This window comes from Lepidochelys olivacea (genome assembly GCF_965140295.1).
Source record: "Lepidochelys olivacea isolate rLepOli2 genome assembly, chromosome: 2".
Lineage (NCBI taxonomy): Eukaryota > Metazoa > Chordata > Testudines > Cheloniidae > Lepidochelys > Lepidochelys olivacea.
The window spans coordinates 202,752,642-202,868,029 of NC_140412.1; the positions used below are offsets into that span (position 1 = coordinate 202,752,642).

Below are 115,388 nucleotides of genomic sequence, written 5' to 3' on the forward strand. Positions count from 1 at the left end.
CTAATAAAAAGACTTTAAAAAAATGCAAACAACCAGAAAATGTGCTCTGAGAAAGGCTTGATACTGCAAAAACTCTCCTCATTACTTTCCAAAAACCTATTAGAAGAGAATATCTAACTGGTCATAAAGGTATCACTTTTTAAACTCCAAGGTAAACCTCATTAAATTTTTTAAAAAGGCTATTATTTTACAAATCATTTAGGCCTAATCCAACTCTCATTAAAGTCAGTCTTTCTATGGTTTTTAACAGAAGTGGGCTCAAGCTCAGGTGAGGGTGTATATCTATTAGTGTCCTACCAACTCTGATGATTTCAACAACTGTTTTTTCATGTTAGTGCATGTAGTAGCAAAAAACTAATCCAGGTCACTCCAGACACATAAGATAGCATCAGTCACCATAGAGAAAAATATAAAATTGCTGACAGCAAAGAGTTATTTGAGCTAGAAAGATTCACTGCTTAAGGATCAAATGTTATAAATAGCACAAAATAATATAGCAGATGTAGCCTATAACAATCTAAACATGTAGTAACAAAAAGATATAAATGTCTCAAGATGATGAGTGATGAAGAAATGTGCACAACTTAGTCATCGTTAAAAGGAATAAAAGATTATCAGAACATAGAATTTAGATGTTTAAAAACAAAGTGAGATCTAGAATAACTCCTCATACTCTTTACAGTTATGTCAGAAATGATTTGGTGGATACCATCAAAAGCAGAGTAAGTAGAAAGAGACAAGAAATTATTATGCCTTTGCAGTATTCTCTGAAAAAACAGTAAGTCACTGGTAGTGAAGCGGTTGGTTAGGAATGAGAAAAGATTTCCTTTTCAATTGAAGCACAACTTCAATGCCAGACTATGTTTTTCTATGACAGACTAGTAATAGACAGAATTCAGGAAAAAACCCCTGTGACGAGTCCCTCCCAGAGTGCCGCCTGGAACTGAGGTACAGCTGAGCCCTCTGTCTCATCAATCTGGGTTCCCTCTTGCACTGTGACATTGTGACAAGCTGCAAATCTCTCCAAGCAAGCACCCACCACACCAACATCCCTAGGCAGGAACCACACCCAGCTGTGTTCATGAATGCTCTGGCCAGCCACTCATGAACCCACAATAGAGAAACTACAGCCAAAATACTCCCAGCACCCCAGCCTAACACCCCAAAGCTTTTCAGTCCTGTCCTAGTCAAAACCCCTACCGGTATGAATTTATTACCCAGTCTGCCACTTCTACTAAGGAAAGTGAATGTGCACCAACTCTTGTTCATGAGCTGAGATTTATCTCCTTTGCACTTCCAACAACACAGAGTGTTTTAGGTAAAATGTAAAATAGACTTATTAACTACAGAAAGGTAGCTTTTAAGTGATTGTAAGTGGTGGCAAACTTATCAAAGTAGATTACCTAGTAAATAAACAAAACTGCAAACTAAGCCTAAATTACTAGGAAGATTAGTTATGAATTAGTAATTTCTCACCCTGGCTGATGATACAAGCAGTCCACCAAGTTTCCATATACATTCTAGAAATCAGTTTAGTGTGGGACCAGCACTCCCACCCCTGCCCATCCAGTTCAGTCTTTTTCCTCCAGTACTTTCAGGTGTGTTGTTGTAGAGAGAGTGAGATATAGTCATGATGTCATTTCTCCCTTTTATATCTTCTTCCAACTTGCTGAAAAGCTCTTTTGCTGTGATCTGGTTCAAACAGCATTGTGTGGTGCTGTCTCTAAGAGGTTTCTATTGTACACAGTTCCTGGGGTAATCCTTGTGCTTGAGTGAATTCCCTCAAAAAGCCATTAACATTGTTTGACCTTTTTATTGTTGTACCTGAAAGGCTGCTTGTGGGTGTTCTCAACCTCACAACATGTTTCAGTAGCACATACATAGCCAAACTCCATAACTTCACATACAACAATAGCACATACAGTTCAATGAGATATTAAAGTCTAGCAGATCAAGAATTTTAGAATGATACCTCACAAGGCATACTTTGTACAAAACATATTATAATTATATGACAGTGGTGAATATAGGGGTGCCAGGGGCTCACATCCCCATTACCTTCATTGCTGGAAACCATGAACTGCTGATTGACCAAAAGCAAAATATTTGTGTCAGCCCTAAGTGGCAGAGTTCTAGAGATTTTAATCTTTACAAGCAGAACTTGTGTGGTACCATTAGAAAAGACAAAATACATGCATTTGGGACACTGAGAGTAGAAAATTGTAAATAAAGGGCCAGAGTTCTGCTGTTTTGGCCTTGTGTGAATTCACAAATTGAAAAAGAAGCACTAATTAGCATGTCCAATTGGCTTACAGTATTGCATGTCAAACTCTAAAAAGCTCATGATCCTTCAAAATATGCCATCTCAAATCTGAGGTCATTTTCATATTAGATCGTAAAATCTATATGCACAAAGTGAGCTAGTCAATTTTTTACTGAAATCAGTGGTGTTACAATAGCAACAACCTGTGTAAACAATAGGAGAATCAGGCCCACTAGTTTGAAATGGAGAGACTAAGAAACACAAAAACTTCCATGTAATAGGTAAACAATAATGGGTAATTGTCATAAATATAAAGGGAAGGGTAAACCCCTTTGAAATCCCTCCTGGCCAGGGGAAAGCTCCTCTCACCTGTAAAGGGTTAAGAAGCTAAAGGTAACCTCACTGGCACCTGACCAAAATGACCAATGAGGAGACAAGATACTTTCAAAAGCTGGGAGGAGGGAGAGAAACAAAGGGTCTGTGTGTCTGTCTATATCCTGTCTTTGTCGGGGATAGACCAGGAATGGAGTCTTAGAACTTTTAGTAAGTAATCTAGCTAGGTACGTGTTAGATTATGATTTCTTTAAATGGCTGAGAAAAGAACTGTGCTGAATAGAATAACTATTTCTGTCTGTGTATCTTTTTTGTAACTTAAGGTTTTGCCTAGAGGGGTTCTCTATGTTTTTGAATCTAATTACCCTGTAAGGTATCTACCATCCTGATTTTACAGGGGGGGTTTCTTTATTTCTATTTACTTCTATTTTTATTAAAAGTCTTCTTGTAAGAAAACTGAATGCTTTTTCATTGTTCTCAGATCCAAGGGTTTGGGTCTGTGGTCACCTATGCAAATTGGTGAGGCTTTTTATCCAACATTTCCCCGGAAAGGGGGGGTGCAAGTGTTGGGAGGATTGTTCATTGTTCTTAAGATCCAAGGGTCTGGGTCTGTAGTCACCTAGGCAAATTGGTGAGGCTTTTTACCAAACCTTGTCCAGGAAGTGCGGTGCAAGGTTTTGGGAAGTATTTTGGGGGGAAGGACGCGTCCAAACAGCTCTTCCCCAGTAACCAGTATTAGTTTGGTGGTGGTAGCGGCCAATCCAAGGACAAAGGGAGGAATATTTTGTACCTTGGGGAAGTTTTGACCTAAGCTGGTAAAGATAAGCTTAGGAGGTTTTTCATGCAGGTCCCCATATCTGTACCCTAGAGTTCAGAGTGGAGAAGGCAGCAGTGTGCCCTTGTTGCCAAGAAGGCCAATGGCATTTTGGGATGTATAAGTAGGGGCATAGCGAGCAGATCGAGGGACGTGATCGTTCCCCTCTATTCGACATTGGTGAGACCTCATCTGGAGTACTGTGTCAAGTTTTGGGCCCCACACTACAAGAAGGATGTGGATAAATTGGAGAGAGTCCAGCGAAGGGCAACAAAAATGATTAGGGGTCTAGAACACATGACTTATGAGGAGAGGCTGAGGGAGCTGGGATTGTTTAGTCTGCAGAAGAGAAGAATGAGGGGGGATTTGATAGCTGCTTTCAACTACCTGAAAGGGGGTTCCAAAGAGGATGGCTCTAGACTGTTCTCAATGGTAGCAGATGACAGAACGAGGAGTAATGGTCTCAAGTTGCAGTGTGGGAGGTTTAGATTGGATATTAGGAAAAACTTTTTCACTATGAGGGTGGTGAAACACTGGAATGCGTTACCTAGGGAGGTGGCAGAATCTCCTTCCTTAGAGGTTTTTAAGGTCAGGCTTGACAAAGCCCTGGCTGGGATGATTTAACTGGGAATTGGTCCTGCTTCGAGTAGGGGGTTGGACTAGATGACCTTCTGGGGTCCCTTCCAACCCTGATATTCTATGATTCTATGAAGGAACCTTGACATGGTGGCATAGTGGTGGGATTAACCTGAAATCATTTTGAGATCCAGTTGAGATTTTTTGAACTAGAAATACAGATTTTAAAAAGGAATTTTTTTTTCCTTTAAGCTGCTGGAAAAGCAGTTTGTTTTCTCTCTGCTTTGGAGCCAGAGCTGAGACAAAAGGGGATTATCTTTGTGAATTGCAGGTTTTCTTTGCCTGGAGGCAGGGTACTTAACTCCTGCAGGAGTACTTGTGGCACCTTAGAGACTAACCAATTTATTTGAGCATGAGCTTTCGTGAGCTACAGCTCACTTCATCGGATGCATACCGTGGAAACTGCAGCAGACTTTATATACACACAGAGATCATGAAACAATACCTCCTCCCACCCCACTGTCCTGCTGGTAATAGCTTATCTAAAGTGATCATCAAGTTGGGCCATTTCCAGCACAAATCCAGGTTTTCTCACCCTCCACCCCCCCGACACACACAAACTCACTCTCCTGCTGGTAATAGCCCATCCAAAGTGACAACTCTATACACAATCTGCATGATAATCAAGGTGGGCCATTTCCTGCACAAATCCAGGTTCTCTCACCCCCTCACCCCCCTCCAAAAAACACACACACAAACTCACTATCCTGCTGGTAATAGCTCATCCAAAGTGACCACTCTCCCTACAATGTGCATGATAATCAAGGTGGGCCATTTCCAGCACAAATCCAGGTTTTCTCACCCCAGGTTATCTCACGAGCCTCTGATAGTGTGGCTGATGTTATTAGGCCCTGTGATGGTGTCCCCTGAATAGATATGTGGGCACAATTGGCAACGGGCTTTGTTGCGAGGATAAGTTCCTGGGTTAGTGGTTCTGTTGTGTGGTATGTGGTTGTTGGTGAGTATTTGCTTCAGGTTGCGGGGCTATCAGAGGCTCGTTCACCTGCACATCCACCAATGTGATATATGCCATCATGTGCCAGCAATGCCCTTCTGCCATGTACATTGGTCAAACTGGACAGTCTCTACATAAAAGAATAAATGGACACAAATCAGATGTCAAGAATTATAACATTCATAAACCAGTCGGAGAACACTTCAATCTCTCTGGTCACGCAATCAGACATGAAGGTCGCTATCTTAAAACAAAAAAACTTCAAATCCAGACTCCAGCGAGAAACTGCTGAATTGGAATTCATTTGCAAATTGGATACTATTAATTTAGGCTTAAATAGAGACTGGGAGTGGCTAAGTCATTATGCAAGGTAGCCTATTTCCCCTTGTTTTTTCCTCCCCCCCCCAGACATTCTGGTTAAACTTGGATTTAAACTTGGAGAGTGGTCAGTTTGGATGAGCTATTGCCAGCAGGAGAGTGAGTTTGTGTGTGTGTGTGTGTATCCCCGGGAAAAGGGGGGGGGTGAGAAAGCCTGGATTTGTGCTGGACATGGCCCACCTTGATTACCATGCACATTGTAGGGAGAGTGGTCACTTTGGATGAGCTATTACCAGCAGGAGAGTGAATTTGTGTGTGTATGGGGGTGGAGGGTGAGAAAATCTGGATTTGTGCTGGAAATGGCCCAACTTGATGATCACTTTAGATAAGCTATTACCAGCAGGACAGTGGGGTGGGAGGAGGTATTGTTTCATGATCTCTGTGTGTATATAAAGTCTGCTGCAGTTTCCACGGTATGCATCCGATGAGGTGAGCTGTAGCTCACGAAAGCTCATGCTCAAATAAATTGGTTAGTCTCTAAGGTGCCACAAGTACTCCTTTTCTTTTTGCGAATACAGACTAACATGGCTGTTACTCTGAAACCTAACTCCTGCAGGGAAATTCACAGTCTTCCAACCCAGAGGTTTTTTTTTTTTCCCTAAAAGTAAATGGGGGGGGGTGTTCTACCCATTTGCCTGGAGACAAAAGTGGCAGGGGGTTTTTTTTAGGATTTTGATTTTTTTGTTTTACAAGGAGCACAGGTTTGAAAAGGAAATTTTTTTTTCCGTTGGGCTGCTGGTAAGCAGGTTTCCAAGTAGTTGGAGGTTTTTTGCTTTGATTTGGGCCCAGAGCAGAGACAAGGGAATTGTCTTTTTCTGTAGGCTGACAATCACTATCAGAGAATAGGTATTCTATTCCAGCACAGCAAAATTTTACAGCCAAGTTTTGTTTATTTCTAAACCTTGGGTGTAAAGTTAGTTAAAACAGAGAGGTTAGAATGACAAAATCCATGGCTCGACACAAGCTGGAATTAGCCAGATTTCAGGCGGTGGAAAGACAAAGGGAACATGAAAGACAGATAGAACTCATGCGGCTGAAGAAGGAACAAGCAAGAGAGGCAGAACAACACCAAGCGGCTGCTCACAGGAGAGCTATGGAAGCAAGGGACAAAGAACTGGAGGAGAAGGAAAAAGAGAGGAAGTATGTGGAGGAGATGGAGAAGATAAAGGCTCAGCAGAATATCCCAACAAACCCTAGTAATCCTTCTCCAGGTACCACTTCCCATCCCAGAAAGTTCCCCACCTACAAGGCAGGCGATGATACTGAGGCCTTTCCTAGAAAACTTCGAAAGGACCTGCCTTGGGTACAACATCTCTACTGACCAATACATGGTAGAGCTGAGGCCGCAGCTCAGTGGACCCTTAGCTGAGGTGGCAGCTGAAATGCCTAAAGAACACATGAACAAGTATGAACTGTTTAAATCCAAGGCGAGAGTCAGAATGGGGATAACACCCGAGCAGTTTCGTCGGAGGTTCAGAGCCCTAACGTGGAAACCAGACATGTCATTTACCCGACATGCCTACCACATTGTGAAACATTGGGATGCCTGGATATCAGGAGCAAGTGTTGAATCTCCAGTAAATTTGCCCTTCCTAATGCAAATGGAACAATTCTTAGAGGGTGTTCCTGAGGAAATAGAAAGATACATCCTAGATGGGAAGCCCAAAACTGTAATCGAGGCAGGAGAGATTGGAGCCAGATGGGTGGAGGTGGCAGAGAAGAAGAAAACTGGTCGCAGTTGGAGCAGAGACCAGAAGGGACCATCCCAGACCACACCCTATTACCGGGGGCCGCCCAAGGCCCCACCTACCTCCCAAAGAACCCTCCAGACCCCTTATCGTCCCACCACCCCATTCTCCAGCAACCCACCTCGCCCCAGTGACCCGTCAGCTGGACGATGTTTTAAGTGTAACAAGCTGGGGCATGTAAAGGCCAACTGCCCCAAGAACCCCAACAGATTACAGTTCATTGCACCGGAATCACACCAGAGGTCCACAGGCCCAGATACCTCCCAGATACCCTTGGAGCGGAGGGAAACTGTGAGTGTGGGCGGGAAAAAGGTCACCACATGGAGGGACACCGGAGCACAAATGTCAGCTATCCATGCTTCCTTAGTGGACTCCAATTTAATCAACCCAGAGATCCAAGTGACGATTCAACCCTTCAAGTCCAACTCTTTCAATTTGCCTACAGCCCAGTTGCCTGTCCAGTACAAGGGCTGGTCAGGAACGTGGACTTTTGCAGTCTATGATGATTATCCCATCCCTATGCTGTTGGGGGAAGACTTGGCCAATCATGTGAAGCAGGCCAAGAGGGTGGGAACGGTCACCCGCAGCCAGGCTAAACAAGCCGTGAGGCCTAGCTCTGTTCCGGAAACTTCTATCAGGACCCGGTCAGAGGTGATGGACCCGGACCCCAGGCCAATGTCTGCAACAGCAGTAGTGGATCCCGTCCCAGAGACCCAGATGGAACCAGTCCCAGAACCGGAACCAGCCGAACAACCAACACCAGACCCAGTGTCAGCACTGAATCCAGTACTTGCAACCTCAACACCAGAGGGCCCCACCGAACCTGAACTGGCAGCAGCCGATAACCCTACACAAGAGGCTCAGCCGGAGCCTGAATCCCAACATAGTGCACCAGCGGAGAGCGGTTCACAGTCAACAGAAACAGCTCCATCCCCTATATCGCTTCCAGAGGGACCAAGCCTAGGTCCACAATCCCATGAGGAACTGATGTCTCCAACATCAAGGGAACAGTTCCAGACCAAACAGGAAGCAGATGAAAGCCTCCAGAGAGCTTGGACAGCGGCACCGAGCAACCCACCACCTCTCAGCTCTTCTAATCGATCCAGATTTGTTGTAGAAAGAGAATTTTTATACAAGGAAACTCTTTCTGGGGGACACCAGGAAGACTGGCATCCTCAGAGACAGTTGGTAGTTCCAACTAAATACCGGGCCAAGCTCTTGAGCTTAGCCCATGATCACCCTAGTGGCCATGCTGGGGTGAACAGGACCAAAGACCGTTTGGGGGGGTCATTCCACTGGGAGGGAATGGGCAAGGATGTTTCTACCTATGTCCAGTCTTGTGAGGTGTGCCAAAGAGTGGGAAAACCCCAAGACCAGGTCAAAGCCCCTCTCCAGCCACTCCCCATCATTGAAGTTCCATTTCAGCGAGTAGCTGTGGATATTCTGGGTCCTTTTCCGGAAAAGACAGCCAGAGGAAAGCAGTACATACTGACTTTCATGGATTTTGCCACCTGATGGCCGGAAGTAGTAGCTCTAAGCAACACCAGGGCTAAAAGTGTGTGCCAGGCATTAGCAGACATTTTTGCCAGGGTAGGTTGGCCCTCCGACATCCTCACAGATGCAGGGACTAATTTCCTGGCAGGAACTATGAAAAACCTTTGGGAAGCTCATGGGGTAAATCACTTGGTTGCCACTCCTTACCACCATCAAACAAATGGCATGGTGGAGAAGTTTAATGGAACTTTGGGGGCCATGATACGTAAATTCGTAAATGAGCACTCCAATGATTGGGACCTAGTGTTGCAGCAGTTGCTCTTTGCCTACAGAGCGGTACCACATCCCAGTTTAGGGTTTTCCCCATTTGAACTTGTATATGGCCGTGAGGTTAAGGGGCCATTGCAGTTGGTGAAGCAGCAATGGGAGGGATTTTCACCTTCTCCAGGAACTAACATTCTGGACTCTGTAACCAACCTACAAAACACCCTCCGAACCTCTTTAGCCCTTTCTAGAGAAAACTTACAGGATGCTCAAAAAGAGCAAAAAGCCTGGTATGATAAACATGCCAGAGAGCGTTCCTTCAAAGTAGGAGACCAGGTCATGGTCTTAAAGGCGCTCCAGGCACATAAAATGGAAGCATCGTGGGAAGGGCCATTCACGGTCCAGGAGCACCTGGGAGCTGTTAATTATCTCATAGCATTCCCCACCTCCAACCGAAAGCCTAAGGTGTACCATATTAATTCTCTAAAGCCCTTTTATTCCAGAGAATTAAAGGTTTGTCAGTTTACAGCCCAGGGAGGAGATGACGCTGAGTGGCCTGAAGGTGTCTACTATGAAGGGAAATGTGCTGGTGGTGTGGAAGAGGTGAACCTCTCCATGACCCTTGGGTGTATGCAGCGACAGCAGATCCAGGAGCTGTGCACTAGCTACGCGCCAACGTTCTCAGCCAAGGACTGACTGAACCAGGACCCAGGACTGACTGAACGGGCATACCACTCCACTGACACAGGTAATGCTCACCCAATTAGAGTCCAACCTTACCGGGAGTCTCCTCAAGCTAAAACTGCTATAGAACGGGAGATCCAGGATATGTTACAGATGGGTGTAATCCACCCCCTCTGAAAGTGCAGGGGCATCTCCAGTGGTTCTAGTTCCCAAACCAGATGGGGAAATACGTTTTTGCGTGGACTACCATAAGCTAAATGCTGTAACTCGCCCAGAGAACTTTCCAATGCCACGCACAGATGAACTATTAGAGAAACTGGGACGGGCCCAGTTCATCTCTACCTTGGACTTAACCAAGGGGTACTGGCAGGTACCGCTAGATGAATCTACCAAGGAAAGGTAAGCCTTCACCACACATCTCGGGCTGTATGAATTTAATGTACTCCCTTTCGGGCTGAGAAATGCACCCGCCACTTTCCAAAGACTTGTAGATGGTCTCCTAGTGGGATTAGGAGAATATGCAGTCGCCTACCTTGACGATGTGGACATATTTTCGGATTCCTGGGCAGACCACCTGGAACATCTACAAAGAGTCCTTGAGCACATAAGGGAGGCAGGACTAACTGTTAAGGCTAAGGAGTGTCAAATAGGCCTAAACAGAGTGACTTACCTTGGACACCAGGTGGGTCAAGGAACTATCAGCCCCCTACAGGCCAAAGTGGATGCTATCCAAAAGTGGCCTGTCCCAAAGTCAAAGAAACAGGTTCAATCCTTCTTAGGCTTGGCCGGTTATTACAGACGATTTGTACCGCACTACAGCCAAATCACTGCCCCACTGACAGACCTAACCAAAAAGAAACAGCCAAATGCTGTTCAGTGGACCGAAAAGTGTCAGAAGGCCTTTAACAAGCTTAAAGCGACCCTCATGTCTGACCCTGTACTAAGGGCCCCAGACTTTGACAAACCGTTCCTAGTAATCACAGATGCGTCCGAGCGTGGTGTGGGAGCAGTTTTAATGCAGAAAGGACCTGATCAAGAATTCCACCCTGTAGTGTGTCTCAGCAAAAAACTGTCTGAGAGGGAAAGCAACTGGTCAGTCACTGAAAAAGAATGTTACACCATTGTCTACGCTCTGGAAAAGCTACGCCCATATGTTTGGGGACGGCGTTTCCACCTGCAAACTGACCATGCTGCACTGAAGTGGCTTCACACCGTCAAAGAAACTAACAAAAAACTTCTTTGGTGGAGTTTAGCTCTCCAAGATTTTGATTTCAACATCCAACACATCTCAGGAGCTTCTAACAAAGTGGCTGATGCACTCTCCCGTGAAAGTTTCCCAGAATCAACTGGTTAAAATCGTCCTTGAGATGTAGAAAATATTGTTAGTCTTTATGTACTTGGTAGTATATTTAGAGATGCATGTGTCTTATTAACTCTGTTTTTCCTAGAGCTCCAGGAAGAAATCCCAGCCAGTGTTTCACCCTAGTTGAGATTTGGGGGGCATGTCATAAATTTAAAGGGAAGGGTAAACCCCTTTGAAATCCCTCCTGGCCAGGGGAAAGCTCCTCTCACCTGTAAAGGGTTAAGAAGCTAAAGGTAACCTCGCTGGCACCTGACCAAAATGACCAATGAGGAGACAAGATACTTTCAAAAGCTGGGAGGAGGGAGAGAAACAAAGAGTCTGTGTGTCTGTCTATATTCTGTCTTTGCCGGGGATAGACCAGGAATGGAGTCTTAGAACTTTTAGTAAGTAATCTAGCTAGGTACGTGTTAGATTATGATTTCTTTAAATGGCTGAGAAAAGAACTGTGCTGAATAGAATAACTATTTCTGTCTGTGTATCTTTTTTGTAACTTAAGGTTTTGCCTAGAGGGGTTCTCTATGTTTTTGAATCTAATTACCCTGTAAGATATCTACCATCCTGATTTTACAGGGGGGATTTCTTTATTTCTATTTACTTCTATTTTTATTAAAAGTCTTCTTGTAAGAAAACTGAATGCTTTGTCATTGTTCTCAGATCCAAGGGTTTGAGTCTGTGGTCACCTATGCAAATTGGTGAGGCTTTTTATCCAACATTTCCCAGGAAAGGGGGGGTGCAAGTGTTGGGAGGATTGTTCATTGTTCGTAAGATCCAAGGGTCTGGGTCTGTAGTCACCTAGGCAAATTGGTGAGGCTTTTTACCAAACCTTGTCCAAGAAGTGGGGTGCACGGTTTTGGGAAGTATTTTGGGGGGAAAGACGCGTCCAAACAGCTCTTCCCCAGTAACCAGTATTAGTTTGGTGGTGGTAGCGGCCAATCCAAGGACAAAGGGTGGAATATTTTGTACCTTGGGGAAGTTTTGACCTAAGCTGGTAAAGATAAGCTTAGGAGGTTTTTCATGCAGGTCCCCACATCTGTACCCTAGAGTTCAGAGTGGGGGAGGAACCTTGACAGTAATTCAACCTGAATATATGAGAAGCTGATATCCAACAATACACAATTCACAAAAATTCCAACAGTTTGAATATAGTGGTGATTTTCTGTCACACAATTTATTGTCCCTGTATCTACAAGCAAATGGGCAAACAGAAAAACACAGTCATTGTAAAATACCTTCTAGAAAAAAATCAAGTGGAACAGACTCAGACTTCTCTTTGGTTGTGTGCAACAATATACTTATTACCAGGATGGGAATTTCCTGCTCCATTACTGATGTGTTATCATTCATTTGTATTCCATTTTGCATTTAATAGATCAGAAGTTACCAGCCCTCTACAGCTCAAGAAACAGCTTAAAGCTAAACAAGTCAGCAAGCCCAGATCTCACAAAAGGATGTAATCAAAGACATTATCTCATTCCGCAGGAATGGACTGTGGAGTGTGATGAAAGTTAAATAACAATGATTATTTTTTCCATTAGTCTTCATAACTGAAAATCTACCCTTCAGCAGGGGCTGACCCACAAAATTTTTATTCTTCAGAGATATTCACTGAGAACTGCCCTCTTTCAAAATGGGTCCTATCTCCCATTTTTTCTCAAAGGCACTACTGTTATAGGCTATCCTTAGAAAATATGGCCACTTCCTCCCACTGTTCCCAGTAGGCTGCCCTCAGAGAAGTAGGTGGCCTCCTATGAAGAAAGGAGCAGAGGGGTACTGTGACAAGCAGTATATTTGTATAAGTATATATAGGGGGGTGGTAGATGATTCCTGCACACGGTCAAAGGGAAGCTGGAGGTTGTTGGTGTGTGTGTGTACAGCCACAGGATGGGGAATATGGAAGGGGGGACAGGTGCAAGTCAGAGGGGAAAGATAGCAGTGTGGTTTAAAAGGTAAAAGGCAAGAGTATGTGTGCAGGGCAGAGAGGAACTGGAGGGGATCTGAGTGGGCAGGACACGGATGCATACTGGTGTGTGTGCAGGGCAAAATTGAATTGGAGCGGATGTGTGAATGTGCAGACGGGGCAGGAAGGATCTGGAGGGCACATCTGTTTACAGTAGGGCAGGGAGATCTGGAGCTGGGGTGTGTGTGTAAGACAGGGTACTGGTGTGTGTAAGCTTTCAGGGAAGATAGGATCAGGAGAGTGTCTGAATACATAGGGCAGGGCGGATCTGCTGGGGGTGTTTAGGGCATGGCTGGCTACTGGTGTTGGTGGGTAGGAGTGTGGGTACAGTGCAGGGAGGACCTGGAGGGGTGTGGGGGAGGGCTGGAGGCTGGGCAGGGAAGGTCTAGAGGGGTGCAGGGTAGGGCAGAAAGGATCTGGAGAAGTGCAGGGCAGGGAGGGGTATCGGCAGGGCGTAGAGGATCTGGAAGGGTGCAGGACTGGGGGCAGGGCAGGTCTGGAGGGGCACAGGGTAGGACTGGGGGCAGAGAGGGTCCGGAGGGACACAGGGCAGTGCAGGGCAGAGAGGGTCTGGAATGGGGCAGAGCTGAGGGGGCAGGGCAGGGTGGATTTGGAGAGGGGGTAGGGAGGACAGGGAGGGTCTGGTGGGGTGCAGGGTTGGGTACTGGGGAGACAGGGCAGGACAGGGAGGATTTGGAGAGAGCGTAGGGCAGGACCAGGAGGGTCTGGCGGGCTGCAGGGTGGGTACTGAGGGGGCAGGAGCTCCAGTGAGCCATGTGCGGGCTAGGCTCTGTCAGTAGCTGTTGGTGCCAGGCCTGTGGCGCAGGCGCAGCCACCTTGAAGCGCCGGCCGCCCCCGCGTGGGACTCCACCGTATATCGTACGTAGCTGTGGCCGCGAGGCTCTTAGGAGCACCGAGGAGGCCGTACTCAACCAAGGGGCGGGGCAGCAACAGGTGACAGCAGCGGAGCAGAAGAACCCGGATGATAACAGCAACATTGGCATTTTCGCCGCACCCATTTGCGCGATGACGTCACGCACAGCTTGTCGCGGGACGTCCAGCCAATGGGCGGAGGAAGCGGAGAATTTCGAACTAGGAAGATTCCGGAAGCGAGGAAGGAGACCAACGGTCTAAGCGCCGGAGTCCGTTGAGGTCAGATTCGGAGATAAACGAGAGCGCGCGAGTGAGCAAGAAGCGGCGGCCGGTATGCGGGGCAATGGCAGGGGGATGGGGCCCGATGCGGGAGGGGCGGCGGCGGCCTGGGGTTTCGCTTCCTGTATCCCCACGGGTAGGCCGTAGCTCTAGTCTCTGCCCGGGCCGCGTAGGGCCCGTGGGGGAAGCGAGTTGGCGGGGCGTGTAAAACTCGGCCCGGCGCGGAGACGTAGCCTGGTCGTTGTAGCGCGTCCCGTCCCGGCTCGTGGCCCGCCCTCACGCCTGGCCCCGGGAGCGCGTGGGGAGTCGCGGCGCAGCGGGGCCGGGCTGTGATGGGCGCTTGCGGCGTGCGCCGCTGCCCAGGGCCCTTGGTCTCTTCCACAGCTGCCTCGGTGCCCTGAGAAGGAAGGGGTCCTGCGCGCCGAGCCCCTCTTAGACACACGGGGGCTGCTTCCTGGGGACTCCAGGCTCCCCTCTAGCTTTGGGGGTGGTTACCCGGCGCCGCGCACTGAACCCGGCTCTGACTAGCCCAAGTCTCCTCCGTCCACACAAATCAAGCTGGCCTGAGGTCTGAGCACTCTACTGGGGCAGAGCCCGGGTGCCCCTGTGTGACGCCGATCCAAGCCCTGCCGTTTTGAAGTGTGTGGTTGCAGGTCAAGCTGCAGACCGGAGTCAAAAGGTCTGTGTAATGCAGGATGGATGCACTAGCATGGTTGTGAGACCCAGGTCCAGAAATTGTGAAGCCAGGTGTACACTGCAATGTGGACACTCAAGTGTGGGTTTGGAAACACAAACTCTGAAAGCCTGTGTCCCACAGATGGGGTTTACCATGCATTGTAGCTATACCCTTTGGAGAAAATTAACCAAAGCTGGCAGCTCCTCTGGCCTCCTGGCCCACTGCAGGTTTCTCTCTCATGCGTAAAGAGGCACTGTCAGTGCTTTTTAATTGACTAATTTTTGAAAAAAATCAATTTTCTGATCATGCACTTTAACTAGTATGCCCTCATTTTTTAAATGGGAGACAGGAGGAAAACCTTTACTCTCATAAGACCACCACCAACTGTGCTCAGCTTCACTGATCATAAGCACACATAAGAGCCATATGCTGCTTTTTCAGTTTTACTCTACCACTCTCTTTTAGGGTACATCTACAAGAGGGAAAAAAAAAATCACTGCCACCACAACAAAAAAACAAATAAAAAAAATCCCTCCTGCCATAGCAGTGAGCCTAGAGCCCAGGTCTACAGGCTTGGGTTTGTACTCTGGTGCTAAAAATAGCAATGTTGTTGTTCCAGCTCTGGCCTCAGACCCATTCACTTTGCTGGGTTTCAGAGGCCAAGCAGGAATGTCTACACTGCTATTTTTAGTGCCATAGCCTGAGCCAAAGACTGTAGACCCAAGCTCTGAAACTGACAGCCAGTGGTTTTTTTTTCAATATAGATGTACTCCTGGGGTACCCGTGAGGGGGGAGGGTCCCAGAGCTTAGGCTGAACGTTACACTGCAATTAAACAACCCCTTAGCCCAATGGTCTCCAAACTTTACATTGCATTCTCCCCTTACCTGTAATGTGATCTGTCTGTATCCCCCACCCCCAGGAGCTGCAGTCAGGAGCCAGGGCTGACAGCAGGGCTGCATCCTGAGGCTGGGGCCGGGAGCGAAGCTGCACTCGGGGCTGGAGGTGAGGTTGCGGCTGTGGCTGGGAGCAGGGCCTAAGCCCGGAGACAGAGGCTGGGGGCGAGGCTGGGAGCGGAACCATGGCCAGGAGCTGGGGGCAGAGCGGAGCTGGGTGGTACCTCCTCCCCACCCCCTGTGAGGGCTGGCCTGAGCCCCCCAGGCCACCTCCCTTCCCCCCAAATGTTCCTCTGTGCCCCCATAGTTTGGAGACCACTGCCTTAGCCTGAGCCCCATGAACCTGAATTTAGCTGACCTGGACTAGCTGCAGATGTTTAACTGCAGCGTAGACATACCTTTAGAGCCCAGGAAAGAGCACTCATGAGTAGAGCTGGGCAAAGCGTTTTGGACAAATAATTTATTTGGTTAAATATGCTGTTTCAGTTGCCCCAATACTATCCATGACTTTGATACTAATAATTTGGACCCCTCAATTTTTTTATTGGTGTGGGGGCAGGGTTAGACTCACAAGAGGAGTCTGGTACCATTCACAAAACAGCCAGAGGAGGAAATGCTGTCTCCTATCGCTTTTAGCCCTATGGTTAGGAAAACTCATCCAGTATGTGGGAGACCATGTTTTGTTCCCCCCTCCCTGAAGCAGGAACATGAAAATGGGTCTCACAACTTTCAGGTGAGTGTTCTAACCACCAGGCTATCATCATACTCTAACTCAATGGTTATGCAAGTCATCACTGCTGCCTCCTCCTCCTCCATTGTGAATCTAGCCTTTTAAAAATGTCCAGAAACAAAATGTTTAGTTCAATCAGGAAGTGACTTTGTCAATTTTACCAACAAGATTGGAATTCTTCAATTTTGGTTCAACCCAATCTGATTTTTTTTCAACTTTTCTGACCTGTCCTCTCAGTTAGTTGAATAATCAGTTATTTGAAAAGCTGTACTCTTGAGCTCCCCCAGAGCAGTTCATGAATAATGTAATTAACCATCAACAAAACAGTAAAGTTGACTTTACACAATTGAGAAAATAAAAAAGGAAGTGTTATTTACTACTTCCCATAAGACAAGAACTAGGGGTCACCAAATGAAATTAATAGGCAGCAGGTTTAAAACAAACAAAAGGAAGTATTTTTTTCACACAACACACTGTCAAGCTGTGGAAATCCTTGCCAGAGGATGTTGTGAAAGCCAGGACTACAACAGGGTTCCAAAAAAAAGAGCTAGATAAATTCATGGAGGATAGGACGATCAATGGCTATTAGCCAGGATGGGCAGGGATAGAGTCCCTAGCCTCTGTTTGCCAGAAGCTGGGAATGGCCGACAGGGGATGGATCGCTTGATGATTACCTGTTCTGTTCATTCCCTCTGGGGCACTGGCATTGGCCACTGTTGGAAGACAGGATACTGGGCTAGATGGATCTTGGGTCTGACCCAGTATGGCTGTTCTTATTGCTGTCAAATGCAAACAAACACAAACAAAAACAAAAAAAAACCTCTCTCTATTACTCTCAGGCATTATTTGTAACAATAGTAGGCACAACATTTTCAGGTGGAAAGTTCCAGTTCAATCAAGCAACATAGTGAAGCTGTAAGTCACTGTTTTTCAAGTATCTCCTAAAGTGTGTTAACTACATTTAGCTCTTAATAACGGTGCTAAATCTCACATCTTATAAATATAGCTGTGTCTGTGGTGAGGAATCTATTATCTGAACTCATTTGTAAAACTGATTCAGCTAGAATGGATTTTTTCATAGTGCAGTCCTGTAAACGGCTGCTTGCAAGTACATATTCTGAAATATTTTAATCAGTTCTTTGCACTTACATTTCCTTAGGTAGAAGATGGGTGGAGAAAAGTGCTTGAAAAGGCCCTTTAAGGACAGTCTGGAAGACATAAAAGAACGAATGAAAGAGAAAAGAAATCAAAAATGGGCAAAGTTGGGTAAAACAAACCAGGTCTTGCCTATAAAATGCAAAATAGCAAGTAAGATGCTTTACTATTTTGTTTCACAATTTTTCCATAAGCTTGGTTTTTATCATTTCTAAGTATTGTTTATTTTCTTACAGCCAACAGTTCTGGGCAACTGAAAAGCTTGCAAGCAAACAATCGAGCACTAGCTCTAGCTTTGCAAGAGGAAAAAGCCAAAACAAAAGAAGCCCAAGATATCATTCTGCATTTAAAGAAAGAGTATCAGTCTCTGAAGTTTCAGATATTTGTTTTACAAAGAAATCTTAACTCACAGCAAGCGAAAGAACCTGTTGAGGTATTTTCATTGCAATTACATCTTTCTATTCTAGTAAGAAATAGATTGAACTCTGAAAGGCTTTAATACTGCAAAGTTTTACGTACTGAATAGCCCCATTCAAGGCAATAGGCCTACTTAAAATGGATAGAGGCAAGCATATGCCTGAATCTTTGCAAGATCGGTGTCAAAATCCCTGATAATAGACCAGTGTTTCCCAAACTTGGGATGCTGCTTGTTCAGGGAAAGCCCCTCCTTTGGCTTGCGCTGCTTCCTGCAGCCCCCATTGGCCTGCAGCAGCAAACCGTGGCCAGTGGGAGCCGTGATTGGCCTAACCTGTGGACACGGCAGGTAAACAAACGGACTCGGCCTGCCAGGGGCTTTCCCTGAACAAGCGGCGTCCCAAGTTTGGGAAACACTGTAATAGACAATAACAGTTTTAGGGCCTGATTCTGAGAGGTGTGCAGCAGCCACAATTTTAGTAGAAATCCATCCAAGATGAGGGGTGCTCAGCAACTCTCAAAATCAACTGTTTAATCCAACTCTTACTGGGGGGATTTTCAGTAGGGAAAGATTTACTAGTAAATGTTTAAACTGAACCTTTCCCTTCCTTTTTTTCATCATTCTTCCCAGCCTGAAAGTCCTACCTGGGTTAAAACTTAGTTTAGAATTTGCTGAAGTTCTGCATGGCGAAAATTTCTTGTACATATGTTTCACAAAACCTTTTTGTTGATGGAACCAGAAACAGTGCTTTCCAACATCATGAGCTGAATCAGTGATTAACTTAAACACTTTCTTTGGAAGATATACTTGCGTGATCAATGTACTTCAGTTTCAGTCAAACTTAAACAACAATCAGTACTTCAGTTTTAATTAGAAATGTTGAAAATAAATCATCTGTGCATAAAAATCAAATGCAACACCAAGAGCTGAATTGTGCCCACTGTGAAGGGCTCCTGTTAAAATCAGTTGGAACCACATTTATTTATTAGATGAAATCTGGCTCCAAAGTGTATACATCTGTGAAAGGATTTCAAAAACTAAGGTCAGGATTTTCAAAAATAGGTGTCTGAAATTAGGCTCCTAAATCCTTATTTAGGCACCTATATAAATGGCCTGACTTTTCAGAAGTGCTTAGCACCCTGCAACTCCAATTAAAGGTAACCCGTCCTTGTGATATATCTCTCTCATCTCTTTCCACACTTCGATATTTTGTTTATCACCACCCATTTATGGTTACTTGGCTACCTTTCAATCCATGAGCTTGTTTTACACATCTAACTCAATTTGAATGAGTTATCAAAAACTATTGTTAAGATTAAGATTTTTGTCTCAGTTATTGTTAGTAAAAGTCATGAACCGGTTGCGGGCAATAAACAAAAATTCATGGAAGCCCATGACCTGTCCATGACTTTTATAAAAATAACCTATGGGGGCTGATAGCTCCAGCCACAGCAGCTGGCGGCCATAGCAGGGGCTGAAATCGAAGAAGTCACGGAGGTGAATCTGTGACCTCCGTGACTAAATCGTCTCCTTAGCCATTGTTAGAAAACTTCTGACAAAACAGTTCAGTTGGAAAACACTGATTCCTTGAACACAAAAGGTTTGCAGATGGTACAATTTCAGTGAACTTTCATCAAATCACAGGCAGAGTTCCAATGAAACCCAGCTTATCGGGATGCTGGTAGCCCTAGCTTCCAGGGTCTGTGGCAGTCCTGTCATGTGGACTGCCCCTGGCTTTCTAAAGGATCCACAGCTCCAGGTCAGCCTTGCCATGCAGACTGTCCAAGAGTCATGGACCTAATGGCTTCCAGGATCCATGGCTCCAAGGGAGCCCCATCAGAGTGGGCTGCCCCATGGACGGGAACCTCAAGTTTCTAGGGTCCAAAGCTTCAGCGCAGCGTGCCATGTTAGTATTTCAATGCTACCTGTGACAGAGCCTTGAAGTCCTGGGAATAGCTTCCAGGGTCCACAGCTCTGGGACTGCTGTGGCATGTGGACTGCTCTGACCAGGCAACCTCACCACTTCCAAATTCTCTAGCTGGCCCAGGAATCTGGAAACCCTGGACTTCATGGTAGGGCTGCCCCAGAGCAGCAGACTCTGGAAGATGTTGACTGAAACATCTTCAGCAAGGTGAAAATGACAAGAATCATGTCAATTTAAGGCAGCAGGCCCTGGGTTCCAGGAACATACTCTGTTTTAGAACCACCATATGTACTGGTGTTTCTAAAATTATTTATTTTTTTAAATTTCTAGTTTGTGGAAATTTCAAAAAGAAAATTTTATTCCAAAGAAAACCAGAAAAAAACAATTAAAAATGTCCACATTTCTCCCAAACCAGAAATTCACTTTCAGCCAGCTCTAATTGTTATAATGGTTTCAGGTATTTCCTAGCTGTCTAAATATCTTTTACTTTTCTGTTTTTCCCCTCCCCTTTTAATACTATTCAACTTCATACATATTTATAAAGGTACTTACCTAAGCACCAGCATTAATAGAGCAAGTCAGGACATTTTTTTCCTCCTGTTAAAAAAATTTTGATTTTGGGTTTTCAATGAAAATATGAAAACCCCAAATATTGTGAAACTAATTTTTTTTTTGAATGAAAAAAATGTACTTTTCTTCTGCAAGCTGTAACTGATTCTTTTCTGTTTGGTTATTGTCTCTTTTCTTTGTATAGCATAGTACACATGGTGCACTTAAAAAAGAGAGAAGTAACCTAATAGTATGAGAGTGTTTTACATTGCTTATTTCGAATAGAATTGGAGTAAAATTGTTTGCTCTTCTCCTTCCATTAGACCAGATCATTGATCTTGAGCAAGATTATTTCTAAAGTTGTTCAAAACCTACTCGATACAGCTGATCTTCTTGGTCCAGCTCAGGATTTGTGTTCCACTGATCTTGTAAGTCCAGCCTATATTTTTCTTAGATTTGCATGTATTTTTGTGCATTGTGGGTTTTTTTGGTTCTTGGATAGGTTTTTTAAAAGTGACTTAGCATAAGTCCCATTAGCTTTCAGTGGGACCTGTGTTCCTAAGTCACTTTTGGTGTTTACAAAATATCCCCCCCCCCTCAATTATTAATTCAGCACCCACAGAATGTTAGATGTTTTTTAGACAGATAAGCTAGACAGTCATTGCCCTGCGGCGCTTACAGTGTAATTGTAGATATGAGGCAGAACTTATCATCTACAAACAAAATAATAATTCTTAACTCTTTATCAGCACTTTTCACCTGTAGATCTCAAAATCCTTTGCAAAAAGAAACAGTGCAGAGGATAAGGTGATAAGGAAGTACAGTAATTAAAGATATGCAATTACTTAAGACTGTTTCTTGCATATTTAATACATATTCAGTGTATGTTTTTCTTCCTTTATCCCATTTTAAGAGATATTTTTGCCAAATACTTAAATCCTATTATCCAAGAGGATATGAACAGTTATTAAAAATGGATGGCAATCTGTTATGACTATTTTTTACAAGTTTATGGAACTACTAACTATTACAATAACATAGCAGTCAAGATTTTATTCCCACATTTTCAGTTTGACTTTTCTAAAATTGGTATCTGGAGGGATACTACATATCCCTTTGGATTCTAGGTTTTTCTAAATCTTCATTCTCAGAAAATTGTCACTTATTAGGTAAATTTTAAACTTTCAGCTAAATTTTCCAAGTAAGATACAGCATGTATGCTATAAAACCTTGGTCTTATACGTGTACGCACAGGTATTTATCAGATTTCCAGTTTCAGAAAAAGTATGTAGGCACAGACTATATGCACGCTATTTTTTTTTCCCCCTCCCGGGTGCCTGTCTCCAACTTTGAAAACTTGCCCACCTGAATTCACATTTTTTGACAGTTTGCTTTATTTTTTGTGACAAATTCTTCATCACTTTCCCTCCACAATCATCCTAAAGGCATGATCTGTTTAAAAAAATCTAGTGCCACATTTGGCTTATCATGTTTGCAGCTTTCCTGTTGTCCAAAAGCTGGAAGGAAAAGCATTGAAATCAGTCATCATTTATTCTAATTACTTGATTACTAAAATACCTTTTAATATTAAACAATTTGTTGTTTAAAAATATACATTTCTAGGCTGACAACTTGTATAACAAGCTTTAACAAAAGGGGTTTGTAAAAGATGGCACAGTATTAAACTGAATTTATAACCAAGAAGAAAATTCTGTCTTAAAAGAACACACACAATTTTTTCCGAATTAATTTTGATATTCTAGTATCTTTAAATCGTGTATCCTATTTTTTTAAGTTATTATAAAAAAAAATTAAAGGCTTCTCTGTTTGAAGTCTGAGGTTTTTTTTCAATAAGAGAGAAACAGTGAAATTAACCATCCACAAGAAGCTGTCAAATGTGAAAGCAAACAAACTGAAAATTCTATGCTCATTTTTATCAATTATAGTAATGTGTGTTACATGTAATATAGGTACAAAATTTTCAGGCAGAAATGTGATTTTTTAAGGTCATGGTGTCCCTTTAACTCCTAACTCTGCTAGAGTTTTGTAACAATCTATATATTACCACTTCATCACAGTACAATTTGTTCCTTTTACAGAACAAGAGGATGTGTCCCTCAGTTCTTGAAGATGAAGACTCCAGTATTTTAAGGCAAGCTGGTTCTCTGTAAGTGCAGCTTTTTTTTTTATTCATTAATTTTTGTCTTTATAAAGCCTACTATAGTAACTTAATCAGCATCCTTCTGTTTGCTCATGAAATAATGATGAGGGATAAGCAGTGATGTTTGACAAAATGTATCTATACATTGCCATTAATGTCTGTTTTGAAGCAAAATCTTGGTTTTGGGAGTCCTGTTTATATGTTTAGCCAATGAAAATGTCACTTTTTTGTGGTGGTGGGGAGTCTTTCAAGGATGCTTAGTGGTTTTTCTCTCCAAAAACTATCCGCCCCAAATTTTCCCATTCCCACCCCCAAAAATCCAGATCTGAGGAACACTACTCCTGGAACATCTAGAAGTGTTTGCTCTGCTCAACACTTAGCTCTTGGGAGAAGGACTGCTGCTTCTAAATGTACTCAATATTTGTTGTCCCAGGACATGACATGAGCTCAGAAACCCTACCTGAATTCCTACATAGCAACATAGCATACCACTGCTAGACCAGTTCATAATTATATCTTTATTATATTTCAACACATCTCCTTTCTCCTTCATCCACAAAAAGTTTCAATTTAAGAAATTGTTCAGTAGACATAGTAGTGTGCAAAGATGCAGCAGTCAGATTTTCAAGAGCAAGCTGAAATGTTTACAAATAGACGTTAGAATGAAGTTACCACAATCCTGTACATATCACCAAGTTAGCACTCAAACTCCAGTCACCTCTTCCAGAAGCATTTTCTAGAGATAAAGATAAATTTTGCCAGTGTTAGTCATTGTAAGAAACTCATCACTTTTATAAGTAGATAAATTTTCATATTGGTGGTAGAATACGATGGTAGAAATGGACTTAAAACTTTCAAGTTAAAGAATGTTTAATTTTACATTCAAAGACATACCTCCTTGATGATGATCTCAAATGAGAGGGTTGGTGTTTTGTACAGAATTGCTGTGGGAAATACTTTTTCAGATTATTACAAAATGTCTTTATAGTAGGAATTAAGGGGAGGAAGCTGCTATAATAATCAAATAAAATGAATTATCTTAAAATGTATGACTGATACATAAACTCTAACTCTTGTTCATAGGGGACTTCCTACACATGTTCGTGTTGCAGATACTAGCATAGAAGGTGAAATGCTTGGAAGTGAAGTAGAGAATAATACTGATACAAACAATGCATCTTATTCTATGTCAGATTCCTGGCAGACCTTTAAAAATGCCACTTCAGTTAAAAAAATGGCAACAAACACAGGTAACTAAACCTAGGTTTAAACTAGTGATGGTTCTTCCTCCTAAAATTGAAGTAGCAGATGAAAGTAACTTTCAAAACATAATTAAGGATTTTGAAAGTGATTCCTTAAACCATCATCTTTCTTTTCCTGCTTCTGATTTTCTCTTGCAAAATTCTGACCCTTGAAACGAGTCAGATCATACAGCTGATGGGTACAGTTAAACTAGTATGCTGCTCAGGTCATATACAGTAACTCCTCGCTTAGCATTGTAGTTATGTTCCTAAAAATGCTACTTTAAGCGAAACGATGTTAAGTGAATCCAATTTCCCCATAAGAATTAATGTAAAATAGGGGGGTGAAGTTCCAGGGAAACTTTTTTCACCAGACAAGACATTATATACATATACAGTATAGATTTTAAACAATTTTAAATAAACAATTTAATGCTGTACACAGCAATGATGATCATGAAGCTTGGTTGAGGTGGTAGAGTAAGAGGGTGGGATATTTCCCAGGGAATGCTCACTGCTAAATGATGAACTAGCACTCGGCTAAATGATGAACTAGCACTAGCACAAGGGTTAACACGTTGTTGTTAATGTAGCCTCACACTCTACAAGGCAGCATGGACTGAGGCAGGAGGGAGGAAACATAATAGACGCCCGGCAATGGCTGCGAACACTTCCCTGCAGAAACTGAATGTGGTGATGAACCCACTCTATCCCGCTGGAGCGCACCACTCCCTCTTCCAGACAGCGCAAGCACAGTTCCACAGGAGCTGACTTTCCAAAGTGCTGTGTGTGTGTGAGTGACAGAGATGCGTGTTGCCCCTTTAAGTATGCTGCCCTTTTAAGTAGATCAGCAAGTTCAGACACAGCAGCAACTTCCAGCAAGCTCCCTCCATCTTGAGCCCTGTCGTGTGTTTCTCCCTAACCCCTTCCCCCTGTGGAGATGGGGTACAAGAGCAAGGGGAGGAGGACACCCTGACATCAGCACCCCTCTCCCCCCCCCTGCACAGCAAGCAGGAGGCTCCTGGGAGCCAGGTCCGAGGCAGAGGGCAGGAGCAGCACATAGTGGGGGAGGGACACCTGAACTGTGGCAATTGATAGCCTGCTGGGCGGGAGCACAGCCACACACCTACTTACAGGGAACTTAGAGGGGCTAATGGGGGGGTTGGCAGCTCACCCTGGTTCCAAGCCCCCATGAGGACGGGCTGCTCTTCCAGAGAATCCTGCAAGCCATGGACAAAGCAAGCAGCCGAATGACTTATAAGGGAGCATTGCGGAACTTTAAACGAGCCTGTTCTCTAATAGATTAGTAACGAAACAACGTTAACCAGGATGACGTTAAGTGAGGAGTTACTTTATGTGGCAGGTTGGCAATTTTAAATAAAGTAAGATCATTAGTTTTCAGTTGTCTGATCAACATTTTAAAATTCCTGCAACTAGACAGTAAAAAGCAGCAAATCACCAAAGGATTTTTCAAATTACCTTTTAAAAAATTCCTTGAGGTGGTGACCATCCCAATTTACAGCGTATGCCTCCATGGGAGGGTCTCGCCATACATGTTGAAGTAAGGGTTATAACTCTTCTGTATGTACTCAAAGTAGAGCTTCCTCTCTTCCTCCATCATAAAAGCATATGTTAGATCTACACAAATGCAGCATACTTTGAGGGTAAGAAGGGAAGCAACTGCTGATTTAAATATCTTCAATGTAGAATTCTGACTTCTAAAAGATATGCAAAACTCCCCAACCCTAAAGGTTTTTTTCTGTTTGTATGAGTGGTGATAGTGTTTTGGAATATGAAACAACCCAGCCCAGCAATAGTGGTTATGTGTCCTTGGACCTCTAACTACGAACCATTGAACATTCCAGTCAGTTCGTGGTTGGCTTAATTAACCCTGCCCAATCATCAAACATTTGATTGAAAAATATTATACTCAAAGGGGGCACCAAGAAACTTAACATGCAGATATAGTACCACAGGGAAAAAAATGAAAGGCCACCAAATTCCGAGGTTCTGTGATAATTTTACAAGATGTTCTGAGAGAAGCAGAATAGCAGGTTAAGTATTTTTCCTTCTTTCACGAGTACATATATATTCTCATTTCTGGAGAGTGTGTAGTATGAGGGATGTCCTGATGTAAAAACCTAGTGAAAAGGGCCTCAAAATGAAGGTAAATGCCAGGAAAGGACAATTCTTTTAAACAAAGGGGGAGGGATCAGAAGGCAGCATCTCTTAAACAACTGGCCTGTTCTGAGACACTAACTCTCACTACCTACTGAATGATTTGAAAGACTAAACTAACTTGGCATACAGGCTAAGGGTTTTTTTGTTAGCATATAAACATAACTGTTAAAATGCAAACATTAAAAAAAAACAAACCTGATCTGACAAACAGGCATGAGCTGCTGCAAAAGCCCTCAGGAGGCAAAGTATTGAGTGTAAGCTATTAGTATCTTCCAAGACAAAACTAATCTTTCCCCATATGCTTGGAAAAAACCTCAGTAAGTCCAAGTCCAGCTATGAATTACTTTTTTGAGGCTGCGTTCAAGGGATAACTTTGGTTGTCCTTGTGTCATGGTTCATACTTGCCTGTAAAAAATTCTAAGATTGTTCATCTTTGTTAAAAGCCTAAAATTGCCAACAAATTAAACACCTCCAATAACAATTAATTTGACATGTATTATCTTCTTCTTCTTCAGAAGGACAAAGATCTGATTTTCATCTGGACAACCTAGAGGCCAACCTGGAAAATATTCCTTTAGATGAAGAGGATGGGCAAGTTGGTAATATCTTACCAAAAACTGTATCTACCAGGCGTCACTGTTCAAACAGGAAAATCCATGTGCATAATCTAGACAATTCAGAAAGGGCTTATTTGAGCAAAGAATTTCATAAACAGGATGAAACTAGACTTGAGGGAAGTCTAGAGAAAGGTAATATAGAAAATATAGAGCCAAATCTTTCTCAACTGAATGAAAAGAAGAAGCCAATGTTGGATCACGCAGATACATTGACTGAATTGAACTGCTCAGTTGCAGAACATAAACTTAAACAAATTCAACTTAAAAGCAGAGAAGACTCTCAAACAAGAAGAGAGAAAGTACAAAAAGGACAATTGGAAGGAAGTAAAAAGACTTCCAGAACAAGATCAAAAAGAGAGAGAAGCCAGGCAGAACAAACTTCCAAAGCGAAACTGGATTTATCAGTTGGCTCCAATAAAGCTTATGATTTTCAGTTTGAGGAGAATGTCCATATCACACCTTTCCGACAAAACAAGATGAATGATTGTGATCATGACATGGATGAAAGAGAGGATACATCTGAACTGAAAACACAGAGCAGTGAAGCAAGTGATTCAGAAGAGAATTCTGATGACAGCCTGTATGTGCCTTACAGGAGTAAATCAAAATACAGGAAGAGTTCACAGTGCAAAAGTGATGGAAGTCCAGTCCATATGAGACCACGATCTAAAAGATCTGTGGTGTACCAGCAACAGAAAACCAGTAATGAAAGAGAGACTAAGAATACTACATCAAATGAAAAATCGATCAGTAAGCGACCTTTTTGGAAAGCATTTTTCATTTTTTTTTTCCTATTTAGTAGTGGTTTGTCGTTGTTTTAGTCAATTAAACAAGCTAAATTTTTAAAAGCATTTAAAACTATTAAGTTATTGGAATAAATTTCCTATGATACATTTTTGTAAATTTTTTCCCCAAATCAGATGTATTTGAAGGTGTTTTGGGGATGAGGGAAATCAGGAGACCAAAAAGATAAATCCAAAAGTACAAGTAGCATAAATTGTGCTATGATGTACTAGGCAATAATTTGTTTTTATAAAAAATTAAGACCTTAACAGGATGCCATCGGCTTAAAAAAAAAATCACACTACTTTCTTTACCTACTATTGTTACTATAATCGAGTAATTACAGGACAGCAGTAGCTCTGGTTTCACTTAAATGTGCATGTTTTTTGTTTAAAAGAAAACTCTACTAAATACTAAAATCCACTTGCTTACTTGGATTCTCTTGAAATTTACCCTGCCTCATGTGGGTACAGGGTAGGGTTAGTGGTCCAAATTTGAAGTCATTTGAGGAAGGGGTTCCTGAGATACAGGACCCACCCCTCCCCTTTTTAAAATCACCCTGGTTCTAATATAGTTTGCTCCTCAAACTATGGCTCTAATCCTCCCCAAACTGAGTTTAGCCACTCAGGATTTATCTCAGTTAATGCATGGCACGCACTGTCCTTTGGGTGGGTTATACTGAATTTATTCAAAGTTAAGCTAGGAATTCTGAGTTGGAGTGTGATTAGCTCAAAACAAAGAGAATGAAACATGCATGTGCAGGAAGACTAAACCTTTACCACCAATCAAAAAACTTCCAGGCAGATGATTGTCACAGTAATTGGGTGGCTCAAGGAGACATGCTGTGATCATTGAACCTCAGCTATACCCAAGCACTGAGAGCCCTACCCTTGGCAGCCTTTAGAGAATATGGGTTGTGTATGTTCCTTGCTCACTGCCTCTTTCTGCAGGGGCGCCTTTTGGAAATTTTGCCATGAGACCAAAATTTCTGGTTTGAGTGACATTTTAAAGTGCTCTAAAAGCTACATGTGGACTGTGATTTTACTTTAGAAGTATTGTCAAGGAAATTAACATTAATTAAATTGAGGTAATATGAAAGATTACAATAAGCAGTTAGAGTAATGTAATTATCCTAGCCAGTGGAACTGAGTGTGATCAAAGGAAAGCAGCTGCAGGGTTGCTTGGTAAAGAGGTTCATGATACACAGCTCCTCTAATATGAACAGCTCATAACATTTCCAGATTCTCTCAACTTTTTTTGGAGCAGATCTAGGGACTATGGGGGGGTTGCTGGAGTAAGGAAGAACACATTGAAGGGAAAGTGAAGCAGTGTAGGGAGGAAGATGTATCAGGAGGAGGGGGGCTGTGGCATTAAGGGAAGATGGGATAAATGGGGATGGATGGTAGGGAAGGGGATTAAGAGGTTGGTCTTGGGATGGAGTGGGAACAAGGGGGATACAAAGGATTATATTGTTGGCATATTGGGGCATCTCTCAGGGACAGCAGAGTTAGGGTTGTTTCAGAGGTGGCATTTACCTTAACTTTGTATTTCCTTGCTTTCAGAGGTTTGAGTGTAGATAACTTGAGGTTCGGGAAAGGCACAAGGCGCTACTAAGCTATCTTGACTCTGCATTAAGGAAATTTTGGGGCACTAATAAAGTGCACAAACCAGTGGTGGTTCTAAAAATCTGTTTAAAATTGCAGGCACTGTTGAAAATACTCCAGTGGATACTACCTCCTTGATCAGGAAAATCAACATTCAGGCAAGCACTATGATGAAAGTAGATGAAGTAAAATCACATTCTCTTCTATGTGCTATGGATACAGTACCAAAAGTAGATGAGAATTCTTCCTCTGGAAATACATATTGCAATTTTGTTAAAGGTACTTTTGTTTGTTTGTTGCTTGCTGCTTTCCATCTCTGACTAGTTTGTCACTGTAGCACCTATGAGCGCTGGTCACTGACTCCATTGTGTTAGGTGCTGTACAACCACAAAATAAAAATCTCTGAAGTTCCATTATTCTTTTTTAAAGGTAATGCTCTTGAACACCCCCACATCAGTTAGTAGTTGGTGTGGTATGATCAACTTCAACAGGATACTTGAGATCAAACTGAAGTTCTAAAACCCCTGATGTTGAATTTTAAAAAATTGTTGCTTACTGTGGAAGTTCCAGAAGACTGGAAACAAGCAAATGTGTCAATATTTCAAAAGAATTAATAGGATGACCTGAGTAGGTTAACCTGACATTGATCCTGGGCAAAGTCATGGAAAGGCTAATATGGAATGCAATCAGTAAAGAATGGTAACATAAATAATGCCAAGCAACATTGTGTGACAGGACCTGTTTTCCATAAAACAAACTTGATATTTTCAATGAGTTTACAAGCTTGTTGATAAATTAGAGTTCAATTTTTCATGTATTTAGATTATCTTTGACATAATATACTTAAGACTTCTTTAAGCCATTTGATGTAGTCCTGTGTGACATTCTGATTAAAAATTAGTACTATATACAAAATCAGGTAGTCTATATTGAATGAATTAAAAACTGGTTAACTGGTAGATCTCAAAATGTAATTGTAACTGGCGAATCATCATCTAAAGGGAGCATTGCTAAGAGTTTTCCACAGCAATCAGTTATTGGTCCACTGTTGTTCAATGTCTGTGTGGATGATCTGAAAGAAGAAGATAATTGATGGTAAAATTTGCAGATGACACAGAGTGGTAAATAATGATGGGGAGGGGTCAATTATGCAGAGTGATCTGGATTGCTTGGTAAAGTGGGCTCATTTGAACATGTGTTAATACCACCAAATGCAAAGTTATCCATCTAGGAAAAAAGACTAGGTCACACTTACGATGGGAAACTATATCCTAGGATGCAGTGACTCTGATAAGTATTTAGGGGTCATGTGATAGCCAGAAGAACATGTGCTTCCAGTGCAATGTTGTAGTTAAGGCTACTGTGATCTTTCGATGTTCAAGCAGGGACATATCAAGTAGACTTAGAGAAAGGTAGTATTATTTCTGAATATGAAATTAATGAGACCAGCATTGGAATGGGGTGGGTTCTGTTTTGGTGTCCAGACCTCCAAAATGTTTAAAAACTGGAAAGTATTGAAAAAAGAGCTAAAAATTATTAGCGGTCTGGAAAACATGACTTACCCTGAAAGACTTTAAGCTTAATCTATTTAATATATCCAACAGAAGGGTGAAGTGACTTGTTCACTGTCTACAAGTACCGACTTGGGGGAAGAAGTTTCAGATAGATGGTTCTTTAATCTAGCAGAAGAAGGTATAACAAGAGCCTATGGTTGGAAGCTGCAGCTAGACAAATTCAAACTAGAAATAAGGGGTGACGTTTTAATAGGATAACTGAATTGGAACAGTTTGACAAGGGGCATGGTGATAGTTAAGGCCCTACCAAATTAATGGCCATGAAAAACACATCACAGACCATGAAATCAGACCTCCCCCATGAAATCTAGCTATTAGAGGGGAGTCAGCCGGGAGCACCTACCGGTCTCTGGGCTTCAGCTGCTTGTCCGCCAGGCTGGGGAGGGACAGGATGACTTCTTCCCCTGCACAGCCACTCTCTGTGGGGAGATCAGATCCACCTCCAGGTACCTCCCCCAGCTGCAAGAAGCTCTGTGGCTGCTGCCAGCTATGAAGGTTCCCAGCAGCACAGGAGAGATCAGACTCACCTACATCTCCAGAAATCTCCCGTGGCTGCAGGAAGCTCCATGGCTGCTGCCTTCAGAGCTGGACTCTGAAAGCAGCGCAGCCCCAGAATTTGTGCATTCAGGGGAGGTACCCAAATGGGGGTCCTGGGGTTGCTAAAGTTTTGAGAACCGCTGGTTTAATGGATAGATGTCCCCAGAACTAGCATGGTTTACTAGCAGTTAAGGCTAAAGTTCGAACGGGTATGGAAATGAAATTGCCCTCTCTTCTTCTTTAGAGGTAGTTCAGCCTGGACAAGGTTTGAAGCACTTTGTGAAGTTGGCGAGTTGGAAGTTTGCTTTGCTTCTCTCAACAGAGTAGTTTTGCTTGAGAACATAGGAATTTGGTCTGCCCCATGCTCAATCTGATTTAGGGAATAAATTCCTTTATTAGACGAAACTACATTAAGCTTTGTTTCCCCCAGAGAAAACTTTTGATCCTTGTCTCAATAAGTACTGTGCAAATTAGTTTTAAACAAATAACGGGTAGCATAGCAATGCAAAAAAGTATCCATTCAATTTTTTCAGCAGGGAAACCTGAGGCTTCTCAGACTTCTCGTCTTCATCTCTGTGATGTCACCAACATATCTTCATCTTCTGATACAAAAAGTAGAATCTCTCATCCATTTTTAAGTATTGATGAAAAACCAGGAATTCCCAGCCACAAACGCAGGTGTACTATTAATGTGAATTACAAGGAACCAAGTATCAGCGGGTTAGTATCTTATTTTATTGTCCAGGTTAATGTACTAAAATTTTCTTACATTTAGAATTTAGGATTTTATTTGATTGGAAATAAAGGCTTTGGTGAGAAATTTAATAATTTTGAATTGCTCAAGTAAAATTGTTAAATGTAACTTTCTGGTTGAAAACTACATTTTGTTACATCTAAAGCTGTGCAAGAATAACTCTTTTCTAAATTATTTTGACAGGAAGCTCAGAAGAGGAGATCCATTTACGGATATGTGTTTTCTGAATTCTCCAATTTTCAAGCAGAAAAAAGATCCCAAACACAGTTCTGTAAAAAAGGAATCTCTGTCCAAATACAATGAGGCATTTGTTGGATGTCGTTGAGAAGCCCTTTTGCACCCCCTTGTGGAGTTCTGAGGCAAAGAACATTTGGCTAACAAATTTGCTATGTAATTGTATGCTTGTCAAAATTTCACATTACTGTTATGCCATAAGAATAATGTCTTGCTCAGCCTGTGTCCTGTGTACCAAGGAAATTTAACAGTATATTTGTGTAGGCAGTGATACTGTAGACTATTCTGAATTCAGATTTCATGGGAATTTCAGTAGGGCTCAGATAAATACATCTAAATCACTTTAAGGTAACAGAGTAAGGAGTAACTGTTGTTGTGCTTGTTCGTTATAAAAGCAGTCCTGCTACCCATCAGTAGTTTCTATTTAAACTCTTTGATTCCTGAACTCCATTGTGAAGTCCATTATCTGAAGGCATGTTGAGAATCTCTGGTGTAAAAAGATAAGCAATATGTGAATTATTTGACTGATTACTAGATTTGTCAGCCCCTGCTTATTGTAACCCCTCAGTTGATATAGATGAATTATAGTAAATCTTGGGATTAGATCACAATTTTAAGTGAGCAAGTTTGTACAGATGTCTTGTTACTTATACAAAGCTGTAGTCTACGAATATGAAATGTATAATAAAACTTTTAGATTTTATAAAGTCTTGTAGAGAAGTTACATTCTAACTGCAATGGTTTCAGTCTAAAGGCAGGTCTACACTATGGGGAAAAGTCCATCTATGCAATTTGAGTTACATTAGTAGCGTAACTCAGGTCAACGTAGCTTAGATTTACTTACCAGGGGTTTGAGGAGAGAAACTCTCCTGTCAACTCCCGTTACTCTTCTTGTTCCGCTGGAGAACCAGAGTTGATGGGAGAGTGATCAATGGTCGATTTAGCGGGTCTTCGCTAGACCCGCTAAATCGACCCCTGGTGGATTGATCGCCACAGCATTGATCCCACCGGTAGCGGAGACAAGCTATGTCTCCACTACAGCTTATGTCAGCATAATTTACATTGCTCAGGGGGGTGAATAAATACCTCCCAGAATGACATAACTTACACTGACATAGCGCTGTCCACATCGGCACATGTTAGGGGGACAGCTTTTCCCACTGACATAGCTTCTGCTGCTTGTGGGGGCTGGAGAAGTTAAGCTGACAGGAGAGCTTTCTCCCGTTGGCTTAGAGCAGCTACATTAGAGAGCTTACCGAGGCACAGCTGCACTGCTGTAAACTCTACTGTAACCGTGCCCAGGCTCAGAGGTGGTAAAGAAAATGTTAAAAGCTTCTTGCCCTGACTCCAGCTGTTGGCATTTTAAGTTCCATGTGAAAGGCACAGTTTATCTACATGCTAACTCTGCTTAAGTCAAACCAAAAATATCAGATAAGGTATATGAGTAACAATGTATCATGAAGCAGTCTTCAGATGCAATTGTTTCCCAATATTAAGCTCCATCTACATAGTCAAAACAACAGTAAGGCAATGGATTTGAAAGTTGATTGGTAACATGGTTTTTAACCAGACTTACACAGTTCAGCCCAACTTACACAGATGGGTGTAAATTGTGGTAGTCTGCTTTGACAGCTGCCATTGGTTAATTCTGACTTGAGTCTCTTGGTGGGAGCTAAAAGAAGGTTCTTTGTGTAGGAGAAACACTTTTTTTCCCTTAAATGAAGATGTATAGTGAGAAAAGCTTTGCACATTCTACAACTCCTAGGTTACCTTTTTTTTTTTCCTGCAAAAGTTGTTTTCCTTTTAACAGGGTTTTACAGAAATCTAGCCAAACAGAAACTTACTTTCCTACCTGCTCATTTCACTATACTAAAAATTTGCAGCTGCCACTTCTCCCACTACAGCTGTAGTTGCAAAGCTGCCACTTTGTCCTCCTCATCCTGGAATTCTGATACCATAGGAGTGGGGTATTCACTTTTTAAAAGTTTGTCTGCCAAATCCATCAAGGATGGGGCTAGCAGAACTTGAGGAGTGTCACATTAAGTGGTCAAAGTAGAGCATGTAATAAAAAAAATTACACCAAGTATTAATTTTTTAATGCAGAACTATGTGAAAGCAATAGCTACTGAATTAAAACATCTATCCTAAGGTATTTTTTTAATATAGGACCAGCTCTTGTAAATTTCCATTACTGGAGTAAGAAGCCCACTTCTGCCCACACCTAGGATTGCCACTGTTTCTCTGTAGGATTGTAGGGAATTAAACAGAATATGCTCTTAGCCCCTACAGATGGATTTTTTATTTGTAAAAGGGATACCTTTACTTGGAGAAGATACAGTAAATGTAGACTTAGTAACTAAACAGCCAGCTTTTGGAGAGGATTCTGGGTTCAATGGACGTTACAATTTATAATCTAGCATCTTAGTGAGAAGTTGCCCAAATAATGAAGAACTGTCACCCAGCATCTCTCACAATTCCTGACATAGCCATAAGATTTCCCATTTCTTAGAGGAATAGTTCTCATTGTCCACAGACAAGTCAGTCAAGGAAATAGTGAGCCAGGGATACTCCCTCAATCTGCCATCTCCACCCCATCTTTTTCATCAAGTCATCCAGTTCCAATAACACCATAAAACAATTTGATACAAACAAATCTCTCATCTTTTGGATAGGAGAGTGATAACACTATCAGAAGAAAGGTTTTCAGGGCTCTCCTCCATCACCTTTGTACAGAAGTGCATGGGGGTTGGGGGTATCAGAGCCCTTTTCAACCCCAAAAGTCTCAATAAGTGGATGAAGAATATGAAGCATAGCTGGAGCCCCGACCTGTACCATGCAATCCCCTGCACTAGGACTTTGACTTCAGCGGATGCATATCCTCAGCCAACCGTACCACCTTAGACTTATGAGAATCACCTTCAGCAGAAAACTTTATCACTACTGAACGCTCCCATTTAGCCTGTCCTTGGCCCCCAGGATTTTTACAGAGATGATGGAGGTGGTGGTAATAGCAAGACTTAGGTTGCAGGGAACTAACTTGAACCCCTTCCTGGATGACATCCTAATCAGAACTCAATCACAGTTAACGGCGCACATGGCCACATATCAGATGTTGAATCTCCTCCAGGCTCAGCTTCATCATGAGTACCAAAAAAGTTCTCTGGTTCCATCCGGTAATGTATTTTCTTGCTCCAGAACTGTAGGAACCATACCATAGTCCTATGTCTACAACTGCTAGGACTCCTGGTGTCATACACTGGGATCATTCATGAGAATAATCACACATCAGAAGTCTTCAAGGCTTCATACCAAAGGTGTGGGACCACTCTCTAGAACACATGAAAGATCAAGTACAAGTTCCCACACAGATGTTCAACTCCTTACAATGGCTGTAAGCCTATGACAACGTCACAAAGACATGTCCATCTGCCGTCAAGATTCTATAGTCCAATTCCTCGCAACAAACATCAGCCTGGAGAGAAGCAGAGACCCAAACAGCCCAAGGCTCAGGAACAAGGAAGAAAGGGTTCACAGCATAAACCTCCCAGAGCTCAGAGAGTTCAAACTAAGCATGCAAAGATTCCAGCCCACCTTAAGGGGAAAAACCACATGCTGGTTCAAGCAAACAAGATAACTGCAGTCACATTTACACAGCCAAAGGGAACAAGAAGTCCAACATCACACGCAGAAGCAACGGCGATAATGAGGTGGGCAGAACAGTTCCACCTTTCCCCCTGCGCAATCCATATTATAGCAGAACTGAACCAAAAGCAGACTGGCTTAGCAGACACAGGGTCAACAACTCAGAGTGGTGCCTGAAGGAGGAGGTTTTCACTCTCATTGTTCAGACATTCGGTCTCCCTTCAACCGACCTATTTGCGAATCGTATGAACACTAAGAGGCCAAAATACTTCACAAGGGCAGCGGACTCCAGCTGCATGGAGACAGATGCTGTATTGCACAGTTGGCTGCAGAGCCTCCTTTACAAGTTTCCACCCTTTCCCGTACTGGCGAAGTCGGTTCAGAAAACAAAATGAGGATGGGCGACAGTGATACTGATAGCTCCCCATTGGTCGAGGAGACTGGCTCACAGAACAGATAGAGCTGATATTGGAGCCCCACTGGAAACAGGACATCCTCTTTGAAGGTCCTTTTCATCTGGACACAAAGCAGCTTCAGCTAAGCCTGAATATTGAGAGGGAACCACTAGTGACTAGAAGGTCTTAGTCTGTCCTTCATAGTCATTAAGACATTGCTTTCATCTAGGAGAATATATATACTAAAAGTGTATTCCTCTATCTGGTCCAGATTCAACAACTGGTGCCAGGAGCACGGTGCAAACCCCAAAAATCTGTAATTCCAAACATTCTGGACTTTCTCCAAGAAGGCATAGACAAATGCCTTCAGCCCAGTTATTTGTCAGGTGTCTGTTAGTAGCATGCAATTGCAGGATCCTCTGGCTCCCTGGCAAACAATCCAGATCTAGCCAGATTCCTTCAAGCAGTCCAAAGCTAGATCATCAAATCAAACCACTCTTCCCAAAATGGGACCCTCCGCTAGTTTTGAAGGTTCTGACAAGTCATCTCTTTGAGCCTCTGACTTCAGTGTTGGCCTATTTATCCATTAAGATTTGTTTCTTAGTAGCTGTCATGTCCACCAAGCAGGTGTCTGAGCTGGCAGCCTTATCTAGGAAGGAGCCTTACTGCAAGATCCATGAGGACAAGGTGGTGCTCAGGACACCAGAATCCTTTCTTCCTAAGGTAAATTCCTCCCTCCACACTTCTGAAGAGGATATATTTCCTTCGTCTGTCCAAAACCATAACATCCAACTGAAAAGGAGTGGCACACCTTAGAAGTCAGAAGTGTGTTGAAACTCTCTCTAAGGTGTACAGAATTCAGAAGATCAGGTTCCCTGGTCATATCCTTTTGCCTGAAATGCCAGGGAATCAGAACTTCCAAGTTCTCTGTTGCTAGGTGGACTATATATTGTGGAAGCTTACAGATCAGTAGAGGCTCCTGTCCCAGAAGGGTCAAGGCATGCTCCAGGAGATCCTGAGCAACCTCATAAATGGAACAAACAAGTGTGTCGCCATTGGAAATTTGCAAAGTGGCCACTTGGTCTACAGGTAACACTTTCTTTAAGCACAAGATTGATCTTCTGCAGAGGACCTGCAGGAAGGTGCTACAGTTGCTGGCCCAGAGATAAGCGAGCTCACAGAAAAAGGGGAGTGTTTCTTTTCTGACAAACTTTTCCTTCATAACCTTCCCTATATCTGTTCACTCACTTGTACTAGATACCCAGAATTGGGGGAGATGCTGGGCTGCAAAATAGGAAATTTCCTTTTTTATTTTTTTCCTGCTAGCAGTCTCTCCCACAATTCTATCCTCCCTGGATGGCTCATGAGTCAGGCGTCAGGTATTAAGTGGAATCATTATCATGTGACTGTCTTCCTTGATCTAATGTGTATAGTCATCTTATCTCTGGAATATTTGTTCATGATGTTATGCAAATTTTACAGCTTGGTAATAACTCATCTGGCTAAAAGCAGGAGTGGGGGTGTGACTAGACCATGTCATGCCAAAACACTGGATCTGTCTCTGTGAGCTGCAGAGAGGGGAAAGCAACCCAGATGTCCAGAATTGAGGGCTATGCTGCTAGCAGAAAGGAAATTATGTATACGTTTTCCATTCCTATGCATGAAGCAGGTAGGATTCACTGCAGGCAAGAGTCTGAACCTGGCCCTACCCTCTGCTCTGTTGCATCATTTCCAAAATTACCCAGACGATTCGCTAGGCTGGTCCTGAAAGGCACCTGCTTGCTCACTGGCTTATCTACTAAGTTAAGTGCAGTGTAGATGTTTGGGTTTGGGCTGGAGCCTACACCACCACTAAACAGTCCTTAACCCGAGCTCCCTGAGCCTGAGTCACCTGGCATGGGCCAACTGTGGGTTTTTAATAGCAGTATAGACATAACCCAAAGTGCTGACAGAGCTACAACTTACACACAGTGGCAGACCACGTGTCACATAGGGACAAGGCTAATTAGTTCCAACTCCCAACAGTGTGATGGTTTCGCTTTTACACTCTTTTGGAAGTTACGTCTGTGTTTGAGCTTGGACTAGTGCAGTGCTGCACTTTATCTAGGACTGCCTAAGAAAGTCAGCCATAATCTGCAGCTTGCACAGAGCCCAGCAGAAGGATTGTACCTACCACCATCTGCTTCTTCACAGGTGGCGTCCAAGTGGAAGAGAATTAAAATCCAAAAATTAGGTACTCTAGTATCTAGACAAGGGAATTCATGGCACACACATCAAAAGCCAGGAGCTAATGAAGATAGTTTTTGCCCTCAAAAGAGCCATTTGCTATCATGAACCACACAAGAGCAGATACCCAAATAAAAATAATAAAGACTGTCAACTTTACTAAACAGCTAAAGCCAATAAAGATTTATTCAAACCATTACAGGCACTTGTAACATGAATGTTTCAGCTCGAATAGTGCATATACTGTATTTGCAGACTTATTGGAATTTTCATTGCTCTTCGTGAAGAAGGGCCCAATTCTGCAGACTTTACACTTCAAATGAATTCATTGGCCTGCAGTGTTAACTTTAGAGCAGCTACCCACAGTGCAACTGGCAGATAAATGAATTGCATAGCTGGGCCTTGCAAATCTCTGTTCAATATAAGAAAATATAAATTGCTTCAGTGTGTTTTTTTAAATGTGAGAACTAATAAAATGTCTTCAGAGCAGTCATCTATTGAAATAAGAGACCAAAATAATTCGATTTTTATATATATATGTATATATATATATATATAATTTAAAACTATTCTGTACCAGTACAATATATTAATTTTACAAATGTAAAATTTATCAACTGTTAAAGCATTTGCAAAACCACACATCCTACTGTAGCTTTATTGCACAATATCTATGAAAATATTAATTTTTAAATTAGAAAACAAATGCTTTCAATATAGAAGAGACAATCTGATTTAAAGACAGTAAGAAAATCTACTAAGAAAATAACAAACTTTCACAGGATACCAAGCTCAACAGGTGCATCTGTAGGCCCAGTTTACAATACAGTTTATAGTCAGTACTGGATGCTTTAATACAATTCTTGTATTGTACCTTTATAGTTATAAATCTAAATGTAATTCAGACTGGTTTCAGATATTAAGCATTGAGGCAATTCTAATGTTAACATTTTGAATACCTTTAGTACCACAATAACTACTTCCAACTAATTTCTGGCATCTACTTGTTGAATAGAATTGTGATTTAACACTGCACAGGTATTTTGCAAGAATATGTTTGTCACAACTCAGTTATTTTCAACTTGATAACTACTGCACTTTGCCATGTAACATCTGTACATATAAAAACACCAAGTTAAAGTTGAGCCTTCATAAAACCAGTTTATAAATTTCAATTATAAAATTAATGTCAAGTGACAATTTCTTTTTTGAACTGTATTAATTTCTCTCTCTATTAGAAAGGTAAGAGTACCTCCTATATGTAGTGTAAGCAGTAGTACACAGAAGTGCTTGATTTGATACTTATGATGTATTAACATGATCTGTGTAACTTTTTAAATATACTCCTGGGTCTAAATATTCTAAATATCATTTTAATTAATAAAATGTTTACAGCGGAACTTAGTAGAAAATCCAGTTTAGGCAAATACATAAACTAGAGGCTGTGATATGGTAACATTTTGGTATGTACTTAAGCAACAGTCTTCATGATCTGTGTTGGGAACTCTAAAGAATGTATCAGTTAAAAGACCAGGAAATGGGATAGTTCACTGAAGTACATCCAAAACATATCCCTACTAAAGTAAAGTATGTGACTATAGTATATGCCTACCACAGTTTTTGAGTTATTTGGGGAACTTATGTCCTGCATAAGCAAAGTCAATATGATTTTTTTGTTTAAATAGTGGTTATGAAATCACAAGTTATTTGCAGGTAGATATTTATCAAAAACAAAATCCATAGAAAAGTTTGCATCTATATAGGATTTTTTCCTAAAGATTCAAAGCAATTCCTTTCCAGAATAAGTTGCTTTTCTCTCTCATAGCGTCTCAACTAGCTGACTGCTTCTTTTAAAAAATAATATAAAGGACTCTACAATGAAACGTAGAGACAAAACATATTTCAGTGCCTCTTAAATTGTAATTTTCCCTTAATGTTTTGTTTTTACTGGAAAAAAATAAAACTTCTTCAAATATATACTGCATTAGATAAGCTAAAACATTCATTGCATGGGAATTTCTGATTCCAAATCCCCAAACATGTGCAAATTCCCATATGAAAGTTTTGGGGATATCCAATAAAAAGCCTATTCTTGATCATACTGCAAATATGTATGCAAAAGAAATTTTAAAGTAATGTTAAATACATTATAAAGCTTCATTTTAATAAAATAAACATTTTCTGTAACTTCAGTATAATACATGTTTGCAAAACTAAAAGGGCTTTTAAAAGTGCTAGTTAAAATACACAGAGGTTTTTTGAACATACATGTGTTAAGTCCCAAATCTACATGAAGGTGAATAGCATACTGTGCCTATAAGTTAGGCACACTGATTGGTTGAAAGAAACAACTGTCACTTGTCAATTAATCCAGCTTCTTTAATTTTCGTGTAGAAGAATTTCTCCAATATATTGGCACATTTGTAGTATTCACTCTCAGGGGGGTTGTACTCTCTGCAATTTGTAAAGACCCGTTGCAAGTCTGCCATGAATAATTTCTTAGACACGTAGTACCTATTCTTGAGTCGTTCACTCATGGTTTTCAGATCTGTACAGGAAAAAAAACATTAGCAATCTGATTCCTATAATACTAAAGACACATACAGTGCTTGGGATACGCAATCTTTGCCATCAGCTCATTTCTTCAATGGAAAATTACTAATTCTTAATTACTTTTATTCCCTTAGGGCCTGATCCTGCTCTCATTGAAGTCAATAGCAAAACTTAACAGGAGTGCAGGATCAAGCCCTGCGTCACATAAGCATCTTTTCCACTAACAATGAATGCAATTCTGCAGTGCCTAAAATGTCTCAATGTATAGGTTAAGGCATACTTGCTGTTCTCCTGATACTCTTCTTTGTCTCTGTAAGGCCCTGATCCTATAAGGCGTTGAGTCTCCTCAACCTCAGAAGTTGAGCTCACCACCTTGAAGGATGAGGCCCTACAGTATGTGAATAAAAAGTTCAAACTGTCATGTAATTTCTAGGTATCTGCATTAACAAAACCAGCATCAGGTTAATCAACATAAGCCATTCAGTTTGAATACAGCAAAGAATGCACCTCTCTCTATTACATATGGTAAGTAAAAGTGCATAGAAGTAATATACTGTGCCCAGAGCTAATCACTAATGCTATTTTATATTTTAGTGAAGAGGAAAATCAAGTAAAATATACAGCGTTTTTATGAAACAAGATTTCTGTTTTTCAGCAATCTAAGCAAGTGCATTTTACTGTCTACTGTTCAGCAGCTTTGAAACAAAGTGATGAAAGTCCTCCACTATTTTTGCTCACAAAACGTCAATGAACTCAACACACATCTAGACCTTACAATCCACAGTTCAACACTAAGGTCTTGTTAAAACCTCGTTTCTATTTTAGAGGTGCTAGTACTGGATATAAAAATTCGGAGGTAGTGACGTGCTTGCTGTGTGCATTGGTCTAACCATATAGCCAGAATGCTTTTCCAGTTCACAGCTATATCATAGCAGTGCTGGAGTGCAGGCTCTAGAAACATGAAAGAAAAAAAATTAATATTTTAATAAAATATCTAATCAGTGCACCAGAAAAATCTTACTCATTGCCAAGGACCATGCATAATCCACTGCTCGCAGTGGAGATGCTGGCACATTCCCTGTAAAGCCATGAGATCCCTAAAGAAGAATGCACAGCCTCAAAAATGACATTCATGTCTCAGTTACAGTGGAGTGATAGTATCAGACCCTGCAGAAATAAAGATACTACGAGCTTTTTTCACTGGTCCTTCTGCCTTTGATCTGCAAAAAAGAGGACACTCCAGTCAGGAGACACGCCCTACGTGAATTATGACTAATGTGAAATTCTTTCAGAAAAGAAGAATGGGTATGCTGAGTACCCACAAATAGCCTGGAAATCTTAGCTGCATAATTCTGCCATTTGCTAGTCTTGTTGCACAGCATTCTACAAAAGCAACAGCTAACAGACACTCATGCTTCCACCTATGAATAGCAATGAAGCAAAAAAACCTCAGTAACAACTACTATAAAGGCAAAGGCTTATCCACTTCCTGTCATTTTGTACCTCCAACAACCTGGAACACTGCATTTATCTAACATCTAACAACTGTGAGCTTTCTGTCCTACTTACACCTGTGCTCTTTTTTGGGGCCAGGGCTTGAGATCCTGACAAAGTTTTCACAAAGGCAAGCTCCTACTGTCTTTAGCAGAATGTAACTCAACCATACATGTAAGTAAACTATTTTATTGTCTCTCTGACAGTAATCCAGCGACACTTTAGTCTCCATTTTTACCAGTTTTTTTCATTAAATGAGTAAATGTGATCAAAAATTATTAATTAATGGACATCTTCCATATATTAAAAATGGGTAAAGTCATTAAAACACTGGTTCTTTATCTGAGTATACAGTCAAAATTTTCATCCCAATTCCTCAGAGGTTTTTTTCCTCCCAATTAGATATAACAATATTTGTACAGTCTGCATATAACACACACAAAGCAACCACTGAGCTATGATTTCATGTCTCTCTTTCTGGAGCAATCCACAAATAACTAAAGCACACATCAGTTTAGGGAGACATTTCAAATGTTGCTAAACTTGATTTGTAAACTCCTTGATTTGTATGTTTTATTTAGTTGAACATAATGAAATATTCACCCAAATAAAACATACAAATCAATGAGAGAGAGAGAGAGGAATAAAAATTGCTGACACAGACTGCCTGGCTGTGAAAGAATCTCCGCTGAATCTCTGTTTTAATTTTTATGAAACGCATTATTAAATTAATGGCATAAACGTCTTTAGATTGTAGAAAAAAATTAATGCAGACATATGTGAACAATACACACACACCTACACAAATTAGGTGTATCTTTCAGATTTCGGTCAAATTGCTATTTGGGCCACAGTTCTGCCTATGTCAAAACAGAGCTGCATAGCATTTTTAAGTGCCAGCTAGATCCCCAAAGTCCCTTAAATCTAGTTTGTGAAGGAAGACTATGAATGTTATTGGCAGTGGGGAAAATTCCAGTAGGATGATGTCAGACCTCAGCTTTCTGCTACTGGAATCACTTTCTTAGTGGCAAATGTAGTGTAGGGAAAAAGAGAAAAACAGCCACTAGAATGTGTAAGTCACTGATTCTACAAGCCAAAGCCACTGCCAAAAGTAATAAAACATTTTATGTAAATAAATTCTACCAGTGACCCCAAATTTACAAGCAAATACAGCGCACAATAAGTAGGAATATGCAAAAATGTAACACGAAAGTATGCCAATATGTTCGTTACACCAAATTGAGGACATTTCAGCATGTAAACAGGTAAGTGACGGTGGGAAGAGAACTGAAGCGTGAAGGCAGTGTGTTACCACTACAAGGGTTTGGAGCAGTGTTAGGGCTCCTTTCTGGGCCTTGAATGAGGTACACATCTTTGGAGAAATGAAGGGAACACCATGTTTCTTATATGGAATATTGGCAGCACTGAACCTTGAGTTCACAAAAACTAGGAATTGTGTAGTATATGCCAGCTGTATACAAGTCAAGCCCTTCCCACCCTGGACACTCAGACCTTGTCAGACAAAAGTTGAACAGATTTTTCGGTAAATGTGTTTAGAAACAGATTTAGTCAGATTAGTGCAATCCACCTTCTGAGGGCATTCTTAAATCAGATTAAGAGTACCTTGTATCGATTTAGCTAAAGTTGATTGCTTGCTGACATTAGCTTAGGTTATGTCTACGTTTAAACCATTACAGCAACACCTGCAGCACTGCTGTGTAGCCACTCACTACAGCAAATGGTGGGGTTCTCCTATCACTCTTGTTAATCCACTTCCCCAAGAGGCGGCAGCTGGGTGAAGGAAAGAATTCTTCAGTTGACCTAGCGCTGTCTATATTGGGAGTTAGGTAGGCTTAACTACATTGCTCAGGGGTGTGGGTTTTTCACACCTGAGTGAAGTAGTTGGGTCGACTTAACTTTTTAGTGTGGACCTGGCCTAAGACAACATCTGACCAATTTAAGCCAATTTAAGAGGGTCTAACACACGGCCTTGCACTGATGTAGCTAAATCTGCTTAAACTTATTTCGTTAAATCAGCACAACTTGTGTGTGCAGGCCTGGCCACAGCACTGTGAAACGTAGTCCTCAAGCTAATATCATGTTCAGCTCATGTGGGGATGATTGGTACCTTTAGGATTCAGACTGATTTGGGGAAAAACATAAATGGTATTAATTCTACAAAGGATGCACATAGAAAAAGATTAACAGGTTGTACTAGTTTAACCAGAACACTCTTTTGTCATGAAATCAAACAGTATAATCTAGCTCCAACATTGGTGTAGAGTCTTCCCATTCATCTGACAGGGACGTTATCATCAAACTTAGCTATGACCAGCAAAACTAGAAGTGTCTTCCATTTAGTCATGCACCCTGAACTACCACAGGTGAACAGGAAAAATCACATGAAATAAGGCAGCACCATTTAGAAATGATGAAGTTTAGAAAAATAAGTATCTGCAAAAGCACTCGGAATAACAGTGGAAACCAGATAAACCCAGGCTAGTTATCTATCTTTGGGACTACGTTCAGAGAAAGATCTGCCTTTGGACGTAGTCAGAAAACCTACGTCCACACCAGAAAACCAACCCATAGAATGTGTTGCAATTTAGCCGTCACAGGAACTTTTAAAAAAGAGAACATTATTGTGAGTGTTTTACGTTTGATAACGCAAGGATGTAGAAATCTGGCAAAACACATTCATCCCACACAAGAAAAACACAAAGCTGAGGGCTGTTTATCTTTTATCATTGTTGATATGTTCAATCACATGATGATTTTTTTAAAGTGTCAGTATATTGGCAGTCAGAAGGAGGACAGTACAATGTGCAGGCTCACAAATCAAAAACTCTGAGCTTTCAGTTGTTTGGTGTTGGGAAGCTAAACTTATCTTCGCCTTAAAATGAAGGCTGACAGAGTTTGTTTATTTTATCCACAGCACGGGACATTTTAAAAAATGAAGGCTAATATTTAGATTTTGGGCTTGCCAATCCAGGCAGTAAGTGTGCTTTACCATCATAAAACTGTTCCGAGTAAATGGTGGCCTAAACTCTGTGCACAAAGCAGGTTCATAATATTTAGCAATATGGCATTCATTTTCGTCACTGGTAGAGAAGAGAAAATGAAATACCTTTGCTTTAAGAGGATACTGGAAGGTGATTATTATTTTATACAAACACATATATTTCCTATATGGAAAGGATTAGTTCAGTACAATAATCATTAAGCCAGATTGGTGGGTATGTTCCTAGTAACTAATCGAGGACACCACAGAAAAGCTAGGTATTGCCATCTCTACTCTTTAGAATGACCACACCACACCTTAAGCCTGTGGTGGCAGGGGCGTTGTCTGGCTTGCTGGGGGAAGCACTAACCTCTTTAAGGGCAGAGGCATGGACGTTGCTGCAGATTCAGAGCAGGTTAGCCTGGGCACGCGGACTCATCCCCCGCAGGTGACCAGAAGAGTGGGGCGTACATAGATGCAAGACAAGCAGGAAAAGCTCTCTTTTATCCGGACCAGGCAGAGCAGCACCCACCCTCCCAGCCATAAAAGTGGTGAAAGACCAAGTTTGGTCAGGATCTATTGTGGGCACTGCACTAAAGGCTCCTTTCTTGGGGTGGGGGTGTGGGTGGGGGAGATTGGAAAAGCAATTTTTCCTCACCACCAGATTGGCCAAGACAGAGTGTGTGTGGGGGAGGGGGGTCACCTTCCCCACAGCACATTTGGGGGGTGGGGGTGGGTGCTTAGTTGAAGTGAGCATAGAACAGGAGTTTGGTTGTGATGTCGCAACTCATTCTGTAAGCCTGGGACGAATGCCCAGTGCATGTACTCTGCAGGGAGAGAACACAGTGATCAGATAAATGGTTTGGTAAAGGATTTGAAGGAGGTGTTTGTTAAAAGAGCAGAAACAGGAGTGGGGCAGAAGGGGAGGCGCCTATGATTGGCACGACAGGGAGCCAACCAGTCCCCCCCTTGATAGCCCACTTTTACCCTCTGTCTGGCCCAGCAGGGAGCAAACACTCCCACCCCTTATATAGCCCACTTTAACCCTCATTCGAGGTGGGAGGATCTTAAGGACCCAGCAGCCAGTTGGCTGGGGACCAGGATGAAAAGTGGCGAGGCTGATGGAAGCCCTCCCCCGACCCTATGCAGACACTGAAATGGTCATAGAGTTACCTGCACTGTACACTTTTATCTGCCGGGTGCACCCAGCCAGTTGTTAATAAAGTTGCGGCCTAAATGAAACCACATCCAGTGTCTCCTGTCCTTTCGGTATAGCCAAACAGAGGGCTTTCTTTGCCCTACAGACTGATTCACACAGATACCAACAGTGGTCTCAATGAAGCTGTGTTCTGTTCTCTGATCACAAGAGAAAATGCTGTGACTTGAAGCAGTAAGAGAGGGAGGAATGATATTGTAAGGCAATGAATGCATAGTTTGATTCAGTTTTAGTTCTGTAGTGCCACAAAGCAAATAAGCATTAGTTTAGAACAGGATGGAATCACTATCTAGGACTGTAAAGCATAGCAGCCAAAGGCAATGTAAACATTCAATTTTTTTCTCATTAGCACTTGTGTTGCAATAGAAGGGCCATAAAAAACACACACCCTGATTTTCAAGTTCTCAAAATAAAAATGTTGTAAGACTGGTTATGATAATTAGCACGTCTGCTGAGCTTAAACTGAAACAAGCACTTGATTTAAATTTAAATTACAAGTTAAATGAGTGAGGAGGAGGGACGGACAGGAGGGCAGGACATAATTGGGGCCAAGTCAAGAGACCATCACTCTGTTGCCCCTCCTGCTGACCAGAGTGGGGGAGGAGGTGTATGTGTGTAGGGGGGGATATTTATACTCAGCCAGTCACAGAGAGGCCCTTTTTTATGCTGTTTGCGGTTTTTTGCCTTCCCCACAGCAGGTCTGGGACACAGTGGGGCAGAGGGGATAGGTTATAATGTTGCAACTTGGTACACAAAACTTGCAGTAGATGTCCAGTGCAGGTAATCACTATGGAAGGGACATGGTTACTGGATAAAATGGACTGGAAAAGGATTTGAAGGAAAGCATCCCTTAAAGGAGCTGAGGAAGGGGGTTTGAGGCTCCTTCATCTTGCATAGTAGGGAGTTGACCTCCTTCCTTTCATAACTCCCTTTCACCTCAGGCGAGGGGAGAGGTCCCAGCAGCATGATGGCTGGGACCAGATTGGGTGTTATGTAGAAATGATTAAGGAAAGAATGAGGACTTGCGCTGTAGAATTTACTGCCAGCTACTCCCAGATATTTCAAATGAACAAAGTTTTGGCCTAATGGAACCACACCCATTGCCTCCTGTCTTTCTTCCAGCACAACTGGACAATTGGACCTAGGCTTCTAAGTCACTTACGTGAGTCTGGAAATGTTGTCTCTGGGTTTTTTAAAAAGTTAGATAAAAATACACAACAAAATATGCAATGACAAATTACCCTTCGTGTAAGATCATACCTCCAAAGGTTTCTTAACCCATACAGTCAGTTAAAAGGTGCTGGAACAGACCCAGTTTAAGAGGTTGCTGGGAGCCTCTCAGGTACTGTAATATTTTGTGCTTTCTTACAGGAGTACATAATATAGATGCTTCACTGAGGTTACGAACTATTCATACATTTCAACTGATAGCAATATATTTTTGCAACTGCTGAGTTGCAAACTATCGCACTGCAAGCAATACATTAGAAAACGTTTGTAATAAATCTTGATGACTATACTTGTCTCACATGTCTCCAGCTAGAGAGATCTGTAAGTTTATACTTTAAAAATGTTAATGGCATTACCCATGGGAAACCTTATAACTTCATAATATCCAGGAGCTTCTGTTCTCTTCACAGGTTCCATGAAGGGCCAAGCGCTTTGATGGCTCTTTGGTAAAGAAAAAAGTAAGGTATCTAATATGGAAACTCCATATTGGAAATCATTTCAAAATCTTTAAAGTAGGTAAACTAAAACTAATACCCACCTTCACCTGCTGCAGGATGGTTTTTAATGTGCTGTAAAGCTGATCTGGATCTTTGGGTTCTTTACTTGAAAGAAAATATTAACAAAGAAGATAAGCTTTATCTCTTATGTTCATTTTCTACAATGCTATACATTTCATAAGAGCAACTCACAAATTTACAACATTTTATCACTAATGGAAAAATAAGACCCAAGAGCTATTCTACAGCAGCTTCCTTATCTCCGTTTTGTGATAGATGGAAAGAAATATTTCAAAGTTACTCAGTTTAGAGACGTTTGTTCTCAAAGGATTCCCAAACTGCTTCATCATTATCCTTAGTCCAAGTAGTACTTACCCTCTGTCTTTTCCACTTGGTTTCCAGCCAGTCTCTCCTGCACACCAACAAAATTAAACATTACATGAGAACTACTTCAGGTTGAAAGTTAATATGAATCTAAAAAGTTAATAAAATTACAGTACTCCCTCAATAAAACGCTTTCTAAAGACTAATCCTAATAAAACTACAGCACTCTAGCTCCCACCCCATTTAATTTCCTACATACCACACATTCAAGTATACTGTAACATGCTCTACAAGGAATGCACTGGTTTTTAAAAATTCTTTACCATCTTTTATCATTGCATCTAGCCTCTTCTATGTAAAGAAAATAGAAGTAAAAATGATTCAACACAATAATTTCCTATGGACATAAAATATATTACACAGACAACTGAAAAAATAACTGGTTGTAGCTTTGTTGTGCCCTGATTCAAATCAGTATCTATTTAGCCCAGGACTGTATTGTGGTCTAGAATTGTAGACATAAGATGGACTCAGAGGGAAAATGCCGATTGCACTGTGAAGCAAAACAAAGGGGGCAGAATTAAATAAATGTATGTAGAGAAGCACTACACTAGAATACCTTAGGGAAGTCTCTAAGCCAGAAGTGAACAATTGTACTAGAAACAGATCCAGCCTGTCTTATATCAGATTAATAGGATAATTGAATCCTGTTCAAAAGACAATACTTGGCAAATTCAAATTTCTCTAATCTTGGGCCTTGTCTGTTTTGATGTAGCTCCACATTAACAAAGGGAGGTTGATACATACTAATTCCAGGAATGCTTTCTATAGGAATCTGTCGTACTCCATCTTTGAAGCAGGAAAGGCCAGGATAGACTTTTCGAATCTGCGCTTGTTTCCTTTCAATCAGCTTTTTAATGATCTGTAATAATATTGCAGAGAAAAGGGGGGGACGACACAATTTTAGTTTTGAAAGTCAAGGAAAGTAGTTGACTGGCTCAAAGGCAAAGTGGTAGAACATTAAAGAAAACCATGGCAGTGAGAAACATAACAGGCCCCTGATCTCACAGAGTCCCACTGAAATCAGTGAGCATTTTGGGTGCACAAAGAATGCAGGATTGACCCCGTCAATAAATGTTTTACTAAATGAGAACACTGTTTATACTCCCGATTTTAGAAAAACCTGTTCCATTTCAAAATCTTAAACTGTGGAAGGTGCTTCTACGTTAATGAGCTGCCATTTTACTCATGTTTCCCCCCCAAGGAAGTCTAGATTGTGTCTAGACACAAATTCAGTTCAAAATCTGATGCATAAAAAGGTCAAGAGACTGCCCCAATCGGAAGATAAATTCTATTCTATTTTTTCCCCTTTGGTTATCTCAGTTCTAAGTAATTTGGTTTTCTGCTCTTGATGTACATTAAAATGCTTAACTACACTTTCTCTCTCAAACATGTCATGGTCAAGATGACTGCTTCCTGTTTAATTGTTCTTTTATACATTTAAGACACTTAATATTGGTTATTTACTTACCTTTTTAATTAGTTAGTGATCACAATATCTTTTAAATTACAATAGTTTTCTTTAATAGTTAATCTGGACATTTAAGTCATGTTAATTAGACTTCAAAGACAACAGGTCATCAAGGTGATTTGGGATTTTTCATTCCTCCCAGAACTATTGTTTTCTGTTTATTTACAAACTATGCCAGACAGCAGCGTGTTGGTTCACATTCAGAACCTTCTTCTTTGCAGCCACAGGAGTACAACCCAATTCTTTAAATGGAAGCTTAAATTCTGTACAAGCTGATAGAACTAGAAAATACTACAGATACCTAAATTGAGAAGAAATCTGAAATTTCATCTGGCTGCCTGATTAGCTCAAAAATATGTTTTGTAATACACAGCATATATGTCAAATTCAAGCTGCCCTGAGGTTCTGAAAGTTAGCTACTGTGCAGAAAAACTTTTTGCTCAAAAGGGCAAAATGTGAGAAAAATCTAAACAGATACAGGTAGTTCAATGTCATGAAATATACTACCATAATCAGATGGGATGACTATAGTTATCTACATCAGGGTGGATTTGATTTAAATCACTAGTCAGGAAGACTTGATTTAATCATGGATTTCTACATAAAAGTGCATTCTTGTTGATTGTTATAGCCTTAATACATATTCTTCACAGGTAGAGAAACTTCATTAAAATATTCCCAAACTGGGTCTCTTTTATGGCCTGCTGCCATTATAGGTGTCATAAATATAAAGGGAAGGGTAAACCCCTTTGAAATCCCTCCTGGCCAGGGGAAAGCTCCTCTCACCTGTAAAGGGTTAAGAAGCTAAAGGTAACCTCGCTGGCACCTGACCAAAATGACCAATGAGGAGACAAGATACTTTCAAAAGCTGGGAGGAGGGAGAGAAACAAAGGGTCTGTGTGTCTGTCTATATTCTGTCTTTGCCGGGGATAGACCAGGAATGGAGTCTTAGAACTTTTAGTAAGTAATCTAGCTAGGTACGTGTTAGATTGTGATTTCTTTAAATGGCTGAGAAAAGAACTGTGCTGAATAGAATAACTATTTCTGTCTGTGTATCTTTTTTGTAACTTAAGGTTTTGCCTAGAGGGGTTCTCTATGTTTTTGAATCTAATTACCCTGTAAGGTATCTACCATCCTGATTTTACAGGGGGGATTTCTTTATTTCTATTTACTTCTATTTTTATTAAAAGTCTTCTTGTAAGAAAACTGCATGCTTTGTCATTGTTCTCAGATCCAAGGGTTTGGGTCTGTGGTCACCTATGCAAATTGGTGAGGCTTTTTATCCAACATTTTCCAGGAAAGGGGGGGTGCAAGTGTTGGGAGGATTGTTCATTGTTGGTAAGATCCAAGAGTCTGGGTCTGTAGTCACCTAGGCAAATTGGTGAGGCTTTTTACCAAACCTTGTCCAAGAAGTGGGGTGCAAGGTTTTGGGAAGTATTTTGGGGGGAAAGACGCGTCCAAACAGCTCTTCCCCAGTAACCAGTATTAGTTTGGTGGTGGTAGCAGCCAATCCAAGGACAAAGGGTGGAATATTTTGTACCTTGGGGAAGTTTTGACCTAAGCTGGTAAAGATAAGCTTAGGAGGTTTTTCATGCAGGTCCCCACATCTGTACCCTAGAGTTCAGCGTGGGGGAGGAACCTTGACAATAGGTTTTCCCTTCTGGTGAGAGAATGGTATGGTAGACCTCAAATCAGTGAAGGCTACACTCAGAAAGACCTCAAGACTTCTAGAATATGCTGCTCAAACAGTTTCACTTTTGTTTCTACTTCCAGTCCCTCCCTTCCCACATTTATCTCCAGACTTCTTCTCCTTGTCCAGATCTGTTCCGCCTCCAACAATCTTCTATTCATTGAACTTTTTGAAACTTTGCACTTTTGGAGAGAGGTAAGGGATTGACTCAGTGGTTGAGGTCTTATTTCTCACCACTATATATTAATTAATTAATTTATTTTAAAACATTTTTGCTGTGAACAAGCATGTTATCTCTGGAGACACAAATCCACAGTTTGAGAACTGCAAAACTAAGGATCTCTGATGGTATCTTCTAGACTGAGCACGGAGTCCCACTGTGTAGATAGAAAGATTAACCTAAATAATCTATACAGAAGCCCCTGGAACCCCATAAGATTGGGTCCCTAGTCCATTAACTATTAGAACACATTTACAAAACTTTTCTTAAACATTACATGAATATATTGTCTCATACTATAGAATTAGAATTTATAATCCCTATTCCGTGATGAGATATCCTTGAGCTATAATGTATCTTAATTAAAACTATCTTTAGATAGGTTTTTTCCTCAAAAAGCATTTTATCAAAAAAATCTGATTTAAATTAAAAAAATCTGATTGTTTTGATTTTTTTTTAAAAATCATTGATTTTTATCCACCCTGATCTACGTTATCTTTCCTTATACTTAAATATACATAAAGGAAGAAACAATAGTAAGGAAAAAACTATGAAGTTTTCATGATTTAGATCTTAAATTTCCATTCATTTTGATCTATTATAGATACATTATAGATCTATTACAAGCTTTAGTACTTGAAGGATCCGCAAATTAGCTATTAAGTATACATGCAACTTTAGTCAACTTTAGGTTCCTGGACATCATTTAGAAACCAATGTGTTCAGAAAGACTGAATTTTTTACAAAAAGTTGTTTTACTTGGCATCAACTGTAGAAAATAAAAGGGTGAGAGAGAATGTGTGTGAGATTTACACACAGGGGCATCAGGAGAGATTTTTTTAAAAATTAAGACCAGAATCAGTTGTTTTGACTCTCTGTTGTCTAAGAACAGACTGCATCTTCCATTCATCTTTTAAAATAATTCTGCCTTTGAGGTAATGCAATTAATAGCAACTGGAACTTAGAAGGCTAATATGGGAAACAGTTTCTGTCAAACAGAGCAGGCTGTTTTTCAGTCAGGATGTTCTCCTGTTAAAAAGAAATGGCTGCTTGACACAGACACCATTTTACAAAATAAAACTGAAATCACAAGATCTGACCCTGTCACAGAAGGACCCAGTAGCCTTGTGCTTTTTAAAGAAACATTTTTGTGAACATTTTTTGTTTTATCGGCTACCCAACTGAACCACATTTCAGAAAAGCACTTAAGTATGTGCTTAACGGTCACTTTAATGCCAAAATGTTTTGCTGGACCAGGATCTTTGTGTGAAAAAATGATGAACTAGTTAAAGGATATAAATAAGAACTTTCCACTCAAAATTACCATTAATGAATGCTGCAATAACGATTATGTAACTCAAATACTTAAAAAAACAAACACATTTGAAAAATGGATTAAAGCAACCTCACAAAATTTCACACATCTGCTCACCCAGAACGAGTAATTTTATTTTGTGACATCAGTAATATATCAATACTTTTTTCAATGTTATCATTATGTTAACTGCAGGAAAGGAGAATTTGTGCTTGAGAGATGGTAAATTTGTGATAATTTTGAGGCCAGATTAAAATATAGGTTTTAATTAATTAAACAAATGCTTCTGTGATATTTTGAATATCAGACACGGGCATGAAAGGAGGTAGATATCTGAGTGCTGACCAAATAAATGTTTATATAAGCCAGCTAGAAATATTTATATAAGCCATTTTAAATGTGTCATTTTTTTAAAAACAGTGTTAATATTAAACAATATCTTATTTCATTATTTACCTCTTTTTGCTTTTTAATGATGACAGAAAATTCAGTGTAGGGAATCCTTGGATTTAATTCACATCCCATTAGAGTGGCTCCTTCATAATCCTTGATATAGCCAACATATTTTGCTTTTGGTACTTTAATATCTTTGGAGAAACCCTAAGAAATGATAAACTCAAATTGATACAAGACAATTTTCTGTTTACATTTATGAATTACAATCAGATTCATTACACTGTCAAAATGCCAAAAATATAAAGAGAGAGCTACAGACCATGGCCCCAGTTAGAGCATAAGTAGCTTTACACACAAGTAGTCAGTTACTCACATGCAGGTTCATGGCCCATATCAGGAGTAGAAACTAAACTCCAAAGTGTAACCAGTTATGTTCGGGGGGGTGGGGGGGCGGAGAATGGAAGCAGGGAGACACACAGTTTTTATTCAAAGTAAGATGTTTATAGATGAGTATGAAGGCAACTTTCAGCTCTATTTCAACATTACATTAAAGGGTCTCAATCCTGCAGTCACTAGTCAGGCAAGGCTTCTGCTGAAGTCAATGAAAGTTTTGCCTAAGTAAGGCTGCTGCATTGTGCCCCAAAAGAACGACCCCCCGCCCCATAAAAATCAAGTGCAAAAAATAAAAAACAAAATATAAAACCAAAGAAAGTTCCAGAGATTAGAGCATACAGATCTCATAAAATCTGCAGGTACTGGGGACAGAACACCCTGCCCCGCCCCAATAATTCCCTGACAAAACAAGGAGGGGGAAGTTTTCCTCCCCTTTGGCCACTTCCTTATGGATTTTCTTAGACTAGCGGAATCTGACTTGTTTTGTTTTTGTTAAAATTTGCCAATATAGGTCCCCAATTCTGCATTTGGGTCTGTCATCACAGACCCCTACATTCACATGGATTCACACTGAAGTTAACAGCACTGTGTATGGGTCCATAGTAGCAGACCCAAAACAGGACTGGTGCTTCAGTGCTGAACTGACTTTTTAGTTAGTATCTATTTTAAAGAAGGATCAAAGTAAGATTAAAACAGTCTCAGTCACCAAACACTAGACTAAAATTTTCTGCTGGCATAACTCACTGGTTTCAATATAATTTGTGAGCACAAAAGAGATACAAGATAAAGCTGTAAATCTATTTCTGTTCAGTGTGGTAAGCATACTGTATTCCCACATACATCTGTGCTACCTCAAACTCCTTCCAAAAACAGTGATTTATTAAGTGCATGGAGCTGGTAACAGCTTTTTAACATACAATTAGGAAATCAGAAAGTCTGAATTTATCTTAACGAAGTTCAGCTGTGACTTCTTTTTAAAAAAAACACTTAATTGAGAGTATTATGTAATCTGCAAATACAATCAAATTTTTCCTACAAAATACACTGTTCTATAAAGATAGTACCTTAACTTTGGCTAACACAGAACATATTTTGTACATTAAAATAAAAAGACACTACACATTTTACACAGCTGCTTAGATACCACAAGCTGCTAATACATTTTACGTAGGCAATGCCTATGCTAGCACTTATGTTGGCAAATTTTGTGTCACTCAGGGGTGCAAAAAAACCACGCCCGAATGCCACAAGTTTTGCTGGCATAAGTGCTCATGTGCACAGCGGTTACGTCGGGGGGAGACGCTCTCCCGCCAACACAGCTACCACCACTTGTTGAGCTGGTTTTATTATGTCAATAGGGTAGCTCTCTGCCATCAGCATAACGCAGCTACACAAATCCAGTTACAGCTGTGCCGCTGTAAGCTTGTAACTGTAGACCTGGCCCGGCCATAGGGTTTCTACATTTCCATGTCTTACATTGGCTGAAGACTTTTCTTAGGCTGACTTACTTGTTTCTTGAAGTAGCCAATTGCATATTCGTCTGCATACGTGAGAAAGTTGAGAATGTTATGCTTGATGTGATACTCTTTCAGATGATTCATTAGGTGAGTTCCATAACCCTATGTGGAAATAGTTAAGGAAATTTATCTCATGAGAAAAACCTTTTTGGTGTTACATGTATTAGAAGCTATGGCTGTTCTTTGAAGGGAGTATTTCTCCAGAGCTGAACTCAAGGACCTCAGTTATTAGCAAAGACTGAACTATTTACAATACTTGGAAGGTCACATATGTGACCCAATGGACGACACAGAACGTCATAGCTTCTAATTATTGATTCACTTTTGATCTAAAAGAAACAACCTCAACTCCCTTGGGGAGTAGTGTGTTGATCTAGAGGTTATTTTTTCAGATAGTTGTAATTTAAGGTGAATATATCTCTATATAGTGTATTTAAGTTAAATATCAAGTATATAGATTCACAACCTTGGGGACTAACAAAGCTAAAGGTGTTCGGATGCTACAATGATATATCTGAGAAACAGATTCTTCCTTAAGACTTACTTTGGTCATGTCACTTACAAAACACTTTGTAATGGCTAGGCAGCTGATGTACTAAGAATGCTGGTTATTATGGTAATCATGACTGTTTCATTGTTACCTTGTCCTCTTACTCCTCTGCTTGTTCATTTTACCCACCTGTTGTTTTTCATCACATGCTAAGATTTTAGGCTTTTTTTATTATATGTGCAGAGCACCTAGCCCAGTGGAGACCTGATCTCTGATTGGGGTCTCTAGGCACTACCACAATATAAATGAATAAATAATGAATAAAGATGTCCTCTGATGCCAAATAAAACAATTCCCAGTCTCATTCAGAAACAGAAGAGAATTATGCAATAATGTAGCTAAAAGTGAATAATCCTACAGGAAAATAAATATGCTATTTATATTTCCAAACTGTCCTATTCTTTTTCTCTTGCGATGAAAAAGAACGGATACAGACTAAACCCAGTAATCCTTCACTAATGAGACAGAGTATTTTATACTAACTGGACACAATGTAACTGAATTAATCATTCCTGCTTATGCTGCAATTATTGAGACAATGGATAAAAAACTGGAGTCTTTTAAAAATGTCTGGGAAACATATCTGGGGTCTCCTTATTTCATTGGAAGATTGGGAGACTTCTTATGCTTTGACATGAAATAGAACAATAAATTACAAAATGGAAAGTACAACATTACTCATGATTCACTATCTTTAATGGCCTCTGGAAAATGGCAACAAAATTATATCATAAATAAATAAATATTGGAAATTTAATACAGAATACTTAATAATGACACATGCTTGGAAAAGTCTGTCACTGTGGGGTATAATACCTTTGCACCAACTTATTTTCAGTGACTACCCTTTAAAAGTTTGGGGCCCTTTTACAGACTTCACATTTAAAATTACAACCCCAGATTATGTACTAAATTGCATATTTCTGAAATTTAAGTAAACTACTAAGATACTTGTTTCGCCCTTCAAAGAGTACAACTGGTATCAAATACGTGATTTGACAACTCATGGACCGTTGAGGGGTCCCAAAAGTTCTTTAGAAATTCTCAGAAGTGCACACGATATAAAGGGATTTTCAGTGTTCAAATTCTATATTCACAAGGGTTTAATTTAAATAGACGAAACCATGATCAAAATGTAATGAAAAATCATTTTTTACCTAAAAACTAGAGATGTGAATGCTAGTCAAGCTTATTTCTCTGTAGCAGAACAATCCAAACAGTAAGTTAGAGACTACGGGTATGTCTACACTGAAATTAGACACTCGTAGCTGGCCCATGCCAGTTGACTCCAGCTTGTAAGGCTCAGGCTAAGGGTTGTTTAACCAGTGTAGACATTCAGGCTCTGTCTGCAGCCTGAGCTCTGGGACCCTCCCACCTTGCTGGATTCTAGAGCCCAGGCTGAAGCCTGAGCCCAAACATCTACGCCACAATTAAACAGCCCCTTCACCCAAGCCAGCTGGCATGGGCCAGCCATGCGTTTTTAAATGCAGCGTAGACATACACTATGACATTTTCAGTGCCCATCATTCTCTGGTCACAATTTAGTGACCCATTTCAAGAGTTCTAAATTATTTTGTCTGACTGCTAACCCTGAGTGTCACATCTGAGGCTTTACGGATTTTTTTTAAAGTAATTCTGAGAATGACATTGGCAATTACATATACCTGGAACATTTTGTCCTAGAGATGATTTTTAATTTAGCCATCTTATTTTATGTAAATTTATTTCTTCAAATTTTATTCATTCTCACAAAAATTTCTCTGTATGAATATTCAGCTGCAGAAGTTAAGACACACAAGCTAGAATGCACATTGTACATAGAAGTCTCATGCAGCTACTTCAAAACTGTTTCAACTTTCAAAAGCCAAATTTAAAAAAAATAGTCCTCCATCTTACTTAGTCCAGCTATCTGAAAGTTCATGAAGATAGGAAGTACTTTTCAGCAGGAAGAGACCAAGATCCATTTGTAAAGATTTTCTTAGTTAGCTACTGGTGGTGGCCACCTTCCACAGAAAGGAACACAGGAAGCCCAGCTTTCAGATGTAGTTATCTCAAATATATATGTATGTTAACAGGCACTCAGGAGTGTAAAATTGATAGTTGTGCACCAAAGTGCTCATGCATATATTGTTTAAGCAGCTACTTTTGACAGTTGGCCTTTGTTAGTTTTATTTGGTTGGTTGTTTTTTAAAATGCTACCCCAGCAGAACTGTTACACAAAGTGTGTCAGCACAACTTTGTACTGAATCAGCAAAAGCCATTACACAGTGAACACACATTTTTCTAATTATTTAGTCTTACAAATATACATGTCTGGACTGTTATATTTTATTGTTCAGATCGGCTGAAATGCTGGATGAATCCCCTTGTGACAGACCGCCAGCTAAGAGAGTGAGTGAATCTCTCTCTCTAAAACTGGAGTTTAGTGAATCCAAGACTGAGGGAACACATTTAAGGCTGTAAAAGCATTCAGCTCCCACTCTGCTATTCCTCCACCCTGGCTCTTTGTTTTCAAGAGCCTGAATGTAGCACATAACTTCTGCCAACTCTGTGATGTGAACTCCAAATTAGTTTCATTCTCATCTATAAACACAGTTGACTGAACATACAGCTACAGCACCATCTAAAGGCAAGAGGTTGAAATCAAACAGCAATAATTTTGATTCACCTGAAATCCTCTGTTAAAAGGAAATCTGGTACTGTACTTTTACACTCTTCATTCTTTAAGCAGAGAGGTTCATTCTTCAGGCAATTTAGATCAATATAGCTTTAGCGCTCGGGGGGCGTCAAAAATCCACACTCCTGAGCTCCATAGCTGTGCTGACCTAACCCCCAGTACAGACATAGCTAGGTCGACAGAAGAATGCTTCCATCAATCTAGCTACCGTTGCTTGGGGAGGTGGAGTTTCTATGGCAATGGAAACTCCCCTTCTGTCGCTCTAGGGAGCATCTACACTATGGGTGACACAGCAGCATAGCTACGGCATCCTAGCTGTGCCACTATAGTGCCCATAGTGTAGACATGGCCTAACATTTAAATACCCTTCAAGTACACACTAGTAGAATTATACAGCATGCTAGATGCAAGAATATACCCACTTTTTAAAAACTGTATTGTTAACTGAAGTGATTTAAGGTTGTGGTCGTAGCATTACTGTCTCACAAGCAGAATGCCCATTTTCGTTCAACTACGAATGTTACGATAAGCTGATATAAGGCCAGTCAGTGAAGACTGAAGAGTAAAGAGCCCAATAATGGGAGCCAACAGATTAGTATGTTGATGGAAGATGTTTTTAATTATTCTGAAGGGGGTGGTCCTCAGACCTATAACATTTTTAGGCAGTTGAATTGCTTTGTGTGTTAAATATATTGCCAAGTATTCTTGAACAGGAAAGGGAAGCGAGAAGACGGTGATTCCAAAATTATGACTATGATCCATTAGTGAGTTCTGGCCCCGCAGAACCCAAATAGACTTAATCAACCACTTCTAACATTGTCTTTACCTTGACTTGTTCATTAGAAGTCACAGCACAGAAAACAATCTCCGTAAATCCTTGAGATGGGAACATCCGGAAACAGATACCACCAATCACACGACCATCTTTTATTAATGCAAGGGTCTTGTGTTTTCTGAATGCATAAAATAATGACAGCCTTAGTTCATGGCCATAGCACAGGTGCCATCTTTCCCTCAGAAATTTATTCTTTGCTTTCCAAAAGCAATTATAAATGTCTTTGTTAAACCAAAGGAGTACTTGTGGCATCTTAGAGACTAACCAATTTATTTGAGCATAAGCTTTCGTGAGCTACAGCTCACTTCATCGGATCAATGAAGTGAGCTGTAGCTCATGAAAGCTTATGCTCAAATAAATTGGTTAGTCTCTAAGGTGCCACAAGTACTCCTTTTCTTTTTGCGAATACAGACTAACATGGCTGCTACTCTGAAATTTGTTAAATCAATTGCTTGTATCTATAGAACAGTTGCTGATTTAACTAACATCATGTTCCTCATCTACTGTAAAATGCCTTATAAAGAGTTTTCTTGCCTTTGTCACTATAAGTTATACAGTTATGTTGCATTTCTTATCACGACTGTACCCTGGCTAAATAAGAGATTAACAGAGCTTCAGGACATTCAGCCTTTACTACCAGATGCCTGATTCCCTGTGTGCATTCTACATAGCTTAAGTGATCAATTTCCAGCATAGGTGACCAGGCAGTCAATTATTATAGATATTTCTAAGCACCTATTCTCAAAAGCATGCAAAAATCAGAAGAAATATCCATTTCAGCAGCACTTACACCATGTGCTAACCATTAAAAGAACAAGACTGCCATCGGTAAACCCTTCATAACTGTCTATGGCAAGGTTCAAGAATTTTATTGCAAACTTCAAGGTCTGGGAAAATTTGCACTGCATCCATTCTCTGCACTAGCCAATAACCAGCTATTAATCGTTAACTTTTATGACAGCAACAATGAAAATTATTTCCAGATTTCTCACACCTTCTGATTATATCTACATTCAGTAAATTTGGAAAGTAGCAACCTGATATATTTGCTAGACTCAATCTCTGTTTGAAATAATAAAGCAAGCATAGAACAGACATGCTTTCTGTCCTTTTTGTCCTGTAAATTGATCCTTTCCTGTCTATCTACCGCAAATTACAGACTCTCATACATCAGAAAGAAGATACTAACGGATCAAAGACCAAGCGTGTAATGTACTCCTTTGGCATTCTGGGAAGCTGATGGGAGAATACGTTCTGTAAGCCAACTAGCCACATCATAATCTTTTTGTTTGGCTTCTGGTTCAGGGAATTTCCAACTACGTGAAATTCAATCACTCCCCGGCGCTCCTCTAGTCTTGCTGCTTCATCCCGGGCTGAATGTGCTGACAGAAAGTTAGTCTGTGTTGTGCAAGAGGGGAACAAAAATACATTTGAGAGAGTTTGAGGAGATACGGTCTTAATTTCACATCTATCAACAGGACAATCAAGAAATGTTCTAAGTCTCCCATTCATCCTTTTACAAACAGAGCTGCCTCTGGGTATTAAATAAAAAGTGATTCTGCCAAATAAGCCTGACAGAGTTTTGATTTTATTACTTTCCATAATTACACAATTACTTTAAGAATTTGAAAACAACATTTCATTTTCTTCTAATTTTGCTTCTAAAATCTGACAGTTGTGTGTCTATATCCGAATGGAGTGGAAACTAATACAGCCAATTTGTTTAGCAACTTCTACTTGTATAACACCTTACCATGCTGAAATATTTTTGCTTTTACATGGGTGTAACGGGACAGTTACCCCACTCTGGTGGAAAAAAGCTAGGCTGATTCCTGTTATAAGGGCTCAGGGAGGAGATGGGTCAGAGTCTCCTCTAGCTGTGGAGAAAGAAGGACCTGGCTGCCTGGGAGCTCAGGGTACCAGGAGTAGAGGAGTGCTGGGGAGCTCCAACCTGGCAAATCTCCCAGTTGCGGGCCTTACTAAAGGCCAAAGCAGGTACTGGGGTTGCAGAGGTGCAGCCTGGGGTTAGGCAGAGGCAGCTGGCCCAACGCCTTTGCCGATGATGAGTGGCCTTTACAGACTGCCGTTTGCCTCAGCGAGCGGGGTCTAACTGACAACTGCCAGTAGCCCCTGACGCAAGGTGGGTGTAGAGGGTTGGGGGTTCCCCTGGGAGGGAAGACCTAGGGGAGGGGGTACTGCAGTAGGCAGAACCCCAGGGTAAGGGGCACCAGGGTCTGGGACGGACACGGGGGCCTGAGACAGGTGAGACACCAGCCAGCAGAGGGCGTTCCAAAGCTGGAGTTGAGCTAATTCCCAAGACGACCAGCAGGAGGCGCCACGCTGGTGAGTCTTCAACCTCAGCATCAACTGCAATCAGCATCTACTGCGGAAGTCTGAAAATAGTATTTAATTGCTACTCTAGCAATACTGGAAAAAATACTTTTTGTAGGCCCTATTAAAATTGTGGCTATATTTTGTTTTTAAATTTTTAGCTTTATCATAGTGAATTAAATGAACAGGTAATGAAAGCTCATCACAGTTACTCACAGTGAACAAGCCTGAGGTACTCCCAACCACCTATCCTTTAAAATGTGATTGAAAAGGTTAAAGATAGTTGTTGGATACTAAAATATTTCTAATGCTGTCTGGGAAAACCCACATACTTATTTGCATAGTCAGTGCTCCTTGGAACTAACACACTACAGACATAGGACTGTCACCAATTACACAGTAATTGCCCACAGTAACGTTTATTTTGCACTAGACCAGACTTCCATGCACTGTTTGCTTTCCAGGGCAAAGTTTAGCTGCTGAGCATCCAGTCACTGTCAGGCCCTGCGTCCTGATTGTCCCAACATTCACAATGAACATACCCATCAATCAGATTACAAAATTTGGGAAAGAACTTTGTAAAAGCTCCAAATCTTCTGCAGTCTCTGGCTGAAACTTGGCAAATATGAAAGACTGGCAAAACATAATCAAGAGGAGAGTGAGGAGAAGGAAGAGCTGGCAATGCAAACCAAAAAATGTGTGCAATGTTGTGGTGTGTATGCTAATGTAGAAAATAGGTAGAATGCAATTCAGTCTCCCATGTCCCGTTCCCCGCCCCCCTGTTAAGGAAAAAGCTATAGGAGAAAAAGCAAAGAAGTTGTTTCATTTTTGAGCCTCAGCACATCTACATATTCACTAAAGAAAAATCGACCCTGCTGTGATTGGGAGAAGTTTCAAATCTGAATCTAATATTCTGCTACAAGATTTGTACCAACTTCACCCATGTCTTAAAGTAACAAGAGAAAATATGAAACATCTGCAATTAACAATGAAGTATTATAGAACTGCTCTGTAGTAAAAGTACCTCGTAAAACAAGCTGTGAGCAATCTGAGTTGCTGAAGCATTTCTTTGCTACCACTGGTATCAAAGTGTCTTTGTAAATGGTACATATTATATAACAAAAGATTTTTTTTTACTCTCTATTTATTGTTCTGTCAAACAATGCATTTCATTTGAGAAACAGACCAAATATTTTCCTTCATTTTAAGTAAAGAGAAACAAGGCATGATAATTATAATGGATCCTTAAATTCTAGTAGTTTATATTGTCCCATTTGTGTTGTAATGGTTACAAAAGTGAACCGTCAATATTGCCAGGTCTATATTTCTCACCTCTGGCCCCAGCATCGCAGCTGGATCTGTAATTGTTGACATCACTTCATTGATCAATTCAATAGGAATATCTCCTACAACTCTGGGCCTTTTTGAATCTTCCTGAGAATAAGGTTCAGTGTTCTTTCTCTTCTCTCCTACACAGCCAAATCAGAACAAAAAGAAAGGATAATTTAAAGGCCAAACAGGTTGCCACAGACACAGAACATATTCATTCCATTTATAAGACAAAAGCAGCAAGAAATTAGCCTAGTGAATGCTGCAGTGGATCTGAGCAAGCACAAGCAGGCAGTCAATCACTTTCCTAATGCAACTGATTTCTGTAAATGAACTAAGATTTGAGGTGCTTTTTCAGCAATGCCAGAAGTCAATTTTACAATTCACGGTACTGACGTGATCAATCTTTATATTAGTAAGTCTGTACTAGGCATGAATCCATTACTCAGAGCCCTAGGAAATCACTACAAGTCTTGCTAAGAAACCACACTATATGCTTAAGTTGCAACTGAGCTACCACTGAACTAATGCAGGCAGCTGGAATTTAGCTGCCAGATTTGTGGATGGTACATGAGTGAGAACAGAATTCAGCTCTGTCTTAAATAGCTCTCCACAAACCTGTCCCATAATGATTAAATATCTTCCCACTGCTATTTAACGTGTAGTTATGGTATGAGGAGTGACTAAAAATGGCACCTTCTCTGACTCAACATATCTGCTCACTGCATGGCTTTACTGACCAAAACAAATTTTCACTCCAGTCTGCACTAAAGAGACAATATAGCTATTTAAGACAGAGCTGGATTCTGTTCTCACTCATGTACCATCCACAAATCTGGCAGCTGAATTCCAGCTGCATAATCTATTACTTGTTGTGTAACAGACAGGAAGAAAAGAGCTTAGCTTTCAGGTCCCCTGCTGTATATGCTAGGCTGGCATTTAAAAAATAAACATGTTTTGATTTGCAGTATTAACTGCTTAAATATGAAAGTCCTTGAGAGGATACCCCAACGATGTCAGTTTAATAATTGCCTGTTTGCCTTTAGCTGCACTTTAATCTTCTCCTATTGTTGTTGGCAGCATGTTGTGTGTCTAAGCACTATGGGACTAGGCTATGAATCATCAATTTAGACCATGTTCTTGCTTTAGTTGGTTTGCATTCTAACATTAGTACTAGATTTTGTTGAGTGTTTTTAATTTCATTTCTTTTAAAAACCTGGAAATAGAAAGAAAGGTCACTGGTATGTTTGTTTATATCAAATTATCATATGTAAACATCACCAGTGCAACATTGTCTTTATGCTGGAACGTCAGCACTGACTTGAGGACATACATACGTTCGCTTGAACCACTTTTATTTCCATAAATTCACATTAAAGCCATTTTGCTTCTGATCATCACAATGGCCTCTTCAGAGATTTGTTTTGCCACCATCTTGAAATCACATCAACCTCACAGACGTGCACTAGCATTGTTACGAGCATTTGGGGATGACAAGAAACCCCAATAAAGTGAATAGTGGATTAGCACAATCACAGAAAAGTTCTGAAAAGCTTCCCACACTTAGGAGCCAATAGTTAGGGCCCTACCAAATTCTTGGCCACGAAAAATGCGTCATGGGCCATGAAATCAGGTCTCCCCCCATGAAATCTGGTGTTTTGTGTACTTTTACCCTATACTATACAGCATTTCTCAAATTGGGGGTCCTGACCCAACAGGTGGTTGCAGGGGGTCAAAAGGTTATTTTGGGGGGGGTCATAGTATTGCCACCCTTACTTCTGTGCTGCCTTCAGAGCTGAGCGGCCAGAGAGCGGCGGCTGCTGACTGAGGGCCCAGCTCTGCAGGCAGCAGCGCAGAAGGGTGGCAACACAACATGCCGTCCTTAATTCTGCTCTGCTGCTGGCAGCGGCTCTGCCTTCACAGTTGGGCTCCTGGCCAGCAGCCGCCGCTCTCCAGCTGCCCAGCTCTGAAGGTAGCGCTGCCGCCAGCAGCAGTGCAGAAGTAAGGGTGGCGGCAACATAACCCTCCCTACAGTAACCTTGCGACCCCCCCACCCCACAACTCCTTTTCAGGTCAGGACCCCTACAATTACAACACCATGACATTTCACATTTAAATAGCTGAAATCATGAAATTTATGATTTTTAAAATCCTATGACCGTGAAATTGACCAAAATGGATCGTGACTTTGGTAGGGCCCTACCAATAGTACATATTTTCGCCATTTTCTTCAAAACATCAGAAGTTTACTAAATCCACTTCCCTTTAAAAAATTAACTCAAGTAATTTTACCCAAAACTTGATATAACAGTGAAGCCAGTTATGTCTTACATGTTGTGATATCTTAGAACTAAATATCCACAATTGATGTTTTTTAACTCATTGTGGAAACAAAAGTGCAGCTGGTCTGACAGTACATATATATATATATATCTATCGTATTTCAAACATATGTAACTTTAAGAAACCAAGATATTAAAACCCCCAATCAAAATACAATAGAAACAACACTGGTGTTAATTATAGACTGAGATGTAATGTAGTAAAGGCAGACTGAAGACTGTTTTTAAAAATGAGTTAAATGCTGAATCTCCCAAATAGCAAGGGGCAGAGATTATCCACTATATGGCTAATTGTAAATTTATCTTTTATTTGTGTTAGGTCACAGTTCTCTGGCTTCCACTCTGCTATGATGTCCCAATAAGCATCATACTGAGATGTTACAGCTTTCAGGTAAACACACTGGTGCACAGAGACAACATATGAAGGGAAGGGGTCTGGGTTAAGATTTTTTTTTATTGTGTTGCAAACATTTTTGGTTGTTGTTTTTTTAATTGTCTCACTTTGTAATCCAAATAGCATATGCTGATACATGCTGGAGCACAGCAGTGGAATGGAAGCCGGTAACATGACTTCAAAGGACTTTAAACTACAAGAAAAAAGCAAGTTCATAAACAGTTATCTGCTGATATCCCTCTGCTTCCTACTACTTGGAACATTATGCATCTGACCCTAAAAGTGCGTCATTTTTCAAAAAAAATGTTTGGGTCACCTGTGATTTTTTTCTTCTGGATTAACATGGGAGTTTTAAATCGTATCTGTAAACAAAACAATAGTCCAGTAAATAACTGAGAGTTTGAACTAAACTGGGCATCATTTTGCTTTCCGTTACAGTGGATATGTTCACCAGAGTTCGACATGTGGTGAATGCTATGTTGTAATTTGTCTACATTAGAAAGGACACCAATTCTTTAAAGTTGACTTGTTTTCTCTGGTCCAGCAAGGAACAAGGTCTGGATTTCAGCTATGCCACAGCTATTAAAAGCAAAGAAAACTATAGGTTTGACACAACATAAAGTCATGTTGTGATAATTAGGCTGAACAGAAGACAAGATCAACTTCCTTTCAAGTTACCTAGAGCTGGGTCATGGCAAGAAGAAACTTTGCAAGCAGGACTCATACTTCCACTGTTGGGTTGTTCTAGAGATGAAGGACTTGCATTATACGAAACAGACCTTGCCACAGGGGGAGGACTGATAACTGCAACAATATAAAAGAGAAAGAACGTTCAAGACATTAGAATTCACCACAACGTTGACTGGAAGAACAAACAAACAACTTCAAAGAGTTACACTGGTAGCAAGTATCCAATGGGTTTTCAACAGCACTCCATGCTATGTAGTGCAATCAAAAACCAGGGTACAGAATGCTATTTGTGTCTATTTTTAGAAGGGGTTTTTTATTCTGATTTCTTTTATTGTATTTTAAAATTTGATACTGCACAGCAAGCCACATTCCTTGATGCGCAGATGAGGATTTACGAACTATATCTTCTAAAAGCTTCCAGGTAACAAATACAGCTCTAACACTTTCCATTGTCTTACAGAGCTAATTTTACTCAACTGCCAATGTCAGGCTTTATTCCTCTGCAGTGTTGTGCAAATGCTAGTAAAAATGGGCTTCCTCAACATACCTACCTAGCTAGTTGGCATTCTGCCACGTCAAGAAACGATTTGCAGCCAGTTCTCAAGGGTCTTCTAGGAAAAGATGTAAGATTTCACTCAAGTGCATTCCACTTATACTACTTGGTCTTGCCTCAGCACACGGGGCTGGACTTGATGACTGTCTGATGTCTCTTCCAGTCCTACATTGCTATGATTCTATGAACGTGCGATCCAAACCGAATCCAATGAAAATGACTCTTATGGCACCACTTAAAGCTGTACAATTATTTTTCAAAATGAAAAACGCACACTTCTCCACCCCTTCTCAAATAGATTTAATTCCACAGGCTCAGATTTGTTTAGTGCCATTAATCATTTTCTAACAAGGTGGTTCCTTGGAAACTGGACACATGCAGTCTCTCTCTTTGTAAACCCTTACTGTTATGGCCTCAAAAGCAGCAGGCCCCCTTTCAATTGTTTTCTGAAACATTCATGAGGGAAGAACCTGGCTACTTTGACACCGAAGGAGTACAGGTCAAAATTTGAAGTGTACTGAAGATTAGCTGGTGAAATGACCTTTATGACCAAGATACATTTAGCGCTATATTGGGCCTCTCTCTTAAACCATTCATAAACAGGATAGATTAGGTGGGGGTGGGGGGCATCTTAGTATAATTTCACTTGGCCCTTTAACAATTTAGCAATTTTTATAGATATATTTTTCAACAGGTGTCCTCCACCCCAACCTCGCAATGCCCATATATGATCAGATACTAGTTAGAAACTAGGAATTACTCAAAGTTACATGCTTGTCCCAATAGAAGGGTCCCTAATATGTGGTAAGAGCCCCATTATCAGAGACACCAGGCATGGTATGGGGCAGGATGTGTCAATGGACACCAGGCAACGCTTGAGGGAGCTCTGAAAAAACAAGACAGCTAAAGTACATATGACAGCAACAAGATATAAAATGTTCTGAGGTAAGACACCATTTGTATGCCTTTGTGGAGTATTTCATCAGGAGAGTATTTCATCATTCCATGAGGAACCAGAGAGACTGCTTCCTGTGTACATCTGGCCATGGACTGATATTCAAGCTACCAGTTTTAACAGAAGCTTCCACATAAATCTGCAGTTCCAGTACTGCCTCTTACAATTATACCATTTTCTCTCAGTGGAAGATTTTGTAGATGTAGAGTGTTCTTTATATAGTCTCTCCCTGACCCTGTCCTAAATGCAGATTACCTGTTTGGATTCCTAGCTGGCCAGTTCGAGAAGAGGACACCATGAAATCCTGATCCCAAATAGGAGAATTCTGACTATACACCTCTTCCTCTAGCATGGATAGAAACCTAAATGCAGAAATACAGAGGCAATGTTAAACACCACAGAATTACTCCTACCCAAAGGAAGATAGGCCTTCCTTCAGAATAATCATTAAAATCTTTTGAATACAGAATGAAGAAACTGGTGATTCTACAACTGAACATTGCTGGACAGTTTTTTAAATTATTTTTTAATAAAATACCCATGATGAACGTGTAAAACCTGAGGTTATACACCTTAACTAGAAGTAAATGTTTCCTCTACTAAAACGTTTTTCGATCACAGATGGCATACTGCATTTACATAGCACAAGTGAGGGCAGCAATAGGAGAGCTGTGTGTTGACAAGCAAGAGTGTGTTGGTCTTATGCAACTGCAACACATGCTTTTCCGATTCATTCTGAAAAATCTAGTATTTAGCACAAGTTTGCATTCTTACTTTCATGTTGATGTACAAAAATCCCACTAGCACTAGCCATTTACATTGGCCTTATGAAAACACTTACATGTAAGTGCGTAATTACACCTAGTGCTTATATGACATTTTAAAAATTAGTCTGTACGTTTAGAAAAAATGAACGTACTTTACACTCTTTTATGGAATGTCTCACAAGCGTAACACTCAAGTGTTACACATCAGAACACCCAGCATGCCTTCATAGGACCACGACAGCAATTCCCTTTCATAGCTCAGACAGCGGCACATCCTCTGGATAGGTCTACACTGAAGCTGGGCCATGTAATTCCTAGCTCTGTTACACATACACGCACAGTTTTGACTGCACTAGCGTGCCAAAAATGGCAGTGAGACCACAATGGCACAGGCTAGACACTTGGTTATGCAGCAAGGATCTCAGACAGCACTGTCCTCAGGCGGCTGGCTTGAGCTGCCACCCATGCCTCCATGGCCACATTGTGACTTTTCGTGTGCTAGCTTGGTGTGTGTGTGTCTGCCCGAGCTGGGAACAACAACTCCCCCTGCAGTGCAGTCGTACCTTGTGGTACCCAGAAGGGTTTTTAGAGGCCAGAAGCTTAACAGCACACAATTTTACTCTCTAGAGGAGTCCTTATTTATGTGAATTGTCCAACTGAAATCAAATGTGATCATTTGAGTGAGAAATCAGTTAAACTGACTCAGGATCCAGGGATGAATTTCCCTGAGGCTTTAAAGGTCAAACCAGTAACCTAGGCAGTTTCAAAAGAAGATTTAAAGTCGTTGCAGGTGCTGCCCCAAGGTCCCCCTGCCACATTTTGTGGTTTTACCACCTCATTTTTTGTTTGTAAATGTTTTTCTCTGCCATATCCCCATGTGAGAGACCTCACAAAACAACTGGGAAACTGACTTTGTAGGAGATTCAGTGACACTATGTAAAGTGCTGCCAAGGGCACTAAGAAAAAAGGCTGAAGATGCAATTGTTACTCCATGTCTTTCCTTCTTCGACCTCAACTACTCTCATCTCCAGTGTCCCCTGTAACCACAGCAAGTACCAGATTTCAGAGGGACTTTGGGAGTAAATGCAGCTGGACTGTTAATAGGTTTTTAATGCTGGAAGACCATCTGATTGTATTAATTTAAAACCCAAACCACCTTCTCCATCCACACACACACACACACGTAGATATGCACATGTACACAGTCCCAGACACTAGACAGTGGACACAGACACACATACACAGACACCACTCAGTTCCCAAGTGATATCTCACTGAAATAAGAACGTAGATCATCACGGCCAAGTCTTTGTTGGATCATATGACCTGGGATCAGGTCCCAGCTCTGCTTTCCCATATCTGTGGCTCAGTTTCCCCACTGTAAAATAGGCAGATAATGAGACTAACTACCTTTGTACAGTGCTTTGCAAGTTCCAGATCAATAGCTGCTACAGAAGCACTGAGTATTAAAGGCTACCCATACCTCCCAAGAGCTCAGTCCAGTTTTAACCCTTATTCTGTTCCTTCCTTTTTTCAGTATTAATAACAAACATTATTAATAATTATAATTTATAATTATTTGTATTACATTAGCATCTAGAGGCCCCAAGTGACATCAGGATCCACAACGCTAGGTGCTGCAATATCACACAATAAGAGACAGTCCATGCTCCCAAGAGTTTATAAGCTAAATAGACAAGAGAGAGAAGGAGGGTGTGAGGGAACAGAGGCCCAGAGTGGGAAGGTGACTGGCCAAGATCACACAGCAAGTCAGGGGCAGAGCCAGAAACAGAACCCAGGACTTCTGGGAAGAAGACTGAGAAGTGACTTGATCATGGTGTTTTAATGCCTGGATTGGGTTTAAATATCAGGTACATAGGGCTCTTTAGCACAACAAGAACCAATGGCTGGATGCTGAAGCCAGACAAATTCCCATTAGAAATAAGGCCCACATTTTTAACAATGTGGGTGAATAGCCATTGGAACAAAGTCCCAAGAGCTGTGATGGATTCGAAATCTCTAGATGCCTTCGAATCCAGACTGGATGCCTTTCCGGACAATGTGCTTTGGTCAAACACAAATTATGGGGCTCAATCTAAGGATAACCGGAAGAAATGTAATGGCCTGTATTATACAGGAGGGCAGGGTAGATGATCTAATGAGCGCTTCTGGCTTAAAAAAACAAACAAAAAAACCAAAGCTATGAATCTATGAGTAAGGACTACTCAGTAAGGCAGGGATGTGGTTCCCTGTTCCCAGCCAATGGGAGCTTTGGAGGAGGTACCCACTTTCTGCCCCCTCTCCCCCAGGGGCAGCAGGTACATGGTGCCCGCTGCTTCCTGAAGTGGGGCCCGCAGCGCCATGGGGGTAGCAATCCCGGGGGCTGGATCCAGCCCGCAAGCCGTAGTTTGCCCACCCCTGCAGTAAGGGGTTGCAGGACTGAGTCCCAGGATTGTATTTTAGACATAGTACATTTATACACATATATGACACCTGGGGAGTCAACTGATATCCACTATAATTGAAAATGGCTATATAATGTTTTAAGCAGTTTAAACCCACCCCCTAACCATTTTTCAGTCATACTGACCGTGAGCATCACAAGAAGTTAAAGTCTAGTCCAGGCTGTTTACAGGTGTCAGAAATATTGAATGTACATGCCCAGGACACAGTGGTCCTTATACTCCCCTCATTGCCTAGACACCCACAGATATAACATGTGTATACTTACATTGTGTCATTGTGTCACCATAAACTGGTACCTCAGAAAATACTTCTGAATTAACCCTCCTAATTTTCTTTTTAAAATACTACATTATCTTGGTTAAGAAAATAACAACCTCTGGGTACGTCTACACTGCAACAAGAAACCCACGGCGCTGCATCTCAAAGCCTAAGTCAGCAGACTCTTGCTTGTGGGGCTCAGGCTGCAGAGCTAAAAATAGCAGTATGGACGTTTGGGCCGCCTGTGGCCACGGTGGCAGCATTTGAGAAACACTGCCCTAGAACACTGGTGTTATAATTATAACTAAATCACTTTACAGCATAGACTCTCACGTGGTCTCAGAGCCTGGACTTCACCCACGCCTGAATGCCCACACTGCCATTTTATAGCCCACATCCCAAGCCCTGCAAGCCCACGTCAGCTGACCTGGGCCAGGAGCAGCAGCTGTGCCACAGGTCTTTTACTGCAGTCTAGACATAGCCAGGGGTTCTCACAAGAAATTTTTTGGTGGCCTCAGAGTGCGGCCACCAACTATTGCTGGTGACCACTCTGACAATTTTTCCTAAAATACTTAATTAACAAATAAATATGCCCATATACATGTCCAAATCATTATAATTTATTTATGCAGGGTTTTTTGGCAGACTCAATAATAAAAATAATGTACAGTTTTCTCTGTTCTTTACTGGACCTAAACAGAATAGAAACAAATACTGTGTTTTTTAAGCCTTGCTAGCTAGTAAGTCTGTTTGTGTGAAAAGTGGTATTTGTATTTTGTTAATATCACTTTTCACAGCAGCAGATGTGCTAGCTAGCAGGGAGGCAGTGAAAAGTGATATTAACAAACATACAAATATCATTTTTCACAACAGACTTACTCAGCCCTGGCAAGCTGGGGGATAAATTAAGCCCTGGATGGGGAGGTGGGTAGGGAGGCAGCTTAGGGCCAGGGGTGATGAGGGGGGAACGAGTCCAGGGACCGGAGGCCTGCAGCTGCACAGCCCGATGAGTCTGGGGCCGGAGGACGCGGTGGAGGCCTTGGGAAATGTGCAGGGGTGTTGAGCTTGGGGCCGGCAGTCATTGCCACATGGCTGGGGGCCGGATCATGTGGCCCCATGGGTCAAAGTCCAAAACCCTGCGGACCAAAACCCTGAGGCTGGGTGTCAGAGCACATGGCCAGAGCTCGGGGCCAGAGGAGGCAGCAGGTGGGGGGGCGGGGTGAGCATGGCGCCAGGGCTGGGGTCAGGGCTCAAAGCCTGTGGCCAGGGTATGGAGCTTGCCACCACACGGCTGGAGCCTGCCGCCTGCCACCCCAGATCTGAAGCCCAAGCCCTGCCGCCTGCCTGCTCCTCCAGCATTTGTGGCTCCAGAGGGGGCAGGGCCCAATCCCTACTGGCTGCCATGGGAGGGGCAACTGCTTTGCCCCCCCCAACCCATCACCACCCTGGAGGCTGCAGCCACACGAAAAGCCCCTGGTGGCCGCATGAGGCCATGGTGGCAGCATTTGAGAAACACTACCCTAGAACACTGAGGTTATAAATTATAACTAAATAACAATACAAATCCCTCAAAGATCGCATTTAAGGCACACATGCTTACCCACCCATGTGGAGACACTGAACAAAGTACAAGTGACCACACAGGGTTTGACTGCTGAGAACTTCACTTTGAAAATAAGAATTAGCTCAGTATTCTAAACTGTAGCTTACAGAATGAACTAAGTCTAGGTAGCAGAGGGAGATAGAGTGGAAAAATAATTCAGAGCAGGAGTACAGTGTATAAAAGGTTTACTATTCCATTCATACTTCTCACACATCTTTTAAATATGCTTTTCTTAGAAAAATCAAGAAATTGCAGGGATAAAAGTGCTTTTCAAATTAAATTTCTACCAAGCCTAGTACAGTTGGGGTTAGAACCACAACTATGTAAACATGGCACCTTCTTGATCCAGAGATCTGCTCCCTATTTAATATAATACCATTTTACTTTAGGGGCCAGACTGTGATCCCCTTTCCCTTCCTGAGAAATTCCTTAACTCCACAAGCAGTTCCACTGACTTCAATGTAATGAAAGGTAATATGAGTAAGGGGTATCACAATCTGGCCCTTACTATCCAAGGTAGGTTTATATTGCTCTTTACTCCTGTTGGGGGTGTTAATCCATGCTAGCATTTGACAGCTCTTTGCTGAGAGACACAAGGTTGATGAGCTAATATCTTTTATTGGACCAACATCTGTCTGAGAGAGAGAGAGAGAGAGGCTTTCAAGCCACACAGGGTATTTCTACACTGCAATTAGATACCTATGGCTGGCCCATGGCAGCTGATTCCGGGGCTGCAGGGCTGTTTAACTGCAATGTAGACTTCTGGGGTAGGGCTACAGCCTGAGCTCTGGGACCCTCCCCCTCACAGGGTCCTAGAGCTCAGCAGCCCCGCAGCCTGAGCCCCAGGAGCCTGAGTCAGCCAGAGGTGTCTAACTGCAATGCAGACATTCCCAGGTCTGAAGAAGAGCTCTGTGGGTAAGGTACTCCCAGGGTCACAGCTAAATGCAAGGTGGAACAGACTGTTCAGAATAAGTAGGTAGCACATATTGTAAGGGACCATTCAAGGTGGAGTGGCACATTAACATCTCTGCAGCCATTGGACAAAAAGGGGTTAGCAGGTTACAGATTGTTGTAATAAACCATAGATCCAGTGTCTCTGTTCAATCCATAATTTTTAGTGTCTAGCAGAGTTATGAATTTAAGCTCCCAGGCTCATCTTTTGAAAGCGTTGTGCAGGTTTCCTTTGAGGTTGGGGACTGATAGGTCAGATATAGAGTGACTGCTTTGTGAAAAGCGTTCACCCACAGCTGAGAAGGTGTTTTTGTCTTTTATCATTTTCCTGTGTGAGTTCAATGATTATCTGATTTCACACACATGGTTCCTATTGGGGCATTTAGTGCACTGTATGAGGTACACCACATGTTGTGATAAGCACATATAGGATTCATGGATCTTGAAAGGTATGTTGTGGGGGGTGTTGATCATTGTACCAGTGGAGATAAGTTTGCAGGTTTTGCATCTGTTGTTCTGGCAGGGTCTGGTGCCACTCCAAATTGCTCTGTCCTTGTCTGTGGGGAGTTTGCTCCAGATGATGAGCTCGAAGAGATTCAGGGGAGGAGGGGAGTTGCTTGAAGGCCAGAAGTGGGGGCTCCCCGGCCCAGGGTGGTGAGGCGTGGGTGGGCTCAGGCTTTGGACCCCACTCCTGGGGTTGTGTAGTAATTTTTGTTGTCAGAAGGGAATCACAGTGCAATGAAGTTTGAGAACCCCTGTGCTAAACAAACCGTTCCACCTTTCATTTTGCTGTCATTCTGGGAGTATCTTTCCCACACCTGAAGAAGAGCTCTGTTTGGCTTGAAAGCTTGTCTCTCATATAAGCAGAAGTTGGTCCAGTAAAAGATATTACCTCACCTGCCTTGTCTTTCTAATATCCTGGCACCAACATGGCTGCATAGCACTTTGCTTGGTCAGTTTCACTACTTTCCTTGTATAGCCAGTTCTTTCCATGGAGAAGGAACCTTTATAAATATCAGTAGGAGAACAGAGTCACTTTTGCAAAAAATAAAATAAAAAAAAATATTATTTTTTTAAATGTCTGTGCTATTTTGTGCAAACAAGTCCATTTTTAAAAAATAAAGTTCATTTGAAATTAAGACCAATTACCTCAACAAAGTTCTGAGACTAGACATATCTCCCACCCACTTCAAACTCGGCATATTATTGTTTTGTCAGTTCTGATAGGAGCTGCAACTAGTATTGAATACTGGAATACTAGTAGCTGAAAGCCTATGCACAGGGTGACCAGATAGCAAGTGTGAAAAATCAGGACAGGGCTGCGAGGCTATATAGGTGCCAATATTAGACAAAGCCTTGAATATCGGGACTGTCCCAAGAATCTTGGGACATCTGGTCACCCTACTTGTGCTGTCACATGGGTGTGCCAGTTGAGCGACTATCCACTACTAAGTAATCCACTATCTGTGCAGACTTCCTCACACAGCTAATGAAATTGTTATATGCAAATTAGCTGTAGAATTAGGGTAGTGATAGGCTGAGTTACCTCTGATATCACAATGGTCTAGGATTCTTGGCATAGCATAAATAAATGCCTTACTGTAGCCAAAAGCCTATGCTGTCACACAGGGGAAATTCATAAAGCCAAAAGGCCTAAGAATTTAAAAATTGGATAGTAACAGATCACGAATCCCAGTGATGATTGAACTTGGTGGAGTTCCGAACAAAAAGAGCTCTTTTGTAGCTGTTTCCATTGTTTCACACTGACTCAACAGACATTCTAGCCTTCAGAGTGACACACAGACAGAATGACAATCCTGGAATTTTATTATATAGATATGTTGAACTGGTTGTCATTAATATGGAGACTGTGAGGCTGGTAGCAGCATCTTCACCTCGATCAGTCTGTCTTTAAATAAATGATTGCAGTGTTGTTGTACTTGTGTTACTCCCAGGATATGAGAGAGATAAGGTAGGTGAGGCAGTATCTTTTACTGGATCAACTTCTGTTTGTGCAAGGTACAAGCTTCCAAGCTACACAGAGCCCTTCTTCAGATCAGACCCGAAGACAAGCTCTGCATTTAAAAGCTTGTACCTTGCACCAACAGAAGTTGGTCCAATAAAAGATTTTGCCTCACCTACCTTATCTCTTTTAATAAACGATTCCATCTAGGTCTATTCCACACAATCAACTTTATGGCCTGTTACTATATTTCAAATACATTAATGGAAAGCGAAGTAGGATCTGTGAATATTACTCCAATGACAGTAGTACAATACACTATTTTTTTCTTTGCTACAGCAAAGGAGCATAGAAAGATGCAGAGCTAAACAAACTGATAGAGAACGAATGTATGGTACTACTCAGGGCTGGTCTACGCTACCACATAAGTCAACGTAACTTACATCACTCAGGGGTATGAAAACGACACCCCCTGAGAAACGCAAGTTACAGTCACTTAAAGCGCTGTCCACACCGTGCTATGTCAGTGGGAGATGCTCTCCCGCCAACATAGCTTCCGCCTCCAGTGGAGTAATTAAGCCAGCGAGGGAGCACTCTCCCGTCGTCATAGCACGGACGGACACGATACAGCTGCTCCAACGTAGCGCGGTAGTGTAGATCTGCCCTTAGGTACTTATGTGGTCTAAAGAAAAGGAAAAAGAAACAGAAACAGTGTCCAATCATAAATTCCAGTATAAAGTGAGAACAACCCCTCTGGCAAGAAAAACAGCCCTACTTACAAAACAAAACTCCATCTCAAAGAGATACAGTCACTGTATTAAATATAAATAGAAGGTATGAATGTACCAAATGACTATGTGTAGTGCAAGTGACAGCAGAGGGCTGGTGTATTTGTCACTGAACATCGGAGTAAATAGTCTTTCTGTTGCAGATGTAACCAGTTAGTTGTTCCAACAAGCATTTTTGCATCTCAAGACAAAATTGCATATTGCTAGTTAACCATCTTAAAGGAAGATGAGCAGTTACTCCTTACTTTGGAAAATGGGTGAGGATTAGTGTTCGTTTCTCTTGAGGAAGCTTGTCTTTTTCCTGTCTAGCCTGCTCCAGGAGTTGCCGTCTCATAACAGTAAAGACGGCGCGTAGCAGAGTTCTCCCAAAAACCTGTGTGGTTTCATATCGAGGTAGACTGTCACAGAACTGGGGAACATTGCAGTAACACAGCCACCTGCAGCAAAAAAGCCAGATAATTACCTCAACCTGTGAATAACCTGATGTGTCAAAACTACTAGCAACAAAAGAAGACAAAATGACTACACAAATCCATTTTAGGTCCCCTGCACATATAGCGAAGTAGCACTTGCATGGTCTGCCATTTCTCTGAAAATTGGGTAACTCCTTTCATGATCTTCCCAAACTCTCTCTAACCTTCAGACCCTGTAAAACACTCTTGCTACTGAACGAGATAGCATATCAGACATACCTTATCATAGCATATGTGCAGGGGGAATTTCACTTTTTTTATTAGGATTGACCAAATTTATCTAAACTTTCCAAGTCACTTTCTCTCACTAAATCTAATCCCAATACTCTCCTTAACTTACAAGTGACTCATTCCATAAAGGGTTCTGTATAGTCTATTAGCAGACCAATGTAAAAATTCAGCATTTTGTGTTACATCTCTCCAGGGGATGGATTGTGGCACTGAAGGGGGTAAGCAGCAGTACAGTTGACTATGTAGAGTCAATTTTATAATCAAGATTTACGTCTGAAGTGATATCATATCCCCTCATTTACGCACACTAATAATATGTGTCATCACTGTCACAAACAGATGGGGGAATAAAGACTACCAATACGGTGGTCTATTATGGAAGTCTATTACGTTATAAATTATTCTTATTAACTTAGGAATATTAATTTTTTTATCTGAAAACTTTTGCCTTTCCTCTTTAATACAGCTGATGGAATTGAAGTTTTGTAAAAGTGATAAAATTAAGATGATCAGTGTAAAGACAAAGTGCTCTGTTGATCTTGAACTGCAGTCCTTTCTAACCCCCTCCTTGGAGCATTTGTTATTATAGAAGACTAAGTGGCATCTCTGCTGCTAATCCAAAAAGAAACTATACTACTTTTTAAGAAAAATAAGTTTACAGAAATTAAAATATATTAGTTTTTTCCAATTAATAAGTCATTCCTTAGAATTCTGATGGAAATGGTGAAAATACACACATGAATTTTCATTTTAAAGAATCTAATAATGTCAGGTAACCAGTTGGCTCTCAAATATTTAAAGATGGTGTTAATTTGCACATTTCTCATACTTCAGTTTGAAACAGAGGCTTTGAAATGTCTAAATTTTTTTAAAGGTTTTTAAACAACAAGCTTCATGAACGTATAGTGCATGAAATGAAGCCTGACATTCCACTAAGCATCCAATCAGATTAAGAGTAATTATTAAATACAGCCCCAATTCTGTAAATAGAAGTGACAGCATGGCCTCTTATGATAGCATGGAACTTCATTGAAGCCAGTAGGTCTACAGGTAAAGACAATGGTTGTAAGAAATCTGGGTTGGTGCATCTAGCTACGGAATCAGCGCCTATATTCTGAAAGGGAAAACTGAAGCGAAGCATAGTTACCTTGTATAGTTCACTTTATAGCCAGCAATGTCATCATTAGGTGATCTCAATTTTCGCTGCAAAGGTGTCTCCAGATGCCAGTAGTTGATGCGGTTTAGAAACATTTTAGCCAGTTCAACTATCGTTTGCCTTTCCTTTGATGGTAGGTGGCTAAATTTGTACTGTACAAAATTATTCACTCCCTTAAAACAGAGGGTGAAAGTGATGATTATTTAACAATTCAGGCATAACCTTTTTCCCTGTGAGCACTATTAGCTTTTTTTCTTATAATAGAACTTATATTACAACACAGAGAAAACACATATTGGGTCGTTTGAAATATTTGCTCCTGTCAGAGGTGTAACCAAAGTATTGGTTCTGCTAAATGGAAAGTTATGCCTGCTCAAGTGTGTTTGATTCCATTTCCCTCTGGGACTGACAAAAGCATGTAACATACTAGCTAAGGTGTTGCCATCTGAGAAAGACTAGGCAGATGACCAATTGTGATTACTGTTACTGACTGGCCAAAACTGCATGCAAACTTAGCAGAATGTTTTGACACAATCTGTCTGCCACTGAGTTGTCCACACTCAGCCCACTTACTGTTTACTTCACCGACCTGTTATGTCTTGTACTTTAGATTGTACATTTTTTGAGGCAAGGGCTGTCATTAACTATATGTTTGTACAGCACCTAGCACAATGGAACCTTGCCCTGGCTGAGGCCTCCAGGTGTTATCACAATAGAAATGTCTATCAACAGTAGTGTGTATGTGTAACACAGTTTTCTGCTGGAAGGAATTCAGATCTGATTAAATATTTGTGGCATTAGCCTGCAAAGAGTATATACATCAACATGTTAGCGGATGTGGTGGAAGTCTGCATTTCAGAAACAAAGTCTCTGGGTTGTATCCCCCGATACTGTATGTGTACCATGTAGTCGTGGATTCATTAAACTCACAGGGTCAGACCAACCAAATCATTGGTGAGTCATACCAACACTTTCCTGTTTCTGCAAAATATAAGTTTTCACTTAAGAAAAAGAGTTTCTATTCCTTATGATTGAAAAGGCACCCTTTCACGGAAATCCATTCCAATTCTGCATTCTGGTGTCAGCAGACAGACTAAAGCAATAGCTCTAGGAGAGGCATATGCTTCCTGCAATCATCCCCATGACAGAACAATGCCAAAATGGTTTCAGGAGGTCAGCAGAGGGCAGAAACAACCCTTTCTTCCTCCTCCCCATCTCTGCAGGAGGGAGCCAAACAAGGGGTCTGCCCTCATCCCAATCATCCAATGGCAGCAGGGAAGGGTGAGACAGGCTCAGAATTCAAACTCTGTTAGATCCAAGCCATGCCCTTTGCCCCCAAGAGGGAAGAGAGGCACCAGTGGGAGCCTAAGTTCCCCCCTTTCCCTCTTCCTCACCCACACGGAGGGGGAAAGGGTGGCATGCATGTCCCCATCACTCCGAGACCCACCAATGACACATCTCACTAGCAGTGCAGATGAGCATTAGTGCTGAAGACTACAGATAAAGATTTAAGGAGAGATATTGTTAACAATATTTAATTCCGGATCATGTAAGCAAAAACTTCCAGCTACTTTTGAAGTGTGGGTGGAGCTTGGAGTACTTCTACCTTACTCCTATTTATACAGTGTGTTATTTCTTCATGAATTGCCTGTACTGCGTATACACATCACTTCACTCTTTATATTACCCCTGTCATAAATATAAAGGGAAAGGTAACCACCTTTCTGTATACAGTGCTATAAAATCCCTCCTGGCCAGAGGCAAAATCCTTTCACCTGTAAAGGGTTAAGAAGCTAAGGTAACCCCGCTGGCACCTGACCCAAAATGGACAAGATTCTTTCAAATCTGGAGGGGGCGGGGGAACAAAGGGTTTGGGCTGTCTGTGTGATGCTTTTGCTGGGAACAGATCAGGAATGTAAGCCTTACAACTCCTGTACAGTTAGCAAGTAATCGAGCTAGAAAATGCGTTAGATTTTCTTTTGTTTAATGGATTGTAAAATAAGCTGTGCTAGAGGGAATATATATTCCTGTTTTTGTGTCTTTTTGTAACTTAAGGTTTTGCCTAGAGGGATTCTCTATGTTTTGAATCTGATTACCCTGTAAGGTATTTACCATCCTGATTTTACAAAGTGATTCTTTTACCTTTTCTTTAATTAAAATTCTTCTTTTAAGAACCTGATTGATTTTTCATTGTTCTTAAGATCCAAGGGTTTGGGTCTGTGTTCACCTGTACCAATTGGTGAGGATTATTATCAAGCCTTCCCCAGGAAAGGGGGTGTAGGGCTTGGGGGGATATTTGGGGGAAAGACTTCTCCAAGTGGTCTCTTTCCCTGTTCTTTGTTTACATCGCTTGGTGGTGGCAGCATACTGTTCAAGGACAAGGCAAAGTTTGTACCTTGAGGAAGTTTTTAACCTAAGCTGGTAAGAATAAGCTTAGGGGATCTTTCATGCAGGTCCCCACATCTGTACCCTAGAGTTCACAGTGGTGAAGGAACCTTGACAACCCCTTTAATAAACACTCAAAGAGAATTAAAATGTGTCATTAAAATAAACTGCCACAATTCATACTCTTACAAACAAAAAAATAGCATTGCTGCCTTAGCAAATGTTTAATGTGTGACTTAGATTCTTTTATTTTATAACAATCCAGAATTTACCAGAAAATATTGTTCATTTGACATGAAATCCTTTCAGAATAAACTGTAAAGAGAATTACCCCTCGTATCAACCCAGAGAGATTTCTTAACCCAATTAACCAAAAGGAAAACTTAAAGTGCTTTACTGCTAAAAAAGAAGTTCTGTACAAAATGTATATTTTAGAGAGTAGGAGTATATAACATTATGTACACTAATTCTTTTTTGAAATAAGAAATTTAGTACATAACATTATGTACACTCTAATTAGTCCTAAAAAACAAGGAATGCCGCTATGAAGAGTGTTATTTTACTGAGTTATGATAAGCAAACTCAAAGAAACATTTACACAGTGTGCCAGTTTAAAATAGGCTATGTAATAAAAGAGTATACTTTCCATTAAGCCACAGATTGCTTGAAAGATATTCAGGCCCTGATTCAGCATAGTATTCAAGCACGTGAGCAGTCTCATTGAAGTTAACAGAACTGCTCGTGTGGTTGAAGATAAGCACATGCTTATGTATCTTGCTGAATCAAAATCTCAGTTTCTGTGTATGCTATCTATCTATCCATGTATTCATAAAGGCACCAACTAATGTTGGTTTTCTTTCAGTTGTTTCTGCTTTGTAATCCTGGGGTGAAATCCAGGCCCCACTGAATTCAATGGCAAAACTCCCACTGATCTCAATAGCACCAGATCTCATGCGCCCTCCCCCAAGGCCTCACCCTCACTCCACCTCTTGCCACTCCCGCTCCACCCCTTCCCTGAGGCCATGCCCTCACTCCTCTTTTGCCCCTGCTCCGCCGTCTCCCCCAAGTGCCTCCCTCCCACCACCAAACAGCTGATCAGCAGGACTGGCTGAATAGCAGATGGGTGAAGGGTGGTTGAACAGCTGATCGGTGGGTTCTAAGCACCCACTATATTTTATCCATGGGTGCTCCAGCCCTAGAGTACCCGAAGAGTCGGTGCCTGTGATTCAAACTGAGAAAAAACATTCTAGATTACATTAAAATGTAAGTTGAATTGTAAAAATAATTCTGCAAAAACAAAGAGGAGTCCGTGTGCCACCTTAGAGACTAAAAAATTTATTTGGGCATAAGCTTTCGTGGGCTAAAACCCACTTCATTGGATGCATGGAGTGAAAAAAATACAGTAAGCAGTATATACATACAGCACATGAAAAGATGGGAGTTGCCTAACCAAGTGCGGGGTGGGTCAGTGCTAATGAGGCCAATTCAATCAGGGTGGATGTGGCCCATTCCCAAGAGTTGACAAGAAGGTGTGAGTATCAACAGAGGGAAAATTACTTTTTGTAGTGACCCAGCCACTCCCAGTCTTTATTCAGGCTTAATTTGATGGCGCCAGTTTGCAAATTAATAAAGACTGAGAGTGGATGGGTCACCACAAAAAGTAATTTTCCCTCTGCTGATTCTCACACTTTCTTGTCAATTGTTGGAAATGACCGATGTCCACCTTGATTGCATTGGCCTCGTTAGCACTACAAAAGTAATTTTCCCTCTCTTGATAGTCACCCCTTCTTGTCAACTGTTGAGAATAGGCCACTTCCACCTTAACTGAATTGGCCTCATTAGCACTGATCCCCCACTTGGTAAGGCAACTCTCATCTTTTCATGCGCTGTATATATATACTGCTTACTGTGTGTTTCACTCCATGCATCTGATGAAGTGGGTTTTAGCCCACGAGAGCTTATGCCCAAATAAATTTGTTAGTCGCTAAGGTGGCACACGGACTCCTCTTTGTTTCTGCTGATGCAGACTAACACGGCTACCACTCTGAAAAATAATTCAATAATTGAACTGAAATACCCTTCCCAGGGGCTGGAGGGGAAACCATCCTCATGCAAACCTCAGATTCACCTTTGTTCAAAATGATGCAGGGAACGAATATTCACACATTGCCCAAATCCACTCATGTGGACTGCAGCAGGGTCATTGTTCACAGAAATCATCATATTCTGTTTTACCTGTTCAATACTGGGCTTCTCAAAGGGGGGGCTTTCCAAAGACCCTTCTACCACAGGTTTCCCCATCTGTAAGATGCACTTCCTCAAAAGCTATCAAAAACAAATTTATTTTTAAATGGTTAACATCTTTATATAAACACTTGACAGTCAGTGAAATTTGTACTGGTACAACATATTATTATTGAAATATTTGCTAGTACATGTAATAAACTAAGTTTGCAGCTAAATTAACTTCAGAGTTAATTGCTTCGCCCTCTGAAATGCACCAAGAAAGGCTGTTCTGAGCCTGTGTATATAGTTAAAGTAGCTTCATTGTCAACTGGCTCTTCTTCTGACTTGTAATTAAGGAAGATGCTGCTGATGGTTGGAAAGAAAACACATACCAAACGGGTGCTGACTTTGGACCAGACTCTGAAATCACTGGGAAGACTTCAGAAGTCAGGTACTGTACAACGTAAGGGTAGTAGAATCTAGTCCAAAATTAAAAACCTTATTACTACCTTGGAAAAAGGAGAGCTTACCCTACAAATTGTCTAAGTCAATACAAATATAATGGTCCATTAGGACAATAAAATTAATGTAAGTACAAATGAATGAAAAATATGACAAGATGCTACATGTGTATCTAAGGTTGCAGAAATACAATTGTATGATGTTGCATTTTGAGAAAAATCTTCATCTTACCTTGAACAGGGAGAAGTAAACTTGTTTTGTATCTGCATCTTCTTCTTTGTGGACACAGGTGAAGAGATATTCCACATCCAACACGATCCCCAACAGCCTATTCATTTCTTCTTCAGACACATTCTCCAGGTGAGAAACATGAGCAGCTAAACAAAATAAAAATCCAAACATTGTGAAAAAAAATAGCTGGTAGGATGGCATTCTATGGTCAATAAGACATAATTTCAAAGACAACACAAAGGACAACTCTTGCAACCATGACCACCATTACCACTTAAACAGCACCTTTCATCAGAAGAACCTGAAGGCACAGACTCCATATGGACAATTTTTATAACAGTTTACAGCTGAGACACTACAGCACAGAGATAAGTGACTTATACAAACTCACGCAAGTCCGTGGCCATGCTGAGAACAGAACCCACAAATCCTGTCTGCTACTGCCTTACTCTACCAGCAGATTGCGCTTCCACTATTTATGTAACTCACACTAACGCAGGTTAGTTCTCTTTCTCTCTTTAGTGTCTAGGTTATGTACAGAGATAATGAGTATGCTACTGCCTCCAACCTAATGGATCTGGTCCTAGAGCTACATAGTAGCGGCTCATGATTTTTAACTCAGGGATCCCAAGTTCAATCCCCACAGTGGCAATTTACCAGTGGCAATTTAACCAGCAATGAGAGAAAAATTCCTGCTCACAAATGAAAATTTCTTGCTTTAAAGCAGGCACCAGTAAGTATGTTTCTACTTATATAGTATCAAGTTCCAAGGATTCACAGTGTGGGTCATATTTACAATGCTCCTCCTGCTGCATGTTCTACATACCCTTCCAAGCAGAAGCTTTAGGGAAGGTGGTTTTCAAATGCAGGGCCATATTTACAAAAGCCCGTCTTTCCTTTTAGCACCTGCAAAACGCAAGCATCATTTTGCACTTGCAATTTCTTTGAGGCTGCAGTTTTGTAAGTGCAAAGAGGGAAATCCACTGAAAGGTGGTCTCAAAACTTTGCCTCAAAAGTACCTGCAGGAAGACAGAGAAGTTAAACCTGAAAAAAAATATTTTTGGTTCACCAAAAATGGTAAGTGGTCTTAACTGGCTCTAAGGCAAGAGTCCCTCCCCATTCCTCCCCACAACTAGCACAGTGTCTTCTACAGGTCTCTCCTAGCTCCTAGAAACTGGCTAGGGTTTTCAGGGTTATATCCATGATAAGGATTTGAAAGATGCATTTTCAATTAACAAAGACAGAACAATGATAAGCATGATAAAAGCCACTAGCTTCCATTCCATTAGATTAGTAAAATTAATCCATAAAGACTGAAGAAATTAAATTACTTTAAATTACTAAAGTTTTAAGTGGCCTGTACCTCAAATCTTCTCACCTATTTCTAGGCACATGATGAATAAAAGCTCAAAAACAGCTCAGTGACTTCTGGTCTGGCCTGGTCCCCCAGTGTTTAAGGATTCCCCTTCCCCTTTTATCAAGGATGATGTCTTTTGACGAAACATGAAGTGAACAGACTCCTGAAACATGCCAAACTGTCTCCATGACTACTACTGCCTTTGTAGTCATCTGGTCAAAGGAGACTGTTCACATATTATATACTTCTAAATATTCAGTCTGCCCTTCATCTGTAATCATAGAATATCAGGGTTGGAAGGGACCTCAGGAGGTCATCTAGTCCAACCCCCTGCTCAAAGCAGGACCAATCCCCAATTAAATCATCCCAGCCAGGGCTTTGTCAAACCTGACCTTAAAAACTTCAAAGGAAGGAGATTCTACCATCTCCCTAGGTAACGCATTCCAGTGTTTCACCACCCTCCTACTGAAAAAGTTTTTCCTAATATCCAACCTAAACCTCCCCCACTGCAACTTGAGACCATTACTCCTTGTCCTGTCCTCTTCTACCACTGAGAATAGTCTAGAACCATCCTCTCTGGAACCACCTCTCAGGTAGTTGAAAGCAGCTATCAAATCCCCCCTCATTCTTCTCTTCTGCAGACTAAACAATCCCAGTTCTCTCAGCCTCTCCTCATAAGTCATGTGTTCCAGACCCCTAATCATTTTTGTTGCCCTTCGCTGGACTCTCTCCAATTTATCCACATCCTTCTTGTAGTGTGGGCCCCAAAACTGGACACAGTACTCCAGATGAGGCCTCACCAATGTCGAATAGAGGGGGACGATCACGTCCCTCGATCTACTCGCTATGCCCCTACTTATACATCCCAAAATGCCACTGGCCCCCTTGGCAACAAGGGGACACTGCTGACTCATATCCAACTTCTCGTCCACTGTCACCCCTAGGTCCTTTTCCGCAGAACTGCTGCCTAGCCATTCGGTCCCTAGTCTGTAGCTGTGCATTGGGTTCTTCCGTCCTAAGTGCAGAACCCTGCACTTACCCTTATTGAACCTCATCAGATTTCTTTTGGCCCAATCCTCCAATTTGTCTAGGTCCCTCTGTATCCTATCCCTGCCCTCCAGCGTATCTACCACTCCTCCCAGTTTAGTATCATCCGCAAATTTGCTGAGAGTGCAATCCACACCATCCTCCAGATCATTTATGAAGATATTGAACAAAACCGGCCCCAGGACCGACCCCTGGGGCACTCCACTTGACACCGGCTGCCAACTAGACATGGAGCCATTGATCACTACCCGTTGAGCCCGACAATCTAGCCAACTTTCTACCCACCTTATAGTGCATTCATCCAGCCCATACTTCTTTAACTTGCTGACAAGAATACTGTGGGAGACCGTGTCAAAAGCTTTGCTAAAGTCAAGAAACAATACATCCACTGCTTTCCCTTCATCCACAGAACCAGTAATCTCATCATAGAAGGCGATTAGATTAGTCAGGCATGACCTTCCCTTGGTGAATCCATGCTGACTGTTCCTGATCACTTTCCTCTCATGTAAGTGCTTCAGGATTGATTCTTTGAGGACATGCTCCATGATTTTTCTGGGGACTGAGGTGAGGCTGACTGGCCTGTAGTTCCCAGGATCCTCCTTCTTCCCTTTTTTATAGATTGGCACTACATTAGCCTTTTTCCAGTCATCCGGGACTTCCCCCGTTCGCCACGAGTTTTCAAAGATAATGGCCAATGGCTCTGCAATCACAGCCGCCAATTCCTTTAGCACTCTCGGATGCAACTCGTCCGGCCCCATGGACTTGTGTACGTCCAGCTTTTCTAAATAGTCCCTAACCACCTCTTTCTCCACAGAGGGCTGGCCATCTATTCCCCATGTTGTGATGCCCAGCGCAGCAGTCTGGGAGCTGACCTTGTTCATGAAGACAGAGGCAAAAAAAGCATTGAGTACATTAGCTTTTTCCACATCCTCTGTCACTAGGTTGCCTCCATCATTCATTAAGGGGCCCACACTTTCCCTGGCTTTCTTCTTGTTGCCAACATACCTGAAGAAACCCTTCTTGTTACTCTTGACATCTCTCGCTAGCTGCAGCTCCAGGTGTGATTTGGCCCTCCTGATTTCATTCCTACATGTTAATTCTGGACTTTTATTTTTGTGAAAAAAGGAAATTTACTATTTGTTAAGGCAGGACAATGTGACTGGCATTATACTAGTCAAAGGAAATTACAGTCACTGCTCTGAGGAGCTCACAACTTAAGAGCCCAATACTGCAAAACTTAAGCACCTCAGTAATTCTACTCACTGAAGTAGTCCCACTGAACTCTATGGCATAACCCACTTGCTGTAAAATTATTCATGTTATCCTAGGAGTGAAATATGGTTAGTATTGCGAAGGCATTTCCATCATATGCTCCTGTTCTCAAGCACTTATGACTTCAAAGAAGGAAACGCCCTTTGAGTTGAAATTCCTTATTTTTTGTCAGCTCAGAGGTGATGTTTTGTTTTGGAAAGTTTAATCAGTTCTTGGAAATCCATTGACTTCAGTGGATTTTTTACAGATGCAATTGAAAGCAGACTTTGGTGCAAGATATTGGTGCAAAAGCAGTGTTTGCAATATGATCTCTTATGTCCCTAACATTCTCCAGCTGAAAGTGAGATAGTCATCAGAAGTTATCTTCTTTAATTTAAAAATATTTTGAGTTCCAGGCAGAGTAAAATGCTTCCAATTTTGTCTTCCAACAAGATATGAAAGTTTAATACTTCCAGCTGTCAGTTCTGATTTTGCTAATGTAATGAATTTTCACTTCAAGATCAGCAGCACGTTAAAAATTGATAGCATTGTAAAAAACACATACACACGCGCACCTTGGAATCAACCAACAACTAGAGCATATCAGCATTACAAGCCAGCTACATCCACTTCCTGTACAACTGCTATCATATATATTATCTTGACTTGTGTGTGGTCATATGTCAACACATAAAGTCGAACTAACCGCTATGTGATGAACCCAACAGTAAATTGCTTCAAACATATTAACAGTTTGTGTTTACCACAGATTGCCATTTCTGTATTATTGGTGTGAACACTTTTTTAAATCATCATATCAGTCTAGTGGACTGTTTAAAATTATGTTTTGGTCACCCACCTCTAAAGGGCAAATACTAAAGCCCATCTATAAAGAAATGCTTCCTTCCCTCCACTGGTACCAAATACGGAGTAACTGACCCAGAGCTGTGTAATCCCCATCAGCTGCACTATCCAATCAGTACCAGCAAGAAGGCAATTCTCCACAAGTGTGTCACTGCTTACATCCTTCTGCAGCAGCCAGTGGTGACTAACCCACAAACATCAGTTGCCATAAAGGAGAGAGTCTACCAGCCAAACAAGGTGCATCAGGGAAATGTGGTTATCCCCACATAGTAAAAATATAAAAATCATGCACAATACAGTAACTTGGTTCACAAGTAGATAGATCAAAAGACTGAGTTGAAGACCCCAATGGAGAAATCCAGATTATTCCAGATTCAGTGTGTTCTTAATTAAAAACAACTGCAGCTGTTCTGATGCTGCAGAGAGTCTGTTTTGTACGGAATACACCATAGTAGAATTTAGAAGTGCCTAAGTGCATAACATAAGCACTTTTTATCTACAGCCTCGGAGAAGTTCTAAATTTGTATTTAATAGAAGATTCAGTGTTATTAATTCATTAATTATTAGTATTACTGAGAAAACAGAACAAATTGTCTAACTAGGATCCCAATTTGTTACTCTCTACCCTTTTAATATACCCAAGAATAAATCCCAGGAACTACCACACAATATACACAGTAGGGTTTAAGACATTGCAGATTCTTCCATGAAGTTTCCCACTTTAACCCTGTGTGTACTTGACAACTTGAAATCTAAGAATCTCATTCTCCTGTCACTTACAATTGATTTCAATTGAATTATACCTGATTTACACTGGTATAAGTGAGAAGCGTCTTTTAAATGAAGAAAAGCTTTAGCCATTATTTCTGGATCTATCACCCTAAAAAGAGCAACAAACTCAAGGTCCGAAGCATGCATACAAACACGTCTACAGTAGCTTGACAGAAGCTGCAAATGCTTTCTTCAGCAATCTAACAGAAAAGAAATATGCACCAATATCATAAGAATGCCTAGTAGTAAAACCAGCAGTGGTGATGAAAGCTACTCAGACTTTCCTTTGGTAGATGAGCAGAACTCTTATTTCTGTTTCAGAATGTCCACACAGGTGTTTGCACCGATTTAATTAAATCGGTTTAAAGTCAGGCCTTGTTATTCCAGTGTAAATCTGTATGTGGATTGTTGTATCAATTTACATGGAATAAATGGGCTAAAGCTGTTAACACAACCTACTCACTGTCCAACATTAAACAGCACTAAACAAGGTTCAGAGTTTGGCCTATAGAGACCTCTGCCTCCTTAGTATCATGGCAAACACATCATTAAGGATTATTTTAACCTTTTATTACAGATAAAGAAGAAAAACAGTTAAAGCATTTAAAATGTTAAAATTAAAGCCATATTTAATACTTCACAACATCCCTTGTTCCCTTTAGCTGGAAAGAGTCTTAAAAGGAAAAAAAAACATATTTGACACTCTCTGGTAGATGATTTAAAGATGGTGGTAACTGTCCTTTGGGGGAAAAAGAAGTAGTTAATTCAGATGAGTTGGAGTCATTGCTGCTGCTGTTAAAGTCCAATCCCATTTTATCTCAGGTGGCGTTTGGAATTCAGCTGGAGCTGATACGGGTAATGATGTCATCTGGATCCTTCTCTCTGGCCTGATCTGGTCAGATCATTGCTTAGGATTAGGACAAAGAAGATCCAGGAGATGGTGGGGCATGGCAGCCATGATAGTGAAGCTCACTCCTGTAGTCAATATCTGTTCTTCTCATTTTCCCCCCAAAGTCTCTTTCTTTAAGGATCCACAAAGAGAGAGATGGGTGAAATAACCCATCCCCTCTTTATTTTATCCACCAATTAGGCCTAATATCCGGCACACCAATCCTCTCCAGTTCTACATCTTCTGTTTTTACCAAGTATGATTTTAATACAGTCCTTGAACCATATCAGTAGGCCCTTTTATTTAGCCTAATTTAGTCTGTTTGGTTCTATTGCACCTGTTTATAAAACATTCACTGTCATAGGCAAAGACTTCTCCTCTGCCTCGTGGGTGCTCGACTCCCCGCCCCCGCACCACCTCTTCTCGCCCCTGCACCGCCCTCACCCAACCCTGACTTTTTCCACCCCAGCCCCACCCCCTTCCTGCCCACAAAATAACCAGAAATAAGTCTAATTTAAGCAGATATAAGCATCCACAGTCTTTTGCATCTGATTAACTAAACCTTTAATTAAGCCAGTGAAACTGAATATAGACAAGTCCTGAGTGGGGAAGAGCCTACTGTGCATTGATGCCTGGGCTCCAGTGCTGAAAAAAATATAGGCACAAAAAGCCAACACTACATTTCCTAGAATAGTAGAGAAGTTTCTGCATAGTTATTTTTCAGAACTCACTTAGAAAGAGAGACAATAGTGCAGATGAAACACTTGAAATAGAGATATCTCATGACCTTTCAGGTTTTAAAAGAATTCAAGAGGGAAACATGCTGATCAGGGTGAGAGAAATAGGAAAAATGTCTTGAGAAGTATTTCTGAACAATGTTCACTTTTCCATGTTCGGTACAACTGAGTGGTAGGTGGCACTCGTTATTTATTTCCGTTATTCCGAACAAGGCATCATCCTCGTTAGGGATAGGACTTCATCTTTCTTCACTGTGGCAGTAATGAAAAAGAAACACTGCACCAGATATGGTCTGTAATGTTTATTCAAAAGTAACAACGTACTGCTTTTCCTGATTCTCAATGAGTGACCGAAGATTTTCATCGAAGAAGTCAGATCCTCAGAAGCGCTGAGCTCTTCTGAAAGGAGGTGAGCATCTTCAAATCCTACAGAAGATGTGGCTTAATGGCTCAGCACCTAACAGGATTAGGCAGCAGTGAAGAAATGCCTTCAGTATCCCAGGGCACAGTGTGAAAGGGTTTCATAACATAAATGAATTGAACTGCATATCCCAGAGGAAGCAAAAGTATGCTATACGTTGAGAAGTTAAATGAACTGCCTCGCTAAACATGCTGAACTCATGTGCTGCTATAAATTTGTTATTCCTCTCTTGCATGAAAGAAGAGATTTTGAACATAAATGAAAACAATGAATAAAGAAAAGCCCAGGAATAGGTTAAACAACAAAAGAACACACAAAAAGGAGAGCAGAGAGGTAAATAAATTCTCTACAGAAATTCTGCAGCGAATAACCCCTCAAAAGATACACTGGTTTACTTTTTTTAAAAATCACCTATTGTGATGATTTTACATAATTTAACAAAATTGCTGATTTTACTGATTTGTAATTTCAGGCCATATCTACACAACCAAAACAAGTTTCATTTTAAACAGTTCTGAAATTTGTTGTGTCCCAACTGTTATTAGCAGTGTTTCTTCTTGACTTCACGATCAGAAAAACTATGCTACAACCATGTTAAGTAATCATGTTTTAGCTTAAGTAGCCACAAAGTTTCTAACTGTCCCTGATACATGGTGGTTTTTTTCTGGCCACACTGGTAAGGAATCATTATGTTGTAACCTGGTTGGGATACAACCATGTTTCACAATGGACTTAAACAGTCGTTTCTGTAGCACAGAGGTTGTTTATAACACAGCTTTAACCATAAAGGGAGACTGGTTCCAACACAGTTTCACACAATATGGTACAAGCATAGTTCCATTTGGTAGTGTACATGGACTTTTACCGTTAGCACTGTCCAGAGACAGTCACTGTCTCATCTGTACTACAAAAATGACCATGTTGTGAGACAACCACGCTGTAACTAGGTCACCTGACAGAGGTGAAATCGTAGCATAGACAGACCCCAAATGAGGCTGTAGTTTCAGAAGAATCACAACACAGATATCAGCCACAATATTGACAACAGGGGATGGAGGTGGCAGGGGCTAAATCTGTCTTTAAAAATCCGTTTAATCTAATCTAGGACTACAAACACTAAAATGCCTTAATCTTAGTCATATGATTATTGCATAGTCTCACTATAGGTCATCAGTGAAGGTAGACTATCGAAGATATGGTGCACCACAAAAGTCATTGGCCTCCTAAAGCCTGGAAAGGACCCAAGTCAAGCATCAAGCTATCGTCCCATATCATTATTGTCGGTGTGCTTCAAGGCACTGGAGCGCTTGGTCCTACAGCACATATTACCTGACGTGGAGAGAATTTTGAGCCCCGACCGAGCCGGCTTTCGCTGAGGCCGTAGCACGTGCGACCAAGTACTTGGGCTGACCACATTTGTTGAAAATGGCTTCCAGAGAAACTTGAAAACAGGCGCTGTTTTCATTGATCTAACAGCGGCATGTGATACGGCATGGCACACTGGCCTGCTAGTGAAGGTATCACAGGTCCTGCTACCTGGGCTCATAGGCATCACTGAACTGTTCCTCCACGATAGGCAGTTCAGAGTCCTCATGGGAGAGAAGACGAGTGCTTGGAGATGACAGAGCAATGGGTTACCCCAGGGCTCTGTGCTTTCTCCAACCCTGTTCAACCTTTACACCAGTGACCTGCCAACAATGGAGTCACAAAAGTTCATTTACGCAGATGACATTTGTTGTGGTACCCAGCCCTGGACGTTTCACGAGCTTGATGCCACCTTGAACTGGGACATTATACAGTTAGCTGACTACTGTAAGGCTTGGTGCCTTCAGTCAAGTGTCATAAAAACAGCCTCCAATTTGTTCCATCTTCATCACGCCAGCGCAACCTGAGAACTGAAAGTTTATCTCAATGGTCAGAAGGTGAAGCATGAAGTAGAACCGGTCTATTGAGGTGTAACCTTAGACCGCACACTGAGTTACCATGCCCACCTGAAGAAGACAGCAGCTAAAGTTAAGATGCACAACAATCTTCTTAGCAAACTGGCATGTTCGTCATGGGGTGCTCAAGCTCCAACTTTGCGGACGTCAGCTCTTGCTATCTCATATTCAGTGGCACAGTCCCGTGCACCAGTTTGGTGTCAATCATCACACACCAAACTGGTAGATACTCAGTTACATGCTGCCATGTGTATCATCTCTGACATCCTGTGTCCAACTCCATGGCTTCCAGTTCTGAGCAATATTGCTCCTCCTCATATCAGACAAGAGGTTGCCACTGGCAGGTTACTAGAGAAAGTATACGCCAACTCAAGCCTGCCACTGCACAATGGCCTTTTTAAACCACCAGCTGCACGTTTGCCTCACATTGCCCATTATGGTCTCATCCACCACACCAGGATGTTAGGGTGGAAACACTCTCGCGAGAGGAATGGATATCTGTTATAATCCCCAACCAGTGCCTCGTCACCAACTCCACAATCTGCCCACCTGGTTTTGACCTGCCCCATCCCCAATGGTCCCTGTTGAACAGGTTTCGGACCGGACAAGGTCTCTGTGCCACCAATCAGTATCGCTGGGGTTTTCGTGACAGCCCTTTGTGCAGCTGCGGCGCAACACAGACGATGATGCACATTGTCGATGAATGCCTGCTGACTAGGTTCAGCGGTGGCCCAGAAGAACTGCATCACGCCACTGAAGATGCCAACGCTTGGCTAGACGACTATGCACACGCTAAATAAATAACTATAGGGCAGAGTTAAAGTTGTTTGGTGAACTAACTTTGCGTTTTCATACCATAAAAATATCTGGATTTCTTTTAAGTTTAACCTTAATTCTGGATTTCCTGGTTTGTAGCACTTGTTTTTAAGATTATTTCCACATCTCTACCATATTTTACTCTAAATTCCTGATGCATACACCCAACCATAACTCCATCTTAATATAGTTTTTGTCTGGGAATAACAGAACATGTAATATTATGACCTAGGGTCTAAGAACATGGATTGCAAATCCAGGAGAAGCTAAATACTTACCTAGTGCATGACTACAGCTGCGACATGGTTCAGTAAGACTGACAATTGTCTGCTGCAAATCTGCCCTGGGAGGAGTAGGAGGTGGGTTAGGGTTTTTCCAGCCATTACATTTGCAAGATTCCTCAGCCTGAAATAAAAATAGACAGTTAATATATCTAACACACAACTAATGTATTTCATGTTTTCTAGAAATACACAGATATAAAGTAGAACTCATTACTTAAAAGCAGAGAATTCACAGTGATCTGTGGCAGCCCATAACTGCTTCCAGCTGGTCAGAAGATACCAGCTGAGAAAAAAGACAAGCACTCCAAACCTCAGGCTAACTCCTCTACAGCAGGTCCTCACTCCAACTTTTGTGCAAAAGCAGCATTCATCTATTTGATGTGCTGGCTCCTATTGCTATATCATCTAGACACTTTTACAATTAAAACAATAAAATAAATAGGTCACCCATCCGGTAGCATCCGCATCACTGCCCTGTCTTCTTTCCTGCCGACTAGGAACCATACAACACACCACCATACAACAGACATGTGAAGCAAAACAAAATAAACAATACATCACGCAATAGAGGCGTCAAAACCACAGGTCTGAGCAAACCACCAAAACGAGGGAATTCCAGAGGCACTGGTCTCTACTAAGGAAATGCTGCTGCTTATCCTGGAAGATTTAGATCCAAATATTGATGGCAAAAGATGCCCAAAAAGAACAAGAAGTACTTGTGGTACCTTAGAGACTAATATATTTATTTGAGCATAAGCTTTCGTGGGATAAAGCCCACTTCATCAGATGCAAGCAGTGGAAAATACAGTAGAAAGATTATATTCATATATATATATATATACACATACACACACACACACATACACACACACAGAACATGAAAAAATGGGGGTTGCCATTGAACATTGTTCATGTTCTCTGTATATATATCTTTTCCTACTGTATTTTCTACTGCATGCATCTGATGAAGTGGGCTTTAGCCCACAAAAGCTTATGCTCAAATAAATGTGTTAGTCTCTAAGGTGCCATAAGTACTCCTCATTCTTTTTGCTGATACAGACTAACACAGCTACCACTCTAAAAGATGCTCAGCAAATCCTAACTAACAGGACTGATAACATGATAAGGTAGGCAGTGGGGCCTCCGGTAGCCAAATTCCAGACATTCAGGGGTGAAGTGGCAATATTCCACTGGAATGCTAGCACTTGAGAAGCAAAGTACTTGGTACAAGAGCAGCACTGAAGGTCATTTCTTTTCTGAGTACCAGCATCAAAGCAATTAAAGACTTTCTGGATTTTCCTAACTGAACTCATATTCCAATCTGAAGACCCACCTCCAAGAAAAGCATCTCCTCTCTGCTCTATATTTAGAAATATTTGTGTACTGCACTGTAACAAGATACACAATCATTTGCTGTTCCAGGTTCTTAGTAATGAAATTACTGCATAATACTTAACAGTAACTTAAAAATAAGTGTAGTACTTCAATTTGTGGTGTTAATGTCTATCTTGTGTGTTTCATTATGTTCAGAAAAGGTATGAAAAATAAATATTTCATGTAGCTTATTCCACAAAAACTTCATTGTCTTTTGTTTTGAATTGCCTTATACCTAAGGTACCAGTGCCCAACAGAGGCTGCAGCTTTTCAAGTACCAGAACTGAAAATATTAGCCAACTGTGATTAAGTAGTTCTTCAACTCCACCATTTCAAATCATGCAACCTGTGCACTAAGCATTGCAATGCCAGATCTTTGCTGGACAACACAACACGTTTTCTCTCCATAACGTTTGAACAATCACCATTCACTGGATATATTTGGAAGGGCTCGTGGCACCACCAGTCTATCCCTGTGATACCATATGCACGCCAAATGATAGTTTGACTGCACCCAATGTAGTCAGGCACATTAGAAGGGATGCAGAAGGTCCATGCAGCAGCTGAAGTCAACAGGCTGACTTAGAATTACCCCTAGAGGTTCCCAGGAAGCACATAACAGCACACCACCCTTGGAAAGAGGAAGTGTGCTTCTCCCTCCCCTTCCACACATACATGCTACTGTCTGGGCATGAAACGGTTGGCAGAAACGTGAGCAGCTATCTGCAGCTGAGAGGTGTATCCAGGTAGGGGAGGGAACCACTAAGCTCCCAGGTAGGGTTGTCAGGAGTCCAGTCAAAAAGGGGATCTGGCACGGGTGCCGGAACGGGGGGCCAACAGGCCATGGCCCCATCACTTAAAAGCATAGCCCTCCCACTTTTTACCAGCCATAAGGGCGAGCGACAGGGGGGAAGGGGTGGAGAGGAGCGAGTGGGGGGTGCAGCCTTGGGGGAAGATGTGGCACCGGGATGCATCCTCGCAGGAAGAGGCAGCATGGGAGCCAGCCACAGTTTGGGCACCAGTGGCCCCTTCAATTTTAGGGAACTTCCACCACTCCTGGGCCTGGCAGTGTCCAGTCAGTACTGCTGACCAGACACTAAAAGTCTGGTTATTGGGAGTAACCGCAATCTCCCTGCGGAGAGAGCAGGAACAGCAGCAGCTGCTGCCCGGAGGAGCTTCCCAGCTGCTAACAGAGAGAACGGGCTCTCGGACCCACAGCTCAAGCCTTCGGTGGAGAGGTAGATACTGGCACCGCTACCTGGGGGGATCCCATTCACCCCCCGAGCCTGTGCCCTGATTGCCCCTTCCTCATCCCCTTGCTCTGGGGACCAACCCCCCCTCTGCCCCACCCTAGCCCCTCGCTCCTTTTCTAAGCCAAAGCCTGACTGCTGTGCCCCAGTTGGGCGGGCGGGCAGGCAGGCTCCGCGTCAGCTTCTCCCAGCCTGGCTCTGTAAGTGGCAGGTGAGTCCCGGGGGAGGGAGAAGCAAGCAACTGAGGGAGAGTGGGAGAGGAGTGAGTGGGGGCGTGGTCTCGGGGAAGAGGAAGGGCAGGGCCTTAGGAGAAGAGGCAGGGCAGGGGATGGGGGCAGGGGTGTCCGGTTTTCAGCTATTGGAAAGTTGGCAACCCTACTCCCAGGAGATGAGTCTGTATGTGGCAAAAGGGAGGGTCAGTTCTGGAGGAGCTAGGGGCAGGACTTATACGAACAATTTTTTCCAATAATTTTTTTTTTCCAAATAAGCTGAGGTCTGGAGGATTTATGTTAATTCTAGTGAATTTTAGGCTATACTTCTGTGCAGTTTTCTCTAGCATTCCAAGGCCTTGTCTACACTACGCGGGGGAGATCGATCTAAATTACACAGCTACATGAATAACGTAGCTGAAGTAGATGTACTTAGATCTACTTACCACGGGGTCCACACTATGTGATGTCGACTGGAGACGCTCTCCCGTCAACTTCCCTTGCGCTTCTCGTTCAGGTGGAGTACAGGAGTCAACAGGAGAGTGATCTGTGGTAGATTTAGTGGGGTCTTCACTAGACCCGCTAAATCAACCACTGCACATCGATTGCCGCACATTGAACCCCTGGTAAGTGTAGACGAGGCATAAGAAAAATACCTGAATATACACCAGTATCTGGAAGACCACAGATATCCAGCTTATCTGGAGAAGCACTCTTATTTTTCACATACTGACAAGCATGGGTCCTACTTTTGTTTTAGTCACCCAACGGCTGTGAAACCTGTTTATTTTTAGTTACTAGGATAAAAGGCAAAGGTTTGAGTGATGCCGGTGAGCCAAGGATACTCTCTGTTGTAAACCTTTCCAGGGTTTACAACAGAGTATCTTTTTGAATATGTCTACACTACAACATCAAGTCTCAGGGCCTGGATCAGGTGACTCAGGCTCTCTGAGCTTGGGCTATGGGGTAATAAAATTGCAGTGCAGACATCTGGGCTCAGGCTGGGCCTCGGGCTCTGAGATCCTCCCCCCTTGCAGGGTCTCAGAGGCTGGGCCACAGCCTGAGCCCAAACGTCTACACTGCAACTGGACAGCCCTGCAGTCCAACTCAGCTGACCTGGGCCAGCCACGTCTGGGCCACAAGTCTTTTATTGCAGTATAGACATACCCTTTGAGATTGTTTGATACCATATTTTTTCTTAGGTTGCAGAGCAAAACAAAACCTGATGCCGCCCAAATTTCCCATACATGCTCTGTGGGAAAGTCAGTGTTACCATGAAACTGCTAATTTTTGCAATTTCTAATTTATAACTGTAAATGTAGAACCTTAGCATTGCACTAATGCAAGTTATTTGTGAGAGAAAGAAAGAGCAGTCTGGACTATAACAAAGTATCATTAAGGAAAATTCAAAAGATAGTAATAAAGAAGCTCTGAAAAACAGAAACCAGAATATTTTTTAAAAGGGACTTGGATTTGATCCATCCATTTTCTCCCTATGTGTCTGTCAGAACTGGGGTTTTTTTCCCACTCAGACCCAAATATGTCTCTAACAAAAGGCAATGTTTAATGCTATAAAAAAGCCACTCAAATATTAAGCTTGTAGCTGCGTCAATCATAGCTAATAAAAATAGTAAGAAAAGCTTGGCTAAAGAATTCTAAGATAATTTCTTATGAGCATCAGTCAACATTTCACATAAGCACACAACACAATGTTTACTCCAAATCCTTAAATCCATAAACAGCAAGTAACTACACAAACTTTAGCATCACACGGTAATTAACACCAAAGATGCAAACAAACAGATGTATGAATAGTGATAACAGCTCAGTTAAACTGCCAGATTTAAATATCAACCCTCCCACAGAACATAAAATACGTTCAGTGGCAGATTTTTTCTGCCCTCAATTGTACTTCCTAACCTAGTCAGATCTTTTGAAACAGATGTTCAATTCTTTTGTTCCAATATTCCAGAGATCTCTGCCTCAAACAAACATTAACATTTAAAAACTCAGCATAAAGCACCAGATACAGCATAAAAGCTTGGTCAGCAACACAGCAGCACAACCTGAACAAGGTCCTCTTGATAACTAAGCCTTCATTATGGACCCTGACAGTGCAAATACATTGAATACTCAGTGTGCATTCCTTAGTGGCTTACATCCTGTTGAGTTGTTTTGAGTCTTCCGCCGTGTTTTCTTCACTCATTTCTTTCTCTGACCCTCTCATGATGGTTTTTCTTTTCACATGTCACTCACCTGCTTTTTGTTAAAAAGGAAAGTATGAAATTACCTCCTCAAATACTTAATTTAGCTTCAAAAGCAGTCTTGGGGGGAAGGTGTCTGGGAGGAGTATCTGACCTAGTACATCCAGTTCTTGTATTGATTTTCTAGGCCATCTGCAGGGCTTTAATAAAGGACACTTAAGATACTTTCATTTTCCCCTGCCTTACCACAGCCTTCAAGAACTTTGGTTTTGAGCTTCATCCTTCCAACACAGGGGACATTAACACTGTTCCTTAAATGGCCACAACAGGTAATTTTGTATGCTATCTCAGAAGCATCCTCAACCCATGCTGGAAAGATTTGGATTAGTACAAAACTTAGCAATTACAATGGGCTTTACTTGATAAAAGCAATGTAAAAAATATGAACATTTGAATCCTCATGATACCTCTATATTATGTCAGGTTTCAGAGTAGCAGCTGTGTTAGTCCGTATTCGCAAAAAGAAAAGGTGTACTTGTGGTACCTTAGAGACTAACAAATTTATTTGAGCATAAGCTTTCGTGAGCTACTGCTCACTCCGATGAAGTGAGCTGTAGCTCACGAAAGCTTATGCTCAAATAAATCTGTTAGTCTCTAAGGTGCCACAAGAACTCCTTCTCTATATTATATGTAATTAAAGTATTAAGACTAGGAAAGTATGTTGTCCAGGAACCAAGAATAACCAAAAACAACTTTTACATTTAATATTATTTGCTGTCCAACAGACAAACGGCTGACCTACACTTTAGAACCTTGTACACTGACACTATGTCCAAAATGAGTCTGAAAATAGCATGCTTCAGATACTCTATATTAATAGCTCCATGGTTGTTTGTTTTAATTGTGGAATTACAATGTTAAGATTATAAAATGAAGCATTCAAAAGTCAGAAAATGACAAACTTAAGGTTGCACATGCAACCTCTCATCTAAGGTTCTAAAAATGCTTAAAGAAGATTAAAGAGTGATGTTTCACAATACCTCACATGCTAAGAAATAGGATCCCCATTTTAAAGATGGGGAAATGAACATAGAAAGGTACAAATTCTGAGCTAGATTAGCTGCAAATTAAAGGACCCTACGACTCTGAGAATTAGCTCTTTGAGCTAGGCATTGTACTTGGCTCTTTGAAGGACTGACCTATTTAGTAATTAAAGGGGGAGTAGGATGTAATAGGTTAATTGCTGAATTACAGGGGGTGGAACAAAAACCTTACACAAGATTATCTTTCCTTCAGATTTAGAAAGAAAAGTTATACAAGTCTGTTTAGGGTGTCTAAATTTAGCAAAGTCATCTTTCCGCAGCAAGCAGTAACCTCAAAACAATGATAAACTATTACATGCTTCATGCGGACGAAAACAAAAACGTTGATAATTTTGCAAAAGTTATTCCTAATTGTTCCTACTCAAATTTCGAGTATCCTCCATGAAAATATATCACACTGAGAAGAATCACAGAGATATTAAGAGGGGAACAGATCCATTTGACTAAAGCATTCTGTAGAGCCCTTAGATTTCTTAGGACAAATTTTAGAATCTGATTTATTCCTATTTTGCTGTTACTTTTATAGTGGCTGTAGGCTAATATGGACCTGTTCCCCCATTCCCCAATGCACATGTAAGTCAGTGGCTGATTTTTTATTTACTTTAATGGAAGTTGGATTGGGCCCAAAACCCTCGTTAGACAGGTTTGCCCCAGCTTTTAAACTGATATTGAGAAAGCAGTAAACATCTGAGTCTATGGAACTATACATAGTCCAGAGAACAACTCTAACAACTCTTTTTCACACACTAATTTATCATTCAGAGACGCTTCCAAAAGTTATACTTCCAAAGTACAAAGCTAAGCAAAAGGTAGGACAGTCAAGGATCATCTCAGTCAGTCCTATAAAGCAGGTAACATTAACTAAGACAGAAATATTACACGAAATAGATATGTCATTAGCTCCTACTTTCACATGAAATGGGACTCCACCTGAGCACACAGGTCCACCCTCACCGAGCTCACCGCAGGATCTGAACATTACAGAAGTAGTGCACAACTAGAACCTGATGAAAAGCAATGTGGTCCAGCGGATAGATCGCTGAGCTGGGGCTCAGGGGAGCTGGGTTCTACGCTGGCTCTAATTTTCTTCTGACACGCTTTCACCTCTTCATTTCCCCTCCAACATTTTGTCTGTCTCATTTATTTAGACTAAGCTCTTCAGGGCAGGGACTGTTTCCTACTATGGCCTGGTATGAGCTTAAAATTTAGGATAACATATCTAAGACACTCAGGGATGTGAAAAATCACACACCTGAGCCTCACAGCTGAGCCAATCCAATCCCCAGTGTAGACACAGCCAGGAAAAATGTTTTTGTCGACCTAGCTACTGTCACTTTAGAAGGTGGTGTTCTTACAGCAATGGAAAAACCCTTTCTGTCACTACAGGCTGCATTTACACTAACGTGCTGCTTTAATACCCACAGTGCATACATGGTCTAAGTGTTTGTACAATGCCAAACTCCATGGGGCTCCAGTCGCAGTTGTAACCTCTAGGAATTACTGTACTACATATAACTAAGAATAAAAAATAATCCTGTTTTAATATATAGAAAATGCAAGAGTACAAAAATAGTACATACTTAAAGACATTTATATAGCTCCCAATGAGACATGGTTTACATCACATGAAAGAACATGTATAAAAAGCCAATGATTTTTCCTCCTCCAATCTTCACTAAATGCATTTATGAGTATAAGTCACACAGTGCTATTTTCATACCAATGATTGCCAAGCTTGCATTCAAATGCTCAAATCGCATGCTGGGGAAAATAAATATTTATGAATTCATTCATATTTATAATAGTGTCCATTTCAATGCACTACAAAGCATACCAATAAAAAGGGGAGTTTTAATTCATTTTAATTGTATACTATTTTGCCTATCTAAAGTAAATTGTGCACTTTAACTTGAGGTTTTAGAGAGCTTTTTAAAAAAGTATGTCACATAGAAAATTAAAATTAATTAAGACAGTTTTTGTAAAAACACTTGTAGTGCTGAATATATGTTTATTTTTATCATCTTGTTTTCTAGTAAAAGTGCTTTGTCTTTCCTATGCCCTGCCTCTCCTTTGTATCCTCCTTAAGGGATAGTCCTATAAGATCTTTCCTTTTTTCTCTCCACCAAAGGCTCTGTGCACAGCATCACAGACACACTCCCTGCAGAGTTTGCCAGTGCCTCTCAAAGATGAACCAGAGGGCATAATTAGAGAGCAATAGCTGTAAGGTATGAACAACCTACTTCCAGAGGAGCAAAGGGTGGAAGTAGAGCATTGTGGAAGTCTTATCTCTGGCATAGCAACATTTGCTACCAGATAGGCCAGCACTTTAGTCTTCCTCCATTCAGTGTTCTCACTTTCTCTGATCCTTCCTGTGTTGTCATGTCTCTTCAGACCTAATCAATGTTCTCTCTTCCTTTGCTACTTACAGCCCCTCAAAGGTTAAGATTCTAATAAATTCCATCTTGCTGACTGCTGTGATGCACACTGGAGTGGGGGAGGAGAAAAATACAAGGACTAGAGAATGCCAAACATGCTGAGTGACAAGCACATTTCCTGCGCTCTCTAAGGTGAACAACTATACATAGATTTACTCTTTTGTTACAGTATTCACATATGCTTACTGCATGAATGGGAACACTAATTACATACTTCAGTGATCTAAGAGCTTGTGAAATCAAACACAAAAATGAATCAAAGGTTGAGACATAAAGCATGAAAATTCAAAGTTAACCTCTTCACTATTGCAACCTCCTGCAAATACTATTTCTTGTATAGCCCCATCACTATGGTACCTGAACACCTGCCAAATATTTAGAAATAGCACCTCTCCCCTTTCTTCCTTCCCTCCCAGCCTAAAGGAGAAAAAGTATGATTCCTTCATAGGAAAGGTATTTGTTTGCTTGCTTATGTTTGTGGGTAGGAGTGTTGCATCAACAAATTATTCAGAGAGAGCTAAATCAAAGAAATTCATTTCACATTTAATTCTGAAAGTGTTCATTCTTATGGGATTGAGTTCCATCAATTTCAGCTCCCATGAAGGTTCCGTCTCTTGCGTTCAGAAGCCCCTGGCTCCTACTGCCAGTCAACACTTTCACTGTTCTGGTGAAACATAGGTGTTTTGAACGGCCACAGCTATAGAAGAATCAATCTCTCAGGTAACTAGAGCCAATCTCACTGAGGCTTTAACTAGACATGCTGCTCTTTTCAATTCTACTTGACCCTTGCAATCAGGCTATCTGCTTTATAACTGCTCTACAGTTTCTCAGTTTTCTTTTTCACCTCAATACTTCTAGTAATGCTTTTCAGTACTGAAAATAATTTACATGAGCTAACCGCTCATCAAAGGTGCTGGATTAATGACCCCAGAGACTAACATAGCCTATTTCCCCATAGAAGCAAAGGCAATGGCAACATCAACTTCCCCAATTTGCCTAAATCGTGACCAGTAGGGATAAGCTTGTGGGAGTTAAGAGGCTGCACTCACTCCTGTGCTTCTCTGCCAAGACCGCAGAGGAGAGTGCCAATTCTAGTAGTGGCTTTTGTGATGCCAACAGCCCCCCACTGGGAACCAAGCTAAAACCATCAAACAGCCATCATTGCTCCCTGGTGTTTTAAAAAAAAAATTAAAGTGTTTTTAAAGATTAATAAAATCAAGAGCTTCAAGACCCAGTCTCTAATAGTGTTTGAATGAATGTGCATAGCCTGGACTCTTTTCTCTAGAAAGGGAGGAGAAGAAAGGAAAGAAACTTTAGGATGAGCCCTGGGAAAGCTCCTTCACCACTGGCTGCTGGGCTCTGACCTCGTCACATTACTGATAATCCAGTAATACAATGTTTTTGTCAGCCAGAGGCCGCAGAAGCAACAAGGCGAAGTCCCCGCCTCCTTCAGCTGTCATCCTGTCAAAACAAAGGCGCTGCTGCCAAGCTCTGGGCCCCGGCGGCCAGGAGTGCAGCTGCAGATCCCAACTCCCACCCTGGCCCTGCACCCGTCTTCCCCGTGCAGGGGCCACTGCAGGCACCGGGATCTGCCAGGCAGCGTCTTGCAAACATGGGGGGAGGACAACGGGGGTGGGGGGGTTAAAATAACAAGGCAACAGCGTTCAAAGCTGGGGCTTGTCCCGCTGCCAAATCCTGTGTTTACAAGGCAAGCAGCTGCAGCAGGATTTCACCAAACAAATAATACAGTAATGACAGGGGCTGGTGTGTGCTGCTGGCCTAAATCGCCTTCCCGACAGATATGTGCACCGTCTTCCGCACACATACCTTTAGACACCCCTGCCCCATCAGCCACTATATCTGCAGAAACGGGCAATATTCTCCGATGTCCCGCCCCCACCTTCCTACGGCCAAGTTCCCTCTTCCTGCTGTTCAGGAGAAAAGGAGGGGCTCTCCCCTCGGTCTGATCTTCCATGCAGATTTCACAACAACAACCCACAAAGTGCAGGGGGCACGGGGGTCTGCAAAGGGGGGGTCGCATGGGGGCTCTTCCAGGGGGTGAAGGTGGCCAAGAGATGGAGGGGGAGGGGTGTGGTGGCAGGAAAGAGATTGCACAGAGGCAAAAGGGGCTCGTTGCAAAAGGGGTGCAGTGGCAGGGAGGGGTTTGCGGGGGGAAGTGGACAGGAGGGGGTTGCTACAGGGGAGTGGCAGGCGGGGGTGTATCTGTGCCCGGGGTTGTTGCAGGGGGGTGAAGGTGGTAGGGAGGGGTTTGCAAAAGGGAGAAGAGGGCGGGTTGGTCCGAGGTTAATGCAGGGGGTGAAGGTGACTGTGGCTGGGGGGGTTTGCAGGGCGAAGGCTGCCCAGAGGCAAAAGGTGGCAGGACGGGTTGGTTACTGCGGAGGGTGCACAGGGGAGAAGGCAGCTGGCCGGTGCGTGCTGGAGGGGGTGACAAGCTGGGGGATGGGGGCCCGGGAGCACTGCGGGGGGGGGCGCGGGTTGCTCCCACATACACCATTCCCCAATTCCCCAACTCCATTTTAGGGGCCTCCCTTTTTGCGCCTGGTTTCAAACCAAAGACAAACAACCAAGGCGCAGCCGCTTCCGCGCTCCCCAGGCGGCAGGGGCCGGAGCCCGGCCCCGCCCCCAGGCCAGGGACTGGACCTGCCCAGCCCCCCGCCGCTCGGCTCGGTACCTTGCAGGCGGAGTAGACGCCCAGCTTCTCCAGCTTCTTGGCCCGCGGAGCGGAGCGCAGCTGCGCCTTCTTCCCCGCGCTGCGGGCCGAGCCGGGCTCCCCGCCGCCCCCGGGGCTCTCAGCGGCGGCGGCGGCGGCAGCAGCACGGGCCGGCCCGCCGGCAGCCAGCCCCCCCGCGGCCGGGGAGCCCTGCTGCAGCCCCCCGGCCCCGCCGCCTCCTGCCGCTCCCGCCCCGGCCCCGCCAGCCTCGGCCATGCCGCCGCCGTCTCCGGCCCGGAACCCGGCAGGAGCCGCCCGTCCGGCAGCTCCCTCCGTGCCCGGCTCGGTGCGCCGAGCGCTAGACCCTCCCCTTCCCCGCTCCGCCGCCGGCTGCTCCCCGGGGGGAGGGACTGGCCGCGCCGCGGGCGGCCCCTCTGGAGCCGGGAGGCGGGGAGCAGCGGCAGCCCGGTATTGCCGGGAGGGCCGCCCCTTGTGCTCCCGGCGCCGGACCTCCCAGCCCACGGGGCTCCCCCAGCTCAAGGAGGGAGGCACCGACCTGTTCGCGGGGAGGGACCTTGCCCAGCCCGCCGGGAGCATCGCCAGCCGCTCAGTCCAGCTGTCTGCGGCAGCCCAGCGCTCCCAGCCTCCGTCCTCCAGGCACAAGCAGGGTGCGTGCAATATCGGCTTTGTTGTGTTCCCTCCCCATAGAAAAAACAATACAGCCCAAACCTGGGCTGAGCGGAGACTTAAGATTGCTGCTGCAGTGTATTTCTTGCATCGCAAAAAAGTATAAAGGAAGGGTAGCGTCCGTGTCGTCGTCGTCGCCCGCCCGCCCCCCCCGCCATGACCTGCTAGCGGCCACCCTCCTGGTCTCACACGCACCCTTTCAATTCACCAGCACCCTACCCTAACGGAGCAGTCCGCTGCCTCAAACTCCACTCTCACCCCAACTCCCAAAGCGACACCTAATTTACACAGTTAGCATGTAAACTGAAACTTACACCCTCCAGAGAAAGAAGGCAATATTTATTAGAGTCAACGTTTCTTACCCTGCCACAGAGGTTTTCAACCTGTGGTCCGCAGACTATGTCTCAGGTAGGTACTGAAAGGTAGTCCTTACCATAGAACAGTGTTTTTCAACCTGTGGTCCGCAGACCATCGGCATCTGCACCCTACGTCTAAGATTTCCAAAGGGGTTTGCACCTCCATCTGAAATGTTTTAGGGGTCTGCAAAAGCAAAAAGGTTGAAAATCACTGCCCTACCAAAAACATTAAGTTCTACTATATGTCTACTTTATGGCTTTCCAATAACAAGATCAGCTATAGTCAATACATACTACTAAACCTCCCACACAAATAGACTTAATCAATACATGTATATATGCTATTCCAAAACCAGACAAAACCTATATTAAAATAAAGTTAAGATTGAGTGCATATCTGTAAAATAACAGTAAACAACATCAGAAGCATAATATTGTGATTATCCCCACAACAAGCATCACAAACCCAGGAAATGGAGGGTTAAGGTTAAATTTAAAAGAAATGCAAATATTTTAAGGGTTGGAACTACCTAAGCACCCCATGACCTTAACTCTATTAGCTTAACTCTAGCTAATGACACCATGCAATAGCCACATAATTGTGACTGGTATGTAAGTGTTTGTACTCCTAGGCTAAATTAAACTAATATTTAGAAAGGCTTGCAAGGCCTTGTGCTCAACTGAGTAGCATTTCTGTCACACAGCATTTCTTTCCCACAGCAGCCCAGCCGCCACTGGCAGCAGGGCACCCCCTAGCTCCCAGCAGCGGGGAATCCCTGGCAACTCCCCAGCCCCCATAGGCAGTGGCCCCCCCAGCTCCTGTCAGCACTGGGGGAATCCTGCTCAGTGGTTTGAGCATTGGCCTGCTAAACCCAGGGTTGTGAGTTCAATCCTTGAGGGGGCCATTTAGGGATCTGGGGCAACTATGGGGGATTAGTCCTGCTTTGAGCAGGGGTTGGACTAGATGACCTTCTGAGGTCCCTTCCAACCCTGATATTCTATGATTCTCCAGGCCCCTTGGGCAGCAGGGGAATTCCCCGGAGTGCCCCAGCCACCAGCAAGGTATCCCCTGAATGCCACAGCCTCCATGGGTGGTGAGGGATGCCCTGGAGGGCCCAAGCCCCCGCCAGTGGACCCTGCAGATCCCAGCCCAGCAGTCAAGAGTCCCTCCAAGCTCCCAGCCAGTGCAGTGGTGCAGGGTGCTTGACCCTCCTCTCCCCTCGCCCCCATTTTGTCAGGGATATTATTAGTAAAAGTCAGGGACAAGCTTCCATGAATTTTTATTCATTACCTGTGACCTGTCCATGACTTTTACAAAAATATCCATGACAAAATCAGCCTTATTTATGAGCTAAGGTTAAATCTTATGTGTTGAGTTAGGGGGTTGAAACTAATGTGTAAATGCAGAGGCAGAGCTAGCCCATATTTCCCCCCTCCCCCACACAAAACACATACATCTGAACCTCAGAGTTACGACACCTGGGAAATGGAGGTTGTTGGTAACTCTGCATAAAGCACAGTTTGGGCTGCAACTCCAGCAGCTGACACTCCAGGCCAGGCTTCAACAGCAGCTGAGCTCCCACCTCAGCGCTGGCAGCTTCCTTCCCTGGATTGGACTGAGTTTGCAAACTTGTCCCCGTCCCGTCCCGTGTGTGCGCGCGAGAGAAAACAGCGAGTCCCCCTCTCCGCTGGATCCTGGGGGGAAACAGTGCATCCCCCTCGGAGTGGGGGTTAAAGTGGAGCAGACCCCAGCACTGCTCCTGCTCTGCCGGCTCCAGCTGCCTTGGGCTGGCAGCCCCAGCATCTTCACCACCTAGCTGTAAGTGGCTGCCCTGCACGTGGGGGTGGGAGCGAGGTGGGACAGGCAGCCCAGATATGCCTACCTTTAAGATGCAATACAGGCACAGTACAGTAGTATTTGCTTTTTTTTTTTTTTTTTTTGGCGGGGAGGGAGGTTGTCTCCGTTGTTATCTGATTGGTTACTTCCGGTTTCACATGGTGTCTGGTTAACCAGTCAGTCTGGTGTTTGTATCTTTGAGGTTCTACTGTACTAAAAAAGCTAAGGGGGGGGGCCTCCTTGAGCTGCTCTGGGCCCTAAGCAATTGCTTAGTCTGATTATGCCTAGTGCTGGCTTGCTGTGAATGTGCTCGTCTCTTAAAATAGATAGTGTTAAGGGACCACACCTAAAGCAAGGCCTACTAGAGTTAGTTTGTCCAGAAACTAGCACCGTGTGTGTGGAAGGGTCCATTGGATATTGTTCTGACCAGCCGAGCGTGTGTAAAAACACAATCTGGGGTACAAACAAGAAACAGGGAGAGACTGAAGCAGAGCAAGCCAAGCAGGATCCCATAAACAGGGCTTGACACTGGCATAAGCCAAGATCAGAGAGCTTTTGGGTCTGGTGCAGTCCAGAGAGGCTTGGTGCTGTAATCAAAGAAGCTATCTCCTGTTTTTGGTTCCTCCTACATTCAAAGAAGCAGGACTTTGTACATTCCTTGTAAAGAAACAAGATTGCATCAAAGAAAATACCAGATTCCATCCTTGATTTCTACTCCCAGTTGGAACATCCACAGAACCTCAAACTTTGACTAGCTGCTCACGTCAAAAAGATGTAACACTAACATGTTGACCCCATGGATGACTTATCTTTCAGACAAGAAGAAGACATATAATAATGGGATGGGGGCATGCACAAAACCCCTGGCATTGGGGAGGGGCAAATGGAGGGCAGAGAGACCTTGGCATGGGGGAGGGGACCACACAGAGCCACTGGAATGGTGAGGAGAGGCAATGGGGATCCACACATAATTGCTGGCATGGGGGAAGAATGGGTGACCCTGGTACAGGAGGACTGGGAATGGGGGTACACAGAATCCCTAGCAGAGGGAGATTGGGGAACTCTAGCATATAGGAGAAGGGGGAAAGTGGAATATGGGTAGAAGAGGGAATGGGGGTGAGTCCCTGGGGTTGAGGTAGAGAATCCAGGACCCTGGTATGAGGGAAGCGGTTGGGACACAAAGCCCAAGGCATGAGGGACAGGATGGTGGCAATGGGGTTGCAAGGAGTCCCTACAATAGAGTGGGATGGAAGGGTGATATACAGGGAGCTTGTAGGAGGAACGGAGGGATAAAGTGTGCAATGAAGTCAGCCTACACAATCTACTATGGGTTACATCTACACTACGAACCTTACAGAGGCACAGCTGTACCGCTGTAGCTGTGCCGCTGTAAGGTCTCCCATGTAGCTGCTCTATACCAGCGGGAGAGAGCTCTTCCGCTGGCATAATTAAACCGCCCCCCAACAAGTAGTGGTAGCTATGTGAGCGGGAGAGCGTCTCCCCCAGACATAGCACTGTCCACACCAGCTCTTTTGTTCATGAAACTTATGTCAGTCAGGGGTTTCTGTGCTGTTTCCCTACAAAAAGTGCTAGTGTAGACAAAGCCTAAGTGTAATTCCAAAAAAAACTTCTAGGGGACTTCTAGTTAAAGGCATATTAGGTTGTTTTTTTTCCCTCCCTCAGGGTGTCACTACAGGGCAGAATTAAGGTTGTTGGGCTGCCTTAACTGTGTATGTTCAGACCTTAACATGTCTGGATTTCTTTTATGACTTGTTTGAAAAATAAAATGTCAAAAGTAGCCAATGCATGAAATATCAATCAGTTTTAACTATATGGGAAGTTGGAAGAGTCTGTTTATTAAGATCATTCCAGATCCCAAACAAACAAAAAAAGCAAACACAAAAACAACAAAAAAAAAACAAGCAGCTTGACACTAGGTGCTAAATTTCGTAATGGACCTATTTTTAATTACATTTTAACTCAAAACTAATTAAATGATTTACTTGTGAATTCTCAGAATACTCATTCTGTGTCCAAATAGTGATTTGGGGCAGGATATGCTGTACTCTTAATACAAAGCAAAGTGGTTGAAACCCAGCTTCAATTGCAAAACTCAACTCAGCTATGAGGAACCACAAACGGCAGTTCCATAATAACAAAATCACAATGTAAAAGGTTGGAGTTAAGGTTGTGGGCATTTAAGTGTTTTGGTTTTTTTCAATTCCTCAATGTGTGCACTGAAGGCAATAGCACTAGTGCACAGGTGAATTCCAGGGTGATGTACAGCTGCTATCGTGTATGGGTCTACTTGTTCGGACTCGGCACTTGTTGGTTCAGGGCCTAACTGGTTATTACACAGGGTAAAGTAAAACTGACTGTGCACAAAATGTACAAAATAAACAAAGGGGAAAATTCCAACTTCTTTCAATTCTAGTAAATATAAATGATACTTGTAACTATAAGTGATACAACATTTTCTGACAAATATGTGATATTCAAGTTAACGGTGTCCTACTAAAATGGCTGACATCTTTTTTTTTTTTTTAAAGACAGACTGTCCCAGTGGCCTAGTCATTCAGTACCACATAATACAGAATACCAATAGATAATGTGGACATCAGTTAAAGTTGTTTGTGGAAATTGAACCTCATATTAGCTTACAAATTTAGTCCTTTTAAAAATACAATTGTTATAATTTTAGTGTTTTATTTCTTTGATGGATTAAACATAATAATAATTCTTATCTACCGTATGTTATAAACACCACATTAGATCATTCAAAGATCATTTTTAAGCACATTTACTTTTGTCTATTTTTTGTTTTCCTCTCAACTACATTTGTCAATTTCACTTTAAGGTTCTCTACTGCATGGTTTAGGTTGCAAACACTATAGTGAAATGTTTATTTCTTAAAAATTAATCTTTTCCATTGGACTCTTAACATTCCTGAGCACATTTCTCTTGGACTTAGGCTTTGTTGAAGTGCCTTTTTTCCCCTCAAATACGAGCTTCTCTTCAAGATCAGTCATCTTTAGTTTACACTCAGTCTGCAAATTGAGGTTGAAAAGTGCATTGTCTGGCCTGATCCTGCAAACATATATGCACTTAACTTTACACACGTGAGTAGTCTCACTGACTTCAACAGGACTACTCGTGCGTAAAGTTAAACACATGTTGAAGCACTTGCAGGCTCACAGCCTATGTGAATAACTGCTTCAGTCTATCCTCCAAGGTCTTAAAAAGCCTTAAGTGATTCTATTTCCATTTAAAATAAAAGCAAAGATGAAAAATGTTATGAGACACTGCTTTTTATGAAGCAGTTGTTACTTTGTCTAGCATGGTTTATATTCTGTATATGACATTCATGTAAGTTTTGTGAAGGGAAAATGAGTTATGTTTCAATGTCATAAGTAAATAAAATAGGATAGGATATTGGGTATTATTGTTTGAAATAACACTTTTATAGTTCTTCCTTCTTCTATCCCCAAGAGTGTGGTTATCTTACAGCACCCATATCTTTTAACTTTATTGCTTAATAGACAATGCAAACAATAAATTTAGCAGCCTGTGGTTAAGGAGACAGTTGCTATAGTAACAGTTGCAAATACCAGTGTCACTACAAATGCAGAAGTACTGCTTAGTGTTACAGAGGAATGGCTGCAAAAGAAAACACTTTTTAGCGGTAATAGGTAAGCTTTATAACTTTTCATTCAATAACAAAAACAGGAAATGTCGTATTACATTCCTTATCCTCATTCAAATCCTTTGCTAAAATATTCAGTAAATAAATCAAAGCCTGACACAAATTTGTATTAAACTGCATTGGTGACAGTCAAAATATGCCCACCTGTCTCCATCCACTACATTGGCACTTGTAAAATATAAGGGCGATTCACTTCTTGGAAACATTGGGCTAGATCTTCAGCTGGTGTTACTTGTCATAACTCCAATGAAGTCAGTATTGCTATGATATTATGAAGTTCCCTGTTTAGTGTGTCTCACTGATACTCTGGTATCAAGTGTGCTTAATTTATAAGTACAAAAATAGCTGTTCTAACTGAACTTCATAAACTCAATTTGGGGATTGTAAATCAAACTAGTTAATTGAGTCATACTTTCCAAGCCTAGAATCATAGAAATGTAGGACCGGAAGGGACCTCAATAGGTCACCTAGTCCAGTCCCTTGCACTGAGGCAGGACTAAGAAGGGACCATTGTGATCATCTAGTCTGACCTCATGTGTAACACAGGCCATAGAACTTCCCCAGAATAATTCATGGAGCAGAGTTTTTAGAAACACATCCAATCTTGATTTAAAAATTGTCAGTGATGGAGAATCTGCCACGACCCTTGGTAAATTCCAATGATTAATTACTCTCACCATTAACATTTTATGCCTTATTTCCAGGCTGAATTTGTATAGCTTCAAATTCCAGCCACTGGACCGTGTTCCACCTTTCTCTGCTAGACTGAAGAGCACATTATTAAATATTTGTTTCCTATGTAGGTACTTATCGACTGTAATCAAGTCACCCCTTAACCTTTTCTAAATAGATTGAGCTTCTGGGTCTATCACTATAAGGCATGTTTTTTAATCCTGTAATCATTCTTGTGGCTCTTTCCTCTTTACCAACATCCTTTTTCAACTGTGGACAGCAGAGGTGGACACACTATTCCAGCAGCAGTCACACCAGTGCCCAATACAGAGGTAAAATAACATCTCTATCGCTACTTGAGATTCCCCCGTTCATGCAACCAAGGATTGCATCAGACCTTTTTGGTCACAGTGCCGCACTGGGAGCTCATGTTCAGCTGATTAGCCACTACAGCACCCACATCTTTTTCAGAGTCACCATTTCCTAGGATAGAGGCCCCCCATCATATAAATACGGCCTGAGTTCTTTGTTCCGAGATGTATACATTTACATTTAGCCCTTTTAAAAGGCATATTGTTTGCTTGTGCCCAGCTTACCAAAAGATCTGGATCCCTCTGTATGAGTGACCTGTCCTCCTCCTTATATGCCACTCTTCCAAATTGCATGTCATCTGCAAACTTTTATCAGTGAGGATTGTATGTTTTCTTCCAGGCCATTAATCAAAAACAATAGCATTGGGCCAAGAACCAATCCCTGCGGAACCCCACAGAGGCTTCTTTCCTTCTTATTCATCATCAATAATAAAGACGCTGCAAGGTAAATTATACCCCAAGTAACCTCTGTGAAACCCCACTATCTTCAAATTCTGCCCTCAGTGACACTTCACTTGGTTTAACTAGGTGTGACTAATTGGCACTAACCAGAAAGTAGCGAACAATTCTATTGATGATACGCAGAAAGGAGTCAAATCCAGCTTATTCGCTTCTAGCTATAATTCTTAACCTACAAACACAAGCATATGTGTAACTTTACTCATGTGGCTAGCTCCATTGACCCCCGTGAGGCCACATGTATGCATTAAGTTAAGCATGTGTGTAAGCATTTGAAGTACCAGGGCTTATGTTAGTCCCGCAGAGCTAGCAGAAGTAAAAAGCACTTATTTTTGTCACTTATGTAGGAAGATAAGACTCTGAATAGACTTAGGGATCAGATCTGAAGAGCAGGAATGTTATGTTACATAGTCACTTGTGAGAAGAGAACCCCCGATTTTCAACTGCTTTCCCTGCCTAGGAGCCCAAGTTGATAATAAGAGCTGGAGATATTTTTATTTATTGACCTTCCTGATAGATTTGCTTTTTCCCAAATATACTAACTAAATTTTTAAAGTAAAAACTGATAAATGGAACAGCGAGAGAAAGGATCATTACAATATTCCTGGGCTATTTTAGTAACACAAACTACAGGGAAATGATGTAGTTTGTATTCAATGCTTACGCAGAACACTACCTTATTGACTTCAGTAAGAGTTTTAACTTAGCAAAAACAAAGTAAGTGCTTTAGCAGTTGGCCATAGAAGCACAGGATGCTATGCTACTTGCACCTACAAACTGCTGAGCACCTTATAAAATCAGCGACTGTGTACAGGTGTTAAGTTCAGAAGCTCATTTTAGGAGCTATTTAGCTACCCACAATGAGAATTTAAAGACATGGTCAATGTCTTACTATGTATTGTATAGGCCTCTATTGTATTATTTTACAGGATTCAAAGATGGTAGGCTGCCCCATGCGTTGTTTTGCCCTTCCCCTTTCTCCCCCTACTACTCCTCCCATTGTATCCTGCCCACTCCACTGCCCTTTCCAATACCCTTGTCCCTCCCCTTCCTGCCACTACTATTCTATGAAAAGCTCATTGTTAGGTGGTAGCATTGTCAGAGTTCCCATCTTCTTCACCTGCTGCTGCTCTGAACAGCTCGTGGTTGGCTAGACCTCTTCAGTGTCCTGCATCATCCCACTTCTCAGCACTTTTCCTGGCCCCATCTCAACAGGCTACTTGTCGGCACTGATGTTTTTCTTTCTTAATATCGCCCAGCATATACTACCACCAAGGCAGGTCCATGGGGGCTAGTGATGGTGGGAGGGTTAATATATCCTGACCACTGGCATTTTACCAGGGTCAGGTAACGG

The 115,388-nt window shown here is 41.9% G+C and overlaps 2 protein-coding genes across 7 annotated transcripts; one reads left to right on the forward strand and one right to left on the reverse strand.

Annotated features, from left to right (window-relative positions):
* Positions 1–13,913: 13,913 nt before the first annotated feature.
* Positions 13,914–32,733, forward strand: SGO1 (shugoshin 1). Of its 5 annotated transcripts, none has more exons than XM_084620080.1 (11): positions 13,939–14,041; positions 15,638–15,720; positions 17,501–17,649; positions 17,733–17,929; positions 20,708–20,812; positions 22,484–22,551; positions 23,629–23,795; positions 26,483–27,334; positions 29,071–29,250; positions 31,616–31,802; positions 32,020–32,733. In XM_084620080.1, the coding sequence occupies exons 3-11, from the start codon at positions 17,508–17,510 to the stop codon at positions 32,159–32,161; spliced, it is 2,040 nt and encodes a 679-aa protein (XP_084476206.1). In that variant the 5' UTR covers positions 13,939–14,041; positions 15,638–15,720; positions 17,501–17,507; the 3' UTR covers positions 32,162–32,733. The 5 variants fall into 5 exon arrangements, with proteins under 5 accessions (XP_084476209.1, XP_084476206.1, XP_084476205.1 ...); XM_084620079.1 differs by having other exon boundaries at positions 13,940–14,093; XM_084620081.1 differs by having other exon boundaries at positions 13,944–14,072.
* Positions 32,734–38,914: 6,181 nt separating this feature from the next.
* Positions 38,915–106,696, reverse strand: KAT2B (lysine acetyltransferase 2B). 2 transcript variants are annotated; one of them, XM_084618089.1, is made up of 18 exons: positions 106,506–106,696; positions 94,698–94,824; positions 84,327–84,472; positions 83,643–83,732; positions 79,014–79,195; positions 77,408–77,599; positions 68,622–68,728; positions 66,847–66,972; positions 63,436–63,572; positions 60,962–61,170; positions 59,764–59,890; positions 55,702–55,812; positions 53,861–54,004; positions 49,456–49,570; positions 48,700–48,736; positions 48,366–48,429; positions 48,184–48,268; positions 38,915–40,881 (listed from the first exon to the last, which is right to left on the reverse strand). In XM_084618089.1, exons 3-18 carry the CDS (start codon positions 84,429–84,431, stop codon positions 40,688–40,690), a joined length of 2,025 nt encoding a protein of 674 aa, XP_084474215.1. In that variant the 5' UTR covers positions 84,432–84,472; positions 94,698–94,824; positions 106,506–106,696; the 3' UTR covers positions 38,915–40,687. The 2 variants fall into 2 exon arrangements, with proteins under 2 accessions (XP_084474215.1, XP_084474214.1); XM_084618088.1 differs by lacking the exon at positions 106,506–106,696 and adding an exon at positions 105,971–106,346.
* Between the last annotated feature and the right edge of the window lie 8,692 nt (positions 106,697–115,388).

Coding starts and splice junctions, on each gene's coding strand:
- SGO1 (XM_084620083.1), top strand. CDS start 17,508: ATGGGTGGAGAAAAGTGCTTGAAAAGGCCCTTTAAGGACAGTCTGGAA. Junction 17,650..17,732: donor TATAAAATGCAAAATAGCAA/GTAAGATGCTTT, acceptor ATTTTCTTACAG/CCAACAGTTCTGGGCAACTG. Junction 29,251..31,615: donor ATATTGCAATTTTGTTAAAG/GTACTTTTGTTT, acceptor CAATTTTTTCAG/CAGGGAAACCTGAGGCTTCT.
- KAT2B (XM_084618088.1), bottom strand. CDS start 106,225: ATGGCCGAGGCTGGCGGGGCCGGGGCGGGAGCGGCAGGAGGCGGCGGG. Junction 77,600..79,013: donor TATAAAGTGAACTATACAAG/GTAACTATGCTT, acceptor TTTTTGCTGCAG/GTGGCTGTGTTACTGCAATG. Junction 48,737..49,455: donor AGAAAGCATTCCTGGAATTA/GTATGTATCAAC, acceptor GTTGGTGTGCAG/GAGAGACTGGCTGGAAACCA.